The sequence below is a fragment of the Pinus tabuliformis genome, chromosome 3_2 (assembly GCF_031772625.1).
Source record: "Pinus tabuliformis cultivar Carrire ecotype Pingquan chromosome 3_2, CPIR1, whole genome shotgun sequence".
NCBI classification, from domain to species: Eukaryota; Viridiplantae; Streptophyta; class Pinopsida; order Pinales; family Pinaceae; genus Pinus; species Pinus tabuliformis.
Window position 1 is genome coordinate 1,276,147,180 of NC_142302.1, and position 144,179 is coordinate 1,276,291,358.

General features: G+C 39.9%; 1 protein-coding gene across 1 annotated transcript; it reads right to left on the reverse strand.

The window, feature by feature from the left end:
- Positions 1-4,482: 4,482 nt before the first annotated feature.
- LOC149185397 (RNA polymerase II transcriptional coactivator KELP-like) lies at positions 4,483-96,793 on the reverse strand. Its single transcript, XM_089417920.1, has 4 exons — positions 96,080-96,793; positions 48,277-48,382; positions 5,170-5,281; positions 4,483-4,880 (listed from the first exon to the last, which is right to left on the reverse strand). The coding sequence occupies exons 1-3, from the start codon at positions 96,530-96,532 to the stop codon at positions 5,199-5,201; spliced, it is 642 nt and encodes a 213-aa protein (XP_089274046.1). The 5' UTR covers positions 96,533-96,793; the 3' UTR covers positions 4,483-4,880; positions 5,170-5,198.
- Positions 96,794-144,179: the final 47,386 nt, after the last annotated feature.

Sequence of the window (144,179 nt, forward strand, 5' to 3'; positions counted from 1 at the left end):
ATATAAAGCACCAGTATGAGAGGTCTATCATCCACAACCTTAAGGCAAAGGTTTGGATCGGCTTCACTCCTAGTGAATCTCAGTTTCATCAAATAGTTGACAATCCTCTCACACCAAGCCAGGGGTGCTTGCTTCAAACCATAGAGAGCTTTCTTCAACCTGCAAATATGAGATTCCTGATCATGAACCTCAAACCCCTCGGGTTGTTCCACATCTATGGTCTTGCTATTACTTGTAAGTTTTCCCTCAGTACATCCCAGAAATACACCTTCATGTTCTTCTTTGAACTTAGGCATCTTGGTCACCATCTGTCTCACATCAGGTAAAAGCATCTTTAAAATTTCTTTTCCAAACATGTACCTTTCCATCGATGAATGCCACCCTGTAACCTTTGTCTTCCATTGCCGAAATGTACACCGGGTTCTTCTTGAGATCAAGTTCATATAGAGCTTCTTATAAATGAATCGTGTTACCCCGATTCAATTGAAGGGTAACATTCCCTACACCCTTTACGGGATAGGTGGCATCATCTCCAAGAATAATCTCCAAGTTTGTTTCCTTCTCTATCAGATTAGAGAGAGCTTCCTTGTATCAGTGAAGTGACTTGAAGCACCACTATCAATAAGCCAATTTCCCAAATAGTCCAGAGGAGAGGTAGTGGAGAGGATCGATATAAGATAATACTCCCTTTGCTTATCAAAAACAACATTTGATTCTTCATACCTAGAGTTCTTGCTTTCTTGGAGGTTCGACCATTTCCTTGATGTCCTGCGTTCCTTTTTCCTTTGCCATTGTCCCTATCATTCCATTGATCATTGTTGTTGAAGTTGCCCCTGGAATGATTGTGATCATCATCATGTGATGTGTCCCTTCTATTTGGACACTCCCTTACATAGTGGCCAAACTTATTGCAAGCAAAGCATCTGCCCTTCCTTCCACCCTTAGACCTGGGCTTTCCATTGAAGTGACGTTTAGACCCTGCATAATTTCTTATTTTGGCATGAGCGGAGAAAGCAGTGGGGTTGCCTTTATTAGAAGGCATTTCTTGTTCCACCATTCTTGTTTCTTCTTGAATGCATCTCGACATCAATTCTTCAAACCCTGGAATTCAATCATTATTGAGAATAGTGGTTCTAAATATATACCACTCGGGTGGGAGCCCTCCAAGGGTAGTGATAATAAGTTCCTTGTCAGAAATGACTTCTCCAATCGATAGAAAATCATTCTTGATCTCAATGATCCTTAAGAAGTAGGATTGAATATCCTCTTCTTTGCCCTTCTTAATATCCTTCAGCGTAATTTTTAAGAACAAAATTTGATTTGCATCACTAACCTTGAAAATGCTTACCAATCTGTCATAAAACTCCTTGGAGGTGTTTAGATCAGTGTTGTTAAAATCGCGATTTTATCGTAAAAGCGCGATTTTTTCATTTAGCCGATTCAAATCGCGATTTTTATACATAAAAATCGCCACTTTTTTTTATAACGATTTTTATCGAAAAAATCGCGATTTTTTGAAAAAATCGGAAAAAAGCGGGAAAAAATCGTTAAAATCGGGAAAAAATCGTTAAAATCGGGAAAAAATCGTTAAAATCGGGAAAAAATCGGAAAAAAGCGGGAAAAAATCGTTTGGCACAAAAATATTCATTTTTTTTCAATTTTTTTCAATTTTTTTAAAAAAATGAATATTTTTGTGCCAAACGATTTTTTCCCGCTTTTTTCCGATTTTTTCCCGATTTTAACGATTTTTTCCGCTTTTTTCCCGGCGCCGATTAAATCCCGATCGCGATGTGTGCAACACTGGTTTAGATCGGAGATGTAGGCCACCAGACGCTTGTCAATAGAATCTTCGATAATCTTCTTCGCTTTGACTTCACCCTCGGTATACTTGTTCTTTGTAGCAACTGGTGCATTTAATGAAGGCTCGAGGATTTTACCCTTCACATAATCCAGCACTTCTTGTTCTTCCAATGTCAGATCAAGGGACATCTTCCATTCATGATAGTCAGAGTTTTCATGGAGCTTGTCTTCAGCCAGGAAGTGGGATGAGGAAACCATTGAGCCTTTGACCTTGTCCCACTGTCTTCAATGACTGCTCTTTCACTCTTGCTTGGGATTTGTCTTCACCTCACCTCTGATACCATGTTAAATTTTAGTATGTTCTATGCTTAGAGCAATTTACTTCAATTTTTCATATTTGCCCAATGTCAATATTCAGATTAGCAATCACATCAGCATGACAGTAAAATGCAGATAGAACATAAAGATAAACAGTAGAAGACAAGCCAAGACAAGATGTGGCACCATCCAGGGACAAACCCCAATGTGGGGAAACCCTTGATCAAATCTTCTTTAGTCTTCAATAGTTCAGCATAGAGAGATAGTACAAATATACAAATCTGATATTTATGACAGCAATAGAAAACCCTTGACCAGAGAAGTCAATGCTGATCAAACTGGACAGAATCTTCCTCTGAAGATCATTCATATGGCACCAACAGGATGATCATCAAACTAAGCCAAACACGATCAACCTTGACCCAATATATCTCCCAAAATGTTGTTGTCTTCTTGCTGCACTAGATGTCACTGCTTCAGTCCTTATCCTTCACATAGTCAATAATGTAGGCCTTCAAGGCAGCAATGTCCCATGCTGTCCAAGACTGATAGAACAGCTTATGTTGCTAGCTATGGCCTGCGCCCTAACCCAGCAGCAGGGTAGGCCTATGATCCTCAAACAAGCAGCAACCAATAATATCAACACAACAGTATTCAGTCCTACTTTACTGTCAGCACTTTCTAACAACCAACTATATACATATCTAGATCTGATCTTAGTCTAGGGCAGATTATGACTGTGGTTTATCAACCTTGAAAACAGTCCTAAGGAACAGCCCTTATCACTGTGCTGTCACCATGTTATCATATACAGCAACCGAAATTCAACATTGTCCTTACTGGCCTATTAATGCTGTGTATAAGAACCTTCTTTTGTTGTGGTTAGAGTCTCTCCTTAGCTGCAAATTAGGCCTCTCCCTTTAGTCTCCTCTTCACCTGCGGCTAGGGCTTCTCCCTCTTGACCTCTCTTGCCACCAAACCCAAACGAGTGGAGAGAAATCATGAGAGAAGTGTGTCAAATGACCTGAGGCCTCCTTAAAAACGTGGTTGAGCTGGGGGTAATTTGGTTGCTGGCCGACCTTGACAAATTGTCACTAATACAAATAAATTCATATCTCCATAAATACATGACGGAATCAGATGATCTTTAGATCAATCCTACACCTCTCGGAGAAAGGAACCTAAAAAAAATATCAGCTACCATAAAAAAGATGACCCACATGGAGTTTGATCCTAGTTTCCAATTTTAACAAGATGACAATTCTGAGAGCATTTCTTTTTTGAGAAGCACGGAGGACATCTGAAAAATGTAATTATCCATTCAGTTACGAGTAAAATAAGGTGTTTTTCTCTGGGATAAACAGAAAAAACACTTCAAATCTTATTATCCTTCCATATTATTAATGTGGGTGGAATGTAGTAATACTTCGTTATTACATTACACATTACTACCATGAGCCAGAGAAAACCTGGGAACCCGATACCACAAGTCATCACTTGGAAGATGGACCTTGACACCAGTACCACAAGTTTTCACGTAAGAGACTTTCCTACTAAGTCAAATAACCCCTGTGCCATCAGACAATTATCATGCCAAAGTGGTCAATTCATGACATGTTGCATAGCTCAGATGAACTTGACTTAGAAAAATGTTGCTCCAAGAGTAATTTCTGAAGAGTTTGTGAATCAGTAATCCCCCCTAAGAAAATTTGTAAATACTAACACAATTCAAAGCTAAAACACACAATAAACCTGTGTGGCTTGTGATTCATTGGCTAAATCAAAGCACTTCGGTGCTCAAACTCATGGTCAGAGACCCCCAAAGAGAAGTCAAAAGAGTTGTTATGATTATGCAGGCAATGAAGTTAATACTGCATCCAAGACCAGGTGGGTGGAAATATCAACGGACACAGCTAGGTGGAAGTCCTGGGTAAATTTAACAGAATAGATACCCTTTAGTGATGGCATCTACACTGAAGGCTTCCTACTAAGTCAAATTATTCCAGCACATGAACTTGACTCGGAAAAACATTGCTCCAACATTAATTTCTAAAAAGTTTGTGAATCAGTAAATCCCTCCTAGAAAACTTGCCAATCCTTCAGTGCTCACTCACAGTCGCAACCCCCCAAAGAGAAGTCAAAGAAGTTGTTATGACCATCCAGCCAATTAACTTATCACTGAGACCAGATTCATGGACATCTCAATGGACGAGGCCAAGCGGAAGTCCTGGGTAAATTTAACAGAATAAATACCCCAGTGCTCGCGTCTATGCCGAAGGTAAAGTTGGTTAGAGAACATGGCCAATACCAACAGTTCAAAATCTTAGCAATTATGAAAATCACTCTTTCAAACTATAAAAGAACTAAAGAACAATGAAAAATCTATTGTAATTCAGATAATTTCATGCATGATAACATGGACAGCTGTTAATCACAATTGCATGCTGCCATAAGCAAGTTGAACCAGAGAATTGGTATAAAGTCCATGGCCGTGTAAAATTATCAAGATGGTAGAAGTTATTGCATACATAATGGATATCAAAATTAAATTATCAAGATGGTAGTAGTGATTACATACATAATGGATACCAAAATTAATTATCTGGTTAAAATGGGCACACTTTTCGACTCCACAGCACATCTACCAGGATAATTAATACTCCAAATGGAAAAACTAAATATCTTTTATAAACAGTTCTGGAGATCTATAATTATACTCCCTTCTCAAGATACGAATCTACAGGAACTCCAGATCAAAATGCCTGTTTGCAAGCAATCATCCATTAGAAGATTTCTTTTGGAACTAATATGCAGTCTATCAAACACAAAATAAAGCAAATGCAAATGCCTCAACACCCAGTATAATTAAAAGCTAAAACCATCCATATAAAATGGTAAGAAGTATTGACGACTACTGCAACAACAACTTGTATCATTCTACTAAGTAAATCTCAACCTGAAATGAATAACCTAGCAATGAAAAAAGAAAATACTAGTATGTTTCCCAGGAAACAACCCTACATAAAGTGATTTATAACAGCAAGTGATAACCTGATAAGTGCCAGACAGATCATTTCCGTTCATTGAAGTTGTTGTATGGCCTCCTCGATTGCAGGTATACTTTTCTTGAATGTTGTCCACTGGTCAATGGTGAGGCTTATGCCTGCATGAAAACCCCATAAAAATTTGAGGCTGCAGGTTACGAAGAACAAAGATCTATTTTACAGTAAAGATGTTGAACCAGCTTACCAGTAATTTTCTATCACTAACTTCAAAATATAAATCATTTTTTTGACCACCAATACTACATATCCTTGATATTTTCCGAAAATCACTGCATGGCAAGGTGGAAGACTAATGTGCCAGAATCACAATCAAATCAAAATTAATCTCATTAACAAAACTTTAGTGTTTTGCACAAAATTATCTTGAAGCATAATGAGAAAACAGAACCATCAGTTTGATGAACATCTAATGGTTGTTTCACAGCTTCCCTTGGCAATAAAACCAACCCTCCCCCTCCTAAACAAAAATCCCAACTCAACCCAGGCAATGCTGGAAATCAATGGTAATGCTAAATTCTTAAAATTCATAAAGAGAGTCAAATTTCATATCCCACTGAAAATTCAGTAGACTAACAGTTTTCAGGATTTTAGAATTGGTAGGAATCAGGATTACAACATTTTCATTGAATTTTATCATGTATGAGGGTATGGGATTGGCATATAATCCGGAGCACAAAGCCATTTATGGACCTTGATGTTGGTGGTATTGAATGTTGAACTCCTCTGATGTTGGTGGTATTTATTGCTGAACTCCTCTGTCATGGCCTTAACAAAAATGTAACCTTAACCAAAATAATTGGTTAGGCATGTTAAGCTTTTTCCAATTTCTGCCACATTATAAAGTTTTGGAATCCGAGTCTGAAAACTTTGAGGATAATGTTTATGTAGCTCCTGTTGATGATCCTACTTATAGTAGTGGTGATGAGTTTGATGAGTGATCATGTTGATTAGTGGTTCGTAGTAGGCTAGTGGCCTAATAGCTTGCAGCATGTTTTTTGGACTCTGGGGGGCATTTAGAGCCTCAATGGTTATGTATTTTGTTGCTGATATGTATTGCACTTGGTGCTATTTTGATATATTGAGCTACATGGTATATAGATGAGCAAACTGTTGAATTTTCTAAGTCCATCCATTAGAAAAATAATCTGTGTTCTGCTGGTTTATTTCATCTACTTGTTTAAAAATTGAACAAATTATTTAATACATTAAATACCGAAATAAACACAATACAGTCACAACATCTACAGATCCACTGAAAGAAAACAAATACACAAGTGACACTGTTATTTTTGAACAAATGTCCCCGGAAAAACCCAATGCAGGAAAACTGGTGCAACTATTCTGAGGGTTATATTATTATGCAGTCTATTTGAGTACAACTGGGTGCCTAACCGGCTCACCCGACAGAGAAAAATACATGACAGCAATACCTCTATATCCGGAAACAGGTATTCAAAAAACCTGTCCCACGAAACCCTCTCCGGCACAACTGAAGCTCGGCACTAGCCCTTCTGGCCTCTATGTCAGCCTCCTGCTGACATGTGTCAACGCTAGGACCCTCTGCGTCAGCCTCCTGCTGACATGTGTCAATGCTAGGACCCTCTGCATCAGCCCTCTGAGGCACTGCGCAGCCTCTGGGAGCCTCTACGTCACTCCCTTTGCCCTCTGCGTGGATGACATAGTTTCTCTGGGCTCTGTGCTGCCTCTGTTGAGTTCTGCAAGGCCTAGACTAACTGTTGCTCTCGCTCTCTTCTTTTGTGCTGGTCTCCCAGTATTATCCCTGCCTCTCTGTCTCGTACTCACTGCCCCTCATTGTTGATCACTAATTCAACTTTGCTTAGCAACCCCGCTCTAGAAAAATGAATGACTAATCACTCTGGTGTATCTCCAATTGACCCTCAAGCCTCCTCTTACACTTTTCTCATTGGTCCATTAACGGCCAAGATTAAATCTCTAATCAACGACTAGGGGTGATTTTAGGGGCGAATGTTCGCCCTTTGGCAAAATTAAGGGGTTTTAAATTTTTAGTGGGCGAATTTTTTTATCATAGGACATTTTTACAAATCACCTCAAATAGCCCACCTTATTTTAAGGGGGAGGGTAAAAAAGGTAAATTTAGCCCTTGAAATTAGGAGTTACAACCTTCCATTCGCCCATTTTCAAGAATAGGTTTTATTTAAGTGAATCCATTCGCCCATTTTCAAGAATAGGTTTTATTTAAGTGAATCCTATGAGCCAAAGGCCCAAATACCATATTTATAAAAGAGGTATGGTAAATTAATAAAAATATAAATAAATGAGAGGTATGGTAAACAAATAAAGCATTTTTTATATTTACTCCATAAGTCACCTTATATACATGCAAGGGTGTAAACAAATAAAAATATAAGTAAAGTGGAGGTATGGTAAATAAATAAAACATCTTTTTATACTTACTCAAAAGGTATGGTAAATAAATAAAAATATAAATAAACTAGACGCATTGTAAATAAATAAAACCTCTTTTTATATTTAGTCCATAACCCTCATTCTATTTATGAAGGCTCAAGAAAGAGGTTTTATTTAAGTGAATCCTATGGGCCAAATACCATAGTTGTAAAAGAGGTATGATAAATTAATAAAAATATAAATAAGCGAGAGGTATGGTAAACAAATAAAACATTTTTTTATATTTACTCCATAAGTCACCTTGTATTTATGAATGGTACGGTAAATTAATAAAAATATAAATAAACGAGAGGTATGGTAAACAAATAAAACATTTTTTTATATTTACTCCATAAGTCACCTTATATTTATACTATGGGACAAATACCATGGACTAGATTGTTATTAATACCATGCAAAAAAACATTATTAACCCTAATATTAGTATTAATAAAAATAAAAATGGCACATGGTATTCACCCATGGTATTCACCAAAATGGCACATGGTATTGACCCATGGTATTCACTTGGAATGTAGCCTATTTGAATGGGGGAATTAAACCAGCATAGATCCATCTTTACTCTGGATCTACTAACCCCTGAGAGGTATCAAATATCGTGATATGCAAACTAGCATAGAGTGAAAAAATATTTGATCCGATCAAGAGTAAAAATGGATGTTGTAATTTAATGTATGTTAAACATTTTAGCTTGGTTAAAATAAAAAATAAAATAAAAATCAACTATTAATTTTATTAATTTTTATAAATTACTAATAGTAATTTTTAAGCTCCAGGTTTATGATAACCCATGGTATTGACCCATGGTATTCATGTGAGCATAGACTATTTAAAGGGGAAATTCTACCTTAGATCCATCTTAATTCTGGGTCTACCAAGTGCTCAGAGGGATAAATAGATTTCATCCCCCTAAGAGTGGTAGATGTGGAGTTAAGATGGATATAGGTTGGTTTTTATGATAATGAAGATATTAAATAGACTTAGGAAATTATATTGTAAAAACATCTTAAGGTGAATGGTTAAAGCATAGACATTGGACAAGTATATTTGTATACTTCTGTTTTAAACTGAAACAAATCCAGGGCTAAAAGGAATGGATTGATTGCACTAGTCATCCTTCTATAACTTTCCAACATATGCTGGAGTAAACAGATTGTAATTTGGGTAATTTTTCTAATTGCAAATGGGAACATACTTGTGTATTGGCAGGGTGGTTACGAGGTCCCTAGAAGTGGAGTAAACAGATTGCAATTTGGGTAATTTTTCTAATTGCAAACAGGAACATACTTGTGTATTGGCTATATAGTATTAGGTTTTTTCTCATGCTTTCTGTGAATGGCACGAGTGAATTTTATCCTACACCCACTAGGTTATCGATATGTAATTTCAGTAATTTTGATTTCAAAAGATATTTTAAAGAAATGCAATGATTTCATTTGTGTATTCAATAAACACAAGATTTTATAATTGAGTAAAATATTCGCCATGCCTGGTGAGAGATTCGCCAAAGATTATATATACATATCATATTATTGATAAAATCGCCTTCCATTTTTCCTATATACCATGGAGATTCGCCCATTTATTATACATATAAATTTGGGGGGGTTCTTAAAATTTTCCCTGTCAACGACTAAGGTTAGATTTGGCTTGATCCATGACTTTTGGAACCTTCTAACCCAGTTTTATATTAATACCCATTAATATTTTATTTTTCCTAAATTTAGACTTAGGAACTCCATTAAAAATAATTATTATTTTAATATCTCCCAAACCAGTTAGAATCCGCCCAAACCATTTCTCGGTCTTGGAGATCTCATGTGCTTTAGCCTTTCCACCAATTTTCATGGCTAGAGTACATCCGATGCTACCCCAAATCAACACAAACTTTGCATATTTGTCTCTAATGGTTTGGAATCATGATTTGGAATCCTAAAAATAAATTTTTCATTGAAAATTAATTATTTGATGTATTTTTTTAAAAACAATTCATTGAATCCAATTTGATTCAATTCCGATTTGAAACCCTGTTTGGTAGGTGATTGGTTTGAAGACTAGTTCCAATTTTGAAAGTTATGGTGATATCACCTTGCTCCTTATTCCTTAGCCCTAGTGTTTCTTTAGGGAAGCCTCCCTTGATCCAAATGAGAGTCGACCTAAAGGGTAGGGGTAGGTCGCTCAAGTGGCAATCGATGACCTTCCTATGTTCCACTTGGATTGTATGGTGTGGGTTAAAGCTTTTATCATTCTAACGTACAATTTGGGCAGTCACAATGTTATAAAATCAAAAGGAAGAATGATTTTCTTATCTTGATAGTTACTTGTGATCTCTCTGAATTCTTATTATCTTCTTTTGTATCTTCTTTTATCTTCTTATAATCAAGCAGCTACCAAAAACATAAGTACATGAAGATCAACACAACAAAGACATAGGATGTAGGCTCTCAGTCAAGGCTAAACCCCTCTTCTAGGGGAAAACACAAAAATTCTCTTCTCTTACTTTAGAACCAAATCAAATTCGACAACCAAGACTTTTTGACCAAAACAAAGACCTCCTCCAATCCACCAAGTCAACCTCCCAAGATGATTAGCCAAACTGCAAAAGTCCACTCAAATCAAACTGCTTCAAATTTCAATCCTACAACAAACTCAGATTTCAGCCCTACTGCAGACCTGAAACAAACTCAGATTTCAGCCCTACTGCAGACCTGCAACTTCGGCCCTCCTTCCTATAGCCCAGAAACTTGCAGGTGTGGCAAAAAAGAGAGAAAAAAGGTCTTCAATTTCTTCGCTAAGGTTCCTTCTTCGCTTAGGGTTTCTCCTTGTTCTTCTAGCTTTCTTCACTCTTTTCTCTTGCTATTTTGCACAACTTCAATTGCAGATCGAAATCTTCCTTGATCGGATGATTACTCAAATAGGTTGAATTGCACTGCCTTTATAGTCTTCCTGTGAAGTCGAATTACTTGAATGAGGCTGATTTGTCTTTTCTTGAGGCCGACTTGGTGGAGGAAGCATAAAATACAATTTTGACTCAAAAATTAATTTCTTTCTTGACATACAAAGCCCAAGAAGGGTCTAGATCATAATGAGAAGGATTATGACTCATGACATAAACCATAGAAGCACTCAATGGGTGCTTTGACCTAGAAATAAAATAAATAAAGTATGAAACCCATGCTTATGAATAAATTTTCTTTTACAATAAATTTTATTTTCTTTCTTTTGACAAATACATTACATCATGACTCATATACAATTATAAAGACCGATACTAGTTACATTTCTCAATTGAGGCTTACCCAAACATTGCAAGATGCACAGAAGAAAGTTGGAACTCCAAAGATGTTATTTTGGGTGAATCATGTTGCACTAATGTCATCCATCAATGATGCAGAGCCTTTCTAGTAATGAGAAGGCAGTAGGTGAGCAAGGGAACAGTTGATTCCAGGTGGTTGAAGAAGGTGAAGCATGCAATAGATGGCAACATAGAGAAATACAAGGCTCAGTTAATAGTAAAATGATTCTCCAAAAAGATAGGGACTTGACTATGAGGAGAACTTTGGTCCAATTGCGAAGAATACCTCCATCAAACCCGTTACTTCTCTAGAATTAATTTTTGGTTGGCATTATATCAAATGGACGTAAAGGCCATGTTTCTCGATGCTTTGATTGAGCAAGAGATATAAATTGATCAATTGAGAGGTTTTGAGTTGCATGGACAAGAGTGCCATGTACCCAGATTGAAGAAGGCCCTTTACAAGTTGAAGCAAGAACCACATGCTTGCTCTGAAAAATTGGCAAGTGTCTGACAGGTTTGAGCTTCACCAAAACTACTAAAGGTCCCAATCTTTGCTATTTGTTTGATGGGCTTGATCTGCTTGTTTTGTTCATGTATGTAGATGACGTGATACTTACATGTAATTTTGAGTGGCTCCTAGCATGGTGCAAGAAAAAGATGCAAGCAAGTTCAACATGAAGAACATCAGCTTTATGCATTAATCTTGGGTCTAGAGGTTTGGCCAGCTACAAATGAGGACTTTCTTGGGGAGAGGAAGTACACAATGGAGATCCTAAAGCAATTTGTATGATTGAACGTAAACCCTTAGCCAAATCCATGGTTCCAAATCTAAAGTTACATGAAGGCTTAAATTCAAATTTGCTAGATCCTTCAGTGTATAGATAGTTGTTTGGTTCTCTTGTGTATATCGGAAATACAGTATACTAGACCTCATATTTGTTTTGCAGTGAACACTCTGAGCCATTACATGTTTGTGCCAAGGCAATGTCATTGGGTTACTATATTGCATGTGCTTCAATACTTGAAGGGCGCAATGAAATCATGTAGGAGATGGTGCGTTATGTTGCATGGTTTTGTGGATTCTACCTACGCCAGAGATGCAAAGGACATGAAGAGTAATTCAGGGTTTTTCTTTAGTTTGAGTTCAAATATGATACAACAGTTCAATAAGTAGCAGTGGCACTTAGTTCAACAGAGGCAAAGTACATCACAACCAATTTTATTAATTGTGCAGTTATTTGGCATGGAAAGTTCATAACAAAGCTAACCAATCAAATGATGGAAGCCTATTGTGTTACACAAAGAGTATCAACCCCACTAAGAATCTAGTGTTTCATGCACACACTAGTCTTCAATTTGATCTTCAATTCAGTTTTTGAACCAATTCAATTTTAGGTTTCATGTGTTGAAAAGTGTAACTAGGTTCGGTCTTCATAATGACGTAATTGTGAATTTTTTAAATGATGAAAAGAAGAAAAATAAAAGTATTATTGTAATGCTTGCTTCATGGGTGTAATGAGCAAGAAAAAAAAATTTCAGATGGCTCCCATTGAGAACCTTTGGGATTTGCCATAAAAATCTAATAGAGTCAATGTCATGTATGAAGAACCCTTCTTGGGGATGTTACAAATTTATTTGGGTTAATAGAATGGTCTAGTAGCCCTCCAAGACATACACAAAGTTCTCTTCAAGTCGGCCTCAAGATGAAGTAGAAACTCATGTCGGCTCGACTAATATGCAGACACATCCCTTCAAAAGGTCATGTCAGCTTATTTATGACAGACAGACTACTATATATAGGGACCTTGGCCTATTCCACAGAGACAGAATTTCAGCTATCTCTCTGAGATTTTGGGTGGACAGTTGCAGAGATAAGTTCGGATCTCTGGTACAGAGACAAGTCCAGATACCTCTATAATTTGTAGGAGATTGCAAACTACAGTTCGGTGCTGGAAAAGGCTACAGTTCTGTATAACTGCAGAGGTCACCATGCGGTTTGGAGCAAAGAAGGTAGACAAGGTTTCAGTGATACCACAGTGACATCCCCTCAATGTCTCGGTGATATATCACAGTAAGGATCTCGGTGTAATCTTTGTCTTGCATCAAAGACAATTCGGTGCTACCACAGCAAAGAGAATTTGGTGCTAACACAGGAAGAAGGTTACAAGTGTGTGACAAGGTCTCGATACTATTACATGAAGAAGGTCTCGATGTGAAGAAGGTCAAAGTGGAAGAGGAGTCAAGAAGAAGGTTGATTGTCAATAGAACTTGTGTCTTGGTCTTGGAGTGGCAAATAGATCAAGGGTCTTGGTCTTGGTATTCATTAATTGGAATCTCTATAAGAAGAATTTGTGTGGATTTTTCTATCAAAGAGAGAGGTTTTGGCTCTAGCTCATAGCTTACATTTTGTCTCTTGTCTATTTATGTTCATGCATTGGCAATTGTTTGATGAGGAACGTTAATAACTTAAGCGAAGAAGATCCTAATCTAAAGTTGTAAAAAGCACTCACAAGTAGTGACTAATTAATGAGGAATCCCCTAACTATCGATGCCCTAAATTTCTTAACATGGTATCAGAGCTAAGGTGACAAAGTCAAGGAAGGGCATCTAATCAAAGAGACACTCAAGGATTGAGTTTCAAGAAAGGCATCAAAGCAAGTCGAAGGATATTATAGTGAAGTCAAGATTTACATCAAAGTATCAAACCCTAGATCAAAGAAGAAGTATATACCAACAAAAGTTTTAGATCCTCTAAGTTGAAGAGATCTACAATGCAAGGTAGCCCAAAGTATAGACATCCAAGAGAAGCATATCTAGGACGAAGATCACATCATCTTGGAGAAAGTCGAAAAGATCACAAAGACCCTCATCAAGTTGAAGAGATCTACAATGCAAGGTAGCCCAAAGGATAGACATCCAAGAGAAGCATTTCTAGGATGAAGATCACATCATCTTGGAGAAAGTCAAAACCCTAGAAGCATTTCTGATCTGCACTCATTCACCACCAAAGAAGTCGAAGTATCTTGAAGGCTAGTTATCCAAAGAAGGCTAAAGGCATTGTCATCATCTTCAAAAGGTTCCAAGGCAGTCTCCCCCTCATTGAAGCAAGGACCTCCTTATCCTTAAAGAAGATCATCCGAGGAGCATCAAGACATCTTCATCAATCATCATCAACAAAGGGATCAAGTTGAAGATTTTATCTTCACTTGACAAGTAAGTATATTTTATTCTATAATCTAAATCTAATAAAATGACTTCGTTTTGCAAGGAGATCTATAAGTTGGTTGGGTCATCAAACTTCCTTGCATGGAAAAGGAGGATAGAAATAGTCCTCGAAGAAAATGAAGTCATTAGAAAAGTCTCCAAACCATTTGAAGGTAAAGTACTATCTGTATACATAGAAAAGGATCTAAGGGCTCAAGATTTTCTTAAGGAATCCATCAAGGATTCCCTCATAGCGGGATTGGAGACATCAAAAGAGATATATGATGAGCTGGGAAAACTATTCTCTAAAGATACAATAAAGAAGGTCATATCACAAAGATCTGTTGAAGGTATCAAAGGATAAAGGGTTATCTTCATAAGATCTCGACTGCAAGATCTGGGAGAGATGATTTCAAATAAGGAAATGATCTCCTTTGTTCTAAATGCACTAACTGATGAACAAGGTAACAAATGCCTATGAGGATAAGAAAGCTATTCCATTCAACAACTTGTGGTTTCTATGCAAGATAGAACAAGACAAGTTGAGGACAAAAAGTGCTCAAACATTTGTCGGAAAGAAAGAAGAACATAGCTAAGATTCAATGCTATGAGCATTATAGAAAAGATTGTCCTAAGTTCAAGAAGGGCAATAACAAGAAAGATAGAGAAGAAGCCCATTTCACCGAAGAAGTGGAGGAAGTTGAAAAGAAGGAAGTCCAAGGAAGAGGAAAAGCATTAGAAGTAAGAGCTCGTGACATCACCATAGGAAACATGAAGGATGTCTGGAACAAAATCTATGACAATCAACTATGAAGGATATAGCTCTTAGTGACCTCATTAAAAGCTCAAGTGACACTTATGGGAAAAAGGAAGAAGTCATCCAGGACAAGTCTCATCATACATCAGTCAAAAGGAAACATCTGTTGGATAGGGATATGCAAGATCCTCAAGATTCTCTGATGGAATCTTCATCGAAAGGTTCACCAATCTAGAGAGGAAGCAAGTGTTTCATCAGGAACTCCAATTTGTGGAATTCATGGGATAATGGTATGATGACATAAGAGATGAAGCAGATCAAAGGGTTGAAGCTCTTTTCAATCAAGGAAGTTGTTGAAAGAATGTTAGGATATTCCGACTCATAAGAAATAGTTAAGTATAACTTGGTCTAGTGTAGAGTTAGGTAAAGTGTGTTTCTTTACTGTTAGCTCTGTTGTAACTGTGGTTTTTGAAGGCCAAATCTAAGCTTGGCCGTATTGTTTATGCTCAAAAGAAGCTCATGGCAGTCATCTTCCTTCTTCTCCTTTACTCCACTTACTCTCTTTCATCCCCACTGCCTCCGTTTTTCCTCTAAAACCCAACATAAATCCCTGTTTCCTCAAGCCCCGAGCACAGAGCCTAAACCCTCATAAAGTCGTGTCCACATGACCCCGCGCTTCCATAACCCCATCATCACCTTTAAATCACAGTCGTTCACTCTTCCCGCTGATCCAACGGCTCCTGTCACATCAAATAACGTAACCTGCGCGATCAAAACCCCACCGTCCGATCATCTCTGCCGCGATCGGACGGTGTTCACTCTCCTCGAGTCCACAAAGTGTCGGGACGATAACGCACGATGGAGAGTGGTTTCCTCTCTCCTCCGCCGCCACATGTCACACTCTGAATGGGATCACGCGGCGTTGTCCTTTTACCGCCCAACGTCCTACGGTGGTGCGATCAATACCGCTTACTGCCCAACGTCCTACGGCGGTGCGATCAATACCGCTTACCGCCCGGTCCTCCGTCCTCGCCCGATAACCACCGCGCGCTTCCGCCGCCCGACGACCATTGGATCTGTCCACTTGAGATCCAACGGCCCACGTTCACTTCACCCCGCTTTTCCCGATAGCCCCTGCCAAGCCATCTCTGTCATCTATCCGCCTGATCCAACGGCCAATCTTACTCCTTCATCCGACTCGTCCACCCGCTATGCAGTCTGTGTCCCTTGACTGTTCTGTGCACCCGAAGGACGAAGGTGACCAGTCTTCCAGTACTGTTTGTAGTTGCTCCTCAACTATCATATTTAACAAACAGTATGGCCGAGGAGGAAAAGGACAGAGCACGATCAAATGGTTGCATTTAACAGTTATGGGGCCTCATTGATACAAGCACTCCAGTTGCCCGAGAGGACAGCAGAGCACAAGAAAAGATCAAATTCATCCACGAAAGCAAGCAAACGCACTCCGAAGCTCCATCAGGCAACTAAATGCGGTTGGTGGTCAATTATGACCCCTCCATACCTGGAATGGCCAAGTGCCTTTGTATTGAAACTCCATATATACCTAGAAACAAGATGTAATCAAGGTTGATGGTTGATGTTTTGATGTAAGGTTCAACTTCTGGAGACTGTAACTATTTTGACACTTGCAACGTCTCGTCTTCATTTTCAGCTAATACAAGCTTCTTTTGCTGTTAATTGCTCACTTTCCATTTCTCCTCTGTTCTAAGCTGTGCTTGATATGCTATATGCTTGAACTCTTGATTTTAGCATTAGAGTAGTTGTCATCCTATCTCTGTGTTAAAAACTTGCATGTATCATCGCATAAGTTATTCAGGTTTCTATTCATCTAGTGCCAGAGATTTGTCATCATGTTTGTCTATTAGGAGATTAGATTTGCAGAATATTTTTTTTTACTGGTTGTAGCCAGCCATCTCATGGCCCTGTGCATCTGCTGGTGTGGTCAGTATTCTCCATAATCACCCAATCCTTAAACTGTGAGTAGTTGGTGGTCTAAAGCCTTGTAGTCTGGGGGTGTTCACGCATGTCTGGAGTGAAACAAAATAGAAGTAGTTATCTAGCTTGGACAAGCATCATTCTTTCCATTCATCCATTTGCAACAAGAAGTTGAATTTACATGTTACCAGACATCTCCGAGCTACAACCTAGGAGACTTTTTTGGAATCCTAACATTTACTATGTACTTTTGTAACTTACAATTCGACGGTCACAATATGTTCTAGACATGAAGTGATCTGATGGTTCATTCTCTCCTCGATATTACCGACACTTGATCCGTGGCTTAACACCCGATTGGTCCATGATCTCTATTTAAAAAGCATGGAGGATCATTTGTAGTGTAACCGTTCATGAGAGAAGCTTATGTAAATTTTCATTCTTTTATTAATAAATTGCTTGAAGTGGCCGCGTTGGCTCGGGCCGTGGACTGTTTCCCTCTGAGGGTTTTAACCACGTTAAGAATACTAGTGTATTGATATGTGATCTGTTTGTGAGCCGTGTCCTTTGGTGTTCTGTCTTAGAAACTTACCCTGTAAATTCCTACATGGTATCAGAGCTATTTGAGGGTCGCATCCGTTGGTGATCCAAATTTGAAACCGGTACAAGTGCATCGGACTGTCATTTCTTAGATCTATTGTTTCTGACTGGTTTCGGGCCGAGAGGACTGCTCTATCGTGTTAGGAGCATCTATTCCAGTGAGGAACCTCTTTCGTTTCACGCGAAAAGGTTTCCGATAGCCCCTGGCTACATCATTTTTAAGATCTTGAGGTATACAGTCTTTATTTGCAGTTCTAGCTATTTCATCTCTCTGTTTATTTCGGTTTACTTAGCTCTTTGTTTTTTATTATTGGATCTATACCTTTCATTTCTGCGTATGCTCTTTGCCCCGCGACTCTGTGCGATCTGGGCAAATCGGAGACAGAAAGGAAGGATTTTTCTCATGCGTATGCTCTTTTCCGCCGCACCTTAGTGTGATCTCAAAAATCAGAAACATTGAGAAAAATATTTAGTTTTCGACTAAAGCTAACTTCAAGCCATAAGGTTTGCTTTTTTTTTTGTATGTCCGTGTTGGGTTTTGTGGTTTTTGTTTTGTAAGCAAAAAAAAAAGATTTTTCAAGTAAGCACGCACCCCAAAGCTTCAGTGACTAAAAAAAAACCCTTCCTCTTTTCCAAAAATTACTAACCTTTTAAACTAGCTCACTTGGTCCAAAGTTACTTTATGAGAATAGAAGTCTTGAGTTCAAGTCTTTCTTTTTGTTGAGTTACTTTTTCAAAAAGCACATGTAACTTATGTTTTAAAGTTACTTTATGTAAAAGTGTTCTCACCCATTATAAAAAGTGAGTCACTTATAATTCTAAAGTCCCTTTATCTTTTATTTAAGTTACAATTTAGTGGGTAGCTCATAAAGTACCATTGTAAAAGTGACTTTCACTTATTTATGAAAGTGAATCACATAAAATCTTCTTTTTTTAACTGAGCTAATTAGATTAAGTTTGGAAAGGGGGCGAATTTTTTTTTTAATATAACATTATCATTCATTTCCGCACATTTACGGACCTCATCGGCATCTTCAACAATTTTTCTTCAAAAAGCCATAACTTCTTCATCCGGAAGTCGTTTTTTTTTTTAATCAGCCTAATTTTTCGAGATCTTTCCATTGGAACACTTAGTTTCAACATCTACAGCTTCAGTTTCTGTTAAAATGAAAAGTCCATGCCAAGTTATTCTTGACAACACCAACTACTTCCAATGGTGGTCCTACATTGTGGATTTACATAGAAGTAAAGGTCTCTACAGAATAGTCTCAAGCCAAGAAACCAACCCTCAAGATGAAGATAACGTAGCCAAATGGGAAAATAGGCAAGATCAAGCACGTGGGTTGATAGGGATGTCTACTTCTCCAAACTTTAGATTCCATATCGCGGAACTTGATACTCCTAATGAAGCAATGAAACAGCTCACTATAGTTTTTTGAATTAAAAATGAAATTAGAACCCATCAACTAGAAAATGAGTTGCTTACATTGGACCCCAATAATTTTTCTTCCATTTAAGTTTTTTTGTCCAAGTTCAAGACTCTTAGACTTCTCTTGGAAGGTGTTAAGGTTAAGAAAGAAGATGGTAGCCTTATCTATTCCATTCTTACTAAGTTGGGACCAGCCTACTCTGTGTTTGTTTCCACCTTCCATTCTACTAGAGAAGCCTTTATTTCCCAAGGACAAGACTACAAGTCCCCCTCTTTTGATGCCTTTTGTGATTCTTTAATAAGAGAACAAGAAAAGCTCTTATATCTTGGTCTTCTTAATCTTGGAAACTCTTCTAGGAAAGCCTTAGCCGCCCAATAGCAACCAAATTCAAAGAATCCTAAGAAGCAGTATCCTAAAAAGAATGGTCTTAAACCAAACAAGGGTCCTAAGCAATTTCAATCTCAAAATGAAAAATCATTTCAACAAAATGACAAGGCAAATAAAAACAAAGGGAAAAAGATTGATAGACATTGCCACTTTTGTAATTGAGATGGCCACTTAAAACCAAATGCTTTAAGAAGATGGAAGCCTTGGAAGCAGCCATGAAGAAGCATAACATCCATTTGGAGCACTCTTCAACTTCAACTTCAACTTCATCTTCAGGAATAGCACTTTTTGCATGTGGTTGTCAAGCATCTCGGTCTGGTTATGCACTAAATGTATCTTCTTCTTCTCATTCTCATGAGTGGCTCATTGATTCTGGACCTTCTTATCACATGCCAAAAACAAAGCCATGTTTTCTTCTTTAAATGATTGTAACACCAAAAATATATATGTTGGTGATGATAGATCTCTTAGTGTTGTAGGGACTGGAACTGTTCATCTAGACAATGGTCAATTTAATGATGTATTATGTGTTCCAACCTTATCCTGCAACCTTCTATTTGTATATCAGATAACTATTTCAGGTGAAGGTAAAATCGTTGAATTTTCACCTCACGATGTTGTAATTAAGGACCTAAGAGATCCTGGACAGATTTTAGCTATTAGCATTGCTGATAATCCTACAAGGTTGTATAAGTTTAACAACTTTGGGTCATCAAATCTTCCCTCAGTATTTGTTGCTCATAACGATGAAGTGAGCAAACTTTGGCATGAGCGATTTGGGCACTTCAACTATCGCTCCCTTCAGAATCTATGTAAAGAAAATATGGTGGCAGGTCTTCCAATGGTATCTTGCAGAGATGTTGTTTGTTCCGGGTGTGTACTTGAAAAACATCATCGGAATAGTTTTGAAAAACGTGCCTCTTGGCACGCCTCAGCCCCTTTACATCTTGTGCATAGTGATTTATGTGGTCCACTTCCAGTTGTTTCATTCTCTAGCTACAAGTATTTCTTATCTTTCATTGATGATTTCTCTAGACGCACTTGGGTATACTTCTTAAAACTCAAGAGTGAAGTATTTAACATGTTCTTGGCCTTTAAAGCCTTTGTTAAAAAACAATCTGGACATCAAATTCTTAAGCTAAGATCTGATAATGGCGGAGAATATGTTAACAAATTCATCAAATTTTGCACTGAGAATGGAATTCAAATGCAACACATTGTTCCATATACTCCACAACAAAATGGTGTAGTTGAAAGGAAGAATCGCACCTTAAAGGAAATGGCTAATTGTATGCTTCAATCTAAAGGACTTAGTCTTAATTTTTGGGCAGAAGCAATTAACTGTGCAAATTACATAGTAAATCACACTCCTACTAAGGTTTTGAAGAATATCACTCTAGAAGAAGCATGGAGCTCAATTAAACCAGATGTAAGTCACTTTCGTGTTTTTGGAAGTAAAGCATGGGCCCATATTCCAAATGAGAAACATTAAGCTTTAGAACCTAAGAGTGAAAAATGTATTTTTGTAAGTCACTTTCGTGTTTTTGGAAGTAAAGCATGGGCCCATATTCCAAATGAGAAACATTAAGCTTTAGAACCTAAGAGTGAAAAATGTATTTTTGTTGGATATTCTGAAGATGTCAAAGGATATAGACTTATTCCACTTAAGTCCAAAAATGTTATCATTCGAAGAGATGTAAAGTTTGCTGAAAATATATCGGCCTACGAGCCTAGTTCGGCGGATGTGCCACTTCTCTCTATCCCTTCTACTTCTGAAAATGTTTCTTCTTCAGATGATGACAGCGACGATGACAATCCTCCCCCACCTTCTCAGGATCCTCCTTTAGCGCCTCAGCTTCCAAAATGGGTCCGGCTACTCGGGATGCAGCAGGTGCTCTTGTCGGCGATCCTACAAATCAGTGATGTACACATTCTCAGTTCGATAGAGCCTCTTCTTTACTGGCTCAAGTTTCAGCGAATTATGATCCTAACACCTTTGCAGAAGCTTTAGGCCATCTAGATTGGGACGCAGATATGAATGAAGAATATCGTTCATTATTGGCAAATGATACATGGGATCTTTGGTCCTCTTCCAAAGGGATGAAAACTTGTTAGATGCAAATGGGTTTACAAAACCAAGTATGGACCAGATGGAAAAGTTGATAAACATAAAGTTCGTCTTGTTGCTAAGGGTTTTTCACAAGTTGAAGGCATTTACTATACTGAAACCTTCTCCCATGTTGCCAAAATGAACTCTATCCGCCTTGTTCTTTCCCTTGCTGCCTCTTTCAAATGGGAAGTCCATTATATGGATGTTAAATCTGCCTTCTTGCATGGGGACTTGCATGAAGAAATCTATATGGAGCAACCTACTGGCTTTATATAAATAGACTCCAGCCTTGTATGTCAGCTTAAGAAATCCCTTTATGGTCTCAAGCAAGCCCCTCGGGCTTGGTATGCCAAAATGGATAGCTTTCTTTTAGAAACTGGCTTTTCTAAGTGTCATTTTGACAATACTGTCTACACCAAGAAAGTGCACAAGTCTCTTATCATTCTTGTTCTTTATGTTGATGATCTTATCCTTACTGATAGTGATCCCAACCTTATAAACCATGTGAAGTCCAGCCTTAAAAAGAAGTTTGAAATGACAGACTTAGGACACTTGCATTATTTTCTTGGTCTTCAAGTCTTGCAATCCAGTGAAGGTATTTCCCTTTCCCAGTCCAAGTATGCATGTGATCTTCTACACCATTTTCACATGGAAGACTGTAAGCCAACCCCTTCTCCCTTTCAGTCTGGAGCCAAACTTTCAGTCACTTGTACTTCCCCTGAAGTTGATGCTACCTTATACCATCAACTTGTAGGAAAACTTTTGTATCTGACCCATACTTGTCCTGACCTTTCCTTTGTTGTTGGCCTTATTGCTCGGTTTATGCAAAACACACATGAAAGTCATTGGAAAGCAACTAAAAGAATACTTCGTTATGTTCGAGGTACAGTTCAATTTGGGATTCATTACAGTGCAGAAGCATCTCCTCTATTGGTTGGTTTCACTGATTCCGATTGGGCTAGTGACCCTGATGATCGGAAGTCTACTGCAGGTTATGTGTTCACTCTTGGTTCAAGACCTATTACATGCGCTTGCAAGAAACAAAGTGCCATCTCTCTTTCTTCAGCAGAAGCAAAGTATCGTGGTGCCGTAGAAGCTAGTAAGGAAGAACTGTGACTTCGTCAGATCCTGTCAGAGTTTGGCTTTCAGCAGCAGCATCCAACTACACTTTGGTGTGATAATCAAAGTGCCATTCAACTATGCAAAGATCCAGTCCAACATCAACGTAGCAAACACATTGAACTACACATGCACTTCATCAGAAAGCTCATTCATGACCATGTTCTTGAAGTGCAATATTGTTCAACAGATGATCAAGATGCAAACATCTTTACAAAGGCTCTCACAGAGGCGAAGTTTACTAAACTTCGATTTATGGTTAGAGTTCAGGAAGTTGTCACTAAGGGGGGATAGGCTCTAATGCTTCCTTCCTTCTCCTATTGTGTCATATTTGTACATCCTTCAATCCTATCCCAAGTTGTTCTTAAGGGGGGATGTTAGGATATTCTGACACAGCAAATAGTTAAGTATAACTTGGTCTAGTGTAGAGTTAGGTAAAGTGTGTTTCTTTACTATGTATTTTTGTAACTTACAATCTGACGGCCACAATATGTTCTAGACATGAAGTTATCTGACAGTTCATTCTCTCCTCGGTATTACCAACACTTGATACATGGCTTAACACACGATTGGTCCATGAACTCTATTTAAAGAGCATGGAGGGTCATTTGTAGTGTAACCATTCATGAGAGAAGCTTATGTAAATTTTCATTCTTTTATTAATAAATTGCCTGAAGTGACCGCGTTGGCTCAGGCCGCGGATTGTTTCCCTCTTTGAGGGTTTTAACCACGTCAAGAATACTGGTGTATTGATCTGTGATCTGTTTGTGAGCGGTGTCCTTTGGTGTTCTGTCTGAGGAACTTACCCTTTAAATTCCTATAAAGAAGCCTAGATGACCTAAAGGTAAATGAGGTATGTATGTTTGTTTTCAATATTATAAATTCATGTTGTATGTTTGCAAGGAAAATGGATAACTGCTCTATCTTGAGAAGCGTGATCAAAGCAAAGGAATCTCCTCCTATGAAAGAATGTTGGAAGGCATGGGTCACACTAGATGAAATCAACATAATATATCCTCATATGGAATATGAGGTGATTGACAATAATTAAAAGAACTCTAATTGGAAGTTCATGGTAATGACATGTGTGAAGAAAGAAAGGAAGAGATCATAGACAATGCAACCATGGAAGAAGGCATTCAACATCCGAGACCAAGAAGACTTGACTAGGATATCTCCATGGAAGATATGAAGACTCTGATGGAAGTCTAGAAAAGAATGAGACACTTGACAATATATATATCTTTGGGAGATATGTCAACATGTATGCAGGATGATGATGTCTATAGGAAGATGTCATTAAGAAAGACCATCACAAAGGTAATTTTGATTTAAGTGTTCATTTTGTATTTATGAACAAATATCTGGATGGGCTTTTGCAGGTCTACCAAGGGAAGAATTTTGGATGTCTTCCAAACAGACCATGTAGAAGGATGTAAGATCCTTCTGAAGAAGATAGCATGAAGAAGGCAGCATGACATGAAGCAAGGCCAGATGTAGACTGATGGATCGCTTTCTATGATGACATGACTAACTCATGGATGAAAGTGATGGATGTTTTGTTCCCTATGAAGAAGTCCCAAAAGATGAAGACTACATAACGAAAAGGAAAATTATGACAGCAAAGGAAGGAGTTCTTCAAGCAGCTGTTTGTCCCATAATCTCCACCTAAGGAGTTGTTGTAGGTCCCTAATTAAGAAGAAGCCTGGAAACAAGTTTCTTACTTGGAAGAAACTTGGAATTCCTAAGCCAAGAGGGAGATTAGGTACAATCCTTCTGTAGGAATGAGTACATTCCTTTACTGGAATAGATATGTCCTCCTTAATTCAGAGGGAGAGGTAGACACATCATTTTGGTCTTCACCTAGGAAGACAAAATGGTGGATTGGGTAATCATCTGGCATCTGATACTCTTTGAGGATGAGATAGGGCATCAAAGATAAGAGTAGTCGTAAAAGATCGATATTCTTTGAGGACTGGGAATCCAAGATAAGAATAGTCATGGTGGAACACACCCTCAAAACCCGGGTGGGGTATGTTCCAGGAGAGACAATGATTAGGGTGTCTATAAATCATTGGTCTCACCGACATTGAGCTCAGATCCTGTGGAGAGATAGAGTTGTTAGTCAAGGCTTTGCTATGTGACAATGTTGGTTGATATGATGCTATACAGATGGGTTACCAATTTGATTCTCCTTATGAGAAATTCTTCAGTTTGAGAATGGCCAAGTACCATTATGAATACCTCCCTAGTTAAGAGGGAGTGTTCAAAAGTGTAGCTAGGTTTCGGCTTCATAATGACATGTAATTGTGAGCAAGAGATTTTATTTTCAGATGACTCCCATTGATAGCCTTTAGGATTTGTCATGAAAGTCTAATAGAGTCAATGTCATGTATGAAGAACCCTTCTTGGGGATGTTACAAATGTATATGAGTTAATAGAATGGTCTAGTAGCCCTCCAAGACAAGCACAAGGTTCTCCTCTTTAAGTCGGCCTCAAGATGAAGTAGAAACTAATGTCGACTCACCTAATATGGAGACACATTCCTTCAAAAGGTCATGTCGGCTTATTTATGACGAGAAGGCTACTATATATAGAGACCTCGGCCTATTCCACAGAGGCAGAATTTCAGATATCTCTCTGAGATTTCGGGTGGACAGTTGCAGAGCTAAGTTCTGATCTCTAGTACAAAGATAGGTTCGGATACCTCTATAATTTGTAGGAGATTGCAGACTACAATTCAGTGCTGGAAAAGGATACAGTTCAGTGTAATTGCAGAGGTCACCATGCGGTTTGGAGCAAAGAAGTTAGACAAGGTTTCAGTGATACCCCAGTGATATCCCCTCACTGTCTCGGTGCTATATCACAATAAGGATCTCGATGTAATCTTTGTCTTACAGCGAAGAGAACTCGGTACTACCACAACAAAGAGAATTTCGTGCTAACACAGGAAGAAGGTTACAAGTGTGTGACAAGGTCTTGGTACTATTACATGAAGAAGGCCTCGATGCCAAGGTCAAAGTGGAAGAAGAGTCAAGAAGAAGGTTGGTTGTCAATAGAACTTATGTCTTGGTCTTGGAGTGGCAAATAGGTCAAGGGTCTTGGTCTTGGAATTCATCAATTGGAATCACTATAAGAAGAATCTGTGTGGGTTTTCCTCTCAAAGAGTGAGAGGTTTTGGCCCTGGCTCAGCCTACATTCTATGTCTCTTGCCTATTTATGTTCATGCATTAGTAGTTGTTTGATGAAGAACATTAATAACTTAAGCGAAGAAGATCATAATCTAAAGTTGTAAAAAGCACTCACAAGCAATTACTAATTAAAGGGAAATCACCTAACTATCGATGCCCTAGATTTCTCAACATCATGCATGTTCTATTCTTAGGGTGCAAATCCCTAGGTGGCCTAGGGCACATTGCATGAGGGACTCTATTCCAAGAGGAAAGTGCAAAACCATAAGATGCATTTAGTTGTTTATATTCACTTCAAAGGTTCATTGACTACATGCATTAACTTAGCCATCTCCACTTGAGGCACTCTATTCTTGGCTCTCCTATCTATGCATGAGTGTGAACTGTTGGAAATAATACTGAGGGGGGGTGAATCAATATTATCAAATCAATTCTTTTTCATTTCACAATTAGATTTGTATACGCTACTTCAGTTATGGGAAACTGTGTATATATGCTACTGTGTCTAAAGAAACCAGCGTACATTAATAAACTTATGATTCATTAAATGTTGATCTTTAATCAGTGCATCAGAACTTCATTAACCATAAGAATAGTAAACAAGTGCAGTAAAACAGAACAGATCATCACACACATGGACACAAGATATAAGGTGGAAACCCAATGTGGGTGAAAACCACCTGCTGCGATTCGTCTCTATCTTCTTTTAATAAGAAACTTCTTCTTACAATTTTTCTGTACCGGTGCAGTCTTATACCAATACGCAGGCCTCTACCTGCAGAAGGCTACAACCTTCTCTCGTTCTCCAACTTCTCCTGGAAGGGAGCTACAACTCCCTTAGCTCTTGTACTAGCCGATGTACTAGTACGTAGGTGCTAACCTATAGAAGGCTACAACCTTCTTTTTTCTTCCAAGGGCCACGTTTCATAAATTTTCAGACTGGATCCATCAATAACAATAATCAATCATCAAATACATCTGCATCAACCAATCTCCTTTGCTTCAATCAAAACTAAATCAAACAATTACTTCTCTGAATGTTGTAACTAGAATACATTAACAGTAACCAGAAACCAATCCTGAACCCAGAACACTGCAACAATAAACAGAAGTAGCTAAAACATATTTCATGAGACATACGCTACTTCAATATGTAGAACCTGCGTGCATACGCTTCTGTATTAAGGCCAACCAGCATATACGCTGCTTTGACTTACTGAACCAGCGTGTATACACGCCTCTGCTGTGCCGAACCTGCGTACAGATCTATAAAAGATAATTTACCCTTTTCACTTATTCAAACATCAATTATACCCAGATTATCAGATTTATAGATCAAGTCATGCACCAAATATAACAGATCAAAATCACACAAAGATACTACTATTCAAGCCTTAAGATCTTGACCCATCAATAGAACTTATCCTTCTTCTAACGCTCAGGTTCCTCCTTGGTTCAGATCTAGCGATGCACCATAACCCAATTCTAGATCTTGCTCTTCATAAGATATTCAATGCTTGAGTGAATCCTTTGCCTAATGATCTCCTTCCCTTTTTATAGTCTTAAGCCTTACTCAATACCATGGTCCAAAACCATAGAGAATCAATACCATGGACCCAATAGCTGGGTTCAACACTTCGTATGAGATACCATGGTCCAAAACCATAGGTCCAAATACCAAGGACTAAATACCATGTAGCAAAAATAAGTTTTCCCACATGTACGCACTTTTCATTGCATGAAAGTGTGTGCATACGTATACGCAACTTTTGATCGTCAATCTTGCGTGTACACGCGACTTTTGATCGTCAATCCCACATGTATACGCGACTTGGTTAAAAGGAAACTGCGTATATCTCTTTTTCCTTCATTCTGAGAGCTTGAACTGTGATCTGTCATTTGAGTGAGTTGCCATAAAGGGCGACACCTGTGTCATAGCGCCAAACCTGTGTCATAATGCCAACAATCTCCCCCTTTGGACTTGATCGCAACCCCAAGTCACTCAAAGTCATTCTCCCCCTTATCAAGGGCAAAGGGTTATGCTCCCCCTCAGTACATGTTGAAATATATGCTCTGTTGTGCTGTCCATGCTCCCCCTGACTGTAGGCAAGGTCTGCAAGAAGATATTCTACAAGCATGACTTTATACATCATAAATGACCTTCCTATCACCAAAGACTCATACATACATCCATCTCCCAACCAAGTGGGGATATACCAATATTGACTCATCCACCCAACCAGGTGGGGATACACCAAAAGTTTACACATGATAAAACAAGAACATTACATCATCCATCCCAGGCATATTGGGGAAACCAACATAGGTCGTTACATGACCTTGATAATAAAAAAAATATAGAGACTAAATATCTATGACAAGACTATGATAGTCATCAGCAACTAACATCAGCAGCATCTGTCAATCATCATCAAGACCAGCAACCATGATCTCCCTCTGCACTTGTTCCACTTGAAAGAAAATGAACCAAAGATCTTCTAAGATAATGCCAACAATGCATTATTAGAAGTATATGCTCCCCCTGAACCTGTGCCAGATGGTCTCTGTCAGACCCATAACAGACTCTTTTCATCTTGAGTCTGGCTCCATTGTTTGTCTTCAAACCAACATATACGCGACTGTATCCACAGAAATAGGCGTATGTACGCGGATACACTTCATCAAACTCACGTACAACCACTGTTCTCTGAAACAGATCATTTCAACATCAAGATGATGCATCAACTACTCCTAGATTCTGTCTGATGTATTCAAATGTCTCCCTAGGCAGTGGTTTGGTGAATATATCAGCAACCTATTCCTTGGAGGGAACATACTCCAATTTGACCTTTTGTTCAAGCACTTGTTCCCGGAGAAAATGATATTTGATAGGTATGTGCTTGGTCTTCGAGTGCATGACTGGATTCTTTAAAATACTAATCGCACTTGTATTATCACAAAAAATGGAGATAGGTGGAGTACAAGTGATTTGAATATCTTGCAATGTTTGCATCATCTAAAGGAGTTGTGTGCAGCAAGATGCGGCAGCCACATATTCTGCTTCAGCTGTAGATAATGCAATTGAGCTTTGTTTCTTGCTGAACCAAGATACTAATCTAGAACCCATAAAGAATGCACCACCACTAGTGCTTTTTCTGTCATCCACACTTCCTGCCCAATCTGCATTTGTATATGCATGAAGTGTTAGATCTGTATCTCTAGGATACCATAAGCCATAATTTTGCGTTCCTTGAAGATATTTAAAAATCCTCTTAACTCCCTGAAGGTGTGCTTCCTTTGGATTTGCCTGGAATCTTCCAACTATTCCCACTGCATGCATGATGTCTAGTCGGGTACCTGTCAAATAGAGCAAACTACCAATCATGGATCTATAGGTTGGTTGATGTACTGTCGTTGATTCATCACTTGCGCTAAGGCTGCATCCTGTTACCATAGGGGTACATACTGGTTTCAAATCCTCCATAGCATATTTCTTCAAGATCTGCTTGAGATGCTTGGTTTGTGATAGAAAAATACCGTCTTTGTTTTGTTGGATTTGTAAACCAGGAAAATATGTGAACTCACCAAGTAAGGACATTTCAAATTCTTTCTGCATCACCAAAGCAAAGTTTTGACTCATGGTTTCTTCATTGCTAGCAAAGATGATGTCATCAACATACACAGCAAGTATTAGCAATTTATCATTATCAATTTTTATATATAGATTGCTATCTGTTGATCCTTTTGAAAAACCTTGTTGATGGAGATATTTGTCCAACCGAAAATACCAAGCCCTTGGAGCCTATTTAAGACCATAGAGAGCCTTTTTGAGTTTGAATACAAGTTTTGGTCATTCCCAAGGATGAATCCATCTGGTTGCTCAATGTACACTTCTTCTAAGTCTCCATTTAGAAAAGCAGATTTCACATCCATTTGATATACTTTGAACTCCTGAAAGCTAGAAAGAGCAAGGAACATTCTTATGGCATCATGTATAGCAACTAGTGCAAAAGTTTCTTCAAAGTCTATACCTTCTTGTTGAGCATACCCTTTGCAAACAAGTCTGGCCTTGTTTCTAATAACATCTCCATTCTCATTCAGCTTGTTTTTGAATATCCATTTTGTCCCTATGACATTCTTATCATTTGGTCTAGGAACCAACTCCCAAGTGTTATTCTTTTCAATCTGCTCAAGTTCTTCATTCATGGCCTTGACCCAGCATTCATCTTTGCATGCTTCACTTACATTTCGTGGTTCAGTGGAGGAGAGTAATGCTAGATAGCTTGAAGCTTCTGAAATAGTTCTTCTTGTTTGTACACCTGCCTCTTTTTGCCCCAAAATTTGAGTCTCTGGATGATTCTTCTGGACATACCTGGATGGAGTCTTTTCTTCTACCCTTATCTGTTCTTCTGGTGCCTCATAGGTTTCTTCTTCATCATTAGTCTGATTTGATGTTGAAGGATAGTCCTCATCATCTTCGAAATCTTCGGATTTTACTTGCCTTGGATTGTTTCCTTCTTCATCAACCACTACATCAATACTTTCAACAATTTTTCCAAGTCTTTTATTGTAACACTTATATCCTTTGCTTTGGGGAGAGTAACCAAGGAGAATGCCTTCATCTGCTCTAGGTTCAAACTTGCCAAGGTTTTCATCAATCCTTTTGATGTAACATTTGCTTCCAAAAATTTTGAAGTATTTTACCGTAGGAGTCTTACCATACCAAAGTTCATGAGGAGTTTGAGTGCTGTTCACCCGGACGTTTGTCTTGTTGAGAATAGTAACGGCAGCAAATGCAGCTTCACCCCAGAAGGTTGCGGGAGTTCCATATTCATCAAGCATAGCACGAGCCATTTGTTGAACCGTTCTGTTCATCCTTTCCACTACTCCATTTTGCTGAGTCCTTGCAGTAGAGAATTCCCTTCTTATTCCATGTTCTTCACAAAAATCGAAAAATTCATCCGAGGTAAATTCCCCTCCTCGATCAGACCTGAGGCTTTTGATTCTGCGATCTGATTCGTTTTCAACCAAGGCTTTGAATGCTTTGAACATTTCGAAAGCTTCGTCTTTATGCTTCAGAAGCCCTATCCAACACATCCTGGAAAAGTCGTCAATGAACAATATGAAGTATTCTTCTCCTCGAGGTGACCTTTTCCTGGATGGACCACATACATCAATATGGACAAGCTCAAGTGGCTTACTCGCTGATCCTTCCTTCTCAGGGAAATTAGTTATGGTTTGCTTACCGAACTGACATGATTTGCATATTGTATTGTCTGGAATTCTGATGTCAGGGAGATCACGAACTGTCTGATATTTGCATGCTTTCCTTATCTGAGAGAAGCTTAGATGCCCCAATCTTCTGTGCCATAGCCAATGTTCATCATTCTTGCTTAGATAGCATTGTTGTTGTCCTCCCTTGAGTATGTATAAATTATTTGGAGTTCTTATGCCTTTGATCACTGTTTCTCCTATATCAAGCTCACGAACAATACATCCATTTGATCGAAATATTACCTCATTTCCTTGATCACACATTTGACTGACACTCAATAGATTATGTTTTAAGCCATCAACATACATAACATTTCCAGCTTTGACTTTTTCTTTCAAATAACAAAACCTTTACCTTTTATGAGAGCAGGGGTGTTATTTCCAAATGAGACCTTCCTTTCCTTTTCTAAGGCACTACATGACTTAAGTTTTTCTTTATCACCTGTTATATGTTTCAAGCATCCACTGTCGATGTACCACTGATTTTCATGTCCTTCCGCATATAAGGCTATACCACATCTTTCTGGTTGCGGTTCTTTCTTTCTCCATGTTTTGGGACTCAATGAAGCTTGCTCCTTCTGAGTTGTTTGCCGAAACCTACCCCTGCATTCAGAATCTTCATGACTGAAGTTGTTACAAATAGAACATTCTATTTCATTTTCAAGAGCAGAAAAGTTATTGCAAGTCCTTTTCATGATCCCAGTCACACTCCTTTGGTTTCGTGCTTCTCTAGTCATGATGGTCTTGTAGGCAACACATTGAGCTGCTTTGTGTCCAAAGTTATGACAAGAGAAACATTGGCCATTGAAGAAATTCCTGCAATTATCAAACCTTCCATCCAGGTGATTGTAGTTTCCATAGTCATTTATTCTTGAGGCAAATTGAGAATGATTTACCTGCGGTTGGTTGTAGCTTCTGTTCATCCTTGAAGTAGATTGCCCCCAATGTACTTGGTGATCTCTATTCATCCTTGAAGTAGATTGACCCTGATTTACCTGGTGATTTGCTTTATGCCTTTGCTATCGATTGTCAACCTGTTCACTTCTCCTTGCTGCATCAAGATAACTTTTGGAGGTGGATGGCTTTTGTGCTTGAGATGCTTCTTTAGTATATCCAAGCCCTGTCTTGATTAGAGGACAACGATGCACTTTGATAATCTCATCTAAAGTTTCAGATCCTTTAGCAAATCTAAGATTAAGAGCTTTTGTTTTCTCAATATCTTTTCTAAGTCCCACAATTTCACATTCTAACTTTTCATTGTGTTTTTCCCTTTCAGCAAGTTGGAATGTCAGAGTGTCTATGATCATACTCTTTTCTTCTAAACAAATTTTAAGTTTAGAAATTTCTTCATAGAAATCATTTTCATCTATAGCATCCAAGAAATCATCATCTTCAAAAGCCATCAAAAGTCTATAATCATTACATTGTTCATCTTCATCACTAATTAAAAATCCATCACTGTCTTCATGTGTATAATAGCTCTTCTTACTTGCATTCTATTTTTCTGTTCCATCTAACTAGTTCCTTACCTTTATCAAGCTTATCTTTATGAGGACACTTGGCTGCATAGTGACCGACTCTTCCACAAGCAAAGCATTTGAAAGGTAGCTTACCTCTGAATCTTCCAGAACCCCGTTGAAGGTTCTTGACAAAGTTTGATTCTTCCTCTCCTTCTGACATATGTCCTGACTCATTGTAATCTCCTTTTCCTGAAGCTTTGAATGCAGCTTCTCTCCTGTCTGATGGTCCCCTTTTTCTCATTTCGAAAGCAGTTAGGATTTCGTGCAGCTGTGACATGGTAATGCTTTGTAGATCCTGTTTTTCTTCTATGGCAGAGACTTTTGATTCAAACTTAGAAGACAAAGATCTTAGAACCTTTTCAACCAAAGTAACTTCTTTTATCTCTTCACCCAAGTTTTTCATACGATTAACAATCTCATCTATACGTAAGAAATAATTAGCCACACTTTCATCATTGTGCATTCTGAGATTTTCATATTGAATTCTGAGAGTTTGTAGTTTTGCACGTTTTACCTAATCGTCTCCTTCATAGCTCAAAACGATCTTGTCCCATATTTCTTTTGTGGTTTTGAGCTGCATAACCTTGACAAATTCTGATTGAGATAAACTCCCTAATAGAGTATTGACAGCCTTTGCATTTGTTTCATACTGCTTCTTACCAGTCGTATCTGTAGGAGTTGCTGATGGAAATGTGTATCCTGCTTCCACGATATCCCAAACTTCTGTACCAAGAGATTGAAGATAGGTTGTGATTCTTACCTTCCAATAGACGAAGTTGCTCCCATCAAAGATTGGTGGCCTGATCGATGCCTCTTTTTCGTAGTTGCTCATGATGATAGATCTTCCTTCAAGCGATCAAGCTTCTTCTGAAGGACCTGCTCTAATACCAATTGTTGGAAATAATACTAAGGGGGGTGAATCAGTATTATCAAATCAATTCTTTTTCATTTCACAATTAGATTTGTATACGCTACTTCAGTTATGGGAAACTGCGTATATACGCTATTGTGTCTAAAGCAACTAGCGTATATTAGTAAACTTATGATTCATTAAATGTTGATCTTTAATCAGTGCATCAGAACTTCATTAACCATAAGAACAGTAAATAGGTGCAGTAAAACAGAACAGATCATCACACACATGGACACAAGATATAAGGTGGAAACCCAATGTGGGTGAAAACCACCTGCTGCAATTCGTCTCTATCTTCTTTTAATAAGAAACTTCTTTTTACAATTTTTCGGTACTGGTGCAGTCTTATACCAATACGCAGGCTTCTACCTGCAGAAGGCTATAACCTTCTCTTGTTCTCCATCTTCTCTTGGAAGGGAGCTACAACCCCCTTAGCTCTTGTACTAGCCGATGTACTAGTACGTAGGTGCTGACCTACAGAAGCCTACAACCTTTTTTTTTCTACCAGGGACCACGTTTCATAAATTTTCAGACTGGATCCATCAATAACAATAATCAATCATCAAATACATCTGCATCAACCAATCTCCTTTGCTTCAATCAAAACTGAATCAAACAATTACTTCTCTGAATGCTGTAACTAGAATACATTAATAGTAACCAGAAACCAATCCTGAACCCAGAACACTGCAGCAATAAACAGAAGTAGCTAAAACATATTTCATGAGACGTATGCTACTTCAATATGTAGAACCTGCGTGCATACGCTTCTGTATTAAGGCCAACCAGCGTATACACTGCTTTGACTTACTGAACTAGTGTGTATACGCGCCTCTGTTGTGCCAAACCTGCGTACAGATCTATAAAAGATAATTTACCCTTTTCACTTATTCAGACATCAGTTATACCCAGATTATCAGATTTATAGATCAAGTCATGCGCCAAATATAACAGATCAAAATCACACAAAGATACTACTATTCAAGCCTTAAGATCTTGACCCATTAATAGAACTTATCCTTCTTCTAGCGCTCAGGTTCCTCCTTGGTTCAGATCCAACTATGCACCATAACCCAAATTATAAATCTTGCTCTTCATAAAATATTCAATGCTTGAGTGAATCCTTTGCCTAATGATCTCCTTCCCTTTTTATAGTCTTCGGCCTTACTCAATACCATGGTACAAAACCATAGAGAATCAATACCATGGACCCAATACCTGGGTTCAACACTTCGAATGAGATACCATGGTCCAAAACCATAGGTCCAAATACCAAGGACTAAATACCATGTACCAAAAATAAGTTTTCCCACATATACACGCTTTTCATGCATGAAAGTGTGTGCATATGTATACGCGACTTTTGATCGTCGATTCCGCATGTATACGCAACTTGGTTAAGAGGAAACTGTGTATATCTCTTTTTCCTTCATCCTGAGAGCTTGAATTGTGATCTGTCATTTGAGTGAGTTGCCATCAAGGACAACACCTGTGTCATAGCGCCAAACGTGTGTCATAATGCCAACATGCACTAGGTGATTACAATAAGGTTGGGGTTTGACACATTCAAAACAAGTGCTTCTTGCATATGTCCAAATACATTGTACTTTCCCTCTTCTTCCTACTCTATAAAGGAGATGCAAAGAGTTGTGAGGCATGCCATTGTGTTGGTTAGTGATTTTTATTTTTGATCTATTGTTGTGTATTTCCTTCCTTTCAATTTTTCAATAGAAGATAAATGTGATTGAGAATCCAAATCTATGTATTTGTAGTCCACATTTCCAACAGTACGTGTTTGTCGATTAACACACTTAGTACGAGCTGTTGTGATTGAAATTTCTATGATTTAATCTAGCTAAGTTTAGGTCATTTTTTCTAAAAAATAGGATTTGCTTACCATTATCTAATAATTAGCATATTCCTAAAACGTAATTCAATGGAAATATTCTTTCAAAGTTTGTACAAGTTTGATATGTGCAATCCATCTTATCACAAAAGATGTATCCTCATGTTCGTGTGACAAGAGAAGCCAAACAAAATCCAAGAAAATATATATATATATATATATATATATATAGAGAGAGAGAGAGAGAGAGAAATGCAAAGTATGGTTGGCCAAGTGCATGTATGTCTTCCTACTAGACCCCTATATACATTCCAATGTCCAACAATCAAGCAGGGGAGTCTCGCAAGGACAAGTATGCATTCCTGCAACCATAAGGGCATGTATGTGTTTTTGGCACTAAAGTATGCATTCTAGCAACCTAGCAAGGTCAAATTACCTTTCTAGAAGTTTGCATATGCATTCCAATAACCAAGCTAGGGCATCAATCCATTGTGGAAACTCAAAAGGTACACGAATAATGCTAAAAGATGTAGATCAAGTAAAACTTCTATTTTTTAACTCAAAACTATTAATATTCAACAACAAAAGGCATTGGTAGATACTTTCAATAAACGCAACTACACACACATCAACCTGTGAAAGCAAGCCTTTGGCTAAGTTGCCACAACTGAGAGGTATTTATTCCACCAAATTTTCCCATGGCCCCAACCATTGCAACACGCACTTGTGTATAAAACCCACAAGCACAAGCACAATTTTCTCCTAGGTGAGAGTTGAACATTGTTGGAGGCTTTAATAATGTTGACCTAATTAGACCAAACCAACAAGCCACCAATGACAACATTCAATGAATTTTTGTTAAATTTATTAATGGAGTAACAAACTAAAGCACCTCATAATGAGTCATCTAATTGAAACTGAACTAGACTCAACTAAACAAATGAAATACAAAATAACAAATATTCTATAGTCATGACACAATTGACATTTCCAAATATTCTTCTTGGAAGTCATCTAATGTTTGTTCATCCTCATTGTTGTGTTGACCAACAAGGCGATGCAATGTGTGTCAATATATTTTGTGTTTACATGCTGGAAAGAGAGAAATACTATACAACTAATAATTAGAGTAACAAAAAATGAATTAACAACATTTGTCAGGACAGATCTACCATCCTCCCATGGTAAGGACTCCTACAAAATTGCAACATACATTACCAATAAGATGAAAAATTTTAGTGACTTATATTTGCAACTTACCATTTTTCACAAATTTTCTCCACAAAGATTTCACTATTGGAATTGAGTTCCTCTATAATTTAAATAAACTAAGACTTATATTGTTTAAATAGAAAGCTAAACTCTATCTATTTTTAGACTTTTAACAAGCCCAGTGAGTCATGACAAATACCAAGGAATAATAGTATTTGACTAGACTTCTAAAATTATAAAAAGAAAGAACTTGTTTCCTTAAATACTATATAGTACATATTGTTTGAATGCTTTAGGGTTGGTGTTATCGCAATCGGCTATGAGGTTCTCCATACCAAGATCAAAGAAAAGTGAACAAGTAATATTGCACTACAAAATTGTGTGTATAGCAATTTGATAAGCTACTAGACCTAACTCCCATAGTAAATGCCTAGTCCAAGGAAACTTCAAAGAGCTAGGTCCTTATGCCTACAAGATAATGAATTCCCTACCATTGCAGATATAAATCATAAAAAGATTGAGAATGCTTCCACAAGAATCTACTAAGACCCTTAATCCCAAAAAATAAAACTATCACCCAATTGAGGCTCTTACCTTAGCTTTTCGAATTGTAGGATGTTTCCTAGCTTGGAAGGGGGACTCAACATCTTAAGTTCGAATCAGATTTGATGCAATTGTAGGGCGTGGTCACAATATCTTTATTCCAAAAGAGCTAATTATCAAACCTATAGGATGTAGGAAGATATACCCTAAATAATCTCTAGGACACCCTCTCCACTACCCTTTGGATGCAAGTGTGGCTTCAAGCATATGTGTTACACTTAAATGAGGATTAGCATCGACATTGGCATCGATATATCCCTGAACTTTCTAAGGCACATATCAGAATTTGTGTTGCAAAGGATTCTTCAGTCTGGGGTAAAACAACTTTGGAGGTCAGTCTTCCACAAAACTTGGGTATAAAGATGATGGTGGGGGACCTAATCCTATTTGGTGGTTTAAAAAATTATGGAAATGAAAAGCTTTGTCAAAGAGTATCATGTACTTTTGGTTGGGACTTAAAGGCAAATTGCTAATCTGGGACAGGTTACAATCAAGGAACAAAATTGAGTTAGGGATTTCTTATCTCCATCTCTTCCTAGATTGTTCGTTTACAAAGCATGGAAAGAAATCGAACAGCAACTTGTCTCAACACACTTTGGCACAGGGTTACGGTTGAGGAGTGCTACCATAAATACTTCACAAATAGCCATCTCAAGCAGTTTAGAGCTCTTCCTATTCTAACAACAAATTTTCATTACACCTAGCGATGTCACACAAGTGTATTTTTCAATTCCCCCCCCTCTAGGCTTTGTTGGCGCTCAGATTGTACGGGCACAGGGACAACGACTCAGGGTAGGGGTTGTCACCCTGATTCCCGCCCACTCCATTCTAGTTGTTTCCCAACATCAAGATATGTGGTGTAGTCCCTATGGAAATGAGATGGTAGAAAACAAGTTGAGAAACAACTTACCCGAGAGACACAGTTGAGTGGCCTAGCTACTTGGCGAAAATTTAGCAAGATTAAAGATTTGATTAGATTCAAAGTTTGAGACTAGTGCCTCATGGAGTCAAAAGTTCTTTCTTATTATAAATTATGACCAAGTAATCGGATGGACAATTGTTGCTTATATGATGAACTAACCTATATGAAATGCAAGTCCTAAGATCTAGGTGAAATGCAAGAATCTTGGTTAGTTTTAGGTTATATGCCTAATCTAGATGGAACATTTCCCTTAATTGTTTTGAGAAACACTGTTCAGAGTAGGTTATGAGATGGAAGCCAACGAGAAGCAGGCAGTGGCCTAAATAATGATACCTCTTCCTGTGTTCCAACCACCTAGTGCCTTCAGCGCTGGAGAGACTGTGGCTCTGAAGACTGCAAGGTCATTGTGTTAACCACTAAGAAGGATTGAATCCCTCAAGCTAAATGAGGAAGGGTTGTCCTAGGAGTCTATCAACCAAGCTTATGCTTGGAGGTAAGTTATTAAGTGCAAAGCTAAAACTAGAATGCTTATGCAAGATGGTTAAGTGAAATTACTTGAGCTAAGATTGATTTAGTCTTTAAGTACTTAAATTGTGACTAGCCTTTAATGACAAAAGTACTTAACAACAATTAGAAAACAATCTTAAAACAAGGCACGTGTTTAAAGGATATAAGGATCAATGAATCGATCCACAAGATACTTGGAACAAATTATTCAATTGTCAATTAGCCAATGATTAAACGATGCCAATCAAAATTATTCAAGATGTTTTTATCACAATGCCAATTAGATTTCAAATGTCAAAGTAGGCTATACCAATAACAAGATCAGAAATTTAGAGCCTAAGTGTGAGTGATGTAAGTGCAAAAAATTGAAAAATCTTATAACTCACGATAAGGCAACCCAACATTAGATTCCCAACATTAGCTCACTTGAAATGCAATTTTCAGAATTAGATCAGATCTTATATAAATTATTACAGGAGCAAGTAAACAGAAAACCAATGAGCTATTAGTGCTACAAGTGCCAAAAGTTGTCCAAAACTTAGAGATAACTTGTCAATCTAAAAAGCATGATTTTTAAGCCTTCTTAGGTATGTTATTCAGAAAATTTCAGATCTGATATACTCAGTTATGCAGTAAAATCCAGCGAGCAAAAATTCAGATCTAGGCTAGATGATGAATGCCCAAGTGGCCAAATTTTAGGAAAATTTAGATTTTGTAATTTAAGAATATTTTGACCAACTTAATGTGATTTTAGGGCTTATGTATCACAGTTATAATGATGAAATTACACTAGTACCAAAACAGTCAGAAAACTAGGGTTTAGAGGGCAACCCCTAGGCCCAAGGCCTTGAAGATCCCTTGGTCCAAATCTGCTGAAACTTTATGATGAGCTTGCCACCTAGATATCAAATTTTTTGAGGCCAAAAACCTGCAAAACGACCAACTATTCAGTCCAAAAAATCCAGAGATAGATTTAGGGAAAACTAGGGCCAAGGAGGGCCGACACTGGGCCCAATAAGGCTAGCATTCAAGGAAAAAGGGGCAAGGAGGCCAAGGAAAGTGCGGAGGAAGAAGCAGGAGGCCAAGAAAGGCAAATGTTGGAGGGAGAAGGCCCTTGAGGACTTGAGGCTAGGGTTTGAGGGCCAATTAGGGCCCTAAAGGCTACAACTAGCCTTTGAGGCAGTCGTTTGGGGCAAAGGAAGGTAGCCTAGGCCTCCTATGCCTACGGCTAGGCCTAAAGACCCCAACGTAGGGACTAGAAAGGGAGGCCCACACCCCTAGAGGATACGGCCTGCCCTAAAAAGGGTTGAAATGATAGCACAGAGGGCTCAAAGGCTGACACAAGCCAAGAGGAGGAGGACATTGGCCCTAGGAGGGTTGGATCTAGGCCCGAGTGGCCTAAAACTCAAAAACCCAGCTTCTGAAATTGTATTGGTTTCAGATTTGAATTTTGTTGCAAATTTTCCAATGGTTGCCCCCGCAAAAATTATAGACTAGGTCTTACCCTCAATGGCTTAAATCTAGCTTTATTCTAGCTTCTTTTCTTGACTTCTCCTGCAAAATGGAAATAAAATACCCAAATATATACAAAATTTCAAAAACCCAAAACCCCAATTAGCCAAAATAATTTACAAATTTAAATTACAAATCTATTTACAAAATTTACAAATATACAAGGGTTTTAAAATAAATTTTGAGAAATAAATTTTATAGAACTTTTTTCTTTGATAAATGGATAAAAATACTTTAACAACCCAATGCACATTATAGTCGTAGCGAAATTTAAATCAACCATATAAATATTTGGGATCCAAACAAAGTCGGTTCATGCCCATAGTTTGTGAACTTGGAGACCAAAGACTAAAGTACCTGCAAACACTATGTATATATCTCAAGAAAATCTATTAATCATATGTCGAATCAAATCATCTAAGATTAGCCCAAAACTATCAATAAAATGACTTTATCCCCATCTAATGAAAAACAAATTTTATCATTTACCAGCACAACATAGGAAAGCTTGTAGCCAGCGCATACCACAAATCAACGAACACTGAACACCTTGAACTACACCCCAAAATCTTTATTATGATAGAAATAAAAGTTCCCAACAAGACAATAGTGTTACAACAATGTTTTAACAGCAATTTCTTAGCCAAAAATCAGGTGGATTTTGAGACGAATGACCATTTAATTTATAGATCAATCCTCCTGTTGACCACTACCGGTCAACTACCTATGCAGTACACCCCCTTTTTGCAAAGAAAAGGGGCAGCACTTGATCGACGTGTCCGTGCCATCCTGCAGTCATTAGCAGCTTGATCAATTTAATTGTAAACCCAGTCTGCATGTATGAATTGTAAATAATCTTAGCAGATATGAGTCGTTTATGTAAAGTTGCCTAGGTGGACCTAACTTTCTAATGATAATCTACGTCCCGGAAGGTTTTTCGTCTCACCGATCCATGATCGGCAGAGTTTTCCTTCAGCCTGACCCCAAAGCCGGGATGGATTTTGTCATTAGAACTCTAGGAGAATCCTAGCGTGTTGATCTGCTAGATTATAGTTGTGTCACAGAACTGGGTGGTTTATGAGGGTCTATGATAAAGGGGTTTTCCCCTTTAAGATGTAAATTGTAAAAGTCATGATGTAATGTGTCTTGAGGGTTGGAAAATGTTTTAAATCCCCTCATGAGTCCTGAGTCCTAAGTCCTAGGTCCTAAGTGATGTTTCCAAAGGCTTAGTTCGATGATCCATTTAAGAGAATAAATAAAATAATAAAATAAATAAAAATTAAAAAAAAAAATGAAATAAATAAAAAATTATATAATAAAGCAAAAACCCTAAATAATAAAATAATAATATTTTGAGTGAATGCATGCAAAATATTATTTTTGATAATAAGTTAACAATTTCGACGGATGAGATTAAGAGATGTCTTGATCCTCATCGACAGTCGAGATCATTTCACCATGGATCACTCGAACTAGCCGTTGGGATCATTTCCTTTAAATAGGGTGCTAGGGGTCATTTCAGATCATGGGATCTGTGAGTCTTGTACTGAAGAAGCTCTCTTGTAATCTGTTTTCTGGTTAATAAAAGAAGACTTTGGAGTCCAAATCTTGTTGGTGTTACTCTCTGGAAGTGTTGTGAGCTAATTTAGTTTCTGCATATTTTATTTTTCAGCCATTAATAATAGCTTATTGTAGAGTATTGTGAGCACAGGTATCTTGTTCACTTGCTAGGGTTTGAGTGGTGTTAGGGTTTCTGAAGTAATGGCAGGTATCTCCATTACTTTTTGAGATCTAGCAGCATTTTTGCCCTCTTTACTGATGGTTGTTCTGAGCTGTGCAGAAAACCTTTACTGAAGAAAAATGGTGGGCATTTGGGGAAGTTCTCGACTGAACCAGCCAACTCCCGCAAGCATTTTTTGCTGAGCCCAGTTGGATTTGATCCTGGGTCTATCATTCAGTTTATTTTTTTTTAATTTGCATGAGAGATTTTCTGAAGTGCTTCATAGTGAAAATCTGAAATTTTTGTTCTTTAAAATATTTCTGTTCTTATTGCTGAATCTGGCTGTTAAGGGGCCAAAATCTGTAAATTAATCAAGTTGATCTAGGGTTTCAAATTTTTTCTTTATACAGTTTTCATTAGGGTTTTGTCTCTTTGCAATTGCAGGTACAGGGTTTTCCTTCAGGGGTTTGCCAAATATAAATTTGTGAAGAGCTTCACTGTTTTCTGGGCAGTCGGCTTGCTGTTCATTGGTTCCCTTCAAATTATTTTTTAAATCTTCAAGCGAACTGCATCACCAGACCTTCATGCTTTTTGTTTATCCTGCATCAAAATTACCCCTCCTTGCTCATTTTGCTGTGGTTATCTGCTTTCACTCTCATGACATGACTGCGTGTAATGCCAGGACCGCCGTCAATCTTCTTGCCCGCTGCACCTGCAATGATAAACGCCAATCCGGTATATTTATGATAAATCAATGACAGTTTGTTCTGGATCCATTTCAAAGAGCGTATCCCTGCGTGTAAAGCAAAACTGCCGGCGTGAAAATATTCTGCTCCAGCATTTTGATAAGCAAATCGATATTCATAGTGGACACCAGGTTACGTGCTGTGCATCATATGTGTTGTGCATCGACTGTATCAAAGGGAGAAGTGTTTAAACACTGTGCGTTTCTTACGTTCAGCAATCTGCCATCATCTCGTGTCCAATTCTACGCTTTACAGCCCAAGGTTTCTGTCATTTTCGTTTCCGAGCCAGGTCACGCATTGTGGTGGAATTACGGTTGGACTGTACGTGGGTAAATCTCCTCCGACGACTTGCATTTCTTTTTGGTTGTTTAATGTAAGTTTTCGATTTGATACACATGCGTTGGTTGACTTTTAAATAGTTTTGAATTTTTGCTTAAATACGTGCATTTTCATAGTTAGCGTAGGTTATTTTTAGATTTAGTTTTTTTTTGTTTTTAGATTCTAATTATTTCAGGTTTCTTTTTTAATTTAGATTTGAAATTTTCGTAGTTTTACTTTATATTTAGAATAGATTTTAACGTTTTATAAATTTTAGATTTTAATCTTCATTTTTAATCGTTTCTCTTTTTAGATTTTTGTAATATGAAAAATAAAAATAAAAAATAAAAAAGATTCATTTATAAAAAAAAAAAAAAATTAGGGCTTTAGACTTAGTTTTAATTTTTATATAGTTAGGTTTTAGATTAATTTTAATTTAGATTATTTTTATTTTTGGGTTTTGTTTAATATTTTAAATTTAAATAATAATTATTTAAAAAAAAAATTGAAAAAGTATAAAAAAATTTGGAAAATTTTCCTTTTTGCCAAATCCAGTTCTTCTCGGGAATTATCGAGTTATATCTTTTATGCTGAGATTTAAATTTTCAAGTCTGGGCACGAATATGATATCTGGTTAATGATTTATGATTCTCGTGGTGGTTTAAAGCATTCATCTCTTCAAAATTCTCAGTTGCTAGATATCGTTTTGGTCATTCTAGGAGCATTGTGAATTTAACTGACATCTTGCGATGACAAATGATTGTTGTTCACTGTTTATGTTTCTATATCATCTAACAAGTAATCGTTTTAACAATAATCTCTTAAAGCACTGGTCTTTTAACTTCTAAATCCGTCTGGTGCTTATCATATCGTGCCCCGTGTCTCCCAACCAACTAGTCGACAGTTGGCCTTCGTCATTTCGTAGGGTCTACCCCCCTTAGCCGCGGGAGACAGGCTTAAACGAAGGAATCGAGGATCAGAGTGACAGCCCCCGGTCTGAGCGTTGTCGTGTCAATCTGCGCGACAACACCTCCAAGTGGAAAAATAACAACTAGTTGGCTTGATCCTCGTCAAAATAATCTTGGTCGTTGATAAATCTTTGATGATATTTTAATCTTAGCTGTTGAAAATATTTATTTTGTGGAATTTTCGAATTTCTCAGTAAATCCCTTTCTTATTAACTCAAAATTATTTTTTTGAGCTAATTTCCTCAAAAATTGACTTTGACTTAACCACCAAAGTCCAAGGGTCAATTTTTCCTTGAAATTTCCAAAAATTAATTTTTTTGATACCCAAGAATTTATCCACTTGGAGAATTTAATTTCTCTAGACTTTTAATTTTGGCTCTAATTAATTAGATTTCTGGCTTTGGATTTTAATTTAATTTTGCCAAAAAATTTAATTAATTGACACTTGAGGGGATTAATAATTTTTTTCACCCTCTAAAATTTTAACCATGGTGTCTAAAAGTATGAGGTACCATGCACTAAAATATTTTTTACATAAGATTTTTACAATTCAACCCTCAAAGGGGGAATACCCATTCGGCTTAGACCCTCAAATTATATACCCAATTCTGGGGCACAATATGATCTAGTAGACCAAGTGATTTGTAATAAAATAATTTAGCCAATTAGCTTAAATTATTCGCAAATCACTTTTACATAAGACTTGACCAAAACACTAAAACTCACCTAAAACTTTGACGGAGAATTTCACCTTAGCTTTGGGGTGAGGTTGGAAGGAAAAACTATGTCTACCATCTGTATTTAAAAACACAGACGAGTCAGTGAGATGAAAAACCTCCTGAGATGAAATATTCGCCAAAATAATAGGCTTACCTAGGTTGTTACATACAGCTATGGTCTTACTAGCATCATTTACATTAAAAATTTGCAGAATGGATTTACAATAACATAGTGTTGATGGTTGATGATCTAGATCCTTTGAAGAAAAATATGGTACATCTGCTTCCTCATAACTTCTATAAAATGAGTGCAACAGACTACACCCTCAAAGCTTCCAGCGTCATTGAAGTTTGAACACGACTACTATTAAACTTAAAATCATTTGTGAAGAGTTTCTCACCACAGTCCAAGTAATGATTTTTCAAGTGGTTCTCATTCTCGGCTGGCATTAGTTCAGGTCTGAAACTTCCAGTTGAGGTAAATGCCTTGTTTCTTGTATTCCTATCAGATAAAATGTTGTCCACTTGTTTAAGGTTTGCTAGTACAAGTAGGTTTTTTTTTCTTTATGTGATCCTAAATCTGGGCTAGCCTACACTAAGATCTTAAACTTCAGAAATGCATGTTTCTTCCCCGGGTAAGAGATCCTGCATTATACTGAACTCAATTGTTGTTTGAAGTTATACCAGCACAAGAAACGGTGTTGGACTTGGGGCACACATTTTCTACAGCTTGCTTGGCCTTTATTACAGTATCAAATCCATCACCAGCTAGTGACAAGTTGTCTTTATAATCTTTCTCAGCTGTGTTGTCTGGAGCTATATCACAGAGGCATCACATTCCTGTGCAAACCCAAATGCAAAAATCGGACCATTTGGCCTCAATGCAAACATCCATAATCTTGTAAATTAAGGCCATCACCTAGACAATAAGTGTAGGCTCTCATCATCGATTTATACACGGCATCAGATGTTTTATTGCACTCCCTGTCAATTTTTGGTTAATGATTTTTTAATCCACTGCAATTTGTTGAAACTTGCGACTTTGTGAGTCCCCCTTCTGGAGTCTGTGCGCTGAATTTGAATTCAACATGTCACTCTATACTTGTGCCTCCAGGACATTAAGGATCATCCTTAACATAATAACTTCCACTTCACTTGCTAAACCCTTTCTTTTTTATTTTCTACACTGTTCTCTTGTTTTTTATGGGAATTTGAGATTTACATTATGCATGACTAAAATGTAATCAAGATAAGTTTTTAACACTAAAACATAATTTAAAAAGTTCCTCGATCCAAAATTTTGAGCACAGGACAGTGATTAGAGCTAAGTTGAGTACAGTAAGCAGAAATTTAATTAGATGGCATATCAAAAATTCACTGCTGAGGCATGTAAACATGTGCAGAGAAAAGGGGCAGAATGGGTGTCTGATATGTAGAAAACGTTTCACTGGTACCTTAACATGAGCAATGGACCACTTGCTCAGTATCTCTAATGAAAATGGAGGTGGTGTGAAGGGGTGTGCCCAGTGATACCTGATGAGTAGAAAGTTGCAGTGTGACCAGACTATGAAAAAACAATATTAGAAAGAGGAGGAAAGGAAATCAAGAGGCATCGGAATCAGAGGGAGATGGCCATGTCTTCTTCACCTAGCATTCCTCATGTCACCTCAAACTTCTTCAGCTTAAGTTCCACCCCAACAAAAACAAGTGAAGCATCAACATTGAATGCATTTTGGAGTTTTTTATGCATATGCAATTCCATTTAATATGGCTAAGAGCACATACTTTTAAAATGCATTAAAAAAGGTAAGGGTATGTTCCTCCTGGGTCCAAAACTTTCAGGACCACACTGCTAAAGCAAACAAAGAAAAGCGTGACAGAGAGGTTGGCTAGTATTAAACAGTCTTGGACATATACAGGTTGCACAATTTTGAGTGATGATTGGTCGGATTTATGCCATAGACCACTGATCGATGTAATTGTTTATTTCCCTCAAGGGGTTTCTTCTTTAAGGCAATTAATGCAATGGATCAACTGAACACAGCTGCATATATTTTCCAAATTTTGAATGAAGCAATTCAAGAGGTTGATGAGGAAAATATTGTCCAAGTTGTCATCAATAACAGCTCAAATTGTGTTGATGCAGGAAAAATGATTATGGAGAAGTATAACACCATTTATTGGACCCCTTGTGCAGCTCATTGCTTGAATTTGTTGCAGCATGATTTAGCCAAATTTCCATGGATCAATGAAACAATTCGAAAAGCCAAAACAGTTGTAAACTTTATCATTAACCGTTTTCTCAAATTGAGCTTACAGAGAAAAAATGCAACCAAAGAGTTTTTAAGGCCTTGAGATACAATGTTTGCCCCATTTTACATTATGTTGAAAAGAGTTGTTGAAGGTTTCATACACCAATTTGGCACCTAGTTTGGCCGCAACCTTAAAATTAGATGATGATGATGATTACTTACTATGTTTTCCTCGAATATTTCAAATGTATGATCTTGATGGATGAATTCTCAGTTTTCTAGAGTATGGGCTTCGCATTTGACCCAACAACAGCCTCCATTCCTGGAAAGTCTTCTGCTTCTCGAATCCTCTCACTATGAAGACATGGCCAATTTAATGTTTATTCATAGCATTTAATCACCATAGAAGAATTTCTACATAGAGGGCACACTTCAGTGGAATCTAGACTTTGCATAATATCCACCCTCTGATTCTAAAACGTTTCCACTTTCACTTCTCGCGCATGAACTCAAACCTCAAACTAAACTCTTATTGTCACATTGTGTGAAAATTCAAATTAGAACCAAATTTCATAGTTATTGAACTTAAATTCAAATCTAAACCATATGAATTAGAGAACAACTCCCTTCCACTGACATTATTTACTACTAATACTTACTCAAAAACACAAGTTGCAATCAAAATCCAAATAAATTGTTTCATATGACAATGAGCAATATTCAACATACTTCATGTATCCTCTAGGTAGGTTTTAAGTTTTAACCTTTCTAGGCATGACAAAACTTAAGTCTGTGAGGAAACTACAATGGCTCAAGAGAGTTTTAAAGTATTTACCAACCCAAACATACCTACCACTATGTAATATACACTTCAATATAATCAAATGAAAGGCTAGACAGAAAAATCAATGCCTAATACACATGAAACAAAATCTATTAGATTACTCACAAAAAAAAATGTTGGCCACAAACACTTATTTAAACAATATGGCTCCAAAAATTCTAACATTTATTCGACAAGGCCCTATCGACATATAACTCTTGCAGTCATAACTAACTAGGCACATTTGAGATAAAGAATTGCAGCACTTGATTCATTCTCTAGTAATGTCATGGCTCCAAGTTCTCCAATACTTGCATGTCACAAAATTCAGCCACTAGTGTTCCCCTATTTGGCTATCATTGCCTAATAGATCTAAGCATGGCACAAGAGACCATCACCAATTCACATATCATAATAGTGCTAAAAGGTTGGAAAAATCAATTCAGCACTTGTAACCATCCTTGTGAACATAAGATCTTTCAAACCTACATAGAATGACAAGTGAAAATGATAGAAGAAATAACCAATTTGATGATCTTAGCCTCCAATCCTAGAAATGGAGTAAGGCTCATTTGGAGATACAAAGTTACGACATTCTTCGCAATTGTTATCAACCTCAGATCAGCAGCTGAAAGAAGAATAGACCTCAAAAGTATCCAACCTCATACTATGACAATTTGTCTATAAAATGAAATGTTCCCCAAAACTAAAATCCAATGCAAAGATAGAATCACACACCTTTAGATGATGGTAATTGTTTTCCATCTTTTTCGTAATACTCTCTAATTGATATTAGCTTATTCCCTCTGAATTGTTGAATAGTGACATTCCTTCGACTATTGAGCTACACACAAGTGTTCAACAACCATGGATAAGAATATAACCAAAGAAGAAAATAAACAATGATTTTCATTAACTCGACCCTAATCCTATCAAAAGCATATCATGCTCACTAATCCCTGCTAGTGTGATTATTCTTAAAAACACTGCCTAGAAAAGTCATCTAAAGCATTAAACAAATAAAAAGCATAGAATTATGAAGCAAGAAGAAATATCCTAGCAGAAACGCCCTAGGCTCTGTAACAGTTATTAAATAGCAAAACTACCACATTGTTACAAGTAGGATTGCTTAGCAGATATAGTGTAATGACTGGCAAAGACAGCAGCACAGGGAACCAATAGAAAGGAGATGGAAATATTTTTTTTCATACACTGCTAAACATGATGGCAATAAACTAAAATTCAGAGTTCTTTGATACATCAAACAATTTCCCATAATAAGTGAGCTGTGCTTCAATTTCTACATAAAAGTGAACAACATTAAACAACCTATATGCTTTGAAACATGTTACAACTAGATGCAAATACAATGGATCCAACTGCAATGAGGAGACTTAACTTTCGAAACAGCACCACCAGTTCACTGGATACCATGATACAGATACAGATACATTTGTGTGTGTATCCGACAAAGAATTGGTAGCTGGGGCAATGGGTGGTCTACATGAATCCTGGGATCCTTTTGCAGCAAGTATTAGTGGCAGAGAAAATGCATCTTCTTTTGACAAGCTTTGGGCCGCTTGCACACAAGAAGAATCAAGGCTCGTTTCCAGAGATAAGATTGTAAATCCAGCTGAAGACTCTCAAGCCTTTGCAGCCCACTCAAAGAGTAATAGAAGGCGGCCTAATTTTGGAAGATTTCAAAGAAGTTCTGCAAGAAGACCTAATTCAAGACCTGCTCCAAGATATGCTCCAAGAAGGGAGCCTGCTCCACAAAGAAGACCACCTCCTCCCTCTCAAGATAGAAGAGATCTGACAAATTTTCAATGCTATCGTTGCCAAGCACATGGTCACTATCAAAATGATAATCATCAAAGGAGTCAAAGGAATGACTAACAAAGGAATAATGATGAACGAGGAAACAGAAGCATCTTGCTTCTGCAGCTGACCTTGATGAATCCTCACATCAGAGGAAGCCTATAAAGAAGGATTATGATGAATACTCATTTTTCATTTTATTCTACTTTTACAGGTTGCATTGCAGGTCATGATAAAATATGGTTGGTGGACAGTGGGGCCTCTAGACACATGACTGGAAGTCGCGAGAACCTCTCTGAATTGGTTGAAAAGAAGATAGCTCGAAGAGTTGACCTTGGATATAATGGCAAATACGAAGTCAAGGACATTGGTTCAACATCCTTCCAATTGGAATCGAGAGGTAATATATCTATTAACAATAATCTATATATTCCTGGTTTGAAGAAGAATTTGTTGTCAATTTCATCTTTTGAAGAAAAAGGATATAGAATCGTCGTTGTGGATGGGCAAGTTCTAGTATGGAAGAAGGATGCGTCTTTTGAATCTGCTAAAGTCATTGGTGTACGAATTTGAGGCCTATATCGTCTCCTTGGTCACTCTATCCAAGCCCTATTACACAAGATCACTGATCTTTGTGAGCTATGGCATCAAAGGTATGTTCATGTTCATTATAAAGCTTTATCTAAATTGAAATATTTTGTTAAAGGTGTACCTGAAATAAAGATTGAGCATGATGGAGTTTGCAAAGGATGTGTCCTTGGGAAGAATGTTAAAGGAAGATGTACTAGTAGTGATAGTAGATCCAAAGGAATCTTGGATCTTGTGCACTCTGATGTTTGTGGGCCTATGTCTAACAAAACCTTGGGTGGCAATTTGTGTTTTGTCTCTTTTATTGATGATTACTCTCGTAAGACATGGATTTATCTCTTGAAATCCAAGGATGAAGTATTTGAAAAGTTTAGAGAATTCAAGGCTCAGGTTGAAAATGCTATAGGTAGAAGGATCAAGACCTTAAGGTCTGACAGTGGGGAAGAATATGTGTCCAAAGAATTGATTTCCTTCTACAGGGATGTTGGAATTAAGAGAGAGTTGATAGTTCCCTACTATGATCCAACAAATTGGGCATCTATTTTGAACAATTGTTTATGTTCAAAATAGATGCCCACAGCAAATAATGGATTACAAGACTCCTAAAGCAGTCTTCACAAATGAGAGAGCAAATGTTGAACACTAGAGAATATTTGGTTGTCCTGTTTATCTCCATGTACCCAAGGAGAAAAGGACGAAGATGGAACTTTCCGGGAAGAAAGGAACTTTTGTTGGTTGCAGTGAAAATTCAAAGGCCTTTAGGGTCTATGTTCCAAGATAATGTTCTATTGAAAGTTGAAGCATGTAGGGATGTTATATTTGATGAGGATGTTGCTTTCTGGAAGTCTGAGGGTTCACACTTGGACTCTGATGATAAGATGCAGGTGGCTCCAAAGAATGTGGAATCAAAATCTAAAGAACCTGAACTGATGGAACAAGGTCCTCATGAAGAGTCGTGATCATGAACTTGTTGACTCTGCAAGAGCCACTATACTTGAGACTAGAAAGTGACCTGCCTGACTTGAAAGAACATTGAAGGAAGTCGAAGGACATGTTGCACCTCATGGGACCTTCAGGGAAAGCATGAGGTCAAAGAAGTGTTATGGTTATGCAGCAATGATGTGCAAGATCCATCCACATAGGAGAAAGCAGTTAAGCATCAAGTTTGGAAAGATGCAATGATTGAAGAGTACCAGTCTATATTGAAGAACGATGATTGGGAAATCATGCCAAGTCCTAGAGGGAAATTTGTTGTGTCTTCCAAATGAATCTACAAGATCAAACATGCAGCGAACGGAAGTGTTGAGAAGTACAAGGCAAGATTTGTGGCCCGAGGACCCTCCTAGAAAGAGGAAAAGGATTACGAAGATCTTGTTGCAAGGTATGCTTATATTAGATCTGTCATTGCTCTTGCTTCTATTACAGGTTGGAAATTGCATCAAATGGATGTCAAAACTGCTTTTCCGAATGGAGTCATTGAAGAGGAAGTCTATATTGAGAAATCTCAAGGCTGAGGTCATGATAGAGAACACATGTTTGCAAATTGAAAAAAGCCTTGTATGGCCTAAAGCAAGCTCCTCGTGCATGGTACTCCTGTATTGATGGCTATTTGTTAAGTCTTGGTTTCAAGAAGAGCAATGTTGATCCAAACTTGTACTTCAAATTTGTTGAAGGCAAGCCCTTCATTTTGTTGTTGTATGTAGATGATATGTTTCTAGAAAGGGTTGAAGTTTTGATTGTCCAATGTAAAAGGGAGTTGATTTCTGAATTTGAGATGAAGGATCTTGGTCTTATGCATTTTATTTGGGATTGGAAATTTGGCAAAAACTTGATGGAATTTTTGTTGGCCAAGGCAAGTACACTATTAAGATTCTTCAAGTCCATGGACACCCTTAAGGTGACGAATTTGAAGAAGATCTAGGACTGTGACTCTGATCTGATTGATCCCTTGACGTATCAAAAATTAATTGGCTCATTGAACTATCTTATGAACACTAGGCCTTGTCAACAATTCCAAGAGGCAGAGTATGAAGCAGTGGATAAACTTCTTTTTTATTCATTGTCATCATTGTAATCCCAAAATTCTTCTATTTCATTATAAAATGATTCTAGTATGATTATTAAGCCATATAACAACACCTAGGTAAGCCTATGATTCTTATCAAAGGGTTTCACTCTAGGGAGTTTTTTAACCTTCCTAATTATTTGTGTTTTTAGACAGGAATAATTAGCAAAGTTTTTCTCTTAAACATACCCCAAAGCTAGGGTGGAACTCATTGATAAGGTCTTAGGTGAGTCCTAGAGTTATCAAGTCTATGTAATTTTATCATTCTAGATCATGTGTCTTGAGTCGCAGAATTTGGTTAAGTCTTGAGTCGCAGAATTTGGTTAAGTCTTAAGGGGTATGTGTCTATTGTAAAATTCCCCTTCTATTTTATTTGTAAAATCTCATTGTAAAAGTGTCTAGAAATATTTTTGGTGAATGGTTCCTCGTAATTAGAGCACAATTACCAAAATATTTTTTTAGACCCACCTAGAGGGTGGAAAAATATTTGTAATCCCCTCGAGTCTATTATTTAATTTTCTAGCAAAAATAAAAATAAAATAGTGAAAAAATTTGTCAAAAAAAAAATGAGAGGAAAAATCAATTACTCTCCAAGTGGAAAAATTATCAAAAAACTATTGAGGTTGTTTTTCAAAGGGAAAAATTCAAGTCAAAATCAAAAGCCTCATTTCCAAAGGCAAGATGGCCCAGTCAAGAAATTTGTTGGGCCCAAGAAGACTATTTTCCCAGCAAATTGAATTTTTTAGACCAAGCAGTTAATTATTTTGCACAAGTAACGACAATTCTATTTTTGAAGATTCTCCAAAGGACCAGATGCACCTAGAAGTTTGAATTTCTCAAGGGGTTGAAATTTTTGGAGATTTGTGCAACACTTATCAAGGGATAAAATTATTTTGGCTTGGATCGAGTCAAACTAGTCGTTTCTCCACTTGGAGGGGTCTAGAACTCTCATTTTTTCTATATAAGGAAGTCTAAGGCTCCTCATTTGAATTAGGATCTAATGTACCGAGCTGAGCTTTGTTGGATATTTTTCTGGAATAAAATCAAAAGTCTTTGGGGTTTCAATTCAAAGTGTCTCTCTCTCTCAATGACTTATGGTATGTGCTAAATGTTTTTAATAAGTGTTTTGTACTGAAGATTGTTATTTCATTATCAGTGGTTGGATTATCTATTTGCAAAGGTATCTTGCATTAGGTATTGGGCTAGACTAAACACTCTAAATCTAGTATATCTAGCAGGTATCTCTATATCTCTAGGTTTCTTGTGTGAATCGAACCCCAATGATCTAACAATCTATCTTGAGTGTGGAGATCTTCAAGTGATCCAGCCCTTGGCCAACCCCCAAGTACATAGAATTTAAGGAGACTACGTCTTGTTTGGCTTCTTGGCTTATCTGACGATTTATGGTGCAGTGTTTTGGCTAGTGCGTTAATTAGAAATTATTTATTTCACTTATTTTCTAAATCTACTTGTGCTATAAAGGTTTATCTACTTAATGGAGCTAATATTTTCTTGTAAATATTGTGAATAATTTAACAAATCTCTTTTAATTGTTCATTGTGTACATAATTTTTCAGGTTTTATTTTCAATTTTTTTAGATCTTGGGATTGGCTCTATTTATCTAACTTGCAAGTGCCATAGCTTAAGGATTTAAGGATTCAAGGATTCACCTAGCCTAGACGACTAGGGTTTGGGCACTTAGTCACTTAAGGAGGAGCTATCCAGCCTTTGGGAAGAAATCGTTCACCCTTTGAGGGTGGATCTAGCCTCTAAAGGCCCCAATCCACAATACACAGGCCGTCAAACTTCAACATCTAGCTCTTTTCTGGAGGTCGCTAGCCTTGCAGGGCTAAATTCACTGCAAAATCAACATTTCTTGGCAAAGATTTATCATCTAAGGGTTTTGCAAGCAAATTACTTGGATATAATCATATTTTTGTGGCTAATATTTGATTTGGTGGCTCATCGAAGGTAGTCGCAGGGATTGTTGAGCTTACTAGGCCTAGTCGCAATCCTAATAGGCCTCTTCTAGCCTAGTCGTAGGCCTAAGAGGGCCTAAGAACCCTAGCCGCACCCCTTATTGGTTTGCTAATCTCATCAATGTTGAATTTTGGCACCAACATTTTGTGATTGCAAGTGTGTTTGAAGGGATTTTTGGGCTCAAAACAATTTTGGAGGGCTTAATATTGACATCTTGGCTTGGCCACAACCCTAGGAGACTTCTCTAGCCCTAGTTGCGAGGGTTTGGAGGCTTGATCTCATTATTTCATAGGCTAATTTTGTGGTTACAAGTGTTTGGAGGCGCTACATTGCACCTTTGAAGCCTATACATTGCTCTTTAGCCACTCAACTTGGTATCTCAATCATTCGAAGAAAGTTGCAAGGCTTTGTGGGTTTGCATGAGCCTTTCACCAATCCTTGGTTCACTGTCATAACCACATTCGGGTTTGAATTAAAACATACAGTCACATAATTGCTCAATAATCTAATAATAATAAGCCTAAGACACCTAAAGAACATCACACATTAACTAACAAAGGCTTGATAATTATTCTAGCTCTTGTGCTCTTTCATCTATCACTAATTTCATGATGATAGTTGGTTGATTTACATCTCTTCAGAGGTCTGATTTCAAAGTTGTGGTGGTGTCTTCATGTTCTAGCATAGTCTTCTGGACATCTAGAGTGATTTTTCGTGCATTGGCTCTTCTATATTTGCATTTGAAACTTGCATTGATCATCTAATTGATTGTCATCTATTGGTAGATAAGCTACAACAGTCTAATATTTTGTTGGCAGTGGCATACTTGAGGGAATTAACAATCATAATTGGTTTATCTCTTGACTTGAGGATAGCTTGTCTCATCACTAACCCTTTGTCTCATTTGCATCTCATTTTGCATGATTAGACCTCATCTTTTCATAAGTATTGTTTGCATTAAAGTCTTTTGTTGCATTTCACTTACTAATATCACTGTTGGCAATCTCATCTTGTTGCTTGTTGTTCATTGATTCTAAATTGCAAATCTAATAATTGAAGAAAAGCTTCTAATAAACATTTATACGAGATAAGAAGATATTGCTTTCATTTCCATTCTTATTGTGCTCTAAGTTTCTCTTGTTCCTAATTGTTACATTATAAATAAGAGGAATTCTAATAAACAGTGACACAATAAAATCATCTTAAATAACTTTCCATCATTGAATATCATTGAAGTGCTTCACAAGTTGTTATTGGCATTCTTGTAATATTGTGGTTTAAGGTTAATATTTGAATAATCTTGATTACAAATGGTTTGACATTGTCATATTGGAGCATTTTACATATTTGTAATCACATTGAAGCAATATAGCTTCATTTGCATCTTCATCCTAGGTAGAATTGCATACTTAAAATTTACCTCCAAGCATAAGCTTAGTTGATACATATTTAGGGCCACCTTCACTCTTGATTTGCGATGCTTGACCCTTGCACTGAGGTTAAAACAGGTGACCTTGTAGTTCTCTTGTGGGCAATCCCTTGTAAGAACGAAGGCATCTGGGTCATTAGAACTCCAGGGGAGGTATCGTTTAATGAGGCTTTAGCCTCCTTCCCGTGGACTTCTTTCTACAACCCTTTGTGAGACTAGCTTCAAAATAATTAAGGTGAAGGCTCTCACTTAGAATAGGCATCTAATTAAAAATAACCAAGATCTTGCATCTCACCTTAGATTAGATCTTGCATTTCATCTAGGATAGATTTTGCATCTCATCATTGCAGCAATTGTTCATCCAGTAACTTGACATATTGATCTCTGTTGTGCAAGTAATTAATCTTGAGGCACTGGTCTATCATTTATATCTTAAGAATTTAATTGGTTGTGCTTAATAATTCTACTTGTCACATAATTTTAATTCAAGTTGCTAGGATATTCAATTGTATCTCCTGAACTTGTTGGTTTTCCAACAAGTTTCTCATCATTCCATCTATAGGGACTACCCCCCTTAGCCTGCATTTAGGAGATAGCTTAAATGGAGTGGGTAGGAATCAGAGTGACAGCCCCTGCGTTGAGCGTTGTCGCATTGGTTATACAATTCGGGCAACAACAGGCCTAACATTTGTTATGTTGTGAACATATTGAGCCAATTCTTAGTTGAGCCCCGACATGTGCATTGGGTTGCAGTAAAACATACACTGAGAAATTTGTGTGGTTCCATTGATTATGGTCATATGCTTTTAATGGAGAATGGCAGTTGTATGGTTTCACTGATGTTGATTGGGTTGGAAGTTCTAATGATAGAAAGAGCACTTCTAGATTTTGTTTCAACCTGTTGTGAAGTTGTGTGGCTTCGAAAGTTGTTTGTTGGTTTGTTTGATCAAGTGTTAGAATCAACCATTATATATTATGATAATGAAAGTTGTGTGAAGGTTTCGGAGAACCCAATGTTTCATGACAGGTCGAAGCACACTGAGATCAAGTATCATAACATCCGGAATATTGTCTAGGGGGGAGTTGTGAGGCTCAAGTATGTTCCTACCAAGGTTCGAGAGCGAATTAGGGAGCAAATTTTTATATAATATATATATATATATATATATATATATATATTTATATTTTGATGCATATATGTCAACAAAACCATGTAGAATGATGAATTAGATATAAAAAGCATAAAAACATAGATTGAAACTTATAATATCAATCATCTAGAAGTTACAATCTTCATCAACCACGTCCACAAGTTAGTAACATACAACATATTGAGTCTCATGATTCATCAATCTTAAAGTTTCAAGCTTTCAAAACTCAATATATAACATTTATCATCATTGATCACCAAAGTTGTACTCGTAAGCTAAGTGTAACCATTACAACAAAGAATATCTAACATGAAATGAAATGAAACAACTTTCAACTTTCACGAAGCATCATATGCATAATTCATTACCAATGAGTTATAATTGCCGACTTCAAACTTCAAACTTAAATTGTCATATATTATTTACAAAAAATATCATAATAAATATGAAAGAGTTAAGAATTATAAAAACTACTAGAAACTAGAAAAGACAATTAAATCTATTATCTACTGCTTCCTCTTGCCGCCACAAGAAATGTCTTATTTTTTAGCAGGTCATGGTGGTCTTCTAGGAGTCTCCTCCTGCATAATCACATGACCAAAACCAAAAGGCACATGCACTCCACGTGAAGATGTAGATGGAGGCGACAGTAGCAAAGGAACACTTACAATAGTTGGAACTCGAGCACTAGCACTGCTACTAGAAGGTTGGGGTGGCATGGTTGTTGTTGCATCATCATCATCTCTCAAAAGTTCTGCTTCCAATTCTTCAAGATGTATAGTGCCATCCTCCAAATTATTATCCTCTGGGTTGTTGTCCCAAATTTTATATGTTGGACCCTCATAAGCCCGATCACAATAATGACTCAACAACCTCAAGTTGTAGTGCACATGAACCAAGCTTTCTGCCTGGTTTTCATTGAGTCTGTTTCTTCTATGGATGAAGTTGTAGGTGCTTCAACACCTCTCTGCAAAAGAAGTATTTACAACCTGTGAGAGAACTTTTTTTGCCAATTTTGGAAAAAGTCCCTTGCCACCATATGCTTCCCACCATGTGAGAGCATCAAATTTGTCTCTATCTTCCATTGCGTGCAAAGAACCAAACAAACCAGTGCAACTGAAGCATCTGCCTAATTCAAGACGCAGATTAGCACACTCCTTGTCATGGACCAACTTGTCTAATGCTTCCATATATCCTTTAGATACCTTTGGATCTGTATGGGGTTTGATCCTAACCGCACCCCAAGTGCAGGTTGGCCCAACCAAGATGGAGAGTAGTAATTTGGCATAAGAATATACGCCAAGGCATATAGTGGAACATTAAGTTTATTCCACCGTGCACACACACTATTGTGAATCATTGTATACAAGTTAGGATCATTTTCCTAAACAATATCTTTTATTTGCTCCAACATGCTATCCATTTGCTCATACACCCCAATCATTGTTTTATCTGTATCTGCAAAACGAATCATGCTATAAATGGGCTTGGTGAATTGCAAAACTTTCCTCATATGTGCCCAAAACAGACCATCAAAAGCGGTCTCCTCCACTTGTTCAAAACCTTGCTTGTCAACTACATTTGGAGCCCTGTCCTTTAATACCTGCCATTGTTGACTTGATACCACGCTAGCCAATGACTCTCTTACCTTCAAAAGGCGCCTAAAGGTGAGGTAATAGCTAGCAAATATAGTCTTCGCAATCTTCAACAGCTCAAAAGCCCATGGGTGTTGCTATGATTTGTAATAAATTTTATTAGTTTTTGCCTCTTGTACAAATCACCAATCCATTTGTATTGATGGTCTTTGTTCTTAATAATATCATGCATCAAAAGGTTCATTGTGTGTACAAAACAACCAAACCAAAATATGTTGGGTTATCTATCCTCAATAATTACTCTTGTTGCCTTACAATTAGCAGCATTATCAGTGATGACTTTGATGACATTGTATAGCCCAATACGTTCAATTGTTTCAAGTATGGTTCTGCAATGTTGATGGCGGTCTTGAACTTTTCTGAGTAATCATATGTTGAAAGGAAGAATGCACCATTAACAAACACAGCAAGAACACTTATCAATGGCTTTCCTTTTACACTAGTCCATCCATCAGATACAATAGACACCCCATGCTCATTCCAAGAATTTGTCATTTTACTCAAAGAATGTGTTATTTTTGTTTTTTCATGATCAAGTCCAACGTTTCTAGCCTTGTCATACCCAGGGCTCTTGTATCCTTTAGGGGCATCATTTATGCAAAAACCATTTCATGCCAATAAGGTGAGCGAAGAACATTGAATGGTATCCCACATGCATAGAGAAACCGGTAAATTTTTTAATCCACATCATTCCTACACCCTTCGTCAAGGAAATCTGATATGGTTCTACACCTTAAAGAGATGTTTGTTCCTGTGCCTCCATATCCACTACCATGGGAGGATGTTGATGAAGTTCTTTGTGCATGTGAATGTGAGCTATGTTCAAAGAAACCCTCTAATTTTTTAGATCTATATTGGGCTTCCTCCTCTTCCCTTCTATTTTGGCTCTGTGTTGTTGACACGGTTACACAAGCTTTGATTCCTATTTGTTTATCTTGATCCCATCGTCTTTTCCCACAGAGGTGCCTTCTGGCATGGGTGTATGAACATGTGTAAGTGTTTTTGCAATGGGGGCACGTAAATTTAGTGGTTCCACCCCCTTTCCCTACTTCATGCCTAGAAACATATTTCCACAATGGGGTTTGGTCTTGTTTAGTTTTTGTGCCCTCATCATTTCCACTCTCTTCCTCCTCACCAAGGTACTCCTCTCCAGGGTTTTCATCAAATCCACTATAACCCACTTCTTCATCCTCTTCATCATGATCAACCCTCCTCCTTCTACTCTCCAACACCATAATAACAAAAAAAAAGAACCAACAACAAGAGAACTCCAAGCCATATAGCCATGTTTGAAGTTTTAAGTTTGCAAAAAAATGGAGGAATGGGAATGGGAATGGGAAATAGAGAAGAGAACATTTTTATTTAGCAAAGAACATATAAAAAACAAAAATTCGAGATTAGAGCGTAGATCCTATCTCTTTGGCCTTCAATCCCAAGCTCCAATATCCCTTACAAGCCCCAACTCAAGCTCCAAGCTCCTCTCTCTTGCTCTCTCTAACAAAGACAACTGATAAATAATGGGAGGGGAGAGGGCCTTTTCCCCGCTCCCCTACCCTCCCTTCCATCCTCGTCCACCGCCCGTCCCTCCGCGTCCGTCACGCGGGTTTTTCACCGACAGGAGCGAAAAAGTAAAGGAGGGAGCAATCAGGAGCGATCGCTCCCCGACCGCTCCTTCCTTTAATTTTTTGCTCCCAGAGTGAAAAATTACGGTCAAGGAGCGACCAATCCTTAAATCGCTCCCTATCTGCTGCCCAGTGGAGCGCGATTCAGGAGCAGTTTTGAGAGAGGGGGCAGGCACTCCCCCACAACCCTGGCCCCTACTAATGAGAAAATTGTTGATGTTTTGACAAAGCCATTGTCCCGGATAAAGTTTGCTTATTTCAGAGAACAACTTGGAGTTGTTGAGAACCCCTCTCTGAGAGAAATGTTGAAATTTGGTACCGGAGGACAGGTGGTTCCCTAAGGCTTTGATCTTTGGCCTAGGGAAAAGTGTGCAAAAGAATTTAATTTTTCTCCTAAAGTAACTTTATAATTTTATAAAGTTAAATCTAATTTAAAAGTGACTTTAAGTGATAAAGTTACTAAGTCTAATTTTAAAGTAACTTTTATAAAGTAAATGAAAAATTAGAAAGGAAAAGTGACTTTGGAAATAAATGACTAAGTGGGTCTTTATTAAAGTGGGGTGAATTAAAAAAATAGAAAGTGAGATTTAAATGAGCATTTAATCTCAGCCATTGATCTAAATCTATTTCAGCCATTGGATTTAGAGATCACCCAAAAGTCACTTGGAGTTATATTAAAGGAGGAAAAGGAGGAAAAGGTCATTCATTCTTTCATGAGCAGATTGGGAGAAGGAGAGCAAGAGAGATTTCTGAGCAGGGAGGAGAATGAGACAGCAGCTTGGCACACATTCCAAGGCAGCAGTTGAGCAGATTTGTACAGCTGATTCAGCACATAGTGAAAGGCAGATTTTTGCACAAAAATCGAGGAGCAGTTTAATGATTTTTCTGCACACAAAACGGAGGTCGTACAGCATTTATTGCTGTCCTGTTTGCTGTAATTTCCAGATTGCTGTGAGGCACGGGAAAGGAGATAAGTTGTAAATTTGCTTGCTGATTTTTTTGCTGAATAATTCTCACTGTAAAAAGGCAATTTTCAGAAATAAAGAAGAGCTCTCAAACTGGTTTTCCCCAAGAGTTGTAAAGGGTTTTTCCAGGGTCAAGTTGACCAAAAATATCAGTGTTTTAATGTGTTTTAATGGCTGTTTTTGATTGCTGATTTTTAATTTTGCAATTTCCAGCATTCTGAAAAATTTCCAGAATTTGTGTTTTCAGCAATATTTATTTTTTTCAGTCTGTTAAATGTATGGTTATGGGAATGGGCATTTAACTACATGGGAGAAATAAAGAAAAACTGAAAACCGAGGTGGGAAAACAGAAATTTCTACATGGTATCGGAGCTTGAGTGCTGAAGGGCAGTTTGGGACAGCAAAAGGAAAAATTACAGTTGCTGATTTTTCACTCAGAAAATTCCAGCAAGCTGATTTTTTCATAAACAGCAGTTTTATCTTTACTACAGCAGTGCTATTTTTCAGTTTTAGGACAGCAGGATGTCATTGGGATTGAGGGTGGAGGATAGGTTGGATGGGCATACAAATTACAGTGTTTGGAAGGAGAGAATGCAGAGTATCTTTGAGGAGGCAAAAGTCTGGGATATCATGGTACATACCGCACAGAACCCTGTTGTTGTGCCCACTGATGTTACTCAGTTGGCTGAGTATAAAAAGAAGAACAATAAGAGTAAGAGGCTGATTCTAGACGGAATCAAAGACCATTGCATTCCTCATGTGAGAGGAAAGAGCAATGCCCATGAGATGTGGACAGCATTGTCCAATCTCTTCCAGAGTACCAATGAGAACCGGAAGATGGTCCTGAAGGAGAAGCTAAAGAACATTAAGATGGGTAATGATAATGCAGCTGGATATCTCACAAAGATTACTAATGTGAGAGATGAGTTGGCAGCGATTGGAGAGGCCTTTCCACCCACTGAGTTGGTGCGGATTGCAGTGAATGGCCTCCCCCGTTCATGGTTGAACTTTGTTGATGGGGTTTGTGCACGTGAGACCCTTCCCACATGGGAGAGGTTTTGGGATGATTGCATTCAGACAGAGATCAGGAAAGGTCAGCTTGGGGCAGCCAAGCCAGTTGAGCAGGATGAGGATGTAGCACTGGTGGCAGGAGGCAAGAAAGGCAAAGGGAAGAAGCAGGCTTCCACAAGCGGTGGTGGAGGCAAAGGCAAAGGTAAAGGTAAACAGAGTAACTCACAAAAGGACTATTCCAAAGTGAAGTGTTGGAATTGTCAAAAGATGGGACACTATGCAGTTGTGTGTCCGGAGAAGAAGAAGAAGAAGGGGAAGAACCAGGACGTGGCAGCTTCAGCAGAGATTGAGGACTTTGCTGGTCGTTTTGACCGAAAGTTTGCGTTCACTACGTGTGAGTCCTCTAGTGCAGGATCACCTGCCACACAGGTTCAGAGGGAGCATGCTTTTCCCTCGATTAGCGGAGCATCTTCAGGTATCTGGTATGTGGACAGTGGGGCTTCACGTCATATGACAGGAGTCCGTGAGTACTTCTCAGAGCTTTTAGAGAGTGGCACTCATATTGAGGTAGTACTCGGTGATGACAGAGTTGTTAGAGCAGTCGGGGTGGGGACAGTGACATTTCAGAGGGAATCCAAACCTCCCTTGAAGGTGTCAGAGGTTCTTTATGTGCCAGGGATGAGGAAGAACCTCATATCCGTCTCAGCTTTGGAGGACAGAGGATATGAGGAACTGTTCAGGGGAGGACAGGTGTTGATGTATCCCAAGGGCACTCCAGTTGATTCAGCTAGAGTGATAGGTGTACGCCATGCAAAGGTGTACAAGTTTGCATTCCAGCCCCTTTTGGCATTGAGCAGTAGTACCGACAGCAGAGCTAGCAGTTCTGAGCTGTGTGAGATTTGGCACCGCAGGATGGGACATATGTATCATGGAGCCTTGAGGACATTGCGGGAAATCACTACAGGTGTGCCAGATTTCAGTAATGACAACTTTGATACTTGCAGAGGTTGTGCGATGGGCAAGTTTGCCAAATCCCCTTTTCCCAGCAGTGACAGCAGAGCGACGGGGATACTTGATTTGATTCATTCCGTTGTGAGCGGTCGGATGTCTCATGTTTCCTTGAGTGGATATGAGTACTATGTTTTATTCATTGATGATCACTCCAGGAGGACCTGGATTTATTTTTTGAAGACCAAAAGTGAGGCCTTCAAGCGGTTTCAGGCGTTCAGAGCTCTTGTGGAGACTCAGACAGGTCGAAAGATCAAGTCCTTGAGGACGGACAATGGAGAAGAGTACACCCTTGGAGAGTTTGTTGACTATTGTGCGGAGGCAGGCATTAGGAGGGAGTTCACTGTTCCTTACAACCCCCAGCAGAACGAGGTTGCAGAGAGGAAGAACAGATCCATCATAGGGGCTGCCAAAGCCATGTTACATGATCAGGGGTTGCCATTGTTCTTGTGGGCGGAGGCCTGCAACACAGCTGTTTACTTGCAGAACAGGAGTCCGCATCATGCCTTGGGGCACATGACTCCGGAGGAGGCTTTCTCTGGGAAGAAGCCTGATATTGGTCATCTTCATATCTTTGGATGCATTACATACTCCTATATACCCAAGGAGAAGAGGACCAAACTAGAGCCCACCGCAGAGAAGAGTATCTTTGTGGGCTACAGTGAGACCTCAAAGGCCTTTCGGATTTACATCCCTGCACAGAGGAGAGTTGTTGTCAGACGGGATGTGAAGTTCGAGGAGGACAGGGCCTTTAGGAGGTCACGAGAGTTAGAGTATCTGGATCAGCCAGACCCTCAGCAGCAGTTGAGTCAGTCACAGGGATCCAGTGGGCAGGGATCAGAAGGATCAGGAGGTACATCTATGAGGATGTCAGGTCCGTCAGTGAGTAGTGGCTCATCGAGCCAGAGGGGTGGTGCTCCGGGCAGCATGCAGAGCAGTTCACAGAGCAGTTCACTAGGGAGTCCACTGATGGACAGTTCACACGGTACCTCAGCTTCTACAGGTTCAGGTGCAGGCAGGAGGACAGCGGACAGACAGTCAGGAGTTCAGGCTACTGATGATGATGAGGAGGAGGAGTTTCATTCTCCGGTGGGAGAAGTGCGCTCAGGGAAGAGGAAGCCCAAGTGGCTTCAGGACACCTTGAGAGATGCCACATCTGTTGCTGAGCCGAAGAGGCCGGTCAAAGAGAGTAGACCACCTGAGAGGTTTTGTAGTTATATGGCAATGGTTACCAGCATCCTTGACTCTGAGCCTTCTAGCTATGAGGAGGCAGCTAGCCAGCAGGTCTGGAGAGAGGTCATGCAGGAGGAGTATTCTTCTATCATGAAGAATGATGTTTGGGAGGTGGTGCCGAGGCCTGAGGGCAAATCCGTGGTTACTTCCAGATGGCTTTACAAGGTAAAGCATGCTGCAGATGGCAGCATTGAGAAATTCAAAGCGAGGTTTGTGGCTAGAGGGTTCTCCCAGGTAGAGGGAGTTGATTACGAGGAGACCTTCGCTCCCGTGGCTCGATATACTTCGATCCGCTCCATTATATCGATAGCAGCAGAGATGGGTTGGAAGATCCACCAGATGGATGTGAAGACCGCATTTCTCAATGGCTTCATACAGGAGGAGGTGTACATTGAGCAGCCACAGGGCTTTGAGGTGCATGGGAAGGAGTCCCATGTGTGCAGATTGAAGAAGGCCCTTTATGGCCTGAAGCAAGCTCCCAGAGCTTGGTACTCCAGGATAGATGCATACTTGCAGGGGATGGGTTTCACAAAGAGTGAGGCAGATCCGAACCTTTACTTTATTGTGATTGGTGAGGAGCCTCTCATTCTGGTGTTGTATGTGGATGACTTGATCATTACAGGTGCAGAGAGACTCATAGAGCACTGCAAGAGAGATCTTGCGGCGGAGTTTGAGATGAAGGACATCGGTTTGATGCATTACTTTTTGGGTTTGGAGGTGTGGCAGGAGGAGGGGCATTTCTTCCTGGGGCAGGGGAAGTATATTGTGGACATCCTTAGCAGATTCCACATGGAGGATTGTAGACCCATGTCGACACCGATGATCACCAACTGGAAGAAGCTTCATGCTTCGGATTCCGAGTTGGTGGATCCCACATTGTACAGGCAGCTGATTGGTTCCTTGATGTATTTGGTCAACACTAGACCAGATATCTGTTTTGCAGTCAACACGATGAGTCAGTTTATGTGTGAGCCTAGGAAGGTTCACTGGGTGGCTGCAAAACACATTTTGCGGTACTTGCAGGGGACAGTGGATTATGGTCTGGACTACAGGCAGGGAGATGGAGTGAGATTGGCAGAATACACTGATTTTGATTGGGCAGGTTGTGCTTCTGATAGGAAGAGCACTTCAGGGTGTTGTTTTGGGTTGGGTTCAGCAGTAGTGTCACGGTTCAGCCGGAAGCAGCAGTCAGTAGCACTGAATTCAGCGGAAGCAGAGTATATGGCAGCCAGTCTAGCTAGTTGTGAGGCCATCTGGCTTCGCAAGATGTTGTTTGGCTTATTTGGTCAGCCGTTGAGACCTTCAGTGATTTACTGTGATAATCAGAGTTGCATTAAACTCACGGAGAATCCAGTATTTCATGACAGGTCAAAGCATATCGGGATCAGATATCATTTCATCAGAGACTATGTTCAGAAGGGAGCTGTGAAGCTTGAGTATATTTCCACTGATGAGCGGGTTGCAGATATTCTTACCAAAGCCTTACCACGGGGCAAGCATGTCTACTTCAGAGACAAGATGGGTGTGGTGAGGAACACCTTCCTCGGTAAGAGGGAGTGTTGAAATTTGGTACCGAAGGACAGGTGGTTCCCTAAGGCTTTGATCTTTGGCCTAGGGAAAAGTGTCCAAAAGAATTTAATTTTTCTCCTAAAGTAACTTTATAATTTTATAAAGTTAAATCTAATTTAAAAATGACTTTAAGTGATAAAGTTACTAAGTCTAATTTTAAAGTAACTTTTATAAAGTAAATGAAAAATTAGAAAGGAAAAGTGACTTTGGAAATAAATGACTAAGTGGGTCTTTATTAAAGTGGGGTGAATTAAAAAAATAGAAAGTGAAATTTAAATGAGCATTTAATCTCAGCCATTGATCTAAATCTATTTCAGCGATTGGATTTAGAGATCACCCAAAAGTCACTTGGATCACCCAAAAGTCACTTGGAGTTATATTAAAGGAGGAAAAAGACATTCATTCTTTCATGAGCAGATTGGGAGAAGGAGAGCAAGAGAGCAAGAGAGATTTCTGAGCAGGGAGGAGAAGGAGACAGCAGCTTGGCACACATTCCAAGGCAGCAGTTGAGCAGATTTGTACAGCTGATTCAGCACATAGTGAAAGGCAGATTTTTGCACAAATATCGAGGAGCAGTTTGCTGATTTTTCTGCACACAAAACGGAGGTCGTACAACATTTATTGCTGTCCTGTTTGCTGTAATTTCCAGATTGCTGTGAGGCACGGGAAAGGAGATAAGTTGTAAATTTGCTTGCTGATTTTTTTGCTGAATAATTCTCACTGTAAAAAAGCAATTTTCAGAAATAAAGAAGAGCTCTCAAACTGGTTTTCCCCAAGAGTTGTAGGGGGTTTTTCCAGGGTCAAGTTGACCAAAAATATCAGTGTTTTAATGGCTGTTTTTGATTGCTGATTTTTAATTCTGCAATTTCCAGCATTCTGAAAAATTTCCAGAATTTGTGTTTTCAGCAATATTTATTTTTTTCAGTCTGTTAAATGTATGGTTATGGGAATGGGCATTTAACTACATGGGAGAAATAAGGCGAAACTAAAAACCGGGGTGGGAAAACAGAAATTTCTACAAGAAAGGGAGCATTGATTGTACAGCATCAAATGATTGATAATCTTCCTTGGGTTGCGGCTGAGAAACCAATGGATTGGTTGGGAAGCTTGTCATGCCCTTAGGTCAATTGACTGAGAGATCGTGAGTTTGGTTAGGGAGCTTGGTTTTGAGCTAAGTAACTGGATTCGTTATATAGGGGCCACGTGTCTGAATCTGGCGTGTCGGACACGATTCGTCCAAAAAACGTGTCCAAAAAACATGACACGTCGAATCCTATCAGGACACGTCGAATCCCAAGCGTGTCCCAAAATTCTCCAACGTGTCCTGATTTTTGACTGCGTGTCCTGTTTTCCAAGATTCGTTTGGCGGAAAAGTGACTCTCGCGGGTTAGAAAAGGCCGCATTTGCTCATTACAATCACGTTGTTTATCATTTGGCAAGCATTGTTTGAGCTGTTGGCAAGTGGAGAAGGGTTTGGAGCAAGGAGCTAAAGGAGTAGAGAGTTCGGCAAGGAGATTCAAGCACCACGTAAGTGCATTTCAGCTCCATTTTTTTGCATTTCTTATTCTATTACAGCAGTTTGTATATGATTTTTCGTTTACAAATTTGTGCATGTTTTGTTCATTTCTTTTACAATATTCATGGCTCAATCAAAGGCAACAATTAGGGGGCAAAGAAAGGGCAAGAATGTCATAGGTGGAGATGCCCCTCCTCCCCCAATATCATCAAAGTCTGCTGCAAGTAATGTTGAGGGAAGAGGACCTAAAGACAATGATAAATATCCATTGTGGAAATATGTCACAAGAGAGAATGGGACAAACACCAAGGGAGACCAAGGGAGAGGGAGGAGGCAATATGCAATGGAAATGCAACTTTTGTCACATTTCTTTCAAAAGCACATATTACCGTGTGAAAGCACATTTGTTGGCTTTACCGAGTTGTGGGATTGGAGCTTGTAAAGCTGTTTCTTTACAAAAGAGAAAAGAATTGGAAAAGGAGTCCACTGTTGGTATGGAAAATGTGGCTTCAAAATCAAGAAAACCCAAGAATGAAGACCCCCTTCCATTTTTGAGGAAAGCCACCACCAAATTTCCATTTGAGAGTTCTACTTCTACTGGGGGACAAGCAGCAAAAAGAAGAGCACTTGGTCCAATGGACAAGATTTTCCAAAAAGAGAGACGGGAAGAGCTTGATCTCACCATTGCCTTCTTCTTCTATCAAAACTTCATATCATTTAATGTTGCACGCTCACCTCTATTTATTGAGATGTGCCGAGCTCTAACTCAAGGGGCTCCAGCAGGGTATGTGCCTCCTGGGTCAGAGAAGCTGAGAACCACATTGTTGACGAAGGCAAAAAAAGAGGTGCAAAAAATGCTTGAGCCTATTGTAGCATCATGGCCAACATCTAGGGTTAGCATTGTTTCTGATGGATGGACAGATCCAACACAACACCCAATCATCAACTTCATGGTGTCTTCCTTGAGTGGTCCAGTTTTCATGAAAGCAGTGGATACACTTGGAGAATACAAGGATACACAATTTATTGGTGAGTTTTTTTATTAAAGTTATTGAAGATGTAGGTGTTCATTCTTGTGTGCAAATCATTACAGATAATGCACCTGTTTGCAAGGTTGTTGGAATGATTGTGGAAGCTAAATATCCACAAGTGTTTTGGACACCTTGCATTGTCCATTCATTGAACTTAGCATTCAAATCCATTGCTTCTGATGTGCTCTGGATTGGAAGCATTATTAAGGATGCAAGACATATCCGTAACTTTGTGCAAAATCATACAAATTCCCTCACTATCTACAAGGAGAACACTAATCTATCATTGTTGAAGATTGTTGATACACGGTTTGCCTCTTCATTCATGATGTTGAAGAGGTTAAGGGAGGTCAAGACCGCTCTTGGGGCCATTGGTTATTTCTGAGCTTCGGTCTTTTTGGAGAAAGACAAATCAAGTAGCCTCTAAAAGAGTGAAGGACACAGTGTTAGATGATGCTTGGTGGGAGAGGGTAGATCTAATTATTCAGATCATGGACCCTATCATTTCTTTGCTTTGATTTGCAGATACAGACAAGCCCATCCTAGGAGAGGTTTATGAGGGATGGGATTCCGTGATTGAGTCTGTGAGGAGCATTATTCTACAAAGTGAGTGCCCCAAGTATGAGACATCACCAGAGGCCCTCTGTGATACTATACAGAATATTCTTGTCAGCAAATGGGGCAAGAATTGTACACCTTTACATTGTTTGGCTCACTCATTGAACCCCAAATACTACAGCCATGAGTGGCTGAATGGTGGACCTTCCCGCAGATTCCCTCCTCACATGGATGGTGAAATCTCACAGGGGAGGAAAGAGGCATTCAGGCGGATTTTTCAGGATAGTGCATTGCTTGCTAAGGTGGAGGATGCCTTTGCAGAGTTTTCCACTGGCAGTGGTCGATTTGGAGGTTATGATGTGATTAGAGATAGGGGGGCTAAGAAGCCCTATTCTTGGTGGACAAATCATGGGGCAACAAGCCCTCCTCTTCAACAGTTAGCCATGAGGTTCCTCTCACAAGTGACTTCATCCTCTTGTTGTGAGAGGAATTGGAGCACATATGGGAATTTGTATAGTGTGAAGAAGAGCAAGCTTGAGCAGTCCAGGGCAGAGATAATGGTGTATGTGCACACCAACCTTCGTCTTATTTACAGGCAGAGGGAAGAGTGGTTGAGGGGAAAGACAAAGATGTGGGATGTCTTTCCTAATGATATGGGTCTGGACACCAGTGTTGAGTTGGCATTGGACAACATGGATCTCAATGATCCAGTGCTAGAGCCTGTTAGATTCGATGACTTAGAAGGGTCATCCTCCACACCAGCAGATGCAGAGGCGACTATGGATACAGGGGAGGAGGAGGATGCAGAGGAGAGCAGTGGGGACCATGATGATGAGGACATTGATGCTGATTCTAATGCTGATGATGAGGATTAATGCCTTGAGGCTTGTATACCTGTAGTTGTTTTATATTTTCTATTTCTATTTGCCATTGGCATTGCACCAGCACTACCTATGTAACACATTTTGATTTGATGACTTAATGAGAAAACTACAGTTGTCAGTGTGTTTATCTTACTATCTTGTAGTTGTAAGTTGTCTTTCAGTTATGAATTATGAATCATGATTTATGTGACCAATACCACTGACATGTATTTGAATTTTGTATGTACTATGCATGCTATAGATGAAGATCTATGTTTGAAATCAATAAATTTGTATCATTAATTAAAATGTGTAAGAAATATCTAATTTCTAATATATATATATATATATATAATAATATATAACGAATCCTACGTGTCCTGTTCTGGGGGTCAACGTGTCCAAATCCAACACTACGAATCCTGAATCCTACGAATCTCGAATCCTCGTGTCAGGTGACTTAGGTTTTGAGGCATACAATGATCCCTTGGGTCATGATCACTAAGAGGCCAGTTGGTCAAGGACACTGATTTTGTGATCTCTCCCTTAGGAGTGGCTCATTCTCTAACATCAAATAGTAGAGGTTGGGAACTGCATCACTCTTTACAAATCCCATCTACTGCAAGTAGCTACCAATCTGACCATAACATGCCCCGAGAGCCTGCTTGAGCCCGTATAAGGCTATCTTCAACCTGCACACATGTGTGCCCCTCTCATGTGTCTCAAAGCCCTTTGGTTGTTCTATATATACCTCTTCCTTTATCACCCCATTCAAAAAGGTTACCTTGACGTCCATCTGGTGAATCTACCATCCCATCTGCGTTGTTAGGGATATAATCGACAAGATAGAAGTATATTTGATAACTGGGGCGAGGGTCTCCTCATAATCTATACCTTCCTTCTACACATTACCCCTTTGCCACAAACCTAGCCTTGTACTTCTCCACACTACCATCTACAGCGTACCTTATCTTATATAGATCCATCGAGAGCCCACAACTGACCTATCCATAGGCCTCGGCACTAACCCCCAAACATCGTTTGTCATGATAGAGCTATACTCTTCTACCATTGCATCCACCCACACCTAATGCTATGCAACCTCCTGATAGTTAAAAGGTTCTTCAACCTGTGCCACCAATGCTCGGTACTTGTCTAGTTGTTTGCGTTCTCCCTTGTTTCTCCTTAAAGCTCCAATGAACTCTGCATTTCTTAATGTCTGATGAACTTCCCTGCCGATTCGACCACTAGTGGTGGGAGGATCAACCAGCTCCTCATCTTGCCTATGATGCTTCGTCTACTGCGAACTCACTAGATCTCCCGCACTTAAGGATGTGTTGGTACTAGTAAATGTACTAGATCCCTATCACTGACCTTACGAAGGTCCTAGTGATTACCCATGTTGTTGGACCAATGGAGCTTTTGTTGGCTCACTCTAATCACCTACTAGCATCTCGCAAGATTTCTTGAAGGCCATGTCCTCCATAAACTTCACGCCCTGTCTCACAATAATATTCCTATTGTTATGAACATAGATCATGTATGCCTTCGAGATTTCGCTATACTTAACGAAATAACCGCTTTTTGCAATCTGATCCAACTTGGTACACTTATCATCTGGTACATGGCAATAAGTTACGCTGCCAAAGATCCTGAAGTGACTGACTCCTAGCTTCGTCCATGAGAAGACTTCTTCTGGTGTTATCTTCCCCAATGCCCTGTGAGGAACCCTGTTATGAATATACAGGGTCATGTTACATGCCTATGCCCATAAGTACCTCAGCAAATCCTAGTCATATAACATCGCCTTTGCATCCCCAACTATAGATTTGTTCTTTCTTTGCACAAAAATCTGTGAAGTCATTATTTGTGTACTCACCTTTGTTATCTGAGGGAAGCACCTTAAGCCTTTTCCCTGTCGCATTCTCCACTAGAGCCTTAAACTCCTTGAAGTGATCGAACTTCGAAGACATCATCCTTGGTCTTCATAAAATAGATCTAAGTTTTCCCGGAATGATCATCAATGAAGGTGACAAAGTATTCATACCCTCCAAGAGATTTACTGGACATAGGACCACAAATGTCTGAGTGTATAAGCTATAACACACCATTTGATTTGCTTCCACTTCTTGGGAATGTTGCCTTAGCATATTTCCCAAGCACGCACCCTTTGCACACATCATCATGTTCCGTGCCTAATTTTGGAACATGTATTATTGTCTCCTCGAGCATTCTAAGTGCTCCATGATGTAAATGTCCCATCCTCCTATGCCATACTCATTCAAGTCTCTCCCACTGTCCCATGGTCACTACCATTGCTCACTAGTTCCATTTGAGTGTCCTACAACTTGTACAATTTGTTGCTTCGTACCCCAATCTATTTCACCTTCTTCAAGTTTTGGTGTTTAATGAACACCTTCTTCCCTACAAAGTGGACATCATATCCCTTATCCTGTAACTGGGATACTGAAATTAGGTTCATACCCAATCTTGGCACATGCAATACATCTGTAACACTAGTGCTTGCTCCTGACTCCCTCTAAATGTTAATGGTACCTCTCCCAACTGGAGTGCATTTAGTCTTGTTTCCCATTGTTATCCAGAAGTCCATCTCCTCCTCATTGTAGCTGGAGAAATATTCTCTAACTCCTGTCATGTGAGTTGATGCTCCACTATCTATATACGAGACTCCCTATGAAGTTGAGTTAGTTAAGCAAGCAAATTCGTCCTCCAATCTGGAAGACAATTTTGTAGCCCCCTGAATATCAAATTTTTCCATGGGCATACTGGAGAATTCTGGAAAATTTACTGAAGACATCCTAAGTATAATTTCATGTGCTTTTCTCTTCCACCCAGCGTTGATCTGCTATTGCAAACTGCAAGATCACTACTCCCAAACATGCTCAACGAACTCTCTAATCTACTCACTGGAAATGCTCCCCAACTACACCACTACCTATTGGAACTACTACTGAGCTTGTTCGAACTTTTCCTACCCTTGCAACTAAAAATCGAACCCCTGCCCAACAATTGGCACTACCTAGCTAGACCTCTGCGCAAATCCAAAAATTTTGCTCAGAGACTCCCTCCGAAGCTGCAAAATTTCTCCTTGCTTCTGAGCTTTTAATCTGTCTTCAAAACTACTCTGATACCATGTGAAATTTCCTTAAATTGCAGCAATCGGAAATGCATTCTTCTAGCTGATTAAATTATGCAATTTATTTTCTATGGCAAACAACAAATAAATCACACTGCAATTTTTCACAAATAAAAACGCTACGAAAATAAATTGGAAACTGAGAAAATGATAAACACACACAATAAAATTGACATGGTTATTTCAGAGAATTGTCCCCAAAAAAACCCAATGTGGGAAAACCAGTGCAACAGATGAGGTCTTTACTATTATGCAGTAGTGAAATTTACGAGTAGAAAAATCTAGATGCCAAACTAGCTATCCTCAGCAAATAATCTGGCCAAAATTATTAGAGAGAATTTTTTCCCTATCCACGAGCAATCTTGGCACAACTCGCCTCGAAAAATTGGCCCTCAAGAACCCTTGCGCAGGCCCTCACACAAAGCATGAATCTACCTCTGATCAAATCGTTCTACCTGTTGTTGCTACTAAAAGTGATCCTCCAACCCTATGGAAAATTTTCCCAGCCTCCAGCAACTGAATCGACCTCCTGCTCAACCAAATCGAACTACCTCACTAAAGCTCCCTGTTGTTGAGAAATCTAGGGCTTAATAGGTTAGGGTTTTATAAATTTGATTTCTCTTTATCCTTGACACTTTCTTCTGATACCAGAGTAGTGCATCATTCTTATTATGTTGTTTTGTTCATCATCAAGACAAATGCCAATAAGAAGATCACAATGCAAACAAGAAGACACCAGAAATAGGCTCCAAGTCGGGGGAAAACCCAAAGACACCTTATAGAATCAATTCAATGAAGACTTCCAAGACATTGACCCAAGACCAACCACACAAAAGATAAGCCAGCCAAGCCCTAACAAAATCTCTGCAAAATCAGATCTGAGAAAACCCTAGTCTCTTGCAGCAGACTCGCACGTGTGAGCTAGAGATGCCAAAGACAGAAATTCAGTTCCTCCTCTTCTTCGCTAGTTCTCCTAGAAATTTAGTTCCTCCATCTTGGTTCAGATCAAATCGGAAACTTGATGTGATTGTTTGTCCTTCTAATGAGCTCGAGCTTCTCTTTTATAGGCTTCTTGATGGGTAGATACATCTCTTCTAGGTCGACTTGAAGGGTTGGCCAAATTACATTTTAGCAGATTCTAGACTCTTCTTTACATAAAAATATTTTTCTTCCTTTTGATACAAGAACCCTCCAAGGGACTTTACATTATGACCTTTTACCTTTGACTTGACCTAATAAATCTTAAGCACACAATGGGTTTTGGACCTACAATGGGCAAGAAACCCATTAACAAATAAATAGTTTTCTTTATACATCCACTGATACAAGAATACAATTGGGACTTGGTGTCAACAACTATGACAACCAAACTGCCCAAACAGGATACACTGACCGTTTGGCTGATGTAGCGCGCTCTCTCAGCTCCTCTTGATTGTATCCTGAACACACTTGCCTGATCCTTTGGCTCTCGATCTGCAGCAACACCTCACAGACATTTCGCTCATGCAAAGGAGAAAGGAGATTTTTTGTTTTGCGTTGCCCAACAACTTTCTCTCTCTTTTGACCTACATTGACTTGGGTTGATTGCATGTTTTCATGTCTTCTACAACTAATTTGGTATTTGGGATGTTTGTTTTGAATATAAATGGAAAAAAATATAATATATATATATATATATATAGCAGACGCTTCGCTTCCTAGATTTTTGGAAAATGATGCTTCCGCGTCCCCGTTTCGTCCCCGCTTCCAAAAAACGTCCCCGCTTCGTGCAACATTGCTCCATGGGTCTCCAATGCTAAAAGTGGCCTCCTTTGCTCCAGTGTTGAGGGCTTCTCAAGCACAAGCAAACGTTCCTAGTCTCTCAATGTGAGACCATCCTCCTCTGGGCTCTGAATCAACTGTCATCCATCAATTGGTGGTAAGGCTAGCCTAGGGGCATGTTGGGTCCAACTGTGTCATCCAAAGGAATCATCAAATCTGAGACAAAGTCAACCAATGTCTAGGTGTTGAAGGTGCTCTAGGACATGTGCCATCCAATGCTGCTACTAGGGGCCCTAAGAGTCTCAACACTTCACCTGTTTGTGCCAGTATACTTCTTTGGAGGGTTTAAGTACCTCTAGAGTAGGTACCCAAGATGTGGACTATTAAACCACCTAACAAGAATAACATGGATTCTAGTGAAAGTAACCAATCATCGGGGACAATAATCATTAGTGCATCTAAGTGAACAAAACTTAAATGTTAAGGACAATTTAATATTTCAAACAACGATCCCTTCCAAAATCAGGACCCTAATCTCACAACGGTGTTTTCTCCCTAGGTAGGGATGGTTAAAGGTCAACCCTATTAGGTGTTTCCAGCCCTAGAGGGGAAGTAACATTTCCTTGGTCCACCCTTCAATTAATAGAGGTTGGTGAATAATATGGTGGCAACGAAGGGGGTAAGATTTCATGGCCAAGTGTCATGGTCAAAGGGGCCAGTTGATGGGGGTTTCTATATCTTGAGTGTATAGAAGTGGGGAGTAAGCATTCGTGGATGCATGAGTTACCAACTCAACCTTTGTTTCTCCTCCCCTCTTGTGTGCCTTTTACTTCTTGGTTTTTACTTGTATTATTACTTATAGCTCAAGGATTATAGCTTGCTTTGTATGATGTAGCAATTGTATTACCCCCTTAAGATGAATCGGTTTATCGCTCATCAGGGTTGGGGCATGCAATGGTTCCTTCTTTTGGTGTAATGTAGAAATATGTGCTTAAGAACCAAGTGATGGTCATATGAGTGAAGTAGAACTCATGCTAGGCTTTTGCCCACATGCTAATCTTTATGCCCCTAGACAACTTTTGCATTTTTATTTTTCTTTCGTTGTGTCCATGATTTGCTCTTTTTGTTTCTTTTAGTTGCATTAGCCTCTTAGGGCAAAGTTTCTTAGGCCTACCCAAGCTATGTGAACATATGAGTGTTAAATCCCCAAGAACCAATGGCAAGTTGAACTTGAAGAATGGAGGTCAAATATGGGTTTGCAATGTAAGATGGAAGGTGTTAATTATGAGATATGTGAAGATGGGGGCAACGCTATCAAAATTTGGGCTTCCCAAGTAATTCCCCCCCAAAGGACCTTAACGAAGGTCCCATTAGACTAGGATCAAGATTAATCCCCTATTTAAGGTGAGAGAACAAGATCATGGTCAAAGTCTATCAATCTTCTAGATCGCCCCATAATCCATACTAAATGCCCAAAAACAAACAAGTATGACCACCCGATTGCAAAATGATCAAAGTACCATTTGAATGGCAACCACCTTTGTCCATATTTTAATGTCAAATGCGTAAGAAGCAAATGTTTGATGCAGATATATGGCATATCTTTAGCTAATGGTGGCTAGCAAGCGCTACTGACTATCTGGTTGACTAGTTGGCTGTCAAATCTAGGAGAAAAGTTTTGTCCTATGGGGTTACCCATTTTGGTGGGTAACATCCGGCTCCAACTCGAGGACATGAGCTCACCATAGAGTGCATGATCCAATAGCTCAAACAGGAAATTCATGAGAATTCCAACAATCCCAAAGCTCATATACATGTAACCTACACATTCCAATCAACTTGTGTGGGAGCATGTGCACTAGGAGTAGGGTATCACCCATGTTTTATATGAAGAAATGAATCCATGCAAAAAATGAAATCTATGCTAAACGCAATCTACATTATAAAACATAATATAAAATGAAAGATTTTATGATGCTCACATAATGCAGCCAACATATCATCAGACCAACATCATGCCCCTTACCATTATGATTAATCATGGAATAGAACAAACAAGCATCATAATCATCTATATCATAGTGCTCACATATTGAACAACATTGGGGAGAGGTGGGAAAATAAAATGACCATGAATCATGAAGAAGAGTCACGGGTGAAAAAAGAGAAAAGATGAATCAGGGCTCCACCACTGGATCCTCTCATATAGCCAGAAAATCGAGTAATCAATGATCAAGCTCAAGAATTTTCGCTCAAAAGCTATCTCGGACATACAATTGCCATCAATGTCCTTAGGGACATGTTGTGAGTACACTGATGAGGGAGATGGTTGGTTGACAAGATGTCAACAACCAAGCTACACGTCAAAACAATCAAATTCAAAGGGTCAATCAATGTTGGTTCATCATGTTCAAAATTTATGTGACCCAAATGCGACTAAGGGGCAACAACAAGATCTAAGGATGGCTCAAATACATCAAAAATCATATCTTCTTGATTATATGAAGCGCAAGGGAGGACAAGGTCATTGTTAACATCTTCACTAGTATCGTAAATCAAATACTTGTCAAACTGATATCCCACTTCCCTTCTTCGATGTACAAAAGATCACTAATGTTAACTTCCAGGTAATTTAAGGGATCACCCTTTTCAAGGTCTTTGTAAAGTGCATCATCAAACTTCACATCCATGGAAAGGGTGGAGTTTTCCCCAACTCCACTGCCAAGGCATCATCTTCATCATGATCCTCATCGTGCTTCCTCCCTGGATCATCTTCAAGGTCACTTTCAATGTGCTCATCTTGATGATCCAGAAAGGACTATTCCCTTTGCTTATGGCTTTCTTCTTCCTCACAACCCTGACTTCTTTCATCAATAGAGTGACCGAGATGATCAGGGGTGATGTTTTCTATTGGATAGCAATGATCTTCAACCTCTTCAGCATAATTGAGGAGGCCCTCCTTTTGGAAAGCCACGATCAAGTCTTGAAGGACAACTTCAAAATGACACATTGATCCTCAATACTTAAGAAATTGTTCAATGAATACCTTAATGAACATCTAAGCCAATCTTTTTGATCCCCTAAAGAAATTAATGACAAACCTTATGACATCATCCTCATGAACCATGTTGAACTCTAAAGTATTCTTGATAAAACTGGCAACATGATCCACAATTGAGAAGGATCACCATCAAATTTTGGGACATTTGTCATAGCACTTGTATCCCATCAATTTGGATATCCAGAATATCCTTGATATCCAAATCAAGGTACATTTCATGTAGATGCAGTTGTTGCCTTGAGTCTTGCATGGCAAGCAAATGGGGAGTCGACAAGGCAAATTCAAAATGCCTTACAAGATGCTTGCTTCACCCTACAAGCATTGAAACTTTGAAGATCAATGAAGAAGTATGTCTTTGGATATCGAATGAAGTCGTCAGACGAGTAGATTTATTGTTTTTAATGGGATAAGCTCAATTAAGGAAATGAAGCTCAGACTTCAGATAATGAGGTTGGACTTAAATCCTCCCTGATAACGATGCTAAAAATGTTGCCCCGAAATCTAGCAAGCCTCATAAGGGGTGATAGACCTACAAGGCACAAACTAAACTAAGGGACAACAATGAGCTGTGGTCTAATGTCACCAGAGCCACTACCCCCTACTCTTTTGTGGATTCCCACCACAAGCAATGCTTCCCGATATAGATAGGTCACTAAAGGATATATCAAATTCAAGGATCAAGTTGACAAGAGAGGCTAATAGAGGATAACTCTTTCTACGAACATGGCTCAACAAGTGAAATCCTCTAATAAGGCCTATTTAGGGCACAAATGATTTAGGGCTTGAGAGATACCAAGACAGATGGATTAACCTAGAATCAAAGGCTAGTAATAGGTTTCCAAACAATGAATATCCGCAATCAAATGGAACAAGAAACCTTCAATAAGACCACAAGTTGAAGCCTAGGGAAAACTAGGGTTTTCCTAGGGCTAAATCTACCTAGGCCAAGAGAATTCGGCCTCGAAATGGATAAATTGGCCATTAAAAGGAGGTGAATTTGAGGCAACCAACACTCCTTCCAATGTTGAATCTTCCATAAGCCAAAATTTCCACACTAGGTCAATTCGTGCCCTAGCCCTAACTAGCGACTTGATATTAAGAGTGTCAAAAATTAGAACAGGGGAGAAAAATAGGTTTATGGTAAAATTTGTGTGATCAATCAAGTGACATGGCCAGTGCCTAGTCCTTGGGACGATGGAGCTTGTGGGAGTGAAACATTTGCTAAGTCATGGTAGCCAGTAATGGAATTTCGAAGCCCAAGCTCAAAACCCTAACTATTACTTTTGTGAGGGATCAAATTCACTTGGAAGAGCCAGTTTAAAGATACAATAAGTTGATTGCCAATAACATTCTATACATGAGTATTGCATACAATGTCATTATATAGATTCTATACATTAATTTCCAATAATAACTAGCACAATAGAAATCCTAGATAACAAATCCTTCGATACATTCGACACAGAAAATTAAATTTATCAAATCTAAGGATTACATGATAAAAAGCATGTATAATCCTTTAATGATCCAAAGTAACATCTCAAATGCCAAAATACACCATAGTCACTTCTCCACAAGAATTCTGAAAGGTTGAAAATCTCCAAGAGGGAAGAAATAGTCACAAGTGACGATGATCTAACACAATGAGCCTCTCCTCTATTTATATGAGGAGGAGGACTAATAATTAGCCTAATAAAAGCCCCTATAATAAGTTTGATGCTAAAACATGCTTGGGTTACAAGCCAACCCACTAACTTTATCAAATATGCCCTAATTAGCCCACATGTGTGAGTCGTAAGATCTTTAGGACTGATGTCATCCAATGTATGAACTCCAAATGCCATGCCCGGGGTTGATGAAGTGTCAAGGATGGTGTAGAAGCATGTCAAGTCCATGATTTATGGGTTGGCCCTGAAATTCACCTCATGACCCAACTTGGGCACCACAAAGTGGTCTCCATGGGTCTCCAATTGCTAAAAGTGGACTCCTCTGCTTAAGTGTTGAGAGTTTCTAAGGTGCAACAAGCCTTCCCTAATCTCTCAATGTGAGACCATCCTCCTCTGGGCTCTAAATCAACTATCATCCATCAATATGTGTCAAGGTTAGCTTGGAGGCATGCTAGGTCCAATTGTGTCATCGAAAAGAATCATCAAATCTGGGACAAAGTCAACCAATGTCCTAGTGTTGGAGGTGTTATGTGACATGTGTCATCTAATGTTGTTGCTAGGGGCCCAAGAGTCTCAATGCTTCGCCTGTTTGCGCCAACATACTTCTCTGGAGGGCTTTGGTACCTACAGAGTAGGTTCCCAAGCCATGGGTTGTTGAACAACCTGACAAGAACAACATGGATTCTAGTGAAAGCAACCAGTCATCGGGGACAACGATCATTAGTGCATCTAAGTGATCCAAACTTGATTGCTAAGGGAAATTTAATATTTCAAACAAGGATCCCCTTCCACAATCAAGACCCTTATCTCGCAATGGTGTTTTCTCACTAGGGAGGGGTGGCTAAAGGTCAACCCTATTAGGTGTTTCTAACCCTTATGAGGAAGTAACATTTACCAACACCCTAATAAGTGTTGGTGAATAATATGACGATAATGGAGGGGGTAAGACTTCATGGCCAAGTGTGATGGTCAAAGGGACCAGCTGATGGGGGTGCCCACATCCTGAGTGTATAGATGTGAGGAGGGAGCATTCGTGGATGCATGAGTTACCAGCTCCGCCTTTGTATTTCCACCCCTCTTGTGCACCTTTTACTTCTTCTCAGTTTTTCTTTGTATTACTGCTTATAGCTTAAGGGTTAGAGCTTGATTTATATGATGTAGAAGTTGTATTACCCTTCTAACATGAATCAGTTTATCTCTCATAGAGGTTGGGGCATGCAATGGTTCCTTCTTTTGATGTAATGGAGTAACATGTGCTTAGGAACCCAGTGATGGTCATATAAGCGAAGTAGAGCTAATGCTAAGCTTTTGCCCATGTACTAATCTTTATGTCCTTAGCCATCTTTTTCATTTTGATTTTTCTTTTTTTGTGGCCATGATTTTCTCTTTTTGTTTCTTTTAGCTACATTAACCTCCCAGAGCAAAGTTTCAAGGCCCTACCCAAGGTATGTGAAAATATGTGTGCTAAATCTCCAAGAACCAATGGCAAGTTGACCCCGAATAATGAAGGTGTGATATGGACTTGTAATGTAAGATGAAAGATGTTAGTTACAAGTTATGGTAAGATGGAACAACGTTATCACAATCAAGGCTTCCCAAGTAGTGCCCCTCCTATACCCAAAGGGCCTCAAGGGAGGTCCTACTAGACTAGGATCAAAGATTAACCTCCCATTTAAGGTGAGAGAACAAGATCAAGATCAAAATCTAAAAATCTTCCAGATCACCCCATAAGCCATACGAAATGCCGAAAAACAAACAAATATAAGCACCCCATTGGAAAATTATCAAAGTACCATTTGAATGGCTTCCCACATTCATCCATATGTTCATGTTGGATGGGAGAAGCAAATGGCTGATGCAAGTGGCAGAGATATATGGCATATCATCATATAATGGTGGCTGGCAAGCACTGTTGGTTATCTGGCTAACTAGTTGGATGTCAAATATAGCAGAAAATTTTTATGTTATTGGGTTACCCATTTTGGTGGGTAAGAGTGTCGATTACATGCATTTAAATGTTTATACAATCATCCCTTGTATTCATGACATGCTATGGTGTTTTCAATAAAATTTCAATCTCTAGATGAAGTTCCTCAGTGTAGCTTAAAGTTTGAGCATCGTCTAGATACATTTAGTTGATATAGATGCAACATAGCATGAGAATATTGAAGCAACATCAAGAGGTGGGGACCTCCCAATGACACAAAGAAGATGGGTGGTTAACATTTATTTGGTTCGGAACTTGCGTGGTTGATATTTATCTACAATATCTCCCACATTATTTGAAGGGAGATATTGCTTTCTAATTTGGGTTTACAACAATAGTCAGTTCTCTAGAACTTCTCTCCAAATGAGTTTGTGCTACTCTTTTGGAATTTTCACTTGAATTTGATGTTGTACACATTGGCAACATGGATGTGCATAACCATCAGGTAGAACACAATCAAACAAAGTTTCATATGTTGTAGAAAATCCACGAAATTTTGATCTACTAATATGAATAATCTAAAAACAATTTTCTTTTCATATAATCACAAAATTTCTTTACTAGATGCAGCAGAATAGGAATAAAAATAAAAGCACAATAAAACACAATCTTTCATGGGAACTCAAATTGGGAAAACCCTCGCTTGCTTGAGAATATTATTGAAGAAGAATAAGCTACAAATCTCCTACAAATAACCATGTTTCAATAGAGAATACAAATTGATCTCTCATCCTTGAACTAGGCTTGAAACAACCTTGCAAGAATGTTGATATGCTTCCCTAAACCAACCCACACCAAAGCCTAAAATCCTTGCGTGTTCCTTAGGAAATAAGCCCCTATTTCCTCCCTATTTCCTAGCGCATTCAAACTCCTAAAGAATAGGAATTTATCCTACTTTCGTGCACACTTTCAAGGGAAAAACTCCTCCAATAATTCACACAAGAAAAGGCTTCTTGGCTCGTTCCTCTCACGAGCTCACAAACTCATGCTCAAGAATGATTACAAAGTGTGTCTTCGATCTCCTTATAAGCACTTTGAATAGGCTATTGTTAGTAAGTTATCTGTTTGGAAAGTCGAACTAGTCGTTTTCTAGTTAACAATAGTTAATACAACTTGTTAACCAGGCCCTCCTAAAATTTAGGAGGCTAACTCCACAACTTCTTCTAGTTCCCAAACCAACTCACACTAGAAGAAAAATAACTCAGTCTTCCACAAACTTGCACTAGTCAAACTACTTCTTGAACTCATCCACATCACTAAAACTCGTACATGACTAAGGAGGACACAAATTTGATTCCTTGAATTAAGGCACAAATTAAGGAATCCATTCTTTCGCTACTTTTCAACACTCCCTCTTAGCGAGGAAGGGATTTTGTACAACTCCCAACTTATCTCTATGATGAAAAGAATTGCTTCTTGCCAATGCCTTGATATGTCTAGTGTCTACTCCCCTGCTGGAATGATCGGTAGCTTCATTATCCCCTTCCGCACGCAATCCCTAAGATGGTGATACCGGATCTGAATATGCTTTGAGCGATCATGAAACATTAGGTTCTGAAAGAGTTTAATGCAACTTTGATTATCACAGTGTATCATGATAGGCTCCATACTCTATCTAAAAAGTCCCACAAACAACTTCCTCATCCAAATATCCTCACAAGTTGCTTGACTAACAGCCATGTACTCGGCCTTTGTTGAACTAAGTGTAACTAATATTTGTTTCCTATTGTACTAATAAAGTTAGAAATAGTTGTTGACTCAATGCTGAAGATGCCACCTAAAGTGTTCTTCCTGTTTACGGAGCTCCCTACCCAATCTGCATCTGTGAAGCCCTCAAGCCTCACTCCATCAACCGGTTTGTACCACAATCCATAGTTTGTTGTGCCTCTAAGATATCTCAACACATGCTTTGCAGCAACCCAATGCACTCGAGTCGGTACCAACATAAACTGACTCAGCTGGTTGACTGAAAAACAAATATCAAGTCGTGTTAACCAAGTACATCAACGACCCAATGAGTTGTTTGTATACTGTAGGATCCACTCGTTCTCCTCTAGCATCCACCTTCTTCCAATTTGTGACTAGAGGCGTGCCCATGGGCCTGCAATCCTGAATATGAAATCTCTGGAAAATCCCAGTAGTGTACTTGCCCTATCCCACAAAGATCTCACCATTACCCTTCCAAACCTCCAAGCCAAGGGAATAGTGCATAAGCCCCATATTCTTCATCTCAAACTCCCTTGCAAGGTCCTCCTTGCAACCTTGGATCAAGCTCTTATCTCCAATCAGTATAACGTTGTTGACATGGAGAACTAGAATGAACGGAAGCTCTCCAACCATGATGTAGTATAGGTTGGCATCTGCCTCACTCTTAGTGAAGGCCAATCCTCGAAGGTAGGTGCCAATCTGAGTGTACCATGCTCTCGGAGCTTACTTAAGCCCATAAAGAGCTCTCTTTATCCTGCACACGTGTGTCTCTGTTGAACTCCTCAAACCCCTCTAATTGCTCTTTATAGATCTCCCCCTCAACAACTCCATTGAGGAAGGTTGCCTTCACGTTTATTTGGTGGATCTTCCACCCCATCTGTGTTGCAAATGCCAAAACAGTCTTGATGTGTTAAGTTTAGGTATGTTCTATGCTAGAGCAATTTATTTAATTTCTTTTCCATATTAGCAATCACATTAGCATAAAGTAAACTGCAGATAGAACATAAATATAAATCACAGAAGACAAGCCAAGACAAGAGGACACAAGATGGCGCAAACCAGGGACAAACCCCACAATGTGTGGGGAAACCCTTGATCAATTCTTCTTTTATGTTCTTCAAAGTTCAGCAGAGAAGGAGAGAGAGAGAGATAGTACAATTACAACAGAAGTCAACACTTGACTTATCTAGATCATTTCGTATAACGATGAGATCAGTTGAAGACATTCTGCTTCAACTGATTCTCAAGGTGACGGCTTCACCTATCGTAGTGCTACATCTTGGTCCACTTGCTGCACCACTGCATATGCTGCACTAATCATGATTATCATCATGCTGCCCTTCATGTTCATTGATCATGCTGTTGTCCATGCTCCATGTCATCATGCACCTATGCTACCCATCATGCTCATAACTCATGTTGTTAAGACTATGTCCTTTCACTAGTCTGCCAGAGATCTCTTAACCATCATCAAAACCTATTTCGATATCAGAGTTATGACAGGACTTCTAACATAATCTTTGTTGAGCCAAGAGAATAGATCTTCCACAGTTGTTCATTGTGTTAAGGCTGCTACAGGGATGCATCAATCAAGATCACCATCAAACCAAGACTGAGATTGTAGGATGCTAATGTTATTCCTTTGAAAAGAATAGAGACATCCTTTATGCCATGGTTGTCCACCCATCCATGGTTCTTTCAATTCCATCCACACGAGATAAAGGTTGACTGCACCTAATAATCATTCAAGGTGCACTCGATGCCTTTAGACCCCAAGGTGCCCTAATACAATTACGAATCTGTTTCTTTTACATATGCAAGAATTCCAGAGAGAAGATGTAGGGTCTATTCCTTCCTTGCGGATCCTTGCACCTGCACTGAAAAATTCAGAGATAAGAACCTGAGATCTGTTCCTCCCTTTATGCGAGGTATGTCCCTCCTGTATAGCGTACACCTGCACCTAACATTCATGCGGAATTTCAGAGAGGAATGCAAGTTCTTCTTATCTTCTTTGACTGTGTAAACATGGCTCCTTTTACTGTGGATTGACCTATGCATCAATTTGAACAGCATATAATTATTTCCATGATCTGCGTGTAAATATCTCCATGAACAGTGTGTAAATATCTCTATGAACAGCGTGTTAATACTTCTATGATCAGCGTGTTAATATCTGTGTAATCCACCTGCGTGTATTACTGTGCGTATTCCAACCATGCACGGCGTATACATGTACCCAAGATTCACGTGGATTCTATTTCTTCTTTGACTGTGAGAACAATTGTGATTCTAATGCCTGCGGCTTTACTTCATGTTGCGGCCAACTGTGCTTCACGTGGCTACCATGACTGCGTCTTCATGCCTTAATACATGACTGCGACTTCATACCATGCCAGCAGTTTCATTTGTTGCGTGACATGTCTTCTTGCTGCGTATTAGGATATCTTGCTGCATTGTATCATAGCCTATGTATAGATGTTTCCATAGACACGAATTAGGGCATCACTTTGAGGGCAACACATTGACTGTGATTAGGGCTTTATCTGCAGCCAGGGCTTCTTCTAGGCCAGCATATTTTTTTTGTTCTCTCCTTCTCCAAAAACCCAAGACGTGGAGAGGAGATCACCTCAAGAATGTGTGTCCAAATGACATCAAATCCTCATCTATTTATACTAAAAACGTAGAGGTTGAATAGACACATCGGTTGGGCTTCTAGAGCCTACATAAGAGCTGGTCGGCTTGATAACAATTACATAAACAAAATAAATTCATGTCTCCATAAATACTTATCGGAATCAGATGATCTTTGGATCAATTCTACACCTCTCGACGAAGGGATCCAATAAAAATATCAACTTCCATAAATAAGCTAACCCACATGGAGTTTGGCCCTAGTTTCCAATTTAATACTCCCTCTCAACTAGGGAGTACTCCATCCGTTGACCCATAAGTCCGACTGTACTATCTCTGCCATCAGTGCCCTGCACTGCTCTGCCCAGCTCTGCTCGGCTCTGCTTCCTCTGCTCAACTCTGCTGGCTCTGCTCAGCGCTGTTGGTTCTGCTCTGCTCTGCTCAGCTTTGCTAGCTCTGCTCAACTTTGCTAGTTCTGGCTCTACTCTGCTCTGCTCAGCTCTGCTGGCTCTGGCTCTACTCAACTTAGCTCTGCTGAACTATGAAGAAGAAGAATTGATCGAGAATGTCTCATACCATTCTCTACTGACCCGAAGTCAGTCTCAGAGTGCGTACCACTAGTCCCAGACTAGTCTCAACCGACCCAAAGTCAGCTTCATAGTAAGTACCACTCCTACCACTGGTCCCAGACCAGTATCGCAGTCTCAGAAAGTGTACCACTGGTCCCAGACCAGTCTCAACTGACCCGAAGTCGGCGTCATAGTATGTACCACTCCCACTGATCCCAAACTAGTACTGCACTAACACGAAGTCAGTGTCAGAGTATGTACCACTGGTCCCAGACCAGTGTCAACCGACCCGAAGTCAGTGTCATAGTATGGTACAACTCCTACCACTGGTCCCAGACCAGTATCGCAATCTCAGAGAGTGTACCACTAGTCCCAGACCAGTCTCAACCGACCCGAAGTCAGCGTCATAGTATGTACCACTCTCACTGGTCCCAGACCAGTACTGCACTGACACGAAGTCAGTCTCAGAGTATGTACCACTGGTCCCAGACCAGTCTCGACCGACCCAAAGTCAGTGTCATAGTATGGTACAACTCCTGCCACTGGTCCAGGACCAGTAACATTGATCCCAGATCAATGGAGGTCATCCTAGCGTAGGGAGTACGGTAGATACAACTATGCGTCCATCAATACTACTATGGTCCCTAACTTCATTTCCCTACTCATTGATCAGATGAGAGGTACTTCCCATGAGTCCCAGACTGCATGGGTAGGATGCCTCGACAGGAGAACTAATCAATCTTGTCCTCACAAGAGAACACATCAATCCTACTACAATCGCCATGGAGAACACATTAATCCAAGCCTCACAAGAGAACACATCAATCTTGCTATAATCGCCATGGAGAACACATCAATCCAAGCCTCACAAGAAAACACATCAATCTTGCTACACAGGAGAGCGAATCATCTTGTTCCACAAGAGAGCGAATCATCTTGTCCCACAAGAGAGCAAATCATCTTGTTCCAGTGTGCACCACCAAGGGAGGGTGAGTCAACCTGTGGTCGTATGTTGCTCCAGTACAAATCGCAAGCCCCCTAGAGCTCCCAGAGCTCAATGTATGCAACATGCAGGACCCTTTTACAAAGGTCTCTCGACGACTCCAAGTTGTTCAGGAAAATCATAAATTTGATCTTTCCCCCCGGGGCTTTAGCAACCAGTACATCATCTCAGTGCGATGGAGCCTCCTTGCTCATCGACTTACCATATCCTAGATAAGGTAGTATCTGATGTCTATCAACTGGAGCAATTGTTGAATACGGGATTCCTCAATAATCGAATCCCACCTCTGGTTGTTACAGAGAATCACAGTGGTATGTGATCAAAACAGCTCACTGAAGAGCTTCCCCAACCAGGTAGCTTCATACGAGATCATACTCGTAGATATGTATCCAGTCTCGGCGGTGCTTATGGCAACTAACTTCTGCTTCCTGCTCATCCATTATATCGAAGCAGAATCCAAAGAGAAACAACACTAAGAAGTGCTCCAGTGATCCTCCACACTACCTGCCTAATCAACATTCGAATAATCATGCAATTTCATATTTTCGGCAGTGTATCTCAATCCATGAGAGATTGTGTCCTGAAGACATCTCAGAAGATTCATGGCACCAATCCAGTGAGGCTCAACCAAATATGAGCTCACCATGCTAACTGCAAAACATATGTCCGGACGGAAGTTCACCAAGAACATCAACGTGATTGAGTTTATGAAACTCAGAGGCATTTCCCAAATCTGGTCCGACATCACTACCATATAGCTTCTAAAAGTTAATATCCTTGAGGTAGTCACAGGCTTGCAGTTTATCATTCCACATACGGAATCCAACTCCCTCTGTCTCCTACAAATGAGACGGTCTGCACCTGTCAGACATGGGTGCCGGTATGAGAGGTCTATCATCCACAACCTTCGAGAAATAGTTTGGATCGATTTCACTCCTAGTGAATCTCAGCTTCATCAGACAGCTATCAATCCTCTCATACCACGCTCGGGGTGTTTTGCTTCAAACCATAGAGGGCTTTCTTCCACCTGTATACATGAGATTCCTGTCCATGAATCCTGTGGACCTGCTACATGAGGAGGAATGGTCCCCTTGTAAGATTTTCCTTCGGTACATCTCAGACATGTACCTTCATGCTCTTTTTGAATTCAGGCATCTCTGTCACCATCTGACTCACAGACCTCTGGTGTTGTGTCAATGGACATGGTCCCCAGTGGACTTCCTGCAACTTGATACAACCCTGAACTCAAAAACATCTTCGAAAATTCAATTTTCAAACACGTACCTTTCCATCAACGAATGTCACCTTTGAACCTTCGACTTCCATTACAAGGGTTCCTTGCCTCCTTGAAGAGTCGGTCGTGTCTTTGATGACTTGCATCTCTGTCATTCGGACACTCCTTCGCATAAGGGCCGAACTCAAAACCAAGACATCTACCTTTCCTTCCACCCTTAAATCCGAACTTCTCAATGAAGTGATCTTTAGGTATGCCATCAGAAGTTCTGTTGCGCCATTCTGATAATATGCTCTGCTTCGACTTCATCCTAAGTGGATTGTGAAGAACCCATTGATCCTTTTGTCTTGTCCCAACTGTCTTTGGTGATTGCTCTTTCACTCTTGCTTGGGCATTGTCCTCACCTCAGCTCTGATACCATGTTAAGTTTAGGTATGTTCTATGCTAGAGCAATTTATTTAATTTCTTTTGCATATTAGTAATCACATAAGCATAAAGTAAACTGCAGATAAAACATAAATATAAATCGCAAAAGACAAGCCAAGACAAGAGGACACAAGATGTGGCGCAAGCCAGGGACAAACCCCACAATGTGTGGGGAAACCCTTGATCAATTCTTCTTTTATGTTCTTCAAAATTCAGCAGAGAAGGAGAGAGAGAGAGAGATAGTACAATTACAACAGAAGTCAACACTTGACTTATCTAGATCATTTCATATAACGATGAGATCAGTTGAAGACATTCTGCTTCAACTGATTCTCAAGGTGACGGCTTCACCTATCGTAGTGCTGCATCTTGGTCCACTTGCTGCACCACTGCATATGCTGCACTAATCATGATTATCATCATGCTGCCCTTCATGTTCATTGATCATGTTGTTGTCCATGCTCCATGTCATCATGCACCTATGCTGCCCATCATGCTCATAACTCATGTTGTTGAGACTGTGTCCTTTCACTAGTCTGCCAGGGATCTCTTGACCATCATCAAAACCTATTTCGATATCAAAGTTATGACAGGACTTCTAACATAATCTTTGTTGAGCCGAGAGAATAGATCTTCCACAGTTGTTCATTGTGTTAGGGCTGCTACAGGGATGCATCAATCAAGATCACCATCAAACCAAGACTGAGATTGTAGGATGCTAATGCTATTCCTTTGAAAAGAATAGAGACATATTTTATGCCATGGTTGTCCATCCATCCATGGTTCTTTCAATTCCATCTACACGAGATAAAGGTTGACTGCACCTAATAATCATTCAAGGTGCACTCGATGCCTTTAGACCCCAAGGTGCCCTAATACAATTACGAATCTGTTTCTTTTACATATGCAAGAATTCCAGAGAGAAGATGTAGGGTCGTTCCTTCCTTGCGGATCCCTGCACCTGTACTGAAAGATTCAGAGATAAGAACCTGAGATTTGTTCCTCCCTTTATGCGAGGTATGTCCCTCCTATATAGCGTACACCTGCACCTAACATTCATGCGGAATTTCAGAGAGGAATGCAAGTTCTTCTTATCTTCTTTGACTATGTAAACATGGCTCCTTTTACTGCGGATTGACCTGTGCATCAATTTGAACAACGTATAATTATTTCCATGATCTGCGTGTAAATATCTCCATTAACAGTGTGTAAATATCTCTATGAATAGCGTGTTAATACTTCTATGATCAGCGTGTTAATCTCTGTGTAATCCACCTGCGTGTATTACTGTGCGTATTCCAACCATGAATGGCGTATACCTGTACCCAAGATTCACGTGGATTCTGTTTCTTCTTTGACTGCGAGAACAATTGTGATTCTAATGCCTGCGGCTTCACTTCATGCTGCGGCCAACTGTGCTTCACGCGGCTACCATGACTGCGTCTTCATGCCTTAATACATGACTGCGACTTCATACCTTGACAGCAGTTTCATTTGCTGCGTGACATGTCTTCTTGCTGCGTATTAGGATATCTTGCTGCGTTGTATCATAGCCTGCGTATAGATGTTTCCATAGACACGAATTAGGGCATCACTTTGAGGGCAACACGTTGACTGTGATTAGGGCTTTATCTGCAGCTAGGGCTTCTTCTAGGCCAGCGTATTCTTTTTGGTTCTCTCCTTCTCCAAAAACCCAAGACGTGGAGAGGAGATCACCTCAAGAATGTGTGTCCAAATGACATCAAATCCTCATCTATTTATACTAAAAACGTAGAGGTTGAATAGACACGTCGGTTGGGCTTCTAGAGCCTACATAAGAGTTGGTCGGCTTGATAACAATTACATAAACAAAATAAATTCATATCTCCATAAATACTTATCGGAATCGGATGATCTTTGGATCAATCCCACACCTCTCGACGAGAGGGATCCAATAAAAATATCAGTTTCCATATATAAGTTGACCCACATGGAGTTTGGCCCTAGTTTCCAATTTAACATGATGGATGAACACTGTGCTACTGGGGTAAAAGTCTCCTCATAGCCTATGCCCTCAATCTGTGAGAAGCCCTTAACCACAAACCTGGCCTTGAACTTCTCCACACTCCCATCTGCTCCATGCTTCAACTTGTGCACCCATCTAGATCCAACTATTGATTCCCCCCCAAGTCGTGGAACAATTTCCCAGACATCATTCTTCATGATAAAAGAATATTCCTCCACCATGGCATCCTACCAAACCTGCTGAGAAGTTGCCTCCTCATAAGAAGAAGGCTCAGTGTCCACCAACTCTGTCATTAATGCCATATAACATGCGTACCTTTGTGGTTGTTTACTCTTCCTAAACATAGTGCTTGGAATCTCGACCTACTCCTGAGCCTCTTGAATCAACCTCTCGACCCACTTGGGCTTCTTACTGCCTGTGGTGGGTGGCTCTAGCTAATCTATCTACTATCGACCTAGTTTCTCCTCCTCATCCAACTACAAATCTCGTTGCGCTACCCTCTTGTCACTAGAATGTGATTGTGGTTGACTCTGAGGTGTTGCTTGTGACTCTTGTTTGGGAGAAAGTAGCTCCTCCTCAAGTACTGCAATTTTCTCACACTCTATGGAAACTCTCAGAGCCTAATCCTCCTGGAATCTCACATCCCAACTAAGATCTATCATCCTGAGTCCTGGAAGATACACCCTGTATGCTTGAGCTATCTCACTATATACCAGGAAAATTCCCCTTTTTGTTGTGGGATCCAACTTCTTCCTGCTATCCTTGGACACATGACTATAGACCTTTGTGCCAAAGATCCGGAAGTGTGAAACATCAAGCTTCTTGCCTATGAAAGCCTCCTCTGGTGTAACTCATCCAAGCACCATATGTGGACTCATGTTCTGCAAAAATACTACAATGTTGCATGCTTTTGCCCACAAGAACCTAAGTAGCTCCCGATCATGCAACATAGCCCTAGCTGCTCCAACCATACTCTTGTTCTTCCTCTCAACCACACCATTTTGTTGAGGGTTATGAGGTGCTATCAACTCTCTCCTAATACCTTCCTTTACATAAAACTCCTTGAAGGCATTGGAGATATATTCTCTACCATTGTCACTTCTCACTGCCTTGATTTTCTTCCTGATTTGCTTCTCTACCAAGGCCTTAAACTCCATGAACCTACCTAAGACCTCATCTTTCTTTTTCATAAAATAAATCCAAGTTTTCCAAGAAAAATCATCAATGAAAGTAACATAATACTTGTGCCTCATCAATGATGGAGAAGAAAAAGGCCCGCACACATCTAAATGCACCAGCTCCAAAATCCCTTTGGCTCTGCTATCCTGACCATGCAAAGAAGACTTTACATACTTGTCAAGCGTGCACCTCTTGCACACTCCATTCTTGTAAAGATTGTTTGTTGGTAATCCTATGGCAATCTACTGAAGAATCTTCAGCACCCCATGATGTAAGTGTCCCATGCGTCCGTACCAAAGTTCACCAACATCTGCACATCCTACCTTGTTGCTCAAGGCTTGCATTTGTCTCTACCTACAACTTGTAGAGATTCTTCACCCTCACACCTATCTGCTTCTTACATCCAAAAGCCAAGTGCTAGAGGTATGCCTTACCTCCGTTGAAGATGACATGATATCCTTTATCTAAGGATAGCTACTAAAAACAAGTTCTTCTTCAGCCCTAGAACATAGAGAACATCTTTGAGATGAAGAGCATTACCTAACTCCCTCTCAAAGCTGACAATACCAACTCTCGTGGTAGCGTACTTGCCATTATCTCCAAGCTCGATATTCGCCTACATATCCTTCTCATCCAGCTGCCTAAAATACTCTTGATTCCTAGTCATATGGAAAGAGGTTCCTAAATCAATGTACCACGTACTACTCCCTACTGAGCTTGCCATGCAAGCTATCAATGAGAAGTCCTTCTCAAACTGAGAGGCAAACACATCTACCACCGCTAATGCAACTAGATGCTCCTTATTTGACCCCTTCTTCTTCTGGTTAGGACACTTAGAAGCGTAGTATCCAAAAACATGGCAATGGAAGCATTTGATCTTACTTAGATTTGTCTTCATCTTGTCACCCTTTTGATTGTTCTCGCTCTTCCCTTTGCCTTAGATTCTCCTCCTTCTCAACCTTGAAACCCTTGCCATTGTTGCTACAAGTCTCAACTAATCTGAGACTTAGCTCCTCCTGAATGAAGTCACTCCATAGTCATTCCCAATCCGGCAACTTTTCTTGCCCAGTAATACTTTGAACGAAAGTATGCCAATCATTGGTAAACCCATTCAAAGCTACACGCACTACCTCTATGTCCATGGGTTGCTCTCCAACAACTTCTAGCTCATCACAGGCTTCTTGAATTCTGGTGAGATAGGCAATTACACACTCACCATTCCGCATCTTGATTGTCCTTAACTTCTCTTTAAGGACCATCTTCCAGATCTTGGAAGAATTCTAGTAGAGCTAGACTAAGGAATCCCACATTTCCTTAGTTGTATTTTTACCTGCAACATGAAGGACTACATGATCCCGAAATCCATCCAGAATCATCCTCTTAGTCTTGGCCATCTGCCTTTGGAAAAGCCTTAACTCATCTGGGTCTAAAGGTTCTACAACACCTTCAACCCAAATTCGTCCAACAAGAACAATATTTAGACCTTCCAAACACCAAAATTTGAGGATCCATCTAGTCTATCCTACTCTCTCAATCCTAATCTTGTGTGAGTTGTCATCTTTCAAACTTGAAGACTATGTGTTGATCGATTCTGGTTCACAGCTCTGATACCATGTAGAAAATCCACAAAATTCTGATCTGCTAATATGAGCAATCTAAAAACAATTTTTTTTCATATGATCACAAAATTTCTCTACTAGATACAGCGGAATAGGAACAGAAATAAAAGCACAATTCACACCATAGAACGACAACAATTTTCCTAGGGAACCCAATTGGGAAAACCCTCGGTTGCTTGAGAATATTATTGAAGAAGAATAAGCTACATATCTCTTAAAAATAACCATGTTTTAATAGAGAATACAAATTGATCTCTCGGCCTTGAACTAGGCTTGAAACAACCCTGCAAGAATGTTGATCTGCATCTCTCAACCAACCCACATTAAAGCCAAAAATCCTTGTGCATTCCTTAGGAAATAGACCCCTATTTCCTAGCACATTCAACCTCCTAAAGAATAGGAATTTATCATATTTTTGTGCGCACTTCCAAGGGAAAAACACCTCCAATAATTCGCACAAGAAAAGACTTCTTGGCTTGTTCCTCTCACAAGCTCACAAACTCCTACTCAAGAATGAATACAAAGTGTGCCTTCAATCTCCTTATAAGTACTTCAAATGGGCTATTGTTATCTCCAATAGGAGTAAATCCCAGTTCTTGATTGTAGGGTAGTGGACTAATTACACATAGGATGAGAAGTCAATTGAGCTTATCTTTCAAAGCTTTTTCTTGAGTCATTTTCAAATGCAACACCAAAATTACCCAAATTAGCTTTCTTCACTTTAAAAGGCTTGTATCTTACTTGCTTTGCATCCCCATTAGCAAACAACGACAAACACAAATGCATAGGTGAGTGGGTATACATCCAGAGTAGATGTGCCATCCAAGTTCCCAAAGTTGTATCATTCTCCAACATTGCTGGCTTTGGCAATGATAAACAAAAAAAAGGAAACAACAACACAAAAAGACCTAACAAGGTCAACCATTAACAATGGAAACATTGAAGGTCAAGGATTGACCTTCACGACAATGCCATGCACCAAATCTATAGCAAGAATGAAGATCACACCATCATGCTCATTTGAATGTTTACAAGAACGAAAGATAATGCATATGTCACTCTGAAAAAGAAGATTCACACCTATATTATTTGTCACTTGCAAACAAAATTTGCAGTGTTGAGGATCTTGCTTTTTCCAATATATTTTCTGGGATAATGTACACACATGCAATTAATAGTACATCATATTTGGACACAAAAGTGCTCCATATGTATGCACGCTAAAAACAAAATCACCTAAATTATTTGTAACTTCATAATAAAGTGTTCCTTGTATATTGGAATTTGGAGTGTAAACTTGTATGAAACATTTTCACAGCGTATAAGAAATGGACACAATTAAGAAGACAAGCATGCCTTCAACAATCCTTTCCGATCTGTGCAACAAGCACAGTTTCAACTTTTGTTCCTTTCAATTCCACAACCCTCTCAAAAAGCATTAGTAAAAAATGAAATGACTTCTTTTCAAGAACCGAAACATATCCGATATAACCCAACACCAAATAAATGCATCCCCTCCCTTTATGCAATGTATCCACACCTAATTCCCTTTACCAATCACTTTCCCTGCTTCAGGGGTATGCTAGTGGTATCTCTGTGAAAATGTTAGCAGTAACTGCTATTAAGTCAAAATTATTCAGTTTATTTCAAAATTACTTATTCAGTTTATTTCAAAATAATTTTATCTTCTAAGGTTTTGATAAATAATCTTGAAGAATAAGCGCAATCAACGTTTACTTAAACTGCATTCGACCATTTCAAAATGACTTGGCGCAAGAAATTCAACACATAAATTCCGGAAGCCTTGACCATTAATAAACTTTTTTGGACAGCCTTGTCCCTTCTTTTCTTATATTACTTGTGTGAAATTGTTAACGATAACTGCTACTAAATTAAAATCATCAATTTTATTTTCAAAATAATCTTTACTTCAGAAGTTTTGAAAAATGATCTTATCATCTTAATATAAGAGAACAATGGGAGCACATCGGTGTTTACTTCCATCGAATTCAGACATTTCTAAATGACTTCGCCGTCTAAATGCAGATAAACCCTAGAAACCCTAACTCTTAATAAGCAATTTTTTTTATTGTCAAGTCTCATTAGCTCTTTTGCACAGTTGGATAAGCTCATTAGCACGGTTGGACTTCAAGGGTTTCATTTTGTAAGGAGGTCAAGGTTTGATACACATAATAGTCAAAAAAGAGGTACAAAAAATGTCAGCCGATGTGTAACCCACAGGTGACTTTGACAGACGCACCTGGACCACAGTTTCTTACACAGCAGACTAGTCCCCCAAGTCACAGACACAGTCAAAATAGAAATAAAAAGGGATTTGTTTACAACATGCAAGAATACTACAGTCTGAAAGTATTGAGATCGAAAGTAGCCTATTTACAGCACTTAGGTGGGCGCATCTACTCCCCGAGACTCGTTTGACAGTAAACAATATTTTGTCAATCATTTACTTACCTTACAAATGATAATATCGCCATTGTCGTCGATGGTAGCCTCCTGCATCTCACCGGCTTGGGAAGCTTTCTTGGAAGCTTCTACCTTCTTCTTCTTGTTCTTCTTCTGCTTCTTCACAGGCGACTCCTCTTCCTCCTCCTCCTCTTCGGCTTCGGCTTCGGCTTCGGCTTCGGCTTTGGCTTCGGCTTCGGCCTCCACTTCGGCCTCCACTTTTTGTTCGGCTTCTTCGGCTTCTTCAGCGGCCTGCTCTTGCTCTTCTTCATCTTCCCTGGACTTGAGAAAATTTTCAACGATGTTCCTCACAAATTTCTTATACTGGGTTTCCGAAAGATTAATATTCAATTTCTCCCCGGCAAGTTTTCGGACTTTGTATTCGGTCATGTCAGCCATGTCTGCGTTCTCTAAAATACCCACCACCGTTTTCTCAATTTTCAATTGAATGTCGCGGTCCATGGCTCTCTGTGATTCACAGGAATCAGGGTTTGAAAGCTGTAGAGTTAAACTCGAAGCTTTAAACAGACTTATCGTCTAAATTCTTGTCAGCTGAAACGTCCCTGATAGTATATTTTTTACAGGAGTTTTGTTTATTATGTACTTCCCGGTTTATGGTGGAGAGCGCGGCAAATTGGCGCACAATTTAGTTTTCCATGGAAACATCGAGTCCATTTTATAGGCATCGTATATATCTATAGTAAATATTAAAACTGTATTTGCTAGTTTTTTTCTAAACAAGTTAGCCCTATAAGACCCACGACCGAGAAGTATGTGGCATTTGTAAAATTCTATTCTTTTACCAATTACAAGGGGGTAATTTTTGTAATTCTAAGTCGTGTGGTTTTTTTAAGTAATTATGATCAGTCAATCTGTGTTTGGTTGTCTTCACTATTGGTTTGATTCATAGGTTTTCTCATTGTGTGTGAATGAATGGGAATTTATCATGGTATTTATTACATAAAAAAATCAGAATTTATTTAAACATTGGTTGGTTTGACCGATAGGTTTTCTCATTGTGTGAGTGAATGGGGAATTTATCATGGTATTATTACACAAAAGTTATTCAGAATTTATTTAAACATCTTACAATCATTGTGTGAGTGAATGGGGAATTATCATGGTATTTATTACACAAAAGTTATTCAGAATTTATTTAAACATTTTACAATAGCACTAAAAGTTTGAAAATGTATAATGAATAATCAATTTTAATATAATATATAGGTAATGAGTAATTAGGTATGGATACAAGGTTTTGTAATGAGGGTTAGATTTTTTATTTTGTTGAAAGTGTGGCACTATAAAGTTGATTGGCCTGCAGCCTAGCTTTACTCAACCCCACAATCTATTCGTATTCTTCTAGCCACAAACATGTATGATGAATTTGTAGATTTCTCTGATGATCCGACTCTTGGAGTTGACATCTAGGCTTCTACTTGCACGCCTCACTTATGTCAATCTCTCGCATGTGTTGCATCATATCTCTCCCTATTGTCAAAGGTATGAGTTTCTCCTCGTTTCACTACAGCATCAGAGGACATTAATAATTTGCAGGTCTCGAGCGAAGGTTCACCTCAAATCATTATGCTTGGTGTTCCATCTAAGGCATATCCCACGTTAAGGCCCTCTCCAGGTCCCTCTCCCATCCTTCCTGGTGTTGTCTTATCCCCATGCTCTCTACTAAACATACCTTCTTTGGGTTCTCCATGAATGTTTTTCTATTATCCTTTTTTGGATTTTCTTGTAAGTAACCTACCTCCTAAACCGCCTTCTGAATTTCTAAACAACATTCTTACTCTATAAATGCTTGCCGGAGATGGTTTACAACCTAGGTCTACTCAAAAACCTATCCCTTTGGCCAATCCTCCTCGTAACCAAAGTGAAAAATGCATTATTAACACAAGGTAGAGGAGCCTGCGTTAGTACTTCAGAAGGAAATTTGACTAATGATATTCACAAGATGGGGAAATCTATTGTGGTAGGTTGTTTCACCAATAAATGAATGTTGATTGCAATTCTCAAGCAATTGACTAAGCAGAACTTTCATCAATTGTTGGGTTATACCACAAGATGTACGTATAAATTATGGTGAAGAATTGCAACTACTCATGAAATTTTAATCTGAATCACAAGACATAATCCTACTCTGTTGCTCTGCGGAATTCAATTCACAATTTAGAACTTCAATCACAAACATGCAATGAGAAATAACACACATGCACACAATATTTTTTTCCAGGGGAATGAAATCTACTAAAAACCCCCTTGTTTGCTTGCATTGATATGATGAATAAAGATGTATTATAATTGCTTGCTCAATCCAAGCTAAACCTGGAAGTGAATAACCTATCTCTCTACTCACTAAGAAGCTCTGACCCAGACTTAGTCAATTTATGCCTCTGTTGAGCCCCTTTTTCCTTGCACAATTCGTGAGGAAATAAAATGTTTGCGCAATGCCCAAGGTTGATCATCTGACTGCATGCAACACTTGTACACTCAAGACTAGTCTACAACTGATGCTACACTGCCTTGGAATCTCCACCACAACTGGGGAACTCGAATTATCTGCATGCACTAGTTATTTTGGGTGGATTGATCAGATAATTGGATGATCACTCAGTTAGATTGTTGTCCCACTACACAACTGACCTTCCACTAGTTCCTCCAACAATTAAAACTAGTTTAACTGAAAACAACCTGAAATAACTGACCTTAATTTCTACAAGTTAGCAATGATCCGGATTTGAACAAGAACGCAACAAATTACAGATATAACCATACATATAGAGATGCAGTAGAAATAATACTTCATTTCATTATTGTAAAATACTGAAATATGCTTACAAATAGAAATGGAAATAAACTAGCTAGGGTGATGGTGGCTTATCGCTGAGAAGAGATGTGGCGACTACATGCCTCTGAACTATGTTACAATGAGGCTATAAGGCCTATTTATTGTTGAGAAACAATGGAAAACACTAAACATCCAAAAACCTAACCCTAGAAGATGAAATGCCAAACTATGGGCCTTGTTTGGGTAAATTGGTACATCAACTTCCTGGGGTCGTAACTTTGGCATACGATCTTCGTTTGACGCGCACATATCTCGCTAGAAAGATCTATCCGAGAACTACAACTTTGGGAAGAGCAACATGGGTCCTGAAAAGCTGAAAGAAATAATGGTGGGGGTCCAAGTGGACTTGGCGGGTGGCCACCAATATCCACCTAGATCATTCCTCCCCCCTTAGGAAGCAATGGTCCCCATTGCGTTGAGTTCCTCCATGAGATGAGGAAACTTCTGCTGAACTTGGTCCCTAGTGAGCCACTTGCCCTAGTGAAGGAGTTGGCCTGCTTTGACAACTTGATACAATTAGATATTCTGCTGGCGAGTGTGCTTGATTTGTGTGTCCATGATCCGATCAGTTGCAGCTTGTTCCATGCAATATGAATTTAACTATGTGGGTGTGAGTTGTTCTGCAATGTCGAATGTGTCTAACAATGGTGGAAAGTATGGCCAAAGGTGGTCCACATTGAACACTGGGTGCAGGCCAAGGAATGGGGGAATGTTGAGCTCAAATGCATTGTCTCCCATAGCCTTGGTAATGGTGTAAGGACCATATCGGAGTGGTATGAGTTTTCGATAGGCTCCGGTAAGGCATTCCTTTTATAAATGCAACCAGACTTTGTCGCCCACCTAAAACTTGTGTGGCACCTGATGTTAATCATGTCACTGCTTGTACTTGGCATTTGATTTCTCCAAAATGTCGTGGACCTGCTGGCGAATATGTTGGATGTGCTCAATGAAGTTGTTTGCCTTATCTGTTTCGGACTAGACATGAGCTGAATCTGCGTGAGTAGTTGCAAATGGCATGGCCACATCAATGGGACATAGTGGTTGGAATCCCAAGCCCACCTAAAAAGGGTTGTGGCCAGTTGAGCTATGGAGAGCCCGATTGTAGCTATGCTGAACATAGGGGAGACTCTCATCCCATGTGCATGGATGCTTTGAATTGTACATGCGCAAAATGTGTACGATCATCCTGTTGACAACCTCTGTCTGGCCATCAGTTTGAGGATGGAAGGTTGTGGACTTAGTGAGTTTGGTGTCCAGCATCAACCAGAGACTAGACCAAAATGTACTGAGGAACCTGCTGTCCCGATCTGAGATGATAGACTGTGGGATCCCAAAGTGTACCCACACTCATTCAAAGAAGAGTTTAGCAATGGCTTCTACTATGATATTCTTCTTGCAGGCCGCCATAATAGCCATCTTCGAGAACCTGTCGACGACCACAAAAACACAGTCATTTCCATGCTTAGTAGAAGGAAGGCCTGACATGTAATCCATGGAGATGGATTCCCAAGGTCGTCTAGGGGTAGGCAGCGGGGTATAGAGGCCTTGCTTCATGATGGTCGGTTTGGCAATGGCGCAGGTAGTGCATGATCCGATGTACTTCTCGACATCCTATCGAAGATTCGGCCAATAGAAATACTTATGCAGTACTGCCACCGTTTTCTCGACCCCGAGATGCCCAACAACTCGACAATAGTGTGCTTCCCAAATCATCTTGGCACGCTCGTTTGAAGGAACACAAAGGTGACCCAGGTGGCATAACAGGGCATCCTGGAGGTGAAAATCTGGAACATGTTGACCCTCCAAGAGTGTCTGGTATATGTGGTCGAATTTTGGGTCGCTTTTACAAAGAAGTGGCCAATCAAAAGTCTCGTGCCCACAAGAGTTGAGCACGGTGGTTAACGCCATGATCGGTGGTCGACTGAGGCAATTTGCAACATTATTGGTGCTGCCCTTCTTATACTTGATATTCAAATGGAACTGTTGCAAGTATGTGGACGACTTCTGATGGCAATCATTCTGCAATTTCCCTTGGGTCTATATGAACTCCAGGGGTCGGTGATCTGTATGGATGACTGTTTCGTCCCCCAAAATGTAATGCTTCCATTGTCAGTAGGCCTGCATAATGGAATACATCTCTTTGTCATAAGTGGGATACTTTTGAACTGTGCCTGAAAGTGTCTCATTGTGATATGCCATTGGATGCTTGTGTTGAGTAAGGACTGCCCCAATAGCATAGTTAGAGGCATTTATCTCGACCTCAAATGGTTGTTACAAGTCTGCTAATGCGAGTACTAGTGTCGAGTAGAGGCGATCTTTCAACTCTGCGAATGCCTTATGTTGAGATTCAGACCAAAAGAATTTTGCTTTCGCTCCTCCCTTGGTGACTTGACTCAAGGGCCAAGTGATATGAGAAAATCCCAACACGAACCTGCAGTAGAAATTGGCAAGACCTAGAAAGTTGCAGAGCTTTATTAGAGTGATTGGAGATGGCCAATCCCGAATGACTTGGATCTTGGTTGGATCCACATGCACCCCCCATTCGTCAATAATGTATCCCAGATACTGAACCTGGGTCATGCCAAAAGTGCATTTCTCCAAATTGGCACATAACTTGTGTTGCCGCAGTGTTTGGAGAACCTGTCAGATGTGGTGGAGGTGCTCTTCCCAACTCTGGCTGAAGATCGGGATGTCATCCAAGTATACCACTACAAATGAGTTGGTGAATGACCGCAAGATGTCATCCATTAGCCTCATGAAGGTTGCAGGAGCATTCGTCAATCCGAAAGGCATAACCAATTATTTGAAAAGGCCATCCTTGGATTTGAAGGTAGTCTTCCACACATCGCAATAGTACCTGGTGTTATCCTGACTTCAAATCGATCCTGCTGAAATATTTTGCCCCCTTCAGTTGGTCCAGGAGGTCATCAATCCGTGGGATGGGGTACCTATTACAAATAGTGATCTTGTTCAGTGCTCGATAGTCAATATAGTGTCTCCAAGTCCCATCCTTCTTCTGTACCAACACGATCAGGCTCCCATAAGGTGATGAACTCGGACGGATGTGACTTTTCTGCAACAGCTCCTGAATCTGCCTCTTGATTTCATCGTTCTCCATAACGAAGCACCGATAGATTGGGCCATTGGGCAGCGGCGCACCTGGGGTTAGATTGATGGAGTGCTTGACCTGACAGTTTAAAGGAACCCCTGCGGGGGAGGTGAAGATGTCCTCATACTCCTCCACGACCTTGTCCATCTGTAGTTATCATGAAGAGGGGCCCTGTCTGGAGGTCGTGGCCACCGTCTTCTTCTTTCCTTGAGGGCGTATCATTAGGAAAACAAATTCCTCAGTTTTGGAAATGAGCTTACTGCATTGTTTTACAATAACCAAAGAGATGGTGGTAGGTGGTGCTACCTCCAGTATCCTGTACAATTTATTTCCCAAAGTAACAATAACATCATGAGGCATTGATTCATACACAACGTGTCGCTTCCACAAGTATGGTTGTCCTAATAATACATCACAAACATCAAAGGGAGCAACGTCACACAATACCTCATCCGTGAAGGGCTTGATGTTGTATGGAAGGCGACACTGATGGCTCACACGAAGATCCTGTCCTTGGTGAAGCCACCCGATGGTGTACATTTGTAGATGTGTTGTGGTTGGTAAGCCCAGCCACTTCATGACCTCTGCCGAAATGAGGTTCTTTTGGCTCCTTCTGTTGATAATGAACTGTAGCGGGGAGCCCTTCACCCATATCTGGGAATGGAAGAGACGCTCCTCCTCCTCTAGATCTTCGGGTTCCTCCTTCTGGATCTTCGTGGTGGAAACGGTGGCATTGGGCTCCGCTTCGATAATCTACTTCCCTTTGTCAGGTTCTGACTCAGAGTCAGAACATGCATCTGATTCTGAAACCTTTAGCTCGGCCACCAGTGACTGCTTGGCTCGACACTCACTTGTGTTGTGAGTGGAGCTCTTATGGAACTCACACCACTTTCCCATGTCCTTTTTCGGCTTCGCGGCGCTGTTCTTTTCTTACAGCTTTGGAGGATTGTCTTGGACCGCCCCGCCTTGGCTTTGTCCTTTTTTTTGCGGTTTGGGGGCACCTTTCCCTTGCTTCGGGTTCGTAGATCCTAAGTCTCGCTTCTTCTGTTTAAACTTTTGCTCGATCTAGACGACATATTGGTATGTCGTGCCGAGCGAGGAGATGTTCAGGAATTCTATTTCTTCTTGGATGTACTTGTGCAGGTTGCCGCGGTATTTGAGTACCAAATGCTGCTCCAAATCCTTGATACCCAACTTTGTGCAAAGGGTATGGAAGATATTGGTAAACTCTAGCACGTCTTGGTCCCTTCCCTGCCACAGCGTGGTCCACTTTATGCATTGATCCTCATAGCTTCCGACAAGGTAGTACTACTCCTTGATGGCAATTCGGAATGAATTCCAAGTGGGTGTGGCTGAAAACAATGAGGTCGTACTTTCATCCTTCCGCTCGCAGTAGGTTTCCTACCAGTCCTTGACATGGGGGGCGACTTTGAGAAGAGCGAAAGTAATCTTTTCCCGGTTGGAAAAATCATGAACGGAAAAATACCCCTCTAGCATATTTAACCATTTATATACGACATTTGCATCTATCTGACCCTCAAATATGGGAATGTCAAAGTTAACTTGTACCTTAAAGGGTGTGGCACTTCTATATTAGCTGCTGGAGGTAGATGTGTTGCCCCTGGGTGGCCACTAAAGGATCTAGGCAAAGTTGTCCATCATCGCGTTCCTTTGTCGCTCGAGGGCCTCTTCGAGGAAGATTTTGATAGGATATTCTACCCCTTCGTCTTTCTTTTCATCCTCAATGGGAGGTCGTCAGGATTTGTGATGCTAGTCTTGCAAAGGTTTGACCAGTTCAAGCCCTACCTACTTATATCCCGACCTCATTGGGGACATGCAAAGAAAGACAGAAAGAGTAGACCGCTCTGATACCACTTGTTATGCTCCTATACCAATAGGTGTCATATTTCATGATTGACTGGTAAAATGCCAAATATGCTCATCCTTTCCATGTAGCAAAGGTTCCATATTATGAATAAACCAAAAAATTAAAAAATTAAAAGAGGGTATGCCCTAAAAGAAAAATCAAAGGGAAAAAAGAATGAAATGGTCAAAAAGAAAAAAAGTGAACCCTAAAGAAAAGACCAAAAAAGTGTGCTAGTCCAAAATGCCACTACTATTCTATTTTTGCAAAGAAGTTCATTATGTGTAATCAATTGGCTCTTGCCACACTTGATGGATGGCCAAACAACTTAATCTTGGCCAGTCCATGTTTAAATTTCATGTTTTAGATATAGAGAATAAAATCTGTCCAAACAGTTCAAGCTTGGCAGATAAGTAGATAGGTAGAGAAGCAAAGGAGCTCAACTGTTTAATCTGAGCCCTTGGAAGAAATAAGTGCAGACTTAGGTAGGCTTACAATGAAAAGAAAAGAAAAGTTGATAAGGGTTTGCTAGTCTAAGTGCACCCAAGCAAAGAGGAGAAAAAATGCTAGGCAAAGTAGGCAGGGTAGGCAGTTTTGATGTTGCAGAATGAGACTTGTGATAAATTTTGTCTCTCAAAGTGTTAAATTTACTTTTATCACAAGTGCAAAGCAGATTCCCTTGGAGCAACTCAAGTGAGGCATGTCTAAACTCCCCTCCATCCTTTCCCCAAATCATTTACTAATTTCCCCTAGAGATGTTAAGATCTGCTTAATATCACTGAATCACTCATCTCATTCCATAACATTTGCCTAAGTAAGAATCTGTTTTACTTAGGGGCTAGCCATATTTCTTGTATAAACTCTTTTCCCCTTTAAGCCTAAGTTTCCTAACATAAACTTGGCGCTTTCAGTAAAAAATCATACTAACTTTTGACTTTATTATATAAATCCCGCGTTGTTACCCAATCCCGTATTAAATATAAATGTGTTAAAAACCCCATTTAAATACATATATATCCCCTGGTTAACTATAACCATAGTACCGTTCTTAAAAAGGGATTAAAGGTTTATCTGAAACCTTTTAATAACCTCCGCGCACCAAAGGAATTAATCAAACATCTGGTTGATTAATAACCAAACCCCGAACTGTCAACCCATAAAAACGCGCCTATTCGACCTTCCGCGATGCGATCTAATCGCAAATCGCATATCGCATATCGCATATCGCATATCGCATATCGCATATCGCATATCGCATATCACATATCACATATCACATATCACATATTATATATATATATATATATATATATATATATATATATATATATATATATATATATATATATATATAAACTCCAAACCCCTTGTCTTCCATCGGTGCGATATTGCGATCTCTCCTCAGCCGTCTGATCCACCCGTATGTGATCCAACGACCCTCATCCATCCATTTTATCCAACGGTGATCGCACCCGATCAAATCGAAAATTGCCGCCAAAACTTCATTTTGTCAATAAAAGGGTAAAAATATCATTTTTCCTATGTTTTTCTGTATATCGCGCTCCAAGTGTAAAAGAAACCAAAATCAAATGTCCCAGGTGACCAGAGAGGGCTACATCAACAGGCTCACGGCCATTCAAAACTACAGCCTGTACTATTCCTCTGAAAACACAGGTACCAAATCGGCTATCAGTGCATCATTCACCGTGGTTTCTTAAGCAAATCTCCACTGCAACTCGACACACCAGCCAAGGAGATATCCATAGCCGCGCTGTTGTCCTTTGAAAAGGGGAAAATTTTGGGCAAAATATCAGGTGGCGGTGAGCAGAGGTCAGTTCAAGTACTAAAGAGTATCAGATCACCAGTCAAAGTGTATCACTGCAGAAATAAAGGCAAATCAAATCAATATTAAAGAGTATCAGAGCCGACTAAGAAAAGAAAATCAGAATTAAAGCGCAGTAAAGACTATCACATGCGCACAGTTATTGCAGAGGACACCTGCAAGCCGAACCCTGAAGAGCTAGCCTCGAGCACAGCATAAGTTAGTTGTTTCTACTTTTCTTGTAAAATTACGCTAGGTTAAATTCAGATATTATCTCAAAACTTTTATGAGATACCCGTTGTACATATTTTGTTGTATAAATACCCCCTTCCTCATGATTTTGAAGAGGTTGGGTATGTGTAGGTTTCTCTAGACTTTGCTGTAATACTAAACTTTGGAATACAAAAGCTGTTGGAATCCATTGTTGGTGGACTCTCTGGATGTGGGGTTGACGGCAGGGGACTATGTTACAGAATTCCTGAATCATTTTGTGGATCAATAAGTCTTTCTTACTTGTGTTTTCAGTTTCTGTGTTTACTATATCATATATGTTTCATGATCTGAATAACAGGGAAAAAGAATAACCCAGAACTTGCTTGATTGCACTCTGTGTTCAATCTCCGTTATTATTTATGTTTTCTTCAGAATTAGCATAAGCAGGAATTCTTAATTGCTCATGTTTCCCCTGGTTCTTGCATCTTGAATATAGCTAAGGAATTATTAACTGCTCTGTAGCAATAATCATCCACTTTCCCTCTGTCTGCATGATGAAGGATTCTTAATTTCCCTTCACCCACAGACTCCATTCCATCTGATTCCAGCTTATAAATTGTTCCATGGTTGGTTACCTTGCTCTGTAGTACCACCCTCTGTCAAAGAAACCATATCCAGCAGTTTATCCTCATAGACTCCATTTGCCCAATGGACTGAACTCTTCAGTTTTACATCTCTGTTCTATTGAATCTCACCACCTAGACTCAAAACAAAACCCTTGTACTTCATAGCTAGCCTAACATATAGCAAAACAAAGCTAAATCATAAAGAGAGAGCCCTCTCTGGCTACAGATTGGCTAGAATCTGCATCTAAAAGATTGGTTAGTGGTTACCTCGGCCGTATTCCCTTTTCTCAGATCTTTTGGGGAACAACCTGAGTGATAACACCACTGATCTGGATTTAAATAGGAATGCAACAAATTGCAGATATAACCATACATATAGAGATGCAACAGAAATAATACTTCATTTCATTATTGTAAAATACTGAAATATGCTTACAAACATAAATGAAAATAAACTAGCTAGGGCAATGGTAGCTTATCTCTGAGAAGAGATGTGGCGGCTACATGCCTCTGAATTGTGTTACAATGAAGCTCGAAGGCCTATTTATTGTTGAGAAACAATGGGAAATCCTAAACATCCAAAAACCTTACCCTAGAAGATGAAATGCCAAACTGTGGGCCTCGTTTGGGTAAATTGGTACATCAACTTCCCGGGGTTGTAACTTTGGCATACGATCTTCGTTTAACGCGCACAATATCTCGTTAGAAAGATCTATCCAAGAAATACAACTTTGGGAAGAGAAACATCGGTCCATGGACCCATTTTGCTCCCAGTTTTCCCAAAACAAATCGTTTAGGGCCTCAAAACGGCTCTAGAAGTTCAGGACTAGAAAAACTGCTAAAAATAGTAAATTGTGCTATAATTAAGGAAACTAAAAAGCTGAAAGAAACAATGGTGGGGGTCCAAGTGGACTTGGTGGGTGGCCACCATATCCACCTGGATCAAGCAATCACACATGCTTAACTGAACTCCAACTCCTCTAACTCAAATTTATTGAGCTAACTGAGTGACAAGAGCCATGTCACACAAGTTAACTGCATCCAAGTTGTTTGTTGACGCGGAAATTCGAATTTTCTCAATTTTACCAAGGCAAAATCAAGTTGAGACTTTCTTGTTGCATTTTTCAACACTCCCTCTCAGTAAGAACGGGATTATCAACCACCCATATCCTGCACATGTTGAACGTGAACTTCCCTCTTGACAAGGCTTTTGTCTAAATGTCAGCATCTTGTTCCTTTGTTGTAATTTATTGTAGCAACATTCTCTGCCTTTGCCCACAGTCCTGTAAATGGTGATACCGAATATCTATATATTTGGATCGATAGTGAAATATCGAATTCTCAGAGAGCTTGATGCAACTCTGATTATCACAATATATCACAGTAGGATTCATCATCTAACCTAATAGTCCCACAAGTATATTTCTCATCTAGATCTCCTCACATGTTGCTTGACTTGCAGCCATGTATTATGCTCCTACGTAGCTGAGTGCCACAGATATTTGCTTCCTGATGTACCAGGAAACATTTGTGGACCCAACACTGAAATTTCCACGATATTTACTCTTTCGGTTGAATGGACTCCTTGCCCAATCTACATCTATGAAGCCACACAACTTCACTCCCTCTATCCCTTTGTACCATAGTCCAAACTAGTTAGTGCCTCTAAGGTACCGTAAAACATGCTTAACTGCCTTCCAATATAATTGGGTTGGCCTAACCATAGCTTGGCTCAATTGGTTGATTGCATAGCACATATTCAGTCGTGTGTTCACAAGATACACTAGTGAACCCACTAGTTGTCGATAAATGGTGGCATCCACTTCCTCACCTGAAGTGGCATCCTCCTTCCTCCAGTTGGTCGCTAGAGGTGTCTCCATGAGTTTACAACTCTCCATGCGAAATTTATGCAGTATCTCATTTGCATACTTGCCTTAAGACACAAACAATTCCCCATCGCCTTGCCATACTTCCAATCTAGGGAAGTAGTACCTGAGACCCGTGTCCTTTATTTAAAATTCCCTTGCAAGAGCTGATCAACTACTCATCACCAGTTAAAATCGAATCATCAACGTATAAGACAATAACAAGTGATTTACCTTCTACCAAGATGTGATAGAGGTTTGCATCCACTTCACTTTTGGTGAAGCCCAAACGGGTGAGATAATTATCGATCCTGGTGTACCAATCACAGGGTGCTTGTTTGAAACCATACATTGCTCGCTCAAGTATGCACACATGAGACTCTCAATCAAATGTCTCAAAGCCTTCTAGTTGCTCGATGTACACCTCCTCCTCAATAACACCATTAAGAAATGTTGTTTTACATCCATCTAGTTGTAACACCCTCCTACCACACTTACCCAAGTTGACAGGTCCACCGGGGTAAATATGTGACAAATAGTTACTATGATATGACTCAACTCCCTATGTACAGTTAAGGAAGTGGAATAGACAAACCAAAACTTTATTGACCTTCCTCAGGTGCTACAGGACTCCCAGGAGGTAACCAACCACTCTAGGTGCTTGACCCCCGAGTTAACTTGCTTTTTCACTGACTTGGGCTCTCAGTCATTCCCATGACAAGGCAAGCCAGTGACTGAAACCCTTTAGTCGCTCACATAAGCCAACATCCTAGTGATTGTAGACTAATTCACTCAGTTTTGTGCTAGTGACCCCGAAATCTAAGCCACCGTTTTTCAGGGCTAAGATCTAGACCTCTACCCAAAACTTAATGAAACTCTCAAAAATGATAAATAACATAGAGATAAGGCCTCTAATTCAAAATATGAACAATGACTTAACCTGACCCATCCTAACCATGACAAGCATTTCGTCAAATACATCATGAACATGTAACCTACAGGTCATAATTACATATTTGAACATAGGGGTCTCATACTTATCTAAGAATCGCCAAGAAGGTTTGATGCCTTCTCCCAATAGCTGCATTGTCATCTATTAGGTCATACATTCATTAACCATTCGTTTACCAATCAAAACGTGATGAGAGTCATAACTAAATCTACCATAAAACCATGCTTATAAGCAACATATAACCATAACATTAACAATGATAGAACAACCATCAAAGCCACATATTAACAAGTATGAATACTCGTGAGAAACAACTGAGAAAAGATCTCTTATTGACATATGAAAATCCAACCAATTCAGGGAATTCCACGCACCACCTGACCATAGTTGGGTTGAATCAAATCTTTCTTTCAGCTAGTCACCCCCATGCCATATTCTAAGCATGAATGTGGGACTTACAACAAAACCAACTAGGGCTTCCTCACGATTTACCGCATATCCCTCCATTACCAATTAAGGGTTTTCTAGGCCTGAAACCCTCATCTATACAACCAGGATTTACCGTGTATCCCGCCATTACCGGTCAAGGGATTCCTAGGCCAAACAATAAACATGCACTACCAAGCTTTATTGCAATCCCACCATTACCGGACAAGGGAACACTAAGCCCTAAACAAACATGGATGCTTCCATATTTCTCCACCATTACCCTGAGATTTTTTCTCGTCTCCACCTCAGGCTTTACTGTGTATCCCACCATTACCTGTCAAGGGATTCTTGGGTCCTTGGGAATTTCCCTGAGACCACCTCCTCTGTTCCTAAACCATCCGGCAATCCAGCTCCACCAAATGAAAGAACCCCCATCACACCATGGCTAATTGGAAATGGCAAGGCAAGGCTAAAACCATTGTCACGCCTAGAAAAACCCATCCCAATCACAATAAGAGAACTAAATACACACATGCATGTACCATGCATGCAAAAACTAGCAAGTAAATCATACATGCAACTTTATACCTACAAGTAATGCCGTTGTAGGTGCTTGATCCAACTCTTCCTTACTTGATCCTTGCCTCCCTTTGCTTTTTTGTCCTTCCTTTGTCTTCCTTTCTCCAACGCTAGAGTGCTCCAAGAATGCTCTAAATGTGCAAGAGTATGAGAGAGAGAGAGAACTCCAAAACTAATATGACAAAAGTTGTGAACTAATCCTCAGAAGCCGTTTTATTAATGAGGCCTCTATTTTCTTCAATTTTCCTTCATTTTCCTCCTCACATGCAACCTGTGACCCTTCACCTTATTTTTCTCCTATTTTCCATTATTTTCTTAAATAAATGTCAATTAATGCCTCTTTGCCTTTTTAAAGCATTTGTCATTGCCTTTGTCAATCTCCCCTTAACCATAATAAACCAAATGAACACCCACTAGGATGAACCATAATAAACCAAATGAACACCCACTAGGATGTTTTGCCCAACATTCAACTGAGAATATGTGTCCCGTGACCTTGGTCTTATTTTGCCTTTATTAACTTTATTACATGAAATTTTAACCTAGGGCTGTTACACTAGTGGATCTTCCACCCCATCTATGCAACTAGTGCAAGAATTGAGCTAATGGATGAATACCTTGCTACAGGAGCACAGGTTTCTTCATAGTCAATTCCCTCAACTTAAGAGAATCCTTTGGCCACAAATCTGACCTTATGCTTCTTTGTGCATGCTTAACCTTGAACATCCATCTCAAACCCGCAACTAATTCATCTGTCGGCCTTGGAACCACTTCCAAAACATTATTCTTCATGATGGATTTGTATTCTTCCACCATCACATCAACCTAAACTGATTACTCAACTGCTTTCTCGAAAGAGGATGGCTCAGTCTCTACAAGCTCAGTCATTAGAGCCATGTAGCTAGTGTACATGTCAAGTGATCTCCTTTACCTACGCAAATTTGAAGGAGCTCCCACATTCTCCCTCGCATCCTACATAAGTCTATCAACTTCCTTTGTTCTTTTTCTGCCTTCTTTAAATGGTTCTACTTGAGTGGATGTCTCCACTCTCTACTCCCCAATTTGTGCTTGCTACACAACTTCTTGAGGCTCCTCCTTTAGAGCTAAAAGCTCCTCTTATGGTGGGATCTGAAGATCCCTCTTAAGAGAGCACTGCATCACTTTCTCCTCATCAAACTTTACATCCCTTCTTACAACTGTCATTTTGAGGGAAGGTAATTACACACGGTAGTTGTGTGGAGTTTCTATGTAACCCAAAAATACCCCCAACTTGGTTGTCGGCTCAAGCTTCTTCCTTGACTCTTTGGAGACGTGGCAGTAAACAGAGGCTCTAAAAATCCTAAAGTGAGACACATCTGGCTTCCTCCCCGAGAAATCCTCCTCTGGTGTAATCATACTAAGAATCTAATGAGGGCTCTCGTTCTGCAAGTAGACTTCTTTGTTACATGCCTCTGCCCGTAAATGTAGTGGTAGGCCTTGGTCATGTAGCATAGCTCTCGTTGCTCCCACAATGCTTCGGTTCTTCCTCTCATCTACCCCATTCTGTTGTGGGTTGTGGAATGTTGTCATCTCTCTTCAAATGCCTTTTTTCGCACAATAATTCTCATCCTTCTTCCGCATGAAGAAGATCCAACACTTCCTTGAGAAATCATCAATAAAAATGACAAAATATTTGTGTTTGGCAGTGGAGGTTGTTGAGAAAGGTACACAAACATCAGAGTGTATCCTTTCCAAGACTACATGTGCTTTGTTGTCTCGATCATGGAATGTGGATTTTGCATACTTCCCTAATGTAGAACCTTTATAGACATCCTGCTGCTCAAGTGCTACTTTAGGGTGGCCAGTGGTTATTTGTTGCACAATCTTCAAGGCGCCATGATGCAAATGGCCAAGTCTTATGTGTCAAAGTTCACCGACATTGTGACTTTGAACTTTCTTTGTCTTACTCCCTAATGCAACACAATCTTCCACATCCAACTTATATAAGTTCTTCTCTTGAACCCCAATTTGCTTCACATGTCTCATGGCTATGTGTCTCAGGAATGCTTTCCCTTTGCTGAAGGTCACATCATAACCACAACCTTCTAAAACTGCTATAGAGATGAGATTATTTTTTTGTCTTGGAACAAACATGACATCTTTCAGGTGAATAGGGGATCCTGACTCCCTCTGAAAGGTGAATGTACCAATCTCGGTCATGTTATACCTTCCATCGCCCCCCAGCTCAATACGCATCTAGAGATCTTTCTCTTCTAGGTCCCTGAAGAGCTCTCTAATCCCTGTCATGTGGAACAAGGAACTTGAGTCCAAGTACCACATGTTCTCCATCATTTTGTTGGCCATGCGTGCGATAAGGGTGAAGTCAAGATTGAACTTTGAAGCCAATGCTTCACCTGCTGCTCCTCCCGAGTTTTTCTTGCTCGACTTTTTGTGTAGACACTTCGTGGCATAGTGCCTGAATTCATGACAATTGAAGCATTTTATTTTGGACAAGTCTTTCGTCTTGGCCCCTTGGATGGATTCTTGTTTGGTTTGAGATTTCTTCTCTTTCCCCTTCTTTCCCTTTCCAATGAATGCAAAAATTTCTTCTTCCTCACCCTCAGATGAAGTTCAATATCTAGTATTTGCCTGATCTCTTCTTTTACCAAATCAGACCATAAGTGTTCTCAATTCGGTAATTTCTCACTTCCGTTCGCTGACTCTTGGTAGTTATGCCAACTTTTGGGAAGGCCTAGAATAGTTAGGCTTACCAAGTCACCTTCTGCACCATTAACACCAACACCTCCAAGCTCATCACAAACTTATGTAAATCTACTCAGATACTGCAAAATAGTGTCATTCTTTTGCATCTTGATATTTTGAAGTTTGTTTTTGAGGGCCAGTTTCCTATGGTTGCTGCTATTATGGAATAGGTCTGTTAGTGCCTACCATTCCGTAAGGAGTTTCTTTCCCATGGATATTTGAGACAATGTGGTCTCACACTCCCTCCAATATTATTCCCCTTTCCTTGGCTACATATTTCTTCCATTGGGCTAGGTTATGTGCTTCAGATGCGTGTGATTTTGCAATATCTATCTTGATATATTATAGCAGTCTGTTGTCATCCAACACCACCTCCGTGTGATCCTTGCATGCAATGAAATTTGAGTTACCTTCCAAGGCATACTCTAATTGCAACCCGTTGAAGGTCATCTTCCCAACTCTAAAGAGATCCTACTACATCGAACTGCAAATTCGAACCTCCTAAGAAACAACTTCGAAATTCTTATTCTAATGTGAATCATGCTCCAATACCATGTAGAAATTATGGGGTATAATTGTAATTGCTCATGAAATTTTAATCTAAATCACAAGACACAATCCTACTCAACTGCTTTGCGGAACTCGATTCACAATTTAGAACATCAATCGCAAACATGCAATGAGAAATAACACACATGCATGCAATTTTTTATTTTATTTTATTTTATTTTATTTTTTATTTTTTTTTCCACGGGAAAGCAATCTGCTAAAAATCCCTTTTCCTACTTGCATTAATTTGATGAATAATGATGTATTGCAATTCCTCGCTCAATTTGAGCTCAAATTGCAAGTGAATAACCTATATTTATGCTCACTAAGAGGCACTGACCCAAACATAGTCAATTTTTGCCTCTACTTGAGCCCTTGTTTCCTTGCGCAATTGCTGAGGAAATTAGGCACCTATTATTTAGGAATTTCCTCCAAAATGCTTGCGCAATTCCCAAGGTTGATCATTTAACTGCATGCAACACATGTACACTTAAGACTAGTCTACAACTGATGTTACACTGCCTTGGAATCTCCACCACAACTAGGGAACTCGGATTCTCTGCATGCACTAGCTATATTGGGTTGATTGATCAGTTAATTGGATGATCACTGAGTTAGGCTATTCCCCCACTGCACAATTGACCTTCCAATAGTTCCTCTAATAGTTGGAACTAGTTTAATTGAAAACAACTTGAAATAACTGACATTAATTGCTACAAATTAGCAATCACACATGCTTAACTGAACTCCAACTCCTCTAACTCGAATTTATTGAGCTAACTGAGTGACAAGATCCATGTCACACAAGTTAACTACATCCAAGTTGTTTGTTGATGTGGAAATTCGAATTTTCTCAATTTGACCAAGGCAAAATCAAATTGAGACTTTCTTATTGCATTTTTCAACAATGTATGGTTCTTGCCAAGGGTTAGATGGGATGGGTAGCAACCTCAAAGGAAGATGCCCAAAAAACTTTGAACGAAAGGTGGTTCTGGGGCACCTAGGCCCTCTTCACAAAACACCAGACTATAAACGTTGATGCACGTTCTGAAAAATTTGATATCATTCCAATATGGGATTGACTACCTAGTTTACCCCTTATCTTATAGTTGGAGGATGTATTTAAGGATATTGACAACACTTTAGGCTTTTACTATGATCTAATCTCTCTTTTCGACAATCTGGCTACATGGTTCTTGCTCGTATATTGGTGGGGTTAAACCCTAAGGCGGGTCTCTCAAACCCCATTTCTATAAGCACAACCGTCATTACCCACCATTAGAGTGTCGATTATGAAGGTATCCCCTTTAAATGTGCATGCTGCCACAGTCATGGCAATCTTAGCAAAGATTATCCTCTCAACAAATCGAAAAAACATTGGGCTTGAAAGTTTTCTCTATCTATTTTCCCCCACAGTCTCCTCCCTTGCGTACCCTAATGATCTTCCTTAAACAAATCATGATCACACAATGGAAGGGGTTTAACCATCAACTTCTTGTCCTCCTTCATTTTTAGTGGGATTGTTGCCTTAAGTGTGGAAGCTAGAGCCAATTGCTCCATATTCAATTTCAAGGAAGACATAATTATTCTCTAGAACCTTAGCCACTCCAATACCCTCCACAGGTATCTTGAGAGTCTTCCCTATACCTCTCTCATATTCGTTACTTGTTTCTTCTTTGGAGAGCTCTTTGGTATTTGAAATTCTCGTTTATATTGATATTGAGCCTAACAAACCCCTCACAAGTCTTACATTTACTTATTTAGTTCCATTATTCTCCATTCCCCCCTCTTCTCCTTCTCTCCCCTTCTTTGGTCCCTTCACCTCATAGCCTCTTTTATCCCCAACTTTCTTCGTTCCTTCTCGTTTCCTCCATCTTCCCCTCCTACAACCTACACTCTTTGAGTTACCTTCACTTTCCAACCTCATCATAATATCTGGATCAACTACCACTTGATTACGAAGGAGGTATTATTTCCTTTCGTGAACCCTCTTGAAAAATAGCCTGAAGAGTAATGAAGTTGTTCCTATTAAAAGCCCAATCTGAAGCCTCAAATGAAATCCATCCTAGGAAACAAAACACTATTCAGATGACACTTAGAGCACCAAGCCCTGCCACTAGTTCTAAATGAAGGCTCTTTCTAGAAAATTGCAAGGGGTTGGATAACTGCTGCAAAAATTGGGTTATCTAAATGATTTTTGAAACCTTCTCCCCCATATACTCTTCCTACGAGAGACAATGTTGGAGGGGGATAAAGTTATATCAATAAAGAAATAAAATATTTTCATTTGGGGAGTTCATGACATTGGATGCCTTTGGAAGATTAAGGGGTCTTGTGTTTTGCTAGAATCCTAGATTTATTCGTCTCTCTAAAGCCTGGTTTTTCGCTTGAGACTTGTTATGGACTTCTCCTCTTTGGATCTGAACAAATATTTCATAGGAGTAAACACTTATGGACCATATGTTGAGAGATTTGATTTCTATAAATTTGTTACTTCCCTCCCACTTCCTGATTCAGGCAGAGCGATCATCAGTGGAGACCTTTGGATTTGAACAAATATTTCTTATGAGTAAACATTTATGGACCATATGTTGAGATACTTGATTTCTAGAAATTTGTTACTTCCACTTTTTGATTCGGGCACAATGATCATGGGTGGAGAGCTAAATCTCACCTTAGGAAACTGTGAAATCTAGGGGCTTGCAACTAAATTAGATCATTTAGCATTTTTTTTAATCGATCTTTTCGATGAAATGAAGGTCTACGATGTTCTTCTTCTTAAATTGTTGCCCACTTGACGAATGATAGATCGGGCTCAGGCAAAATATTTAAAAGGTTAGATTAGTTTCTTGTTTATGATGCCCCAGTGGATTCTAATGTTAAAATTACTCAATGGAGCTCAACAGGGGGAGGCTTAGACCATGTGCCCATTATTTTGGAAATTGAGACCTTCACACACAAGCCTCACAACCCCTTCAAGCTAAATCCTCACTGGCTTAGGATCCATCCCTGCTAGATTTATTTAAAAAAAAAGAAAAAAGAAAAAAAGATGGAACCCCTTATATCCATTTTTACCTAACTCCCCTACACTTCAATTCCAACATAACATAAAGGTGATCCAAGAAGATTGTTGTTTCTCACACACAAAAAAAAGGCAGAGGAAGTCTTGAAAGCCTTTATAGATATTGTATCCACCCTCTCCTTTCTTCATGAACAACACACCTTTGTGGATTCCCCTTAAGAGGTCTAGGAAAGGATAAGATCATTGAAGGAGAAGAGGAGAAAAATCCTCCAAGACAAGGAAAAATAATGGAGATTGAGAATTCAAGCATTATGTCTAAAGGCAGGGATCAAAATTCTAAGTGCTTCCACCAAATGACGAATCATAAGAAGTCCATCAACACAAATTGTGGGATCAAAAACCCTAATCAATTGGTAGCAACTTCATTACTATACATTACTTTTACAGAAGTCTCTTATTTTAAGAATATCTATAGCCGGGAAAATTAAGTCTCGATTGAGAAAAATTTGGCACTAGCGCGCTTGTTTCCCAATTTCATTGATCGTGAAGGAAAATAGTCCTTAATGGTAGAAGTTACCAAGCTTGAATTAGAGAAATTCTTACGCATTTTTAAGAAGGGGAAGAGTCTAGGACTGAATGGACTCACTACTAAATTTTATATCAAGTGCCTAGACACCCTTGAGGATGACCTTCTAGTTGTTATGGGACATTCTATAACCATTGGACAAATATTGGCACCTTTAAACTCTACTTTAATCTCTTTTAGCCCATATCTGTATGCAACATTACCTAAAAAATAATATCCAATGTGATTTCCCAAAGGCTTAAAGATGTTCTCTTTGAGAACATATCTCTTGAACAATTTGGATTCTTGGATGGAAGGTAGATGCATGAAGCAATTGGATTAGTACAAGAAGGCCCGCACTTCATTCACATGAAAAACAAAATTCTTCCTATACAAAGTGGAGCTCTCCAAAGCCTCTGATAGAGTTGTTTGGTTATATATTCCTCTTATTCTTATCCATCTAGGTTTCTCTCATTCTTTAGTAACTTGGGTAATGAATTGCTTTGTAACACCCTCTTCCCCGCATTTACTCATGTTAATCGGTCTTATGGGGTAAACATGTGACAAGAGGCTATTATGATGTGATTCAAATCCCCATTTATAGTTAAGGAAGTGAAACGGACAAAACCAAACCAATATGACCTTCCTTAGGAGCTACAAACCCTCCAGGTGGCAACCAACCGTTCTAGGTGCTTAACCCCTGAGACAACTTGTCATTTTACTGATTTTGACCCTCGACCACTCCCATGACAAGCCATGCATGCGACTGAGGCCTTCCAATCGCTCCCACAACAAGGCATGCCAACGACTGTGGACTTTTTTAGCCAGTTGTGAGCCAATGACCCCGAATTCTAAGCCACCTTTTCAGGACTAGGTCTTAGGCCACTACATAGAACTTCATGAAACCTTCAGAAATGGTAACTAACAATTGAATAAGGCTACTAATGTGATCATTGGTATAAGCACTATATCTGACTCCGACTAGCTATGATAGGCATTTCGTCAAAATGTCACAAATATGTAATACAGGTCATAACAACAAACTTGAGCATGGGGGTATCATACTTATTTGAGATTCTTAAATAAGCATTGATGCTTTATCATAATATTTGCATTATCACCTATTAGGTCATATATTCATTGTACATTCACTTGTTAATCAAAACACGATGAGAGCCATACATCAAGTCTCTCATAAAACATACTCATAGCCAACACAAATAACAAGGATATAACAACCATAAGAATCACCTATGAACCAATAAAGTTACACATGAAATACCAAGGAGAAGGAGCTCTTATTAATGAATGCATAAGCTAACCAAGTCACGAACTTCCACGAACCACCCTACCACAGATTGGGTTGAACCAAGTCTTTCTTTCAGCCAATCAGCCCCGTGCCATATTCCAGCATGAATGTGGGACTCACAATAAAACCAAACAGGGATTCCTTAGGCTTTATTGTATACCCCACCAAGGGATTCCTAGGCCTGAACCCTCATCGATACAACCAGTCTTTACCACAATCCCCATGAGATCACTAGGCCCTAAACAAGAATGGATGCCTCAGGATATCTCCACATAAACCGTGAGGAATTTGTCTGTCTCAACCTCTCGACTTTATTGTGTATCCCGCCATTACTAGTTAAGTGATTCCTAGGCCTACGAGGCCACCACCCTCTAGGTTTTACCATGTATCTCGCTATTACTGGTCAAGGGATTCCTAAGGCCAATCAAGGGTATTCACCTCTAAGCTTTACCATGTATCCCATCATTCACCGATCGAGGATTCCTAAGCTTAATCGAGGTGTTCACTACCAGGCTTTACTGTGTATCCCATCCCGAGATTCCTAGGCCTTGTGAATAATCCAGAGACCACCCCACTTAGCTTCGAATTTATTCGGCAAACCAACTCAACCAAATACAAGAGAAACCACCACGCCATGGCTATCCGAAAATGGCAAGGCAAGTTTGAAAAACACTGTCACACCTAGCAAAACCTATGCCAATGACATCAAGAGAACCAACAACACACATTCATGTACCATACATTCCAAATCTAGCAAGGATATCACACATGCAATTTGATACTTGCAAGTAATCCTTATGTAGTTGCTTGATCCTGCTCTTCCTTACTTGATCTTTGCTTCCCTTTGCCTTCTTTGTCCTTCCTTCGCTTTCCTTGATCCAATGCTAGAGTGCTCCAAGAATGCTCTAAGTGTCCAAGAGTGAGAGAGAGAGTAGAGTGAGAGAGAGAGCTCCAAAACTAAACTAATAAAAGGTATCAACTGATCCTCATAAGCCTGCTTATTAATGAGACATATATTTTCTTCATTTTCCATCATTTTCCTTCATTTTCCTCCTCACATGTAACCTGTGACCTTTCACCTTCATTTTCTCCTAATTTCCATTATTTCCATTAATGAAATGCCAATTGATGCCTCATGCCTTTCCAAATCCTTTGCCATTGCCTTTGTTGTTTTCGTTAGCCATAATAAACCAAGTGGAAGCCCACTAGGATGTTTTTTCTAGCATTCAGCTTGGAATACGTGTCCCATGACCTTGGTTATTATTTTTTCCTTTGCTAACTTTATTACATGGAATTTTGACCAGGGTTGTTACAGAACCCTCCCTGTCACGCCCCTACACCTGCGGTGCTCTTCCAACCGCTTATAGCGAGGTGCGGCACCACCGAACGCTTTCTTTTCACCAATACTCACCTTCGTGGACTACGCCTAATTCACTTGTCCTTACTTAGTTTGTGTTTCGCAACCAAGTAAAATGCATTTATCCTTTGTACTTAATGAAGCCCATACTCATTCATTATCCATATGCAATTAACCAAGAACATCAACAATTGCAAACAAGTATAAAGGGAGGGGCAACTCCCGAACAATCTGCCCAACAATATATTATAACAGTTTCTTCAATAATACATCATCAAGTATACTTGGCAAAACTCCAAGTCTATACTTAGAATAATTTTACAATCAAGGCATAGAACAACCTTTACAATACATGTGCCAACCTCATACGGTAGGAGGGTGCTCACCCGAGACACCAAGAACTCCACCTCTAAGTTCTGCACAAAACCACCTCAAAACCGCACTCTTGTCAACCTACGACTGACTCCAGTAAAACTTCGCACTTCCTCCTTGAGCGCATGAGCTATGCGCACTTATCTACGCCCTTTTACCCCTGCTCAATGCGTAGAAGAGCTATGTGAAGTTCGTTGGATGATTCGATGTCAAATGAGCTCAAGTCACTCTGTATTTATACACATCCTTGCGTGCGTTTGGAGGGGGTGTCCAGCCTTAAGGCCGACCCCATAAACCAACATAACACGCCCACATGTGCTCCTCCACACGTCGGCCTAGCTCCACTTAGCCATCGCATATAAACAAGAGCCCAACACTTAGTTTATTTCAAGTGTTCTCTTATTGTCGCACTTATTGTCACATATGTTCGTCGCACTTCGTCGCACAAGTCTGGAGGTTCGTCGCATAGGGAGCGCCCGCCCGTCGCATGTCCGCCCGCTCGTCGCACCAAGGAGCGCCCGCCGTGCCGCGCGCCCGTCGCTCGTCTGCCCGAGTTGCGAAGACCTTACATCCTCCTCCACCTGAAATCGTTGTCGTCCTCGACAACATACCATCTCGGTAGCTCTCCACCAAGATCATCATCAACCATGATGTCAACTCCTCCACATAAGGCAACCATCCCTGCAACATATGTAGAATCCCATCTCCATCATGCTCCATCTCAGTGATTAACTGTCACCAAGACAACCATACCAAGGTATACACCTCCACGGTATGTACTCCATCAGATATCATCTCGATCCATGATTATTGACCCTTTTGTCACAATCTCCATTGTAACAACTCGTGTCAACCTCATCATGTGTCACCGTGTGAACCTCTATCATGATACTCCAACAAAATGTCAACACATCTCTGTACACTTCGCGACCCCATGTCTGAACTAGTTGGGTAGCTAATCCAACCATCACGCTCAATCCATGAGAGTGAACATCCTCATGTCATCATCTGTCGTTCCTCAAACATCTGCCACATCCTTGACTCATCAAGAATCCATCCCATAATCCATGCTCAGGTCCATGGAAACTCCATCCATCTGCAACATGCCATGATGCTTGATGCCAAGCCATCCCTTGCACCATCAATCGTACCTGCTCAAACATGTTTAAGGACTCACTGCCATGAGCAGCTAACAATGAGCCCCATCTTCCCTTTTCATCTAAGAAGATGTAGAGGGAGTAGAGCCTGAAGGTTCTCCCTCACTAATCAACTCAATCCATCTATCAGGATCCTCAATCTCCATCCTTTGTAAATATGCCTCCCGGTCTTCCTTCTGGACATCTGGCCTCACATACACCTCCTCCTCATCATCATCATCCTCCACCAAATCTAGCCTTCTTGTCAAATCCAAGATGCTATCTGAAAGTGATCTAATGACCAATGACTGCTCCACAAGCTTTGCCTCAATAGTGGACAACCGCTTGTTCACCTTTTCCTTATCCTCCATTTGCATCACTCCTAATTTACAATTAGGTTTTGTCACACCAATGGTTGGAACACCAATGGGTACATCTTCCCTTCCATCATAAATGTAGAGCTTCCTCAAATGTGGTACAACCATAGCCTCAAATTGTTTCATGAATTCCATCCCCAATACAGCTTCATAGTCATCAATCCGCACTATAGTGAAGTCCACCTTCCCGGTCCATTCACCAAGTGTTGTGTCCACCTTCTCAGCTATACCAAGAATCTCCATAGGAGGAGAATTCACTGTCTTCATTTGTGCCTTTGCCAGTACAAAATTCAGCCCAATTCTTCTCGCAGTATCTTCACTCATGAAGTTGTGAGAAGCCCCACTATCTACCATAGTGAGTACATCAACACCTCCAACCTTCATCTGAACATACTCCAATCTGTTCCTTTCAGGATCTCTCCTAGAGACCACTTCCGTAGTAGCAGAAGCACCAAGTATCTGCATCATCTCCACAGAAGCACCTTCATTCTTCCCATCAGATTGTGCAATAGCAGCCACCTTCGGTTTAGAAGGACAATTCTTCACCGTATGTGGGCCAGCACATATCCAACACTTCAAAGGTTTCTTCATCTTCGAACTATCATCTGATTTCGAAGCATCTTCCTTCTTCTTCTCTTTCGGTTCCTCAAACTTCTTCTTCCTATCATTAGAAGTTTCATCATAATGTTCCACCAACCTGTCAACAGCAACAAAAGCCTCTTCAAGTGTCCTAATCTTCTGCCTCTTCACTTCATTGCGTGCCCAAGGCTTCAATCCAATAATGAAGTTGAACACCTTGTCCCTCTCCGCCATGTCAGGAAGTTCCCGGTTTGTTTTATGTACTTAATCTTCGTCCTTGCTTCCCACGTTTCATCCTGAGGACTGAAATGAGTCTGCAAAGCCTTCTTCACGTCATCCCACGAAGTAATGTCATCAGCACTACCATTGGCAATCTGATCTAACCTTCTTCGCCACCACATCTTAGCATCCTTTGTTAAGAACTGAGCAGCTACCTTGACCTTTGTCTCATCATCAGATAGACCCAACCGTTCCAAGTATTGCTCCATGTCCCATAGAAAGTTGCCAAGAGTCTTTGCATTCCTTGTGCCATCATAAGACTCTGGTTCCTTGACCTTCATATGAGGTACTCCTCCACCTGAGTTGTGCCTCACTGCCTTCTTCAACACCGCTATCTCATCATTGGCTGTGCCAAGAGTTTTTCTCAAGTTCACGATCTCTGCAAGACCCTGATCCCTTGATTCCTCAACCTCTTTGACCCTTACTTCAAGTTGTGTACACATAAGATCAGTGTACTCAAACTGTGCTCGGAGTTCATCATGTTGTGTCCGGAGTTCTTCGAGTTCTTCTTTCGTCTTCAAGTTGATCTCTTGCTCTTTAGCAAGCAAGTCCATCTTCTTATCCCAAGAAGTCTCCATAGCCTCCATTCTTTCCAACACTTTCTCAATGAACCCAAGAGTAGTATCCTTCATAACATGACTAGACCCAGCCTGAGAATCAGTTGCCATTTCTAACAACTTCTTACTCTTTTGCAATCTAGTTTCGACCATTCAACAACTTCACCAAGTCACCTGCAATTAGAACCAACCCTTGTTCCACTTCGTGTGAAATGGTTTCCTTCACCTGCAGTACCTATTACGAGCAAACCCTGCTCAAACCGAGTCTTGAAGTCACCTTCAAATGCTTCAACACCTGAACCTGTTGAAGCCTCAATATCACCTATCAAATTTCCAAGTGCACCCACACTTGCTTCACCCAGCTTCCTGCAAGACTTCTCCAAGTCTTCAGACTAGCTCTGATACCACTTCACTTCGGTGAAGTGTGTAGCAGCTTCAATATCCGGATCAGCTACTCTGATACCAACTGTCACGCCCCTACACCTGCGGTGCTCTTCCAACCGCTTATAGCGAGGTGCGGCACCACCGAACGCTTTCTTTTCACCAATACTCACCTTCGTGGACTACGCCTAATTCACTTGTCCTTACTTAGTTTGTGTTTCGCAACCAAGTAAAATGCATTTATCCTTTATACTTAATGAAGCCCATACTCATTCATTATCCATATGCAATTAACCAAGAACATCAACAATTGCAAACAAGTATAAAGGGAGGGGCAACTCCCGAACAGTATGCCCAACAATATATTATAACAATTTCTTCAATAATACATCATCAAGTATACTTGGCAAAACTCCAAGTCTATACTTAGAATAATTTTACAATCAAGGCATAGAACAACCTTTACAATACATGTGCCAACCTCATACGGTAGGAGGGTGCTCACCCGAGACACCAAGAACTCCACCTCTAAGTTCTGCACACAACCACCTCAAAACCGCACTCTTGTCAACCTACGACTGACTCCGGTAAAACTGCGCACTTCCTCCTTGAGCGCATGAGCTATGCGCACTTATCTGCGCCCTTTTACCCCTGCTCAATGCGTAGAAGAGATATGCGAGTTCGTTGGATGATTCGATGCCAAATGAGCTCAAGTCACTTTGTATTTATACACATCCTTGCGTGCGTTTGGAGGGGGTGTCCAGCCTTAAGGCCGACCCCATAAACCAACATAACACGCCCACATGTGCTCCTCCACACGTCGGCCTAGCTCCACTTAGCCATCGCATATAAACAAGAGCCCAACACTTAGTTTATTTCAAGTGTTCTCTTATTGTCGCACTTATTGTCACATATGTTCGTCGCACTTCGTCGCACAAGTCCGGAGGTTCGTCGCATATGGAGCGCCCGCCCGTCACATGTTCGCCCGCTCGTCGCACCAAGGAGCGCCCGTCATGCCGCGCGCCCATCGCTCGTCTGCCCGAGTTGCGAAGACCTTACACTCCCCCTTGGGGGAACACCGTCCTCGAAGTTCAATGACACCTACAACCAACAAGACTGCTAAAAACAAAACATACTACCCATGGAGCTTTATAACTTAGCTTGTTGCAGTATTTACAATTATCAACCTACTGAAAATCAAACCAACATAACAACATGACAACCATAAATACATTGACACTCACACCACTTATTGGAGCTTTGTAACACATCTCATGTCATTTTTTACATCCATATACATATTTACATATATCAAAACATTACACCAAAACATATACCAAAAACATTCACTCAACCAGCTAATAGAGAAGGATACATAGACCACATCTGGTCCGCCAATTCTCATGTGGCTTCAATGGGCCTAAAGTTCTTCCACTGCACTTTAACTTGCTTGGTTTCAGAGCATGAACATCTTTCTCTACAAAATACACTAAGGTTTTGGCTGGAATTCTCCTTCTGGATCCACCTACAATACAGATCAGTCATTCACATGATCAACATTTCTAACATACTTCTTAAGTAATGACACATGGAAAACATCATGGAATTTCATTGTCAGGGGCTATCGTCACTCACTGCATTGTGGGTTTCAATTGGTCAAGGTTGCCGAAGAGCAGCGAAGTTTGGAGCCACTTTCCCAGGCCACAAAAATTATGAGAGCTTAATTAGAGCCTCTCCATTTCCTAGTTCTTGGAAAGAGCTTTCCAACGGTATATAGAAGTCCAACAATGGAATTCTGGATCGGAAGTTAGAGAATGTTCAAGATCACACTTGGAAAACCTTGAACACCAAGAAAATGAATAAGTATGAGGATGAATATCACATATCAGCATTAGGAACCCCGCAATCCTGCATCATCGTCTTCCCACACATCAGCTTATCGGACATATCGGTGGGCCCGAGGAGTTCATAGGCTTATCGGTAATCGGTGGCAGGAAAATCCCGCATCCCATAGTCCCCTATGGTCTCCGCAATACCAATGGGCCATTCTTAAGGAATTGCGGGTGGGGGGCGGAATACACAGAAAATGTTAATAGTGGGGGAGGGGCCGATTTCATTTTACAAAGGAAATGCACACAAAGACATGGATGGATGGTCCCTTTCTCTCTCCTCCACGTGGCGGTATGATTTATTGGAGGTCAAGGGCCCTGGGCATAGTGAATCCCGCATATCGGCCTTGTCAAAGCCCTGAGTACTGCATCTCGCAGTCTCGCATGGCCCCCACAATACGTGATGGGCCATTCTTAAGAAATTGCGAGGGGAAATCTCCGATGTAGTGTTAAATCGCCGAGGAGGGCCGATTTCATTTAACAAAGGAAAAGTATGGTAAAACCAAGGCAGGGTTGCCCCTTTCTCTCTCCTCCACGTGGCATCTCGCATATTGACGAAGTCCCAGATATCGACAATGGGAAATACCGCATCCTGCAATCTCGCATTATCGGCTACCGCAGGAACTAAGGGGCTACCTCCCCAAAAACCTTGCGGGGTTGCGACTTAGTATAAGATTGTCGGGGAAGTCCGAAATTATTTAACAAAGGAAACCCATGCAACAAACAGGGTTGGGCATGCCATTTTCTCTCTCTTCCTGGGGGCCACGTGGCGCAATATGATTGGTCCTGATGGCTGACATGGCAGCTGACATCATCAATGACGTGGCAGTATGAAGGACATGTGTCAAGAAAATTCGACGTTTTCAGGGGTCCTTAGGCACATTTCAAGGTGACACATGGCAACAATGACGTCATCCTACATATTGGCGATCGCAACTGCCTAGGGGAGAAACTTAAGGAAAAGTGCATTCAACACCGGGATGCGAGATTCCGGGTAACAAAGAAAAAGGCCCCCGGATGTGATGTTTCATAGGTTCTATTTGATAAAGATTTCACGTTCGGATTTCAGCCGATGCGGTAAAAAGGCATCACTAAGGGCGATTTAAGTTATAAAGGAAAAGCCCCTCACACAATTGTTGATAGTCTTAGTGCCCAAAGGGCTAAGCCCCTGGTTCCAGCCCCTGGTCATATGAGGAAAGTCACACAAGGGGCTATAATAAAGGGGGGCTAAGGGGGAAATAAAAAAGTGTCTGTTTCACCTATTTTAGAGGTAAAAAGCCCACGACTGAGAGACTTCATTGTTACACTACATCAAGGGAACGATAGCGCAAGACAGAGGTATAAAGGGTGTGATGGGTCGTCAGTTATGCTTTTAAGAAGAGCAGGTGGTGAATTTAAAGCATGGGATGGGTTGATCCAAAAGAAGCCCACTGTGACGCTGGTCCAGGAGCCAGCGCCGAAGGAAATAGAGGCAGAAAAGATAGAGGTTGGTGAAGCAGTGTAGGAAGCCATGCCTTAAGTAGAGCATTTCCTGCAGCAGAGATGATCACAAGATGGGCAATGAGATATTTGTATATTTTGCATCTTATCATTATTTATTTGTTGTACTGTAACGTGCCTCCTTTCCCGAGTCATTTAATTCTGTAATATTTTCGGCCATAGAGCCATTTATGACTGAGACAGCTAGTCGACCTGATAGTTGAGTCTAGACTAGAGATATTTCGTTGTAATGAATGTTCTTGCTCCCCTTTCCAGATAAACAGGGGAAAACAAGACTTAGAAAAGGTTCAGAAACTCTAAAGAAAAATGCATTCTATTTTCATGTTGTATCTCATTATATCACAGATTTTCATACTAATGGTGATTCACCCTTCAAGTATTATAGTATGTGTTCCCTCTATCAAAACTCATTCTTTTATGTTCATGCTTCTTCCCCCAATTCATGCAATTATAGTTGCTAGAAATATTTCAAGTTCCCTTACGGATTCATTAGTATCTACATGTTAATGCAAATGTATGTAATTGTTTCACAGATTCATTTGTCTCAACTTTGTTTATGTATATGCCTATGTGGACCATTGAAATTATATCTTTAAATCTGCAACACATAAATCATAGCTTTTAGCTCCTCCTTCATTCATTATTTATGCTTGTAACTCAAATAAGTATAGAAATCCTTAATGCCTCAAGCTCTGTGTGTTAAGTATAGAATTGTTGAAGCCTTATGCTCTATGTGATGAGTTACTCTTCTCCCTTATCCTCTCGCATCCACTCTGCAAAATATTTTTAAGCTGTAACCCCTTGAACTACTCAGCCTCCACTATTTTTATGCATACTTTTGAAATTTGTGTATGTGAAGTAATACCAGAAATCCATGTTTTACTCTAAGTGAATGAACCAACCCCATATATATACATATAGAATATAAGTGAGGTATCCCTTTATTTAGAATCATTTGAGACACTCCTAATTTAGATGTGCCCAGGCACTGGTCTTGTAGGCAATCTGAGGCTATCTCTGGGAGCTACAACATGTTTTGGCGCCGTTGGCGGGAGCTTATTGAAGGATTTTCCCCCAGGATACGACAAATTGAGCACCCTTCATGTAGGTGAGCGAAGTTTGTTCTGATTGCATTCATATCACCTTGGCGACTCCACACCCCCTCATTATCATTCATAACCCTGGCTTTTAAAAGGCCTCATACTTGCTCAGATACATCCCAACAGAAAGCCCCATTTGTATCTAACCCTGAAAAATTAATTTCCAAGAAAATCTGGAAAGAGAAAACCCCCCTGACTGTGCTACCATCTCACCAGCCTTTGAAGTTCCCTCATCCAGTTCTTAGCCTGCTGCTGCTCATTATTCAGGACTTACTCCTAAGGCCCTAACATACCCTCTTTCCCCTCCAAACACTGTGGTCTTGACCCCAGTTCCTCAAGCAAATTTTAATCCCCCTCCACTAATCCATATGGCTCTTCCAGGATTTTTGCTAAATAAGTATGCACCTCTTGATCTACCTCAGCCCTTAAGTGTCATGCCCCAAGATTACCTTAAGCTTTTGCCTAGATTCAATGGGGAATATGAAAACACAGCATAGAGACACATAGAAACCTTTTGTGCCTTTGCTGAGAACCTAAATGTGGAACAACTGGATGTGGTCATGAGACTTTTTGTACAAAGTCTTGATGGAGAAGCCAGAAAGTGGTTCAAAGGCCTACCAAATGCCTCCATCACTACCTAGGAGGAGCTGGAAAATGCTTTCACCCAAAAATGGGGAGAAAAGAGGAATCATGAGTACCTCCTCACTGAGTTTAATGCCATAAGAAAAAGACCGAAGGAGGATACTTCAGAATTTATCAAAAGATTCAATAAGCAGTACAATAACCTACCAGTTGACATAAAGCCTCCTCCAGCTGCAGCTCATGTGGTTTTCTTGGGAGCTTTTGAGTCCGATGTTGGTTTTACCCTGAGAGAAAAGAAGTCTCTCACTCTAGACCAACTTTAGATTGATGCTCTTGAAGTAGAAGAAAATATGGCCTCGGCAGGGAAGTCAAGGGTAAAGCAAGAACCTATTGAACCCAAAAGAGGGAAAGAAGAGGCATCCTCCTCTGGTCAAGATAGAGAATCATTAGACCCGAAGTGGGACGATCTGGACAAACTCATCAGGAGTTTATCACAAAAGGTTGGAAAGCTTGAAATTGAGAACAAGAACCTCTCCAGAAATAATGCTCAAGTCAACAACCGGGGCTATAACCCGCAATATAGAAGGCCTCCATTGCAACTACTTCCAGGGGAAATAAAGGAACAACTTGATAAGACCTGCCATCCCTTATACTTGGAAGATGGTCCCGACAAACAATCGTCGAATACACAGGAGATGCAGGGAAATATATATTCTACTTTTGCTGAGGAAGAATATGAGAATATGGCTCACCAGGAGGCTAGTCATCATAGAGAAGCAACAACAGATGAGGAAGATATGGATTATTATTGCAAAAAATTTGCAGAGTTCATGCAAACACAACCCCAACGTAAGTATAATCTAAGATCTTCAAATAAGAGGTCAAGATAACCAGAGCAACAAGAAGGAAGTGCTCCCCAAGTTGCTCCTCCCGCACTAGACAAAGGGAAAGGTAACCTCCATCCTGACCCACCCAAGACAGGAGACTTTGCAGATAAGGAAAGAAATGTTCCTAAGGGGAACACAGAAAATGAGGCATTTGTTTTGCCTAAAACTACCAGCGGGAAGGGAGAAAGAACAGAGATACGAGATAGAAAAAAGGCTTAACCCATATTCAATCTCCAGAAGGAGCTTGAAAAGGTAAAAATTCTTGTTCCTCTGACTGAGCTTCTAAAGTGGCCTAATTACAAAGCCCAAGTCTCTCAATTCATGCATCTAGTCGCCCCAGCACCAACCCATGATAGTTTGAACCTCCAAGAGGAGAGGCCCATGGTTGTTTTCGGGCTGCATGTGGAAGAGTTGGACCCTTCTACTATGCCTTTCTATGTGACTTTGGTGATCCATGACCTTTTGTTGCATAATTGCATGTTGGATTCCAGGGCCTCACACAACCTCATGCCATTATCAGTAATGGAACAACTAGGTTTGGAGATCACCAAACCATACAAGGACTTGTACTCCTTTGACTCCAAGAGAGTCAAATGCTTAAGCATGATAAAGGATCTGGTGGTAAACCTGGCTCAAATCCCGGTGAAAAGTGTGGTAATGGATATAGTGGTGGCTGATATAGCTCCTCGTTTTTGGAATGCTCTTATCCAAATCTTGGGGTTCCAAGGTGGGTGGCTTTATCAAGCTAGATCTGACTTATGCCATCATTCCCACTTTTGGAGGTGAGCAAAGGAGGTTGTACAGAGAATCCAAGTTTATGAAAACCTTGATCCCATCTAAAGGATTAGAAAACTCCCAGTGCATGGGAAGGATAGTGATATCTCCTTTTTGTTCTTAGAAGAGGACGATGCCTTCCTAGAGGAAACATCAATACACTTAACAGGGCAATCAGAGCACTTGCGAGCAAATGAAAATAAAATATGGAAATTATACTTCGATGGAGCAAACTCAAAAGATGGGAATGGAGCTGGAATATTATTGGTGTCTCCAGAGGGTAGCAAGATACCCCTCTATTTCAAACTACAATTTGAGGTGACCAACAATGTGGCGGAGTATGAGGCATTGCTCCTTGGATTACAAACGACAAAAAATATGAATATCGAATTCCTAATAGTTTATGGAGATTTTGAACTGGTCGTAAGGAAAATCAGAAATCAATGGCAAGCCAAACACCCCAGGCTGAGGACGTACCAAAATGAAGTGTGGGACTTAATCAATAATTTCTTCCTGGCCTTTAACATCCAGTTTCTGCCCATGGAAGAAAGCAGGATAGCTGACTCTCTTGCAATAGCTGCAAGTACTTTTAGGCCCCCACATAATCCACTCCTTAAATATGAGATAGAAGTCAGACATAGGCCTTCAATACCTGATAATGTCAAACAAGGACATGTATTTGAAGATGAAGAGTAGGTGAAAAGATTCATTGAAGTCGTTGGGGAGTTGACCCACTCCACCATTGATCAAGAAGAAGAAGAAGCTGAACAAGAAGCCACTTCGTGGAAAGACAGAGTGGCTAGGCAAAAAAAATTGCAACTAAAAGGGAACACCATCCCTCATGGACTTGTTCCACTGGAAATGATTTTTAATAAAGATGACATAGCCTCCAAACAAATGCCCCCGGGGAAGGATGAGTAAGTAGAAGACTGCAAAATCGGATTAGAGGAGGAACCCCAGACGATCAAGCTGTCCAGAGAAATACCCTTGAAATACAAACATAGTTATTTAGATCTATTCAAAAATTACAAAGATGTATTTGCTTGGTCTTATGATGATTTGAAATCATTTGATACTAATATCATTCAGCATAATATTCCCTTTAAGAGTGGGATAAAGCCATGCAAACAGAAACTCAGACAAATAAATCCACTCTTACTCCCCTCCATTGAAAAGGAGGTAAGGAAGTTGTTGCAAGCCAAGATCATAGTACCTTTAAGATACTCTGAGTGGGTAGCCAATTTGGTCCCTGTCCGAAAAAATAATGGAGAGATAAGGCTATGTGTGGACTTTCAGAATCTAAACAGGGTGTCACCAAAAGATAAGTACCCTCTACCCAAGATGGATAATATATTGCAGAAGGTAGTGGGTACAACCAGAATGTCCACGATGGACGGATTCTCCAAATATAACCAAGTGGAAGTCCACCCTAAGGACCAGAAAAATACTGCTTTCAACACCCCGTGGGGAACATTCATGTACGCCCGCATGCCATTCGAGTTGATAAATGCAGGGGCCACATTTCAAAGAGCTATGGACATAGATTTCATAGGTGAGCAAGACAAATTCGTGGTAGTCTACTTATACGACATCACAATCTTTTCTAAGACTGATGAAGAGCATATCTTTCATTTAAAGCTCGCCTTCGAGAAGTGCAAAAGGTATGGTCTCTCTCTGAATCCTAAGAAATCTCAGTTCGCCCTGAGTGAGGGGAAGCTGCTTGGACACATAGTAGCGCAGGAAGGAGTAAATATTGATCCTGACTATTCAGTGCCTTTCTACATCTTTTCTTTCGCCTCTCCACATAATATCACTGATGTGTTATTACATAAAAATAAAGAAAGTTATGAGCAACCCATTACCTTTTTCAACCAAGTCCTAAGGGATGCTGAGTTGAAACACAATATATTGGAGAAATAGGCCTATGCACTGGTCAAGGCGCTGAAGTCATTCTGTATGTATGTGCTGCAATCAGGGATCATAGCATTTCTCCCAATGACTGTAGTCAAGGGCATCCTGGTGCAGGGAGACAACGAAGGAAAGAGGGGTAGGTGGATAGCTAAAATACAAGAATATGAGCTAGAACTAAAGCCTACCAAGCTCATCAAAGGCCAAGGTTTCCCAAGATTTTATTTGAATCCAACTGCCAAGCTTTAGGGATAAGCTTGATCACAGAGGAGGGTAGACCAGAGGATCACCTGAGCGGAATCAAAACGGCTAAGTAAAAGATCTTTGCCAAATATGAGGGATCACACAGGTATAAGAACATTGTTCATTACCTCTTATTCCTAAGATGCTCGTTAGGACTGGATAGATATAAATACCGAAGTCTAAGATTGCAGGCACAGAAATACATTATATCCAATGGACTTACTGCTATGTTTGATTGAAGTAGAAACCCATGAAGTGATTGAGGATTTCCATGGGGGAGTCTGTGGAGGACACTACAGTTGGAAGACAACAACACATAAAATCCTCAAGGTAGGATTCTACTGGCCTACATTGTTTGGAGAGGTTTATTCTCAGGTCAGGTCGTGCCGAAAATGTCAATTGTTTGCTGAAAGACAGAAGTTTTCTCCTCTCCCCCTGATTCATGTGCACGTAGAGGAGCCTTTTAAATAATGGGGATTGGACTTCAATGGAGAAACAAACCCACCAACTAGATGGTGATAAAATTCATGGAGGAGAGAATACTATCCCGCTTTGGGTTTTCCTTTAAAATTATCACTGATAATGCACATGTATTTAAATCTACCAAGTTCACCAACTTCTGCAATAAATTCAATATCACTATTGGACACTCCACTACATACTACCCTCAAGGGAATGGCTTTGCTGAGTCTTCAAATAAAACTATGGTGAGGGTGCTAAAGAAGACCATCATTGAAAATCAAAGGAACTGGGACACCCAACTGAAGTTTGCTTTGTGGGCCAAATGAGTAACACCTAAACGATCCACTAGGAAATCACATTTTGAGCTAGTAAGTGGCAAGGTTGTTGTCTTCATGATCCAATTAGAAATACCAATAGTTAAGTTGCTACAAGAAGCCGAGGAATAGCCAAGTGCCTTGACTAAAAGGATAAATCAATTGGTGGAGCTTCACAAAAACAGAGAGCAGGTGGGGACCAAATTGTCAAACTACTAGCAAAGGATGAAATCTCTGTTTGACATGAAGGCTAAGGACAGACATCTTCAGCAAGGATATTTAGTTCTCAGGTGGGATGTCTGACAAGAAGGCAAAGGCAAACATGGGAAATCTGATTCACTATGGTTCGGTCCCTTCAAGATTGCAAAAGAGAGGGGGAACAACACTTACATGCTTGAAAAATTAGATGGCGAACTGCTGGAAATGCTTATAAATGGTCAGTTCCTAAAATTTTATTTTCAAAACTAGAGATATTTGCCTCTTCCTCATTGTAAATTTCTGATGTGTGTGTTGAAGTTGTTATTTGAATTTTTCAGTTTATTATAAAAAGAGTCATTTTTCACAAAATTATATTTTGTTTAAGAATGACTCCATGCCCAATGGAAGGAAAAGATATTGGTCTACAGGTCCTCAACACCTTGCCAGCAAGGCACTGTCCCCAGTTGGAGCCAATGTTGTCACTCACTGCATTATGGGTTTCAATTGGTCAAGGTTGCCCAAGAGCAGTGAAGTTTGGAGCCACTTTCCCAGGCCACAGAAGATCTCAAAGCTTAATCAGACCCTCTCCATTCCTAGTGCTCGGAAAGAGCTTTCCAACGGTATATAGAAGTCCAAGAATGGACTTCTGGATCGGAAGTTAGAGCATGTTGAAGATCACACTTGGAAAGCCTTGAAAACCAAGAAAATGACTAAGTATGAGGGCAAAAATCACATATCGACATTGGGCACCCCACAATCCCTCATCTTGCATCATCATGGTCCCTCACATCAGCTTATCGGACATATCGGTGGGCCCCGAGAGTTCATAGGCTTATCGGCGATCGACGACAGGAAAATCTCGCATCCCGCAGTCTCGCATGGCCCCCGCAAAGGAAATGCATGCAAAGACAGGGGCGGGCGGGCCCTTTCTCTTTCCTCCACGTGGATTTACGGTTTATCGGAGGCAGGGGCCCCAGGCATAGTGAATCCCACATATCGGCCTTGTCAAAGCCTCGAGTCCAGTAGTCCTACATGGCCCCCACAATACTTGATGGTCCATCCTTAAGAAATTGTGGGCGTAAATCGCCAACGTAGTGTTAAATCTCCGGGGAGGGCCGATTTCATTTAGCAAAGGAAAAGCATTGTTAAACCAAGGCAGGGCCGCCCCCTTCTCTCTCCTCCATGTGGCATCCCGCATATCAACAAAGTCCTGGATATCAACGATCTGGCATATTGGCGATGGGAAATCCCGCAATCCCGCATTATCGACGATCGCATGAATAGAGGGGCTACCTCCCCAAAAACCTTACGAGGTTGCGATTTAGTGTAAGATCGATGGGGAAGGCCAAAATTATTTAACAAAGGAAACCCATGCAAAAACAGGGTCAGGCATGCCATTTTCTCTCTCTTCTTAGGGGCCACGTGGCGCAATATGATTGGTCTTGATGGATGACATGGCAGTTGATGTCATCAATGATATGGCAGTATGAAGGACACGTGTCAAGCAGTTTCGACATTTTCAAGGGTCCTATAGGCGCATTTCCGGGTGACATGTGTCACCACTCATAGGGTGACACATGGCAACGATGACATCATCCCGCATATCAGTGATCATAGCTACCTAAGGGAGAAACTTAAGGAAAAGTGCATTCAACGCCGAGATGCGGGATTTCGGGTAACAAAGAAAAAGGCCCTTGGATGTGATGTTTCATAGGTTCTATTTGATAAAGATTTCGCGTCTGGATTTCAACCGATGTAGTAAAAAGGCGTCACTGAGGGTGATTCAAGTTATAAAAGGAAAAGGCCCCCGCACAGCTGTTGATAGGCTACGCCCCTGGTTCTAGCCCCTGGTCATATGAGAAAAGTCACACAAGGGGCTATAATAAAGGGGGGCTAAGGGGAAATTAAAAAAGTTCTCGTTTCGCCTGTTTTAGAGGTAAAAATTATGCAGCTGAGAGACTTCATTGTTACACTACATCAAGGCACTGATAGTGTAGGACAGAGGTTTAAAGGGCATGATGGGTTGACAACTATGGTTTTAAGAAGAGCAGGTGGTGCATTCAAAGCACAAGATGGGCTGATCTAGAAGAAGCCCACTATGACACGGTTCCAGGAGCCAGCACCGAAGGAAATAAAGGCAGAAAAGACAAAGGTTGGTGAAGTAGTGCAGGAATCCATGCCTTAAGTAGAGCATCTCCTGTAGCAGAGATGATCACAGGATGGGCAAGGAGATCTTTCTATATTTTGCATCTTATGGTTATTTATTTTATGTACTGTAATGTGCCTCCTTTCCTGAGGCATTTAATTCTGTAATATTTTGGGCCATAGAGCCATTTATGGCTGAGACAGCTAGTTGACCCGACAACTGTGTCTAGACTATATATATTTTTCTGTAATGAATGTTCTTGCTCCCCTTTACAGATAAATAAGGGAAAGCAATACTTATAAAAGGTTTAGAAACTCTAAAGAAAGATGCGTGCTATTTTCATGCTGTATCTCATTGTATCACAGATTTCTAGACTATCAAGGAAACAATGGTGATTCCCCCCCCCTTCAAAACTCATTTTTCTGTTCATGCTTCTTCCCAAATTCATGCAATTATAGTTGCTAGAAATATTTCAAGTTCCCTTATGGATTCATTAGTATCTACATGTTAAGGCAAATGCATGTAACTGTTTCACATATTCATTTGTCTCAACATTGTTTATGTATATGCCTATGTGGATTATTGAAATTATATCTTTAAATCTGCAACACATGAATCATAGCTTTCAACTCCTCCTTCATTCATTATTTCTGCTTGTAACTCAAATAAGCATAGAAATCCTTAATGCCTCAAGCTTTGTGTGTTAAGTATAGAATTCTTGAAGCCTTATGCTCTATGTGATGAGTTACTCTTCTCTCTTATCCTCTCTCATCCACTCTGCAAAAGCTTATTAAGCTGTAACCCCTTGAACTACTCGGCCTCCACTATTTTTATGCATACTTCTGAGATTTGTGTATGTGAAGTAATACCAGAAATCCATGTTTTACTCCTTTAAGTGAATGAACCAACCCCATATATATACATATAGAATATAAGCGAGGTGTCCCTTTACTCAGAATCATTTGAGAGACTCCTAATTTAGATGTGCCCAAGCACTGGTCTTGTTAGCAATCGGAGGCTGTCTCTAGGAGCTACAATAGGGGCAATGCAAGTCGATAGGCTACTAGTCAATTCCTTCCAAGAATATTGAAAGGTCCACAAAACCAAGGTGCCAACTTGGTACATGATCCAACCCTCGAGGAGATCTTCTTGGGCTTGATGCACAAGTACACTTGTTTCCCAACCTGAAACTTCTTAAGCAACCTGTTCTGATATGCATTACTTTTCTGTCTTTGTTGTGCTTCCTTTATATTCTTTCGTATTACCTGCCTTTCTTATTCCATCTCTGCTAAAATATCCAGTCCATTCAACACCCTGTTCACTATATCACTCTAACTGATGGAAGTATTACAACTCTGCCCATAACAAACTCATCCTCAATTACTCTTGATAACCATTATTATAAGTGAATTCAACCAACAAAAGGTACTCCTCCCATCTCCTCTGCTGATGCATCAGAAACATCCTCAACATGTCCTCCAATATCTTATTGACGCTCTCTGTCTGTCTGTCGATGGACGATAATTCGTGTTGAAGGCCAACTCTGTCCCCAAACCTGTAGACAACTCCTTCCAAAACTTGGAAGTGAACTTAACAACCCTATCTGGCACTGTCTTCCTTGGAACACCATGCAGCTTCACTACATCTCTCATAAATACTTGTGCCACATCACTAGCTTAATACATAGATTTTACTGGAATGAAGTGCGCTACCTTTGTCAACATTTCTACCACAACCATGATGGAATCATGTCGTCTAGGTGTCCTCGGCAAACCTATGAATAAGTACATGGAGATGGCCTCCCATTTACACTCTGGAATCGGAATCGGCTGAAGCAACCCTTTTGGATGGTTATACTCTCATTTTACCTGATGACAGTCTAAGCATCTAGCCACAAGCTCTACCACTTCCTTCTTCAAATTCAGCCAATGATAAAACTTCTTCACTACTGTCAATGTCTTTTGGTATCATGGGTGTCCTGAATACGGTTTTTTCTTAAAATTCACAAGGTAGTATTATTGAATTCACTATCATTCGACACATAGATCCTGTCCCTAAATCTGACCAAACCATATGTTGTAAGACAATAGTCCACATCCTGATCACTTGTACCCTCATATAACTTGTGCGTAAGCTCCATGTACCTATCATCCTGTTGTCTTACCTATAAAATCCGATCCTGTAAATTTGTCCCATAGGAGCTCATAGCTGCCATATGATTTACCTGTATCCTATTGCTAAGAGCATCTACAACCTTGTTCTCTTTCCCTTTAATGCACCTAATCTCAAAGTCAAGCTCACTGATCGTGGCCAACCATCTAGCTTGCCTAGAATTCAGATTTGATTGGTCAAACAAGTATCTCAATCAACTATGATTGCTCATTAACACAAACCTCCTTCCAAGAAGATAGTGTCTCCACATCTTCAATGCATGGATGACTGTTGCCAACTCAAGATCATGTGTCAGATAATTTTGTTCATGCTCATTCAATTTTCGTGACTCATATCATACTAATTGTCCTTGTTGCATAAGGACTCCACCAAGTCCTCTCTTGCAAGCATCTGTACACACCACAAAATCTTTGTTCGGGTCTGCAATCTTTAGAACTGGAGCACTTGTCAACAACTACTTCAACTATTCAAAACTAGCTACACATTCCTATGTCCATTCAAATTGCTTACCTTGTCTTTGTAGTGACATAATAGGATATGAAATGCGGGAGAAGTTGTTTATGAACCTCCTATAGTAACCTACTAACCCCATGATTGACCTTACCTCATCCACATTCCTAGGAGTTACCCACTCCATGATAGCTCTTATCTTTTCCAGATCCATTGCTATGCCTTCCTTGGAGACAACATGCCCCAAGTAATGTACCTTTGTTTGAAAGAAACTACCTTTACTAAGCTTGACATACAACCGATGCTCACTCAGTAAGTGTTTGACATACAACAATACTGCTACTAAGTGTTCGACATGTTGTTCCTCATTCTTAGAATATATCAAGATGTCATCAATGAATAGAATAAAAAACTTGTCCAGATAAGGACGTGACACACTATTCATCGAGCATATAAAGGTAGTTGGAGCATTATTCAAACCAAATGGGACTAAGACAAACTCATAATGCCCATACTTGGTCCGAAAAGATTTATTATAAATATCTTCTTGAATGTGTACCTAATGGTATCATGATCTCAGATCAATTTTCGAGAACAATGTTGCTCCCTTCAACTGATCAAACAATTCATCAATCATCGACAACAGATACATGATCTTAATGGTTACCTTGTTCAATTTCCTTTAATCAATGCATAACCTGAGATTAGCATCCTTCTTTTCACAAACAACATTGGTTCACCCCACGACGATACACTTGGCCTAATGTATCCCTTGTCAAGCATTTCTTTCAACTATAACTTCAGCTTTATTAACTCTGGAGTGTTCATCCTGTAAGGTGCCTTCGATGCTGGTGTTGCCCCTGGTACCAACTCAATGGAAAAATCCACTTCTCTGTGAGGCGGCAACTCTGAAATCTCCACGGGAAATACATCCTGAAATTGTTTCAAGATCGAGTACCTAGTCAATACCTCTGCATCCTCAACATCCTTACATTTATCACTAAAAATATGCACTACAAATAACACACACCCTTTTCTGTGACTGCGCTTTGCTTGCATATTTGTCACCATTCTAACGGATGTAAATTTCTTCTTACCCTGCAAGATCCTCTGTTCTCCATTGTCATCCAAACACTCAATTGCCTTAACATAACAATCCACCTTATTCTTATGAAGATATAGCCAGTCCATACCCAAAGGCACCCTATATGATCCCAATGGAATTACATTCAAATGTGTCGAGGTAGGCGTACCATTCAACTTGAATGCACAAGCCCTTACCTAGTGATGCACTCTCTTTTTTGTATTTGTAGCTAGTTGCACTAACCAAGATTCTGCATGCACTTCTTTCCTCAAACCACACTTATCCACCAGGTTAGGACAACATAACTATAATTAGATCTAATGTCAATCAAAATAGAAACAACTTGATCACAAAGCTTACCATCCATATCGATAATAAATGTCTAGTGATTCGCCTGCCTATTATCCAACGTTGCATAGATACGAGGAATGATCTGCCCAACATCCCCAACAATTTGCGCCTATAGTGCACTGTAGATCTGAGGCCTACCAGCCTAATACTGTGGAAAATCTCTATTGAGATGCTCCTTGACACATATCCAACACTACAATGGTCCCATACAATCACCTTTATTTTGTTGCCCTATAGGTTGTGACCCATGTCCTTGTCTAACTACGTTGGAATTCTTATAAGGTGCAACATTTCTTTCTCATATGCATTATGATATGTTGTGTTTTTTGGCTGCCATTTACCTTTACCTTTGTCTTTCCCTTTCCATCCCTGCTGCGATTATGTCTTACGCTTCAACTGCTCATACAATGCTTCAATTTCCCAACAAATTCTTCAAGCAACCGAGGCTCATCACACTCAATCCAATATCTAAATGCTAATGGAAATCTTCTGAAAAATATCTAAAATTTGGCCTTCTCATCCTTAAGATACAATACGTACCTTAATAACTCCAGGAACTTAGTTGTATACTTCTCATTTGTCATTGATCCCATCTTTAGCTAATATAATTCTTTAACTTTGTTGTCGCAATACCTTTCTAACAAGTATTTCTTCCTGAAAAATCTCTTGAATTAATGCCAACTCATCACTTCTATCCTGATGTCTCTGACCCGCTTCAAATCTTCCCACCAGATATTTGCTTTCCATTTGAGGTTGAAGATAACTATTTTGGCATTTCATATTCTTTGTATACTCATGCATCTCAAAGAATTTCTTCATCCCAAGAAGCCATGCTTTTGCATCCTATGGATTCTTTAAATCCCCATCAAAGGTAGGTGACTTTGCTTTCTTGAACTCATCTAGAACATATCCCCTGTCACTCCTCCTGTAAGGATGATAACAATGGCAATCATAGTGTATGTCAGAACCAGAACCAGAGTATAACAGTGTCCATCGTCTCTCCTCTCCAGAGTATCCAAGAGCCCCCCATCTCTGATCATGTCAGGCCTATCTAACCTATGCCCACCATGAGCTCTACTACCATATGCCTCATTAGCCCTGTCCTCCTACCCATGACTGATCCAAAATGGTCCCTGTCTCTGCAATTCTGATAAACTCTAAAGGATTACTACATTGACTTTTGCTTGTTTCTCTTGTGCCTGAATGATCCTATCATTATCTGCCTTTCAACTTCTTATTTCCGCCTTCAATCTTATCAATGTGTCTACTAAGTTAGAAGAGTGCCCAACACCGCGTTGCTCATCTAATCCATAGGCAGAGTCTCGTGAACTGTAGTCTACCATCTTGCTAGTCATCTTTGATCTTCTTCCTGCAAGTATACCATGTTAGCTAAAACCAAAACATAATATGATCAACATACCTCAGTATAGTTCATGGGAAGATATCCCATTTGCAAAGACAACCAGATTAATGCAATACATGTATAAACATAATCATAGCAACATATACACATCATATCAACCATTATCCAGTTATCAATGCATGACCATACAGACCACATACCATGATCTCATGCACGACAACTATCGCCGTGCCAATTTATGTATAACAACATATAAGCACCAACATGCATAACCAATGCATAACTAACAGGCACTTATGAAGAACACATCCAACAACAACATTATCAACTTTCACATGGTGACAAAACTGCAACCATGACAACCACCATGCATACACAATAAGCACATATACCACAAGCATAAAGAACACATATGAAACCCACATGTATGCATGACCAACACACCGCCCATCCAGTCCAAAGGGTAAACCATGCTCTGATACCACTCTGTAATACCATCCTCCCACATTTACCCAAGTTAACTGGTCTGCTAGGGTAAAGATGTGACGAGAGGCTACTATGATTGGATTCAAATCCCCGTGTAAAGTTAAGGAAGTGGAATCGAAAAACCAAACCAATTTGACCCTCGTCAAGAGCTACAAACCCTTCAGGTGGCAACCAACCCTTCCAGGTGCTTAACCCCTGAGACAACATGGCATTTTACTGATTTGGACCCTCAAATGCTCCTATGACAAGCCATGCATGCGACTAAGGCCTTTCAGTTGCTCCCATAACATGGCATGCTAGCGACTGTGGACTTTTTCAGCCAGTCCAGAGCCAATGACCCTGATTCTGAGCCACTTTTTAAGGGCTAGGTCTCAGGCCACTACCTTAGACAAGCATGGATGCCTTCACATATTTCCAACTAAACCGTGAGGAAATTTTTTGTCTCAACCTCTCCGCTTTACTGCATATCCCGCTATTACTGGTCAATGAATTGCTAGGCCTATGGGACCACCACCCTCTAGGCTTTACCGCATATCCCGTCATTACTGGTTAAGGGATTCCCATGCCCAATCAAGGGTATCCACCTCTGAGCTTTATTGTGTATCCCGCCATTCACCAATTGAGGATTCCTAGGCTTAATCAAGTTGTTCACAACCAAGCTTTACTCTAACACACCTCCTCTCACATCTACCCACTTTCACCGACTTACCCAGGGTAAACATGAGATGAGGGGCTACTATGATATGACTCAACCTCCTAGATGAACTCAAGGAAATGGAGTCGAAACAACTAGACCTTACTGACTTCCCTTAGGTGCCACAGGACCCCCAGGAATAACCCAACCCCTCCAGGTGTCCAATCCTTGAGACAACTCACGTTTTCTGTGACCTAGAGCCTAATCGCTCCCTTGCCAAGGCCTCCATGCAACTATGGGTTCCTAGTCGCTCCCATAGGACTGCATCAATGTGACTGTGGCCTTTTTCTGCCAGTGATGTGCCAGCGTTTGCGAGAATTAAGGCTACTTTTCAAGGCTGGGGCTTAGCCTCTACCCAAAAATCTATGAAACTTCCAGAACTCATAAAATACATGAAGACAATGCTTGTAAACCAAAAACTGGAACCATGACTTGACCTAACCATCCCCAACCGGGACTAACATTCTGTCAAACACTTGGTAGATATGCAACCTACAGGTCATGAATGCAAGTTTGAACATAAGGGACTGAAAACTTATCTGAGGTTTAACAAGAAGGGTCACTACCTTCTCTCATTAGTTGTCTTAACACCAATTAGGTCTTGCATTCATTATTTATTTAGTTATGAGTGAAAACATGTAAAGATCCATCATTAATATATGTCATATGACCATGCTTATAACCAATATATAACAAGATAAATAACAACGAGGGAAAAACCATCAAAGCCACGTAATAACAAGTACATTTACTCATCAAAAGCAAGATAAACTTAGCTCTTATTAAACATAGGCAAAATCCAACTAGGTTTGGGACTTCCACGAATCACTCAAGCATATATTGGATCTCATGGGATAAACTAGTTCATAAAAAACCAAGGGAATCCAAAGGTTAAACCACCTCCACCCTCACCATACCATCTCCACCCTCAGGCTTTATGATGTATCCCGTCATTACCGGTCAAGTGACTCCTAGGCCCTTGGGAATTTTCCCAAGGCCACCTCACCTTGGATTCTAACACCATTTGGTAATCCAAGGCTCAAACCGATAAAGAATCCCATGACACCATGACTATCAGGAAATGGAAAGGATAGGCTAAAATCCATTGTCGAAACCTGACAAAATCCATGTCAATGACAACAATAGAACCAAATACCAACATGCACATACCATGCATGTCAAACCAACTAGGGAATCATACATGCAATCTATTACTTGCAAGTATTCCCGTTGAAGCTACTTGATCCTTGCCTTCCTTTGCTTTCCTTATCCTTCTTTCCTTTTCCTTGTCCTTCTTTTATTTTCCTTTCCTTTCCTTGCTTACTTTCTTTCTCCTCTTGGTACTTTCTCCTCTCCGAGACAAATTCTAACACTAAACTGATAAAAGGCTGACAGAAGCTACCAACTGATACTCTGAGGTATTTTTATTCATGAGGTCTCTAACTTCTTAAATTTTCCATTATTTTCCTTCATTTTCCTCCTCGCATGCAACCTGTGACCTTTCACCTTACTTTTCTCCTAATTTCCATTATTTTCATAAATAATGTGCCAAAAATACCTTTTTACCTTTCTAAAGCCTTAGCCATTTCCTTTTCCAATTTCTCCTTAGCCATTAAACAAAACAAGTGATGCCCACTAGAATATTTTGCCCAACATTCAACTTGGAATAAGTGTCCCTTTATCGTGTTCTTATTTTACCTTTATTAACTTTTATTACATGAACTTTTAACCTTGGGTTGTTACAAACCTCTCCCCTTAGGGGGACACCATCCTCGGTATTAAACCACACCTACACCTAGAAAAACCGTTAAAAAACAAAAACACACTGCCTCTGGAGCTTTATAACCCAACTCCTTGTAAAATTAAAATGAACAACATGTTGAATACATGATAATCATATCGTTTACTGGAGGTTTATAACATAACTCATTATAGTATTTAAACTAAAAACCATATATACTTATG

Bases quoted from the DNA above. Each gene is read 5' to 3' on its own strand.
- LOC149185397 (XM_089417920.1), bottom strand. From the start codon at position 96,532: ATGGACCGCGACATTCAATTGAAAATTGAGAAAACGGTGGTGGGTATT. The intron at 48,383-96,079 runs GTAAGTAAATGA...ACTTGTGTGTAG, and splicing joins GCGATATTATCATTTGTAAG to CTCAATAGTCGAAGGAATGT. The intron at 5,282-48,276 runs GTGTGTGATTCT...GTTTTCATGCAG, and splicing joins ACAATTACCATCATCTAAAG to GCATAAGCCTCACCATTGAC.